Consider the following 137,757-nt stretch of genomic DNA (forward strand, 5'->3'; position numbering starts at 1 on the left):
AGAAGCTAGAACGGCTGAGCCCCAGAGCTGGCCATGCCCATCCAGGTTGTCCAGAAAAGGGTGTCCAATCCTCTGGAATTGGAGCTACAAACAATTGTGAGCCACCAGAAATGGGTGCTGGAGTCCGAACCCAGGTCCTCTGGAAGAGCAGCAAGCACTCTTAACCACTGAGCCGTCTCTCCAGGCTGGATGTAAACTTTTTTAAAAAGTATCACTGGGGGGGCACACACATGCCCCTGTGTGTGTGGAGGCTGGAGGACAGCTTTCAGGGGTTGGTTTGATCCTTTGTACTGTGTGGGTTCTGAGGATTGAACTCAGGTCGCCAACCTTGGCGGCAGGCACCTTTACCCATCCAGTCATCTCAGTAACCCCTTTATTTATTTTTTCTTTTGATTTTTCAAGACAGGTTTTCTCTGTGTTAACAACTCTAGCTGCCCTGGAACTCACTTTGCAGACCAGGCTGGCCTTGAACTCACAGAGATCCACCTGCCTCTGCCTCCGTCCGAGTGCTGGGATTAAAGGCATGCGCCACCACTGACTGGCTTATTTTCATTTAGTTATTTTCAATTAATAAAAACTCATTTTTATTTAGTTATATTTCCAGCCCTGGGTATTGAACCCATGACTGCACAGTAAATATGTGTTCTTACTAAACATGTGCTCTACTACTGACCTACACTCCCAGAAATACTATCTTGCAAAGCCCCACAGTATCCTTTTCAGATCCTGAGACATGAGGTCTGAGGGGATGTTACCACTGGTGGGGGTGTAATGTGGGGTGGGACGGGACGGGACATTAGGGTTCTGGGAACATCTTTAAGGGTCATGAAGGCTTGGACATGGAGAGATGTCTGCTGTCTGTCCATAACCAAGAAAAGAAGTAGGGTTTCAAACATTTGCCTCTCTTGGCCTCTGAGCAGCTACATTCTGTCTTGACAGTATTTGAATAGACAGAAGACCGGTTGCCAAACTGAGCGGGCTCTAAGAAAGCCCCATTTGACAGATGGGAAAACTGAGGGTAAGGCAAAGTTAGTGCTAGAATTGCAGGCTTGACCTCCCAATGACTGTGCTCCATCAGACACCTTATCTAGGTGGACTCCTGAGCCCTGACAAAGCAGGAGAGTCCATGCCTCTCCTCAGGGATGGAGACCAAATTCCTCAGTATAATGACCAAGCGCCCCCTAGCCCAGCCTTCTTCTCAGCTTTATACCTCATTTGGTAACATCTTCCACTATCCTGTGCATACACACCACTTCCTAGTTAGCCCTCACCCACCCCTGCTTGTTCTTGCCCTGGCTGCCTCGGCCTCAGGAAATGACACCAGGCATTTCCTCTGCCCTTCCCCAGTATTCACACCCAAAGCCCCTGCCCAGAGAAACTTTCCGCTTCCTTTGTGAAACTCCCTCCAAGACGGAGGTGTCCTTTCACCCTCAAGAGCTGCTTCAGCTACCCTGAAGACTACTGTGCTCGGAAGATCCTCCCCTCAAAGACCCAAGGGCTTGGTTTCCGTGCCCTGCAACACATAAAACCAGATGTGGTGGTACACTTCTGTAATCTCAGCCCTATGGAGGAGGAGAGGTTCAAGGTCATCCTCGGCAACATAGTGAGTTTGAGACCAAACTGAACTACATGAGACCCTGTTTCTAACAAAACAAGACACAGATCAATAGACAACAGACGATTGCACTGCCTTTTGTGATCTGGGCTAGGACTTGTCACCTCTCCAACCCATCAGAGGGTAGGACATGGGACTAACAGGTGTCAGGGACCACTGAAAGAATGAGTGAAAGTTAAGGTGTCCCCACTGCCAATTCTTGGCACTGATTGGTCTGGTTACTATGGACAAGCCCTGGCTCTATACTGAGGAGTTACCAGTGTAGAAAAGAATGCATGGGCTGAGAGCAGGGAGGCTGCATTTGGGATGTTTCGCTCCTGAAAGTATTTGTCTCTTCCAGAAAAGATGCCTAAGAAACTGAACAGACCTAAGCAGTGGCCCACGCCTTTAGTCCCCGCATTTGGGAGGCAGATAACTCTGAGTTTGAGGACAGCCTAGTCTACAGAGTGAGTTCCAGGACAGCCAGGCCTACACAGAGAGAAGCCCTGTCTCCAAAAACCAAAAAAAAAAAAAAAAGAGAGAGAGAGAGAGAGAAAGGAGACCCAAACAAGCAGGCAAGCTCCCCACTTGGCCTCTGGGTGGCAGGGTGAAGGTATTGTCTTAGCTGGGGTTTCTATTGCTTCGATAAAACACCATGACCAAAAAGCAAGTTGGGGAGGAAAGGGTTTGTTTGGTTTACACTTTTACAGCACTCACTGTTCATCCTCAAAGGAAGTCAGGACAGGAACTCAAACAGGGCAGGAACCTGGAGGCAGGAGCTGATGCGGAGGCCATGGAGGGGTGCTGCTTGCTGGCTTGCTCTTCATGGCTTGCTCAGTCTGCTTCCTTGGGATGGAAGAACTCACAATGGGCTGAGTTCTCCCCTATCAATCACTAATCAAGAAAATATCTTACTGCTGGATCTTCTTGTTTTTTTTTTTTTTTTTTTTTTTTTGTATTTTTGTTTGTTTGTTGAGACAGGGTTTCTCTGTGTAACAGCCCTGGCTGTCCTGTGAACTCACTCTGTAGACCAGGCTGGCCTCAAACTCAGAGATCCGCCTGCCTCTGCCTCCCGAGTGCTGGATTAAAGACCTGCGGCCACCGTGCCTGGCTGAACCTAGTTTTAATGACATAACTGTTTCCCTGGTTCCCGTTGTAGCTCAGGTTCATCTAACAGAATGTCATAAACTCTGTGCTTTCAAAAGAGGAAAATAATCGTTTTTGTGGTTCTTTTTTCTCTCTGCCTCCTCCCTTACTACAGAGACCAGGGCTCTGGTCTCTTCCTGTTCTTGAGTCTGGTGCCTTAGACCCCTTGGCCATCCCAACAGCCCTCTTCCTGTTCTTTTTTTTTTTTTTTTTTTTTTTAATTTATTTATTTATTATGTATACAGTGTTCTGTCTGCACATATCCCTGCAAGCCAGAAGAGGGCATCAGATCTCATTACAGATGGTTGTGAGCCACCATGTGGTTGCTGGGAATTGAACTCAGGACCTCTGGAAGAGCAGCCAGTGCTCTAACCTCTGAGCCGTCTCTCCAGCCCCCTCTTCCTGTTCTTAAAAGGACACTCATCCCATCCTGGGGCCCAACCTCCCAACCTCTTCTAAACCTAGGTACCTCCCGAAGGCCACATATGGAGAACAGAGGTTGGCCCTCTCCCTCCACCATACAGGTTCCAGAAATTGAAGTCAGTGAAGTGAGTGCCGGAATTAAAGGCGTGCGCCATCACCGCCCAGCTACAGCCCGATCTTATGGAGGCATTCTCTCAATTGAGGTTCCCTCCTTGCAGGGGACTCTAGCTTGTGTCAAGTTGACATAAGATTAGCCAGCACAATAGTGAAACAGGAAACAACAGCCCAGCTGTCACAGGGATTGAGGACAGCATGATAACAAAACAGAAAAGGACAAACATGGAAGAGGAGGGTCGAATGGAAGGGTCTAGATAATAGGATTATCAATATGAATTTTCAGCAACTGCACCTGGATTATTCAAAGACATACGAGACAAGATAGCTGAGAGGGGCCGTGGCATTGCACGCCTTTAGTCCCAGCACTGGGAGGCAGGGGCAGGCGGATCTCTGTGAGTTCAAGGCCAGCCTGATCCACAGAGTGAGTTCCAGGAAAGACACCAAAGCTACACAGAGAAACCCTGTCTCAAAAAACCCAAACCCAAACCAAAAAATAGCTGAAGTAGAGAAAAGAACCAAATGCAAATTTCAGAACTGAGAAATAGAGTGTTAGCAAGAAAACCACAGTGGACAGGGTTAACCTCAGACTGGAAACAAGTAATGTGGAAGGCAGGCCATTGGACATCTGCACTATGTCTCTCAACTACCTGCTGTTGCCAGTTCCTGGTTTCCGTTCAGGCTGTGGGACTACAGCAGCAAACAAAAAGCAGTGGTCTCTACTCATGAGCTCACACTCACAGGGGGGAGGACAAAAAAGACTGGCAATTTCCGGGCTCCGTAAACATTGAAGAAATCAAGATGCAAGAAGAGAGAAAGGGAGAAAGTGAATCCAGATGAGTGGTCAGGCCTGGACCCTGGGAGGAGCTGCTAGTGCTCAGACTTGGTGGAGACCTGTGACACACAGCACCTTAGATTGCCACCCCATCCCAACTGCACAGCATTCTCTCTCAAGGGGTGGGATGGAGGGGCAGGAGAGAGGAGATGGGGGAGGGGAGAAGACCTCTCCCCTGCCTTTCTCCTCCTCCCTAACCCTTCTTTGAGACAAGGTCTCACCGTAGCCCAGGCTGCCCCTAAACTTGCGATCCTCTTCCCTCTGCCCTGTGAGTCCAGGATTACAGGCATGTAATAGTATGCCACTGAGCACAGCTGCACAGTGTTCTTTAATAACTGTCCCCAGGGCCTAGCACAGGCCCACACAGAACAAGTACTCACTATGTACCTTGCTTGTCCATGATGAACTGGGATAAAGCAGGGGAGGGTGCTGTAGCACATGTTACAATGTGATCACGTGATCTGCCCTAAGATTTTAATTTTCATGGAGAGAAGTATAACTTAATAGCACCATGGAACAGTCAAGGTAAATCTTTGTTGCTGCTGTTTTTGAGACAGGATCTCACTCTGGTAGTTAGACTAGCCTGGAACTCACAATGTAGCCCAGGCTATCTTCAAATTTCTATCAAGGTAAATCATCCATCCATCCATCCATCTATCCATCCATCCATCCATCCATCCATCCACCCATCCATCCATCCATCCATCCACCTTTTTGCTTACTTACTCTTCCAATCTATTGGTACTAAAGGGAGAAATTAGTAGCCATCTTGAAAGATGTTCCTTCCCCCTTCTTCCAGTGGTTTTTTGAATTGACCAAAAGTTGAACCTATGGGGAAGATGAGGCTGGGACAATAAATCTGTGTATCCTGGACTTGGCAAAACAAGATATGAGGAGTAATGGGCTCTATTGACCAAAAGCTGATCTCCAGAGAGTGTAGGATTGCAACAATAAATCTGAATGTGTCAACAAAAGCAGGACACAGGGAATAAAAGTGTATGTCTCTGTAGGTACCCTGGATCCTGTTAGCAATTAGTAACCTTATGTTTCCCTCATCCCTAGCCCCTGAGATATGTAACATTCTGCATGTGAACCTTTCCTATATAAACCCCTTAAAGTGAGTGCTCGGGGCCTTCCCTCTCTTCACCTACTATTAAGTGGTGTTGGGGAGGTCCCTGCCTGGGCTGGAATAAACAAACCTTTTGTTCTTACATAGGAAGTTGGCTCCTTGGTGGTTTTTTTGGGGGGTGGGTTGCTCACTCGAGGGCATTACAGTACTCGCTGGGGCAAGATGAATGAGAAAGGGACTCTTCCCTCAGGTTTTCCTAGGCCACTGCCTATGGGAGGGGTCACTGTAGCTCACAAAACTGAATGGGAAGGTCATCGTGGTATCAGGCTTTAAAGCAGAATATAGGTCTGCTTAAGGGCAGAGAGAAGAACCTGAGCAGGATCCTGGAGGAGGGGCATCTGAACAGGTTCCTGGGGGAGGGGCATCTGAGCAGGTTCCTGGGGGAGGGGCATCTGAGCAGGTTCCTGGGGGAGGGGCATCTGAGCAGGTTCCTGGGGGAGGGGCATCTGAGCAGGTTCCTGGGGGAGGGGCATCTGAGCAGGATCCTGGAGGAGGGGCATCTGAGATGGTTTCCTGGAGGAGGGGCATCTGAGCAGGTTCCTGGGGGAGGGGCATCTGAGCAGGTTCCTGGGGGAGGGGCATCTGAGCAGGCTCTTGAAAGAGAGGGAGTCTGGAGGAGCAATGGAAGCTGTCCCGCACTTGGGAAGGAGCATGCTGGTTGGAAGTGGAGGAGAGTAGAGGACAGGACTTAGAACATAAAGGCTTCATCGGAGGTGGTGGCTGTGGGGGTGGCAAAGGAGGGGTAGGAGTTTTAGCGCTAGGTTCTATTTATTTATTTATTTATTTATTTATTTATTTATTTATTTACTTAGGCTTTTTTAAGACAGGGTTTCTCTGTGTAGCTTTGGAGCCTGTCCTGGAACTCACTCTGTAGCTCAGGCTGGCCTCGAACTCGCAGAGATCCACCTGCCTCTGCCTCCGCCTCCCAAGTGCCAGGATTAAAGGCGTGCGCCACCGCTGCCCCAGTTGCTAGGTTTTATTCTAGGGGACTCCATAAACTTAGACTCCTCTCTTTGTTCACTTCCTCCCTGAGCTGCTAGGGTCCAATAAACTTAACCACAAAGGAGCCAGACTTGATAAGCATCTTTCAGGAAATGACCTAAAAGTCAAGTAGATTCTGTCCACTCAAGAATAGAAACTCCGCCTTTAATCCCAGCACTCGGGAGGCAGAGCCAGGCAGATCTCTGTGAGTTCGAGGCCAGCCTGGGCTACCAAGTGAGCTCCAGGAAAGGCGCAAAGCTACGCAGAGAAACCCTGTCTCTAAACAAAACAAAACAAAAAACCGAAAAACAAACGAAAGAAAGAAAGAAAAAGAACAAAGAGTAGCAACTCAGACGGTGGACGGGATAAAGAGGCAGCCAGCAGAGCGAGCAGTAGCGCTCCATCCCTAAGTTAAGAGGGTGCACTGGGGAGTGGGGCAGTTATGCAGCTGGGTCTCCAAGGTCTCCCAGCACTCGAGGCTTATTTGGAGCTGATGACCTCAGAGATTTCCAGGGTCTCTAGAGTGGATCACTGAGTGACGAGGGTTGGGAAAGTGACTGAGGAGAGCTTAGCAGGGGTTCTCAGCTTCCTAACGCTGCGACTCTTTAATACAGTTCCTTGTGCTGTGGTGACCTCCAACCATCAGATTACTGTGTTGCTACTCCATGACTGTAATTGTTCTACTGTTATGAATCATCATGTAAATATCTGGTATGCAGTATATCTGATCTGGCATTAGACCCCCAACGGGTTCTCGATCCACATGGCTGTCCTGGGACTCACTCTGTAGCCGAGGCTGACCTTGAACTCAGAGATCCAGCTGCCTCTGCCTCCAGAGTGCTTGGATTAAAGACCTGTGCCACTACTGCCTGGCAAGAAATATTTCTGAAAACATCTGTTCGGGTGTTTCCTTAAGTACTTTGCATTAACATCACTTAACCATCCCAGCAACCCTGTCAGGCAGGCAGTATCTTCATTTTACAAGTGAAGGAAATGAGATGTAAATGAGTCCAAGGTCACCCAAGGTCACCCCGTGTCCTGGTGAGGACAGTGTGCGTTCCTAACTAAACTGTCTCTAGTTCCTTTTGCGTCGGGAGCGTTAGGATATTGCACTGGGGCCCCGAGGGTACGCCGCGCGGTGCAGGGAAACACGCTGGCATGCTGGGCAGATGCGGAGGTGGGCGATAGGCAAGACACACACCATGCAGGCGTGGCAGAGACGGCGGTGTTATTCACAGCCGAGGTCTGCATCTGCGGGGAAAGAGTTTATTATAATAGAGAGAGAAAGGGACAGAAAGGAGACAGAGGAAGAGAAGAGAGGAGAGGAAAGGCGGAGGTGTGCGCACCTCATCGCAGCAAAGAAGGAGAGCGAAGAGCGAGAGGAAAGGGAGCGTTTTTCCTTAAAATGAGGTTTTTATGTCAGGATGCAGCACGGTGCCAAGGGGCGGATCAGAATATTAACAGTCTAATTTTATTTCTTATTTAATATTTATTTCGCACTTTTTTTTTTTGAGACGGGGTTTGGCTGTGTATGTAGCCCTGGCTGTCTCACTCTGTAGACCAGGTTGGCCTTGACCTCACAGAGCTCCGCCTGCTTCTGTGCTGGGATTAGAGATGGGCGCCACCACCGCCCCGCTTTAGTGACTTATTTTGTGTGTGTACGTGGGTAGTGTCTGTGTGGACGTCAGAAGACTACCCCCAGAGTCGCTGCCTCCTGCCGTGTGTGCCCAGTGATCGAACTCAGATCGTCAGGCTTGGCGGCAAGCTCCTTTATCCGCTGAGCTGTCTAGCTGTGAGGCTCAGGGGAGTGGAAATTATTTACAAACTGGGAGTGGGCTATGTTTCCCAATTCTTCCACACAGGAACTAGAATTAGAACTTTCCTTTAGGGCATCCTCTAGTCCATAAATTAGAGGAGAAACTGAGATTTAAATATTTATTAAGCAACCTGCATCAGTCCAATTCATCTTTGCATGATCAGATGGAGACGCGAAGGAAACGTTATTCTCCCAAGGTTCATTTAGCCCCACATGGACAGTGTCCGGCGTCACACCTTCAGATCCAGAGACCTGAACGCAAAACTAGGCCTTAAGAAACCTCTCCGACCTCTGACCCCGCAGAGCGGTGCATTCTGGGACCTGAAGTCTCCTGAGCAGCTCCTCTGCACCGTGGTTCGGTAGTATTCGGGCACAGTCGGCTGCACCCGCCTTCGTCGCCCGCTGATTCGTCAGCCAGCCTCTCGGAGTTAGCCAATGAGGAGTGCTCGGGTCCTGGTCGCCTGGGAAACCGCGAGACAACAAGATGGCGGCGCCGCGGGAAGGCTCGCTGGGCCCCTGGTGAGTCTCGGCTCCAGGCCTTTCTGCCCCGCCAAGTCTTCCCGCAGGCCGGAGCCCTCTCCCCGACTCCGAGGACCCGAGGCCTGCGTGGCTCGCCGCAGGAGGGCGGTGGGGACCCCGCTTCTGTGTCCGCGCGTGGAGGCGGAGCAGACAGCGGGCTCCCGGGGCGGGGCTTGGGCACGGTAGCTTCCTTCTGCAAGCGCGTCCTGCAAGGGGTTAGGAGGTCGGCGCGCAGCCGCCCGGCAGTCCCAGAGCCCACGTGTGTCGAAGGGATGATCGCCTAGGGCAGCACTGAGTTCAGTCCTCACGATGGAGAGGCACAGGACACGTTTGTAACCCTCACCGGAGGCGACAACCATACCTTTACAGCCTTCATCCGTTGTGGCGGGCTGAGGCAGAAGGACTGCGAGTAGGAAACCCAATCTGGGTGACATAACGAGTCCCTGACCAATTAGGGTGATTCAGCGAGACCTTGCCTTAAATTTTAAAAAATAAAGCAAGGCCAGGTTTGGCTGCGCACGCCTTTAATCCCAGCAGAGGCAGGAGAGGATCTCTTGAGTTTGGAGGCCAGCCTGGTCTACAGAATGAGGCTGTCTCTAAAACAAAACAAAAACAAAAACAAAAAAACAAATAACTAAACAAAATAGAAGGCTGGGCCTGGTGGTCTGCAGGCCTGTCTACTCAGGAGGCTGGAACAGGACATGTTCAAAGTCAGCCTGGACTTTAGAGTCAGTTCAAGGCCATCCTGGCAAAGACTTTTCTTTTTCTTTATATATAATTTTGTATGTATATGTGAGTGTCTGCATGTGTGTATGTGCAACACGTGCATGCCTGCTGTCAGAGGACAGAGGAAAGGCATCAGATTCCCTGGAACTAGAGTTACAGCAGGGGTGTGAGCTGCCATGTGGTTCCTGGGAACCAAACGTAGGTTCTCTTCAAGAGCAGCGATTGCTCCTAACCTCTGAGCCATTTTCAAGCCCAAGACTTAATTTCATTAAAACAACAACAACAACAAAAAAGACCTAGCTATAGCTCAGCGTACAGCACTTGTTATAGCATGTGTAAGACTCTGGGTTCACTCTCCCGTCCTGAAAAAGTGAATCAATTAAAAACTCAGAGGTTAAGAGCTCTGGCTGCCCTTCCAGAGGACTCCGGTTCAATTCCCAGCACCCACATGGCAGCTTACAACTGTCTGTAACTCCAGTTCCAGGGGATCTTGATACCCTCACACAGATACACATGCAGGTAAAACACCAATGCAGATAAAATACAAATAAATAAATCATTAAAAATAAGTTTAAGGGCTGGAGAGATGGTTCAGCGGTTAAGAGCACTGGCTGCTCTTCCAGAGGTCCTGAGTTCAATTCCCAACACCCACATGGCAGCTAACAACTGACTGTAACTCCAAGATCTGACACCCTCACACAGACATACATGCAGGCAAAACACCAATGTATATAAAAGAATAATAAATAAATTGAAAAAATAAAAAGGACTGAGGTTATTGCTCAGTGGTAGAGCACTTGTTAGCATTTCAACTCCAAGTCCTGAAACAGCAAGAACAAAATGTCTTTGGCCCAGGGGAAAAGGCACAGTCCTGCCCAGGACAAACTACTCCCAGACTGCTGAAGGCGTTACTCTATCCTCGGGGCCCAGGGCTCAAAGGACACCACCAGACTGAATGAGAGTAAAACTAAAAACAGGGCAGTGTAATAGCATCGCATTCAGAGGGTCCTGAGAGGTGTGGGAGAAAAGAACCCACTGTGAGAGACATTGCACAGTCTAATCTGAAGAGTTTCGTAGTTGACCAGATGAAGAGAGAATAAAAGGGAGAGAAAAACAATGGGATTGGAGATGAGGTCCTATAAATGAGAGGGAAGATGGAGGAGCTGGTTTTGTGGCACATTGTTGGGTTTGATTTGGGGAGTCTGTTTTTTCTATAAAAATTTACAGATAACAATTCACCTAGTCTATCCATCACCCTTCATTGTATAAATTCTAGGCATTTTAGTGCTCCATTTATAGGAACTATCCAGAATGGGCAGATCTATTAGTAGCCATCTAGGGTTGGCTGGGAGAAGTGGGGGGAACTGGAAGATAAATGAGGGTAAGCTATTAAAGTGTACAGGTTTTTTTTTTGTTGTTGTTTTTTCGAGACAGGGTTTCTCTGTGTAGCTTTGCACCTTTCCTGGAACTCACTTGGTAGCCCAGGCTGGCCTTGAACTCACAGAGATCCGCCTGCCTCTGCCTCCTGAGTGCTGGGATTAAAGTTGTGCGCCACAACCGCCTGGCAGTGTACAGGTTTTTTTTGAGACAGTGTTTTTCTGGGTAATAGCCCTAGCTGTCCTGGAACTCTCTGGAGACCATAGCCCAGGCTGGCCCTGAACTTACAGAGATCTGCCTGTCTCTGCCTCCCAAGTGCTGGGATTAAAAGCGTGTGCCACCGCTGCCGCCCAGCCCTTCATTTGTTTTTTAGCTGGTCTTGTCATGTGCCTCTGACTGTCCTGGTACTTGCTCTATAGCCCATGCTAACCTTGAATTCAGCCTTCCCATTGCTGGATCACAGATGTGCACCACTAAACTTGACTTTACAGGGTCTTTTGGTGACTCATGTCTGTAATCTCAGCACCCAGGAGGCAGAGGCAGGAGGATCTCTGTGACTTCTAGCCAGCCTGGATTATACAGTGGAATGTTGTCTCAAAGTAACACCAAGGGGCTGGGGAGACAGGTTAGTTGGTGAAGCACTTGCTTTGAAGGCTCAGGGACCTGACTTTGATCTCTAGAACCTATTTTAAAACAACGGGGGTGGGGTTGGCAAGAGACTCTGGGAGTGAAGGCTTCTGCTGCCATGTCTGCCCACCTGAATTTCCAAATGAAAAGCTAAATTATAGCCATAGAAGGGAAATGGAGGGGTTAGCTTGGCCAGAGGAAGGGTCTAGTTCGGAGGAGGAGGCCATTCCAGCAGAGGAGGCAGGGCTGGAGAGGTGGCTCGGCCTTCAAGGCTGGGCTCACCTCCAAAAGTAGAAGAGTTTGGCTCCCAGGAGAGGAGGCTAGTGGCCAGCTCTGTGCTCAAGGCATGGCTCAGCTGTCTTCGGTGCAGGGGTGGTTGGGGGATAAGATGAGGAGGCAGACAGGGCCAGATCACCATGGGAATTTTATTTTCCTCCTCCTCGACCTTGCCTTTTTTTTTTTTTTTTTTTTTAGATAGCATCTCACTATGTAACCCTGGCTGGCCTGGAACACACAGAGATCTGCCTCTCCAAGAGCTGGGATTAAAGGTATGCACCACCAAGCCCAGCTTTTGAGTTTTTCCAATTCAAGGGTGTAAGGAGCCCTTGGGGGGCTTTGTTCAGGGGTGTGGCGTGTCGTTGTTGCTTGTGGGCATCAATGAAAGAAGCCACTAAGGGCGGTCCTATTTAGCTACATACACACATCATGAGGGAGCCCAGACCCACAGAGCAATGCAGGGATATGGTGAGGAGCCTGGATGGTGGGTGAGGGAACTCTGGTCCCAGGCCTCGAGAGAGGCTGCTTCTGAAGAAAGGGTGGGGCATGAGTCCCAGACTCCAGAAAGAAGGTGAGGGAGAGAAAGAACGGAATCAACATTTTCGAGTGTTAGTCCCGCGTGTGTGTGTGTGTGTGTGTGTGTGTGTGTGTGTGTGTGTGTGTGTGAATAACAATGGCCCCACACAGCCACAGCTCAGCTGGCAGGTGCCTGCCTTTGAGCTTGGCACTGGGCAGAATGCTTTGGGACTTTGAGTCTGTGTCCACCCCCTACCCCCACCCCCGGTCACCTGCCTGGTAGGTGCTGATACCATGCACATTTTACAGAGGAGGAAATAAGGTACCACTTAACACTGTGAGCAGAGAACATGGTGAAGGGCCCAGGTCTTGACCTCCGTGGTACATGACCGTGTCTTCAATGAATCCTGCCTGTGGGTTGCCCACTCTGCTTCTGAGATGATGCGGCTGGCACCTGGGTTCTGGCAGGTGGACAAGACAGACCAGGGCTTTATGCCAACCATCTCAGTGATGGATCCATAAGAGTGCCAGCCTCTTGTCTATGCCCACACTCTAAGCTTGGGGAAGTTGCAGGCCCTGCACCCCCCCCACCCCACCCCCCCACCCCCCGGCAAGGGTTTCCATGTTCAGAACAGAGAATCAGCTGCTCAGAGGAGCCAACAGATGTCAGGAAACTCAGCCCACACTGGAGGAGTGGGGGCCGCTTCTCTCTGGACAGTGCTCCTCTTCAGGAAAAGCTGCTGCTCCCTCCTCATCTGAAGCCCTGGGTCTCCTCTGTCCCCAAGAACTGACTTCCTTCTTTCCTCTCAGGAGTCCCTGACAGCTAGCCTCGAGACTAGAGCTATGAGCTCACCTCTGGCCTCTCTCAGCAAGACACGGAAGGTGCCCCTGGAGTCGGAGCCTGTGAATCCTGGGTAAGGAGCCAGCTGGCCTCTAGGTCCTTGTGCGCCTGCCCTGTCTCTTCCTGGACCCGTCCCTCACCAGAGGAGAGTGACTCCTGGTGTCTAGGGGAATACAGGGAGCCGTTAGTGGCTTTGTGTCCACCTTCCTTCTCTTTATCCTTCCGGGAACTCTGCTTTGTGCTGACCAAAGATTGGATGGTGCTTTCCGTAAGGCATGGCCCTGTGAGGGTGCCTGTCACTCACTGTTCGTTCACTCACTAGCTCTGCAGCACTAGCCAGCCTCTGTGCTGGGCTCTTAATGCCAGGGCCTTAGGTCTTGTAGCAATCCTCTTGAAAAACGTTTTCTTTTTCTTCTCTTTCTTCCTTTCTGTCTCTGTCGGGAGCAGTTCAGCACTGTACAGTGTGTCCCTCGGCTCACCCTGGCTAAGGATAGCTTGGCGGTGGTGGTGGGGGGTATCTGCAGGAGACAGAGGCTTAACCTCCATCTCTTTTAGCCTTGCATGGGGCCTGGAACCTTCCCTTGGTGGCATTCCAAGAGGCTTAATTTGTATTTGTTCCTTCTTCCTGCCTGGGTCCCCAGGAGGCGAGGGATAAGAGTCTACGGAGATGGTGAGTGTGTTCTTTGCCCTGCGCCCCTGTCCTCCCACCAGTCTGTCTCTCTTTCCAACTGGGCAGCTGGGCAAAGAGCATGCGAGGTCCTGTGGGACTGGCCATCTGGCCTGCCCCTGACTCTTCAGCTCTCTACCCTGTGCTCAGAGGTCTGGGCCACTCCCTTGCCCTGCTCCTCAGCAGAGATGCCCACACTATCATAGAACTCTTCTGCCTAATGTGAGATGGGTATGGGTACCTCGAAACTATGGGAAGACCAGAGATGTGGACCTCAGCCTTTATCTTATAGCCTTCCCTCCCTGGAGCCCTGGCCTCATCACTGACCTGACCGTACACCCTCGGGGGCCAGTATATAAGCTGTTTCGTCTTGGCCAGGGCCCAGGGCCAGAGTGCTTTCTGGGTTGTGGCCCCAGAGCAGTGACCTGGGCGTTCCTGTCTGCAGAAGATGAGGTGGACATGCTGAATGATGGACAGGACTCGGAAGAAAAGATCTCTGTCCCTTCCTGCTATGGCGGCATTGGTGCCCCTGTGGGTAGGCAAGGTGAGCGCAGAGGGCTAAGGGCTGTGGGTCCCCCTTGCTCATAGCAGCAGGAGCGGCTCTCGAGATGGGGTAAGGCCCTGTGAGCCTACCCTGCCTGCTGGGTGAGACACTGCTCCTACTTCGGGCTAGCTGCCACGATGCCTGTGTCCTCAGACCCACCCAGGACAGGATTTAACCTGAAGCCACAGGCTGGGGAGCTGGCCAAGCCCCAGGCCAGGCTGTGCCCAGCAGCTCTCCAGTCTCCAGCAAGCATGATGTCTGCGGGTCTGCAGTTCAGGTGCAGAGACAGCGAAGGGTCGGAAGGGGAGCTCAGCCTCTGGCCATCCGTTTCCTCCTCAGCACGGTCCAGATGGGCTGAGAGTTCCACAGCAGGCGGACCGCCTGACTTTGTGTCTGCACAGACCTGCGTGGAGTTGCCTGCAGTGGGGTGGGGTGGGGGAGAGGGGCCAAACAGGGACGGGAGGTTGTCATTGACGCTAGAACTTTCCACCAGCCGGGACAGCTTAAGCAGCTTTAGCATCTTGCTTCCTTGTCCCCCGGGGAAGGAGAGCAGTGGGCTGGGCATGTTATAAGGATCTGGGGAGACGCTGCTTGGTGGGGGGGTCCCCAGCTATCATACAGGGTACTCAGAGCAGTGGCCAGCACTCTGAAGGGCAGCAGGAGGTGCCCTTAGGCCAGACTCCCTCCGTTTGACATTGGCAGGGTCAGAGGAGAAGGAAAAGCCAGGACTTGCCGAGCTGAGTCCCTAGTGACTTAATCACAGACAGGGTCCCCTACCCTAGCTGGCGACAGTAGTGGCCCATGCGGCTGCCGCCTTCCTCCCTCAGAGGAACTGTACATCCTTTCTCCGCTCCTCCCTGCCACATCCGGCTGGTGCGTGTCCCCACCAAGGTCTCCAGCAGGACCTTCCTCTCCTGCCCAGCAGCCGCCTCCCCTGCCCCCACGGCTTCCTTTTCAGAGCAGACTGTGCTGGCCAGATTGTTGATGGCGCCTCCGTCCGCCCGCCGTTGCTCCTAGGGTCTTTCTCCTTACCTGCTCTCGGTGCCCCCTTTCCCCCCCACTTCCCACTGTGGACATTGCATTTGCGCAGACCCTCCCTTCACCCACATGGCTCCAGTGAGACAGCCGTGCTCTTCATGCGGACAGCTCCAGAGTTTCCACTTGGGTGCCTTAAGATGCTCCTGGCTCCAAGGTCCAGAGAGCCTTCACTCAGTGGCACCTGCACTAGGGGGATGTTATCCCTCGGGCTAAGAAGCCCTAAGGAGGCAACTCGAGGTAATTCAGGGACTAGAAATAACGGTAAGACAGAGTTCAGGTTTCCCCATCTTTCTCCTGAACCATCCTGGCATCCGGTGTGGTCTCATGACCGGCTGCAGTTCCTTCTTCCCATGTAGTTAGGGGAGTTAGTGTCTGTGGGACGAAGGGGGCTTGTGGTGTTGGGTTTTGTTTTTGAGAGGGTGAGGTTTGGCACAGTCTCATGTAGATTAGGTCGGCCTCAAACTCTCTCTGTGGCCATGGGTGACCTTGAACTCCTGCTCCTCCTGGGTTGGAATGAAAGTGGCACATCACCAGCCTGGCTCCCAAGCTTTATTTTGAACATGTTCCAGTGTACAGGAAAGCTCAGGTAGGAGTACAGTGTCTCCCCTTTCATAGCGACTGAGATCTCGCCATCGTCACCTTCCCTCTGCCTGTCCCTAGAGAGACATACAAGGGCATCTCTTGGATGAGCAAGTTAGAGGTGAATTGCAGAGGTCCTGACCTTCCTGCCCAGCTCCTTTAGTACTCCTGCATCTCCTAGTAATAAGGAAACACATACTCACAGTGTTCTTGCTGCACCTCTGAGCATGACTGTTAATCCTCCTAACATCCATCTCTTTTACACTCTGGACTCCTCAGTAGTTCCAAACATCTCTTAGGTTTTCTCCTGACCTGGGACCTGAGAGGCTTCAACAAACCCTGCAGTAATATTTATGCCTGTTTAGATCCTTAAAACAGCGACATTAACTTTTTTTATTTTCTGTTTTGAAAAAGAATTTCACTGTGTGCCCCTGCTGTCCTAGAATTTACTCTGTAGACCAGGCTGGCCTTCAACTCACAGAGATCCCCTCCCTCTTCTGGGTGTTTGGGTGCTAATTAATTAATTAATTAATTTAGTGTGTGTGTGTGTGTGTTCCTGTGTTCACACACAAGGCTGAGTATGTATGTGTCAAAGAACACCTCATTCTTTTCCTTCTATCCTGTGGATCCTAGAAATCCAACTCAGGCCACCAAGCTTGATGGCAAGGAGATGGTGAGTGTGTAAAAGTACTTGCTGTGAATGCGAGAGGCCCTGAGTTCAAGTCCCCAGCATCCATATAAAAGCCTGTCATGGCCATGTATGCCTGTAACCCCACCAGGTTACAGAGGTGAGAGACAGGTGGACTGTGGGAGTGTTTTGGCCAGCCAGCCTGCCCCAAGCAGCAATCTTTAGGTTAGGCATTTGCCTATTTGCCTAGCATGCATATGGCCTTAGGTTCAACACTCCCCCACCCCCCCACCCCCCGCACCAAAAAAAAAAAAAAGAGGTAGAGATCAATAAAGGAAGACACCCACATCCTCCTTTGCCTCTGCATGTGTGTGCATGGGAGTATGTAACCATGTACACACACACACACACACACACACACACACACACACACACACGTGATGTGGCCTGTGTGTTGCACCACTGATGCACACTTGGAACAAGTTGCCGCCCCCCGCCCAGCTTTACAAAGTAGCCCACTGACCTCATGGCCCGCTGTGAGGACCTCACGAGCTGCTCTGTGTGAAGCGCCCCTATCACAGCCGTATTAGCTGCTGTCGGTACTGCTGTGTCTGTTCGTGCGGCCCTCTCCCTTTCCGGCCCTTCCCAGGTCAGCCTCAGCTCCAGGCCTGGGCACTAGAAACTTTGTCTACTTGGCAGTCCCTGTATTCCATGACTCGGAGATGATGAGCTCCATGGCCAGGAAACTGCGGGAGCTGGAGCACCAATTGAAGGCCCAGACTGATGAGATACTGTCCAAGGTAGGACCCGAGGCAGGAAGCAGGCAGGAAGGACTGTTGCTCGAATTGAATGGTCTGTTTTGATGGCAAGCGATGACCTGGGAATGATCCAGAGGGCAGGGAGTCTAATGGAATGTAGGCTGGGTAGTTAGCAGTCTGCTGAGCAGAGGTGGCGAGCTGGACACTGGGCCCAAGACATGGGCTGTGCCTTTCTTCACTAATGTGACTCAGAGAGGTGGGGGTTAGCTGAGGCTCAGGAGCAGGGGCTGTACCGGAGGTTGATAGGGACAGGTTGATGCTCACACACAGGCAAGAGGTGTGGCCTGTCCCATGGGAAGGGCTAACGCTTACCTCGTTACTACCCTGTGGGGCTCTGGGACCCACCAGGACTCACCCTGAGTCTCACTGCTTCAGGACCAGAAGATCCTGGCTCTGGAGGAGTTGGTGCAGACCCTCCAGCAGAACCAGGGTAAGAAGACCTTGGTCAGGTACCTGCTCGGGCCCGGGGATTCTGGGAGCTTGGACAGTCGCTTTGGGAATCAAGGCTCCAAGAGCATCAGGCAGACTCGTGGTGGGGTTCGCACAGCTGAGACCAGAGAGACAAGAACCCTTTACCCGGTGCCTTACACCCAGACTGCACTGTCCAGAGCCTGGAGGAGCTTCACTCCTACCGAAGAAGGGATGGTTGGCTCTTAAAAGTCAGTTCAGGCAACCCCCACCCCCATGCCAGGGTTAGGAGAGAGGTCAGAGAGACCGGCCCAGGGGCAGTTCTCAGGGTCCCCAGAAGACCTTAGGGCCGAGCCCCAAGGTGGCAGCGGAGTCGCTCACCCACTTCTTCCCCAGGAGGCAACGCAACCCTGCAGAGGCAAGAGGAGCTGGAGACGCAGTGCATTCAGCTGCAGCGGCAGGTTGGCGAGATGGAGGTGAGAGGTCAAGGTCGGTGGAGTGGGTGGCCAGGCCGCTTTCCCTGCCCTCAGCTGCCTGCAAGGATTTGCAGTAGAGCCCTTGTCATCCTCCATGGCCCTGCCTGTTTCCCTGCTTGGGCTGACCCAGAGTTTAGAGCCAGGGCCGGTGTCTGCACCATGGTGCACTATTCTTCTTGGGCTGAATCGAACTCTGAGCAGGCCCCCCCTCTTACTCAGCACATCCCTAATTCTCCACTTGGTTCTGTTCAGCACTGTGCCTTTGTGGCTAGCCTCTTCTCTCCTCACAGAACCGCTCTGCTCCGACCTCTTCACCTTCCTCTGTTCTTTGATGAACCCTTTCCCATCTTAGGACCCTGGCCCACGCTGCTCTCTGCATGGACCATCATCTCCCTCCCACCTTCTCCTGAGAGAAGTTTTCACTCATTTCCTTGAAACCCTCTCTGCCCCGTGACCAGGACAGGCTCTTCATCCTTTGCTTTCCTCTGTGGGATCGGAAACGCTGAGGGGTGCACGGCTCTCCCCGCACCTAGTGCTAGGTGGTCCCTGACAGTGGCGTCACTTCTTTACCGTCGATTTGGTCACCCCGTCACTTTGCTTCACTCAGAATTGTGGTCAAGCTGCAGGGCTTGAGTTGGCAGGCACTGGGCGCCCCGAAGGGTCCAGTACCCTTGCCTGCTCAGTGCAGTCAGTGCCTCCGTCCTCTGCAGGTCCACTCCCGAGTCCTCTCGGGAGTGTCTCTGTCTCCAAGCAGAAGGCCTTCCAAAGCCCCAGCCCATAATAGCAGAGGCAGCATCCTGCCCCGTGCAGGCCTGTTCACATCTGGGCCTGTGGGTGACTGCTGTGCCTGAACTACCTTCTGGGAATGTGGCAGCCCGTGGGGCAAGGCCACAGGCTCACAGCCCAGTGTACCCCTGGCCCAAGCACCCTCCCATGTTTATTGATTCATTACTTGAGCCGACCTACAGGAGCCTTCCTGTTTGACACTGTCAGCCATTAGGCGTGTGTCGTCTGTACGAAAGGCAAGGTCCCCACATGCATGAGGCTGACAGTCTACAGAAGCAGAGATGTGACTAGACAGAAGGATGAGCGTGCAGGGGATAATGAATCGGGTGACGAGAGACAAGTTGGGGAGGACCCACTCAAGCAGATCTGGAAAGGGGGGTAGGACTTGGGAGGTCTGGGCAAAGAGCTAGAAGGCTCTGCCCGTCACGTGTCTGGCTGTGGTGGAGGTCGTAGGAGAGGGAGAATGAGAGCCGTCAGGCCAAAGGGGCCTCACCGTGGGCTCTGTCTGGAGGGAGTGGGGGGGGGGGACACGGGCCAGAAAGGAGAGAGTGGGCGGGGTGGGGGCTGGGACCCTCCCAGGTGTGTGGAGTGGAATGGTAGAGCAGCGGCCATGTATGTGGAGGAGGGAAATGAGCTGTGTGGGACGACAGAATGGCAACAGCAGGGAGTAGGAACTGAGCCGAAGGTTTCAGGGAAGCTGACAACACCCTCTGTGTGGGACACCCGGGGAGGAGAAGCCGTGGCGGCCTGGCCTCGGAGGAGAGCAGGAGACGGGTGCCGAGGGTGGTTGGGCTCCTGGGGAGGTGGCACTGAGCCTTTAATGTGGCAGCCACAGAGGAGCGGGGCGTGGAGGTTGGTAGGTAGGGGGCGCTGCTTGCTGGGGTGGGGAGAGCTCTGGGGCAGGGTGGGGCGCAGGGCCATTGGCATGAGTGGATTTTGGTGCTCCTTGGACATCGGCCTAGTTGTGAGTGGGACTCAGGCTCAGAGTGAGAGCCACACTGGGTGTGGATTTGGGTTCTGTCCTCCTTATGTAGGAGTGGACAAGAGCCCTAAAAGAGAGGGTGTGGTCGGGGCTGGGCACTGGAACCTTGCGGGCGTGTGGGGTAGAAATGGTCGAGAAGCAGCCCTACATGCAGTGAGGAAAACCAGCTGTGTTGAAAGGAGCAGCGGTGGCTGCACCACACACAGACAGGCCTGTGAGCTGTGGGGCAGAGGAGCTGGCCGAGAGGGGAGAGAAGAGAGACACAAGTGTAAACCTCTCTAGCCGGGCCCACGCCTTCAGTGCCAGCCCGCGGGAGGCAGAGGCAGACAGATCTCTGAGACCAGCCTGGTCTGCAGAGTGAGTTCCAGGAAAGCCAGGGCTACACAGAGACCCTGTTTGGAAACAGCACCCGCCCCCCAAAAACAAACAAACAAACAAAATATAGGTGACTCCTCCTGGGCTGGGGAGAGGGTTCAGTCGGTGACGTGTTTGCTTCGCAAGCATGGGCACCTTTGTTCTGTCCCTGGAACCCATTAAAAAAAGAAAGAAAGAAGCCAGGAATGGGTTCATGGATTAGTCATCCAAGAGCTGGGCAAACAGTCAGGTGGATCTCTGGGGCTCATTAGCCAGCCTTGGATTCAGGCAAGGCCCAGCCCACTGACTGAAAAACACCAAGATGGACAGTGCTTGAGGAAGAATACCACCGGCTTGTCCTCTGGCCTCCACACACAAGTGCACATGTGCTTGTGCACCTGACACACCTGGAATCACAGACATGAACCCGTGCGCACACACGGTCGGCGTCAGGAAGAAGAGGGAGGATCACTCCTGCAGGGCAGATGTCCCTGCCGCCTCCTCATACTTAGGCCAGGCCCACAGTCCCCAGAGCTGTGGTGGCCAGGGTTACGGAGTTCTTGAGTCATGTACTGTGTTAAGTAAGTACTTGGCATGATGGTCTTACCCAGCACAGTGAATCAGCTGCTGTCATGTCCCCCTCATAGAGAAGGAGCCTGCTGCTCTAGGGGGTCAAGGGCTTCCAGGGTCACTGCCCGGAAGTGGCCAGGGCCTCCAGCACATCCTTTGTCCAGGCCACTCTGGGCTGAGGACAGGCTGGGTTTGGACTGGTAATGCCCTCCATGGACACTGGGCAGGTGGTGCCACACCACATCTCGCTCTTCTGCCCCACAGCGGTTCCTCAGTGACTATGGCTTGCAGTGGGTGGGTGAGCCCATGGACCAAGAGGACTCAGAGGAAAAGATAGACTCTGAAAATGATGAGTGGGACTGGATGAAGGCCAAGAAGTTCTGGAAGCCAGGTAGAGTTGAGCATCCGCTCTGGCCCCTCCCAGCAGCACCCCATGGCCTGCCACTCTTCCAGAGGCCCTTTGTCTCAAGCCCTGGCCTCCCAGCATTGGGGTGGGGGTGGGGGGTGCTGAGTTACCCCACCTCGTCCCTGACCCAGGGAAAGAAAAGCCAAGGTCTCTCTCGCTGGTTTCACCTCAGTCTACCTGCTCATTTGCCAAGGGCTACAGAACCCCAGACTTACTAGATATTTGGTGCTTTGTTGCGGCTTTTCAAGACGGGCTTTCTCTGTGTGACAGCCCTGGCTGTCCTGAAACTCGCTCTGTAGACCAGGCTGGCTTTGAACTCAGAGATCCACCTGCCTCTGCCTCCTGAGTGCTGGGATTAAAGGCGTGCAGCACTGCCACCCAAAGCCATTGTTTAACAAACAGAACAAAACCCCACCTGGCATAGTGGCACATAGCTGTAAACCCAGCACTTGGAAGGTTGGGTCAGGAAGATTGAGAGTTCAAGGCCAGCCTGGACTATGTAGAGACTGTGTTTGGTTGGGAGGTGGGGTGGCATGGGGGTCAGAGAAGAGGAAGAGCAGGCCCTCTGACTAGAAGCTCCTGTCCAGTTTCCAGGGCTCGGCCTCCTCGCAGGGTCCTGCTGCAGGTTCATGTGTGAGTCGGGACCTGGGAATCTGCATTGCTAGGTACAGATTTTCATGGCGATTTCGGTGGTGTTAGAGCTGTTTCTGAAACGGGGCCCATTTTCTTCAGAGTGGAGAAGTTTCCTCCCTAGGCTGCAGACTCTAGCTCAGACCACCATTTCTACTCCACCACCTGTTCAGGGGTGGCTTATGGCGTGGGCCAGCCACTTCCCTCCCTGAGCCTCAAGTGGGGCACACCTCTCACCCTCGGGGACTTACAAAGAGCACATGCGTCAGATCTGGAGCCCGGGCATGTCACGCTCTTTCCCAAGCTTTGACAGAAACAAGTGCCCTGGGACCCAGAGCATCACTCCCTAAGGGACTGTCTAGAAGACATAACAGTGTTGATGTCAGAAGCGTCTTTCTGGATAAAACCCCAGATTCTAGGGCTGAGGGCGTGGCTCAGTTGCTAGGGTGTTTGCCCACGGTGCATAAAGCCCTGGGTTTCTTTCCCAGCACCTGGTAAGCCAGGCGTGGTGACGCACACTTTCAGTCTCAGCAGCCGGGGGTGGAGACAGGAGGATCAGAGTTACAGACGTCCTCAGCTTGTAGTAGTTCTGAGGACAGCATGGCCTACAAGAGACAAACGTAGGCCTGGAGAGATGGCTAAGGGTTAAGATGCTTGCTGCTCTCTCAGAGGACCTGAGTTCAGTTCCCAGTAACCCACAGTGGGCAGCTCATAACCACCTGTGACTCCAGCTCCAGGGATCCAAACATGTTACAAGCATGGTCCTACCCTCTATTTGGGCCTGGGCTTCACCCTACTCCCCTTAAATCTCAAGACACAACACGCCCTTGTTTAAAGGTTATTACAGTCCATTTTTATATCTTCTGCTGCTTTCTTATTTATTTATTTATTTATTTATTTATTTATTTATTTATTTATTTTTGTTTTTTGAGACAGGGTTTCTCTTGTGTAGCTTTGCGCCTTTCCTGGGACTCACTTGGTAGCCCAGGCTGGCCTCGAACTCACGGAGATCCGCCTGGCTCTGCCTCCCGAGTGCTGGGATTAAAGGCGTGCGCCACCACCGCCCGGCTTTATTTATTTATTTTTGAGACAGGACTTCACTGGGTAGCTCAGGCTGTTCTGGAACTCAGTCTTGGAACTTGCTATGTAGACCAGACTGACCTCAAACTCACAGAGATACTCCTGCTTCTGCTTCCAAGTGCTGGGATTAAAGGCGTACACACACACCACCATGCCCAGCTCTTTTACAACTTTCAAAGCATTTTGAACAAACAGCCTTGGCATGGGCCAAAGGGTATTTCATTTTATAGATGGGCAGACTGAGGTAGAGTGTCTGAAGACCACTGAATGGAGGAGGCTGAGCCCACTGGGAGGTGGTGCTGGTGTGGAGGACAAGAAGAGACAGAAGAGAGATTTGGGAGATGGGTCCTATGGCCTTTTGGACTGGTGGAGGGGAGGAGTCAGAGATGGCCCTGGAACATGGCTGTGAGAAGATGTTGGGAACACTGTGGCCCCAGGCTATGGGAGGTCGTGTGAGGCCTTGCTAGGCAAGATCTATGGGTCAAACCAAAGCAGCCCAGGGCATGGTGCCCCGATCATAGTTCTCTAGCACCCGAGTCCACAGCAGGTGGCTGTGGGTGCTGAGGATGCTGAAGACTGAGGCTTCCTAGCCTTGCCCCTGGTGCACATGGTAGGTGGGGTTCTGCTTCCTGTGGCCCTCCCATCCTGGAGAGCATCCTGGCCCCAAGGTGTCTTCTGCTTCCTCTAGGAGGGGGTCGCAGCAGATGGCTGGTCTCGGAACATGCCTTCTACTTGTTCCGCGTACCCTGACAACCTCCCCCTGACAAGCATCGTCCAATGTTCTGTTTTGTTGGTGCAGCTCCAAGTTTGGCTGTGAAGCCACGTGATCCCCAGCTAGAGCGACCTGTGCAGACCGCCGCCATCTTCCCTCCTGGAGCGCCTAGGCCCGGAGCCCTCTGTGCTTTTCTCTTGTTTTTGCCTCTCAGTGTGGGAGGGGCCTCTAGTTCTGCCTGCCAGGGGAGGGAATGCTTTCGTTTCTAGAAGCTTTTCCTCATTGGAACTCCCTCATGTCTCAGACTAGCCCAGCTCTGTCCCTGGGGTCCTCTGCTGCCAGCGCTGGCTTCTTGCTGCCTCATTTCTGGGCACCTATTTTGTTGGGTATTACTTTTATAGATTGCCAATGGACAGGAGAGCTAGAGCATCAGTTTGGGGCCAAAGCGGGTGATTAGAATGTTCTAGATCTAGAACTTTTACCTTAGGAAGGTCGCCAGTTTCTCCAGGAAGGGGGCTTATAGAGGGGAAGCCTGGAAAGGGCACGATGTGTATTTGGACTCCCAGCCTCTCCCCAGGATACAAACATCACATGGGTCTCAGTGCCAAGCGCTTCGGGGACAGTCCTGCTCTGGTCACAACACACAACAGGTGCTGGGCCTCGGGTCGAGCACAGCAGTGGTTTGGTGCTCTCCACCCTCCTCCTCTTCACACTCCCACCCTTCATGCACACGGCCAGTCTGTTCCTTGCTAGGCCCCTAAATCCACCCCTAGCCTTCCGCCCAGGCCCCAAGCCCCTGAGTCTGGGTTGGTGCTTCTCACATCCCTGGGTCAAGAGGCCACTGGCAGCCTGTTTGATTTGTCCTTGGAGACGTGCTTCTCCCTACACTGCTTCTGTCTCAAACCCTAGCCCCTCCAGCACACTGCCACCCCCGACACCTGGGCGGCCACGGTAGATGAGCCGGCATCCCACGGGAAGGCCTGTGCTGGACTGAAGGGTTTAAAGGCTCAGGCTAGGTGTCCTGGGGGCAGACAGCAGGGCCCGAGCCCACTGTCTCTTCACTGGTGACAGCAGCTGGGAGCACGCAGCACAGCTGGTGTACAGGCCAGAGGACGTGGGCCCGTGCAGGAAGGCTGTTGCCTGGTGTATCTGGTATTGCCAGTCCACTGGCTCATTGGCAGGGGTCGGGGGAGGGCTGCGGGCGTCAGGACAAACGTGTCCTGGTTGCGGGTGTGCTCTGGAGCCACCCAGAGTCTCAGAGCATCTCTCTGCTTGGCTCTTCTGAGAAGAGAGCATGCAAGTAGGTGGCCAGACTGTGCTCACTATGGCCTTCCCGATGTAGGAGGCTGTGGGTGCGGTGAGGGTGTCGGGAACTGGGGCCACGTGCCTGAGCGGTGGACGTCTCCAGACCAAAGCAACAGCTTGTCCTTCCAGCAGGCCTTGGGGGCCACCACTCATTCCCGCAGGGGTCCTGCTGTGGGCTCTGCAGGACACACGGGGACTCTGGGGGTTGTTGACGCCCTCAGAGCCCACCAGGCACTGCTCCTGACACACTGGCAGGCAGACAGACAGGTGGACACGTGGGTCAGCACACGCTTCTAGGGCATTTGCCTGGGCCAGGTTCGGGTTCAGTGCTGTAAGCCATGTTCAGAGTGCCCAGAGCAGTCGGAAGGTAAATAATCACAAACAAAATGCCAAGAGTGTGACAGGCCAGGGACTGGAACGGGCTCCGAGGCTGTGGGAACCGGGCAGGAGGGCTGCGGGTTCCTAACAAGACTCTCGGAGGAGGTGGAGCCCAGAGTAAGTTGGGAGGGACGGCAGCAGCCACCCTCCTAAGACATGGACAGTTACTGTCCTCATTGTACACAAGAGGAAGCCGAGGATCAGAGAAGCCGGCCTGCCCCAGACTACAGAGCTCACAAGCAGCAGTCCTGCCAGGGTGGCCCTCCAGGGCCAGGAAGTGGCAAGGGGAGAGAGGCTGGGCTAGTACTTGGGAGGAAGAAGCAGGAGGGTCAGGAGTTCAAGGTCATCCTCAGTTTTATATAGTGTGGGCCACATAAGACCCAACCAAACTCCCAAAGTTACATGAAGCCTCAAAGATGATCCCCAGCACCATGGCCCTTCCTAGAAAGAGCTCAGGGAGCTGTGTCCCAAGAGCTAACACTAAGCAGCTGCCGCCTACATGGCCACTGAAAGCTGAATGAGTCACGTAGGGTGAATGTAGTCACCCTGCAAGGCTTACGTGACCTGGAGCATGACACCCCACAAGGCCCAATCTCCTCATCTGTAGAATGGGAAGGGTAACACTCCCTCTAAGAGTCACTAATGGTCAGGTCCACCGACTTGCTCTTGTGGCCAGGTTAGGGTTCTTTCCTGCCCATCCCACAAAGGGACACGTCCCTCCCTTGGCTTAAGCCAGACCTGCGCTGCCTTGTGTGGGAGCGCCCACCACCTCTCCAGACGAAGGCTTCTGTTGAACTGTGAGGCCGGTGCTCACTGACGGACACTGCCCTGTGCTGGCCACACCACCCTCCTCCTGCCTCACCCTCTGCGCAGTCTTTCCTGGGGCCGTGAGTCCTCTCCCTGGGAGCCCCCTCCCCCAGTCCATTGCGCTCAGTGGCGGCCCAGTCCACCCTGCCTTACCTCCTCTGCCTTCTTCCTGCCCCAGGACAGGGTTCTTTTACTTTTCTAGGCAGAAAGTAGACCAGTTCCCTACCTCCTTCCCTTCCTCTGTGTCTCCCTCCCTATTCCCCACCCCCCCTTTTCCTGAGACAGGGAACTCGCTCTCTAGACCAGGCTGGCCTCGAACTCACAGAGATCTGCCTGGCTTTGCCTCCCGAGTGCTGGGATTAAAGGCGTGCGCCACCACTGCCCGGCTGCCATCAATATTTCTTAGCATTATCCCAGGGACTCCAGTCTGTCCCCTCGCCTCACTGCCCATCCCATGTCTGTCCTTGGCGCTGAGGTAACTTGTTTTGGACAGCAGCATTGGCACCATTGTGTGGCAGACCCCACTTCCCTAAACTGTAGGAAGAGGTACTGGGCTGGCCTTATGGGATTTTTTTTTTTTTTTTTTTTTTTTTTAAGGTTTCTCAACTTGTTCTTAAACTAATTGTAAAGGAAACAATGTCATATCATTGTGGGGCAGGGGGTTTAGAAAGCTTGTTTCACACTCATGAGTCTGTGGGTTCAGTTCCCAGCATCTTGTAAACTGGGCTGCTGCGTACACAACAGGAAAGACTGGGCAAGCCCGGAGATGGGCAGCCATAGCCCTTCAGAGTAGCCATTGCCAGGGAGAAGGGAAGGCTGACAGAGGACCCACGGCTCCTCAGATGCAGAGACAACCGGAAACACAGCCCCATGCACCTGGACTTCCACTTGCGGGGAGAGCAGTCGAATCCCCAGCACCCTGACCCACATCCTGCCGCAGCCCTGCTGTCCTGGTGGAAACAGCTTTCAAAAAGCCCTCAGTCAGCTGGGTGCTGGAGGTTTACACCCTAGGGGCAGCTAACTGGGGGCCGGGGCCCCAGCCAGTGTTCCTCTTGCCCACCACCCTTTTCTGGCATTTTCGTGGCTGTCCTGGTCATTCCATCCGCACCCTCTAGAACTGGGTAGAGTCATATGCAGCAGTTTCCAGAGGAGTCAGAGCCTTGGCAGATTCTCAAGAGTGTGCGACCCTGAAACAGTTAGACCTGTCCAGCAGCTGTCCCAACATCCAAACAGCCCTGCCCCTGCCCTCCCTCTCCTGATGATGCAGTTGGGTCCTAAGTCCTCTAACTTGCCAGGTGGCCTGGGATGAGTCACTTTTGGTTTTTCTGATATTGTTTCCTCATGCGTATAGTGGAGATTAAACAGCCCCTGCCTCCCAGCCTTGGGTTGGTCTGAGGACCATTTGTACAAGGTAGAGCTGGTGACTAGCAATCGACCGTGGACAGTTCAGGATGTTCCAGGTCAGTCCTCACTTCCTTGGCACCTTATAGCCACCCTGGGAGGCCAACACTATTGGCATCCCATTCTAGCCCCGGGCATTGTGATATGGCCACACAGGAAGAAGTGCAGGGGCTGGGATTTGAACTCGGAAAGCTTTGATCCAGAGCTGGGAGGTTTGCCAACCCAGTGCCAGGCACAGGTCTAGTATCAAACTTTGCTTTTGCTTTTAATGCTGTGCACTTCTAAAAAGCTACTAAACTCTCTGGCCTCAGTTTCCCTCTGAGAATGGGAAGGAGTGCAACCCTTACAGCGTTGGATCCCCAAGTGGAGGAAGTGGTATGATGGATAGTAAGTGCCCTGCTAGGTGTGATGACACTCATGTAATCCCAGCACTTGGGATGTGGAGGCAGGAGGATCAGAAGGAGTTCAAAGGTCACCCTCACTACATAGTTCAAGGCTACCTGGACCAGGGCTCAAATACAAAGTTCAAAGTGAGTATCCAAGAAAAGATGGCTGCTGTTGTCATCTGGTGCAGATACCCTTTTCTTTCAGGTGGCCCCTTTAGGAACTGAGGCTTCTGCTCAGCACGGGAGGCGCCCCCAGAAGCCAGAGCCGCCAGGGCACACAGGAGCCGCAGAGGCTCATAGGCATCTATTGTTGTCTGCCAGGAGATTCTTTGGCGCCCCCCGAGGTGGACTTTGACAGACTGCTGGCCAGTCTACAGGATCTGAGCGAGCTGGTCGTGGAGGGAGAGACCCAAGTGAAGCCAGTGCCTGGTGGGGCGCAGTTCCGTACCCTAGAGCCCATCCCGCTAAAGCTCTACCGGAATGGCATTATGATGTTTGACGGGCCCTTCCGGCCCTTCTACGATCCCTCCACACAGGTAGGATGGGGCTCTGGGGCCCATGCCTGCTCACCCCTGCTTGGAGATGATGGTGGAGCCAGCTCGCTGCACTAGCTTGCCCTCCACAGAGTACACAGGCCCGACCCCTCCAATCTTGGCGTTCCCAATATCTCCAGAGTATGATGCGATGCTTAGGGCTTGCCAGCCAACAGGTAGCTGGTTTGACGTAGCATGGCACAGCCTGGCTACAGGGCCTGTTCTCTCTCCCGCAGCGCTGCCTCCGGGACATCCTGGATGGCTTCTTTCCCTCAGAGCTCCAGCGGCTGTACCCTGATGGAGTCCCCTTTAAGGTAACCAGTGGCTCCCAGCCCACCCTTCCTTCCCTGTGCGGCTTCGGAGAGAACGGGGGTAGCTGGCTCAGGGGCCGGCCATCCTAAGTCATCCACTCGGACGGTCCGGATGCCCTGCCGGAGGGCGAGGGAGCAGGGTGAGGAGGCTGTCATGGCAAGAGGGGCCGTAGCTCTCTCAAGCCGAGTAGCAGACAGTGCCCTCTGCCGGCATCTTGAAGGTACAGCGTTGGCGGGACCACTGCTCTGACACCTCCCCCGCACTCAGGGCATCTCGACGCCCTGGGGTTCCTGGGGAATCTGTAATGCACAGGGGGCCTAGTTTCCCCCGGAGGCTTCTGAACCCACGCGGGTGGGGTGGAAGGCAGGCAGGAGTTGCAAGCACTGGAAGGAGGTGGTGCTGGCTGGGCTGCAAGGACAGGAGGTGAGCCCGTGTTGCCAGGGCCGAGAGAGACGAAGGTGGTCATCACGGGGACCAGGAGGCAGCAGGCTCCGGAGGTGGGTTAGCTCCACGGCGAGGCACACCATGACCCAAAAGACAGTGTGAGGTTTTGAGATTTCCGTAGGAAGATGGCCTTGGAACCTACGGCCTTGACAGGGCAACTGAGGACCTGCAGTGAAGGAGTCTGCCCTGCAGACCAGACAGGAGCCGGGCTCTGCCCTCCCCGACATCCATCCCTGTGTGGCCAGCTTCCAGTGTGTGTGTTGGGGGTGGTGGTGTCAGTACTAAGGCCTCAACTAGGATGAGAAAGAGGTGTTTGCATGACAGGGCCCGAGGTGGTAGGACCATGAACTGTGGTTCTCTTGTATTAGACCATTGTGCTGGAGGCCTCTGGGCAAACGGGTGGGGGTCAGGTTTCAGGGCTGAAGAGTTGGGGGTCCCTGCTTCTGTGGCCCTTCTTTCCTGCCAGGTAAGCGACCTGCGCCATCAGGTCTTCCCAGAGGATGGGCTGGGCTCGTTCCCAGGCGAGGGTCGAGTGGTGGGCCGGCAGAAAATGCGCAAGAACTCGGACAGGTTGGAGGATACTTCAGGTAAGCCGGGCCCCAAGGGTGGCTGGGGAGCTGGGCAGAGCAAGCTCCAGGTGGCCTCTACCAGCATTTCCTGTCCCTCCTGGGCCAAGGTTCCCAATGCCCTCCCTACAGGCTCCAGGATGACTGCTGAGAAATTTCTGAACAGGCTTCCCAAGTGTGTAATCCGACAAGGCGAGGTGATTGACATCCGGGGCCCCATCAGGGACACCTTGCAGGTGAGGCCTGCCCTAATTACCCAGCTTTCTCCAGGGGACTTTATCACCAACCCTGGCTCAGCCTACAGTGTCTTGCCAGGAGGCTCAGGCCTATAGACCCCCAAGTAAGGCCAGGATGGCAAGGACACCCTCAGAACTGTATCATGTTTCTGGAGCTGGTGAGGACTCTGTGCTATACCCCACAGGGCAGCTGGGTTGGCTACAGCTGAGGGGTTGGGGGTATGAGCCCTAGTCCAGGGCATGGCCTTGAGCTTGGTGTGGATGCTGTGGAATTGTCCCACAGGCCTTTCAGATGCTTCGAGTTCATTATCTTGTCTTCACTCGTTCTTCCTCCCCAAGTGTCCTCTGAGAAAGGGGTGCCAAGCCTGTGTCTCGGACTCGTCTTCTTTCCTGGGTTGTCCTGTCTGTGCGGTCCTCCCCTCAGCTCCTCCCTGCAGCCCACCACTCTAGTCTAGGCTGCAGAGTCTCACTCTTTCCGTGCTGGCCTTCCCACCTGCTAGCCACGTGCCCCCAGCGTTCTTCTCTGTTGGAACTGTCTGGGGATTCTTGGAGAAAGCCAAGGTCCTTATCCAGCCCTGAACGTCCATTTTGTGTCAGTGCCCGCCCCATCCCTACCCTGCCCTTCCTTCTGTCTGACTTGGTTCCTTGGTTCAAGAGCTGCAAACTGCTGGCAGGTTCCCACCATGTCCCCTCCTTGCAGATTCCGGTTGGTCAGGATCTTTGTGTAGGGAGTGTCCCTGCCCTGTTTCCATTTCAGATGACTGCTACTCATCCTTCAGACTCAGCTCAGGTGTCTTCCCTGAGCCCAGGCTAGCTTAGGTCCTCAAGCCTGGCCATCATCTGGTGGGCTTGTCTCCCACATTGGACTGGGAGAATGATGGCGTCGTCTCCCACAGCCCCTTCCCTTTACACAGAACACCCCAGCTCTCTGGCTCACGGGTCTCATCCACCCCTGCTCAGGAACGAGCCAGTCCTCTCTAAGGGTGGAGGAAATGATGTAGGTGGGACCCAGGGCTCTGTCTACTTCCCCTGGCTGCCTTCCAGAACTGCTGCCCCATGCCTGCCCGGATCCAGGAGATCATAGTGGAGACACCTGCCTTGGCTTCTGAGCGGCAGAGGTGAGGGCGGGGCAGAGAGGTGGGAGCAGGGCAGAGAGGCAAGGACCTGGGGGCTGGGGCACACTGAGGGCCTCTGGACCTGCAGGAGCCAGGAGTCCCCCGACATGCCGGTGCCCCCGCTCTCCATGCTGCGCATCAAGTCTGAGAATGGGGAGCAGGCCTTCCTGTTGATGATGCGGCCTGAGGACACTGTTGGCGACGTGCGCACCCTCTTAGCACAGGCCAGGTGGGTACGGGGCAGCGCTGGGGGCCGCAGGGAGGAGTCCCTGGCCCCATGGCCTCGCTTGATGCACTCTGATGGACACCCAGGGACATGGACCAGGCCACCTTTGAGATCTTCAGCACCTTTCCACCCACGGTCTACCAGGATGATGCCCTCACACTGCAGGCCGCAGGCCTGGTTCCCAATGCAACACTGCTGTTACGGCCTCCAAGAGCCCTGCTGGTGAACCCCAGCTTTGGTACTGGCTCTGGCTCTGGCTCCGGCTCCGGCTCCCACCCTGGTTCAGGCCCACTTCCCTGAATAAAGTGCCGCCCCCGACACCATGAGCTCCACCAGGCTCTCTAGACAGGACTGACTTGAAGGAAGGCTGGGCTAGGGAGGGGGCGGTACAGACACTCAGGCCTGTAACTGGAGCCTCCGCAGCGGGCGTAGCCACGGGCTCTTTGTCCGCTAGGTTCCTCTTTCTCCCAAGTCGGGCTAAGTAGATCCTGTGGAGGTAGTGGCCAGCCCTAGCTGGGTTGACTGATAATTCTCCATCTCACCTGGGGCAAGGGAGCCTCAGTGGGGTCAGGCCTCTGAAGACAGCCGGATGCACGTAAATCCACATGTTCATGCAGACACTTTTTCCATTCTGTGCACAAAACCACTGCCACCCCCCACCTCCCCATGCTCTCAATCTGATACAACTGCAGCTGTACGCCTCCCAGGGCACCCACACCGAATCTGTCTCCAACACAGAGGCAGTCCTTGGGGCAGCCACCCACTGTCAGGCTGGCAGATCAACACCAGAACCCACATGGGAAATTGAGGGTGACTCAGCTACCATGTCGAGAAACTTCATGTCGACCATGCTCATGTGCTGTGAGACACAAACACGTGCTCCCACGTGCACACACAGATGCAAACAACACAGCTGTCACAACCAGGACCACCACTGCTGCCAAGCAGGGACCTAGGACACCATAACCAGACAGACGGCACCAGTGGAATGGCATTTAATTGTCTCTGGGATGCTCCCAGGAGAGGGACTTGCGGGGCCTTTGGCAGAGCTCTGGCTGATGGAACTAAGAGAAATACCCACCAGGCAGTGCCAGGCAGGGAGGTGGCCCCATGGCCTGGCCAGGGGCAGCCAGCATTGGGGGCACTGCTTAAGACAATCTCTCGAGACCAATTGGTGAGTAAGGAATGTTGCCTCGGAAGAGAGGAGGAGGAGGATACAGAAAGGGCTTGGGTCTGCAGGGAGGGACTCCAAGGCTGGGCACAAGGTCCTTCAGGGCCTGGTGAGGAGTTGGGTAGGGATGGCGGCCATCCCTACTCAGGCCAGCTTCAGGAACTCCTGCAGCGTGTTCTGTTCCACGGCCTCCACGAAGAGTTCATAGTCCTGAGGGAGGGGTAGTCACCTGAGTGCAGATGCAGGGGGCCCTACGCTCTGCCCAGGTCTGACCCTGGCTGCAGTCTTCCAACACCTCCCAGACCCCAAACCCCATACCCCGCAGTACTGGTCCCCGTTGACAATCTGGGGTGGGGTAGCCTTGGGGTTGCCTGCCAAGGCTCGCATCTCATCTCGAAGGGCGTTGTCCTGGGAGATGTCCACTAGCTGGTATTGGATTCGCTTCCCATCTAGGATGCGGGTCACCTCACTCTGCTGGGACTTGATCTAGGGGCAGAGGATTGACAGGGTTGGCAGGCTGGCTGGAGGATTTATGGAAGGAACTCTGGTCCAGTGTTAGCAGCTTTTGTCCTGCCCATCGGGGGTGGGGGGGTAGATTCTGACCACTAAGGGATGGGAAGGGTCCAAGGATGATCACCTACAGGAAGGAGTCTCAGAAAGAGAAGACGGTCAACTTCTGGGTAAGTCAGGGAAGCTGGACTCGGCCAGGATGAGGCCCTACATGAAAACCACCCTCCTCCATAGCCTCACAGTGGCGAGGGAGCGGGATTAAGGAGGTGTGTATGGGGGTGTGCAAGAGAATGGGTAGCCCCACTGTGGGGGATGGGTGTGGGCAGCTCATGCTGGGGATGCCGAGGGATCCCTGGTGGAGGGGCTCAGGCTGGGCCGCGTCCCCCGGACTAGACCTGGAGGCCATACCCCGCACCTCACTGCCTCCATCGTGGGGGCGGCTCCCGGGCGCCGGTCGGAGCACAGGGAGACGGCCCGCCTTCCCCGGGCGCCGGCCCAGGCACACACTTACTTCACGAGAGCCGGTGACCGACGTGCTGTAGACGCGCAGAGCACTCATGCTGCAGGAAAGGGACACGCAAGGCAACCGAGGGATGGTGGGAGCGGCAGCTGCACGGCCAGAAACGACGCTGCCGCCGCGCTTGGGAGCGGTTTCCTTCCTGCTCCGCCCGCGAGTCAGTGCGTTCGGGGCCAATGAGCTGCGCAGGCGGGCGAGGCGGGGCCTGCACGACACCGCCCTGCGCTGGAGGCTCCCTCCCTGCCCCGCTGGGGCCTGGAGCCCGGAGGACCCCAGCCCAGCAGCTGTTCGGCTACACTCAGCCGTCTGGCTTGGGGCTCATGTCGTGTGGCTGGGAGGGGACCAGAAAGAAAAAAAAAAAGAAAGGCCGGGAAGGTGGGCAGAAGGGTTCAGCTGAAAGCTTTTCCCAGTTTGCCCGGGTTTTGTACATGCAGTGCCCAGCGCAGTCGCCACCCTGGTCTCCAGGTCCCTTCATAGTACATCTCAGCATGGAACTTTTGAAGGCGGGGAGGGGTGGCGGCGCTGGGGAGGGGCAGTGCAGCCAGGACACTTACTTCCCCTAAAGCACCTCTCCAAACAGGCTCTGGCAAGAAAGGGTGGTGGCTGCAAACTGGGGGCCACACCCTTCAGAAGCCAGATGGAGGAGGAGGTAAGAAGCTGCAGGACAGCTCACTGGTGTCACATGGAAGCCTGGCTCAAGCTGGCCTTGGTGGAGATCCATAGCTGGTTTGGGGCGGTCCCGGCTCAACTCTACCTTCATGGTGCAGATGACATCCCATAGCTTTGAATATTAGGAATTCAGCTGATGAGGTGGGAAGGAGTCCAGACCCACCCCAGTTTTGGAACAAGCAGTTAGGTTCACTATCCCGCCCCCCACACACCCCGGAGTAGAGCCAAGGCTACACAGCTGACGGCCCAGGAGGCCAATCCTGCCCTGAGGCATACTGCCTATCTGGTTATGGGGAAGTCACTTCCTCAGCGGCCACAGAAACCCAGAAGCTGCCTGCCGACTTCTCTGAGGTCTGCGGCAACTTTGTAGTGATGGCCGGCTGGTGGGGGAGCTCTCTGCAGCAGTGTGGGCAGACAGAGCAGAAGTGGGAAGAGATTCCGCTACCAAGCTGGATTCTGCCAAAGTCGTTCTGAGCTAGTCTTTGGCTCCACAAGCCAAAGTGGGGACTGGCTGGGCAAAGGATGCTGGGAGACAACAGAAAACTGAAGCATCTGTTAAAATGTTTTATTCTGTAATCAAAATAGGCAATACAAACCAGTCGACATAACAAAGATTCATATAAATAACTTTATAAACTTTATGAAGAAAAAATACCCGTGAGCATGGAGGCTGGGCTCCCAATGACATAGGGTGGACACCAACCAGGCAGCTCTGGTTTTAGGAGGCAGGAGCCCAGAGGCTGAGGAGATAGCCAGCTGGGTGTGGCTACTCTGAGAAGGTAAGCCATCCATAAATAAAACACAAACTTATGAGAACACTTGAAAAGAAGGCCACTCAGGCCCGCCCTGGAGGTCCAGGATGCTTTTAACAGCCCAGAGACTTAGCACAAGTCCCATCGTGGCTGCCTCTGCACCCCCAAACTACTCTGCTCCTCATTCATATAGGGCCCCCAGCTCCAAACCAGAGGAAGTTGAAGGGCTAGCCCTACAACCAGATAAAACTGAGACCATCCCTAAGTCAGGAGGCAAGAAAAAACCAAAAAGCTGAGGGTCCAAAGGCCCCAGAGAAACAAAACACTAGGAAACACTGAACACTCTTAGAGCTGCCCACACTAGGTGCTCTAACTCTCAAGGAGGTCACAGAGGGAAAAGGAAATTCCCCCAACCAAACAGAGGCACAAATCAGAGGGCTAGCTACAGCCCCAGCCTTGGGAAGGGGTGAGCAGCGTGTGCAACCTGCAAACCATAGGGCCATCACAACAGAGGGAGGGGTCTGCACTTAGGCACCCCAAACAGGGGCTACCTGGAAGGCCCGAGCAAAGGAGAAAGGCTATGCTGACCACATGCCAGGGCACCAGGGACACAGGGTAGCCCGAGTTTCCTGTAAAAAATAGCACAGCAGGCAGGATGAGGAGCCCTGCTGTAGTCCCCAAGCCAGCAACCCTAGTGGGGGACTTTGCTGAGGGGTAGATAACCCTGAGGCCTGTGTAGGGAACAACAGCCCTGAGGAAGCAGGTACCTGAGAAAACCCAGAAAGCCAGCTGGGTTCCCAGGAAGGCTGAAACACCGGAGGGACCTGAGAACTCTTCAAAGGCTGCTACTCCTACTTAACCTCTCAGGCCTCTCTGAATAGAGCGTCAGCAGGACCAAGTATGGAGTAGGAATGAACGTGGGTCATCCTGGAGGATGGAGAGGGGAGGTGAGCAGCCTGTTTGCTTCTGATGTCAGGTTAGGGCTGGGAACAGTTTGTGAGGACTTTATCAGTTGAATCTACAAAAAGGTTAATTAGTAACTCAGCCTTTCCGAGTAAGATAACAGGTAAAACATAACCCAGTAAGGCAAAGCCAGTACACAGCAAAACAGGCACGATCTCATCAAGCCCGGCCCCAGACACAGGCTCTCCCCCCGGGGGCAGCAGCAGAAGGCAGGATTGTCAGGGCAGGAACCTTCTGGCGAGGCTACTATCAGCCAGGTCCTCCCTGGCGCTCCTCACTGTGTGGCACAGTTCTCTCCCATGTCCTGGGCATATCTGTCTGACAGGCTGGTCCTTAAGTCCTCAATGTCACGACGCAGCTGTTGAACCTCTTCTAGTTTTCTCCTGATCACATCTGGCTTCTGCAAATCCAGCTGAGTCCCTGGGAGCTGGGTGGCTGATGAGAAGAGAATTTTGAGAGTGTTAGCAAATGAGCTGACTGAAACTTCATGAGGACAAATAAGCACTTCTTAAAGCACCATGATCACAGGACACAGCTTTCCCCTCCAGCACTGAGGACTGAGCCAGGGTTTTGCTTATACTAAGGACTCAACTACAAGCTACAGCTCCAAACTTAGGACACACTGGTTTCAATCTTGCCCTGCCACCCTGACATAAGTGGCCACCAGTCAGCCTGATAACAAACAAGCTGTGAGAGGAACAGAGGGCCAAGGGAGACAGTAAGACTTAGCGGTCACTGGGTGTGGGGCTGGGAGAGGTAAGAGACCTGAAAATCCAGAGCTGAAAGGCATCTTTTGCCTGTCCCCCGCCCCCCTTTTTCAGATATGACACTTTTAAAGAACAAGCTGGTGGCCAGTTGTGGCGGTGGCGGCGGCACACACCTTTAATCACAGCACTTGGGAGGAAGAAGCAGGTGGATCTCTGTGAGTTTGAGGCCAGCCTGGTCTACAGAGTGAGATCCAGGACAGCCAGGGCTACACAAAGAAATTGTCTCAAAAAACCAAAATAACAAACTGGGAATAGTGAGCTGATAATTTGTTGCCTAAGGCTCACTTTCTGTTTGTCCTCTGCGCAAGCGTCCTCTAAGGAGGCCTGTTTATGAAACACTTAATAACACTTTGACAACTCCCACAAGGCAATGGCCAGGCCTATGCACCTGGTTCACAATTACCGTAAGGACAGCAAAGTTGGATGGGTGAAAGAATGAAAGCCCTTTCAATGACTCACAGTGAATGCCTAGGAGTAGAGAGAGGTTAGGGTTGTGGCCCTGGGCCCTCTGGGTCACAATGCTGCAGACAGCCTGCAGATCTTGAAGGCAAATGGCCAGTTCCTGGTGCAGCTCATCTGCCAGCTGGGCCGTGTCTGGTGCAGATGCAGACCCCGGCTGGGCCTGGCGCAAGCGCTCTTGCAGCGTCAGATTCTTCTCAATCAGGTCCTGGTTTTGCACTGAGAGCTAAGCAAACACATGGGTAAACTGACGAAGACCCAAAGGGAGGCAAAGATCTGTCTATCTGAATGGGCATGCGTGTGAAGGGGAAATTTAGTCACACTGTCCCTCCCCACTGTTACCCACACAGGCTTGGTGCACCTTCCCCTCCCCCACCCCCCCTTTCCCTCTACAGATACTAGCTCCTCCTGTGTGTAGGCTGAGCCCAGGCCCTTAGGGACCCAGCACTGGAAAGGAAACTATTCCTCAGCAGGATCTGAGTCACCAGCCTCCAGGTTTCGGTCCAGGAACAGAGAACTCTATCTGAAGCCAGTCCTTCAGCCAACTCTGTTAGCCAGGCTATTAGATATGGCTTAACGTGAACAGTGAAATCTGAGGAGACATTGGTTTCAATCTCGCCCTGCCACCCTGACCAAAGTGGCTCCCAGCCAGCCTGATAACAGGCTGTCAGAGAAACAGGGGCAAGGGAAAGAGGAAGACTGGGAAAGGTCAGAGACCTGAAGATCCAGAACTGAAAGGCATTTTGTCTGTCCCCTCTCCCTGCCCCTTTTATTTTTGAGACAGGATATCACATAGCCATGTCTAGCCTCTAACTTCCTACATAGCTGATGATGACCTTGAACTTCTGATCCTCCTGTCTCCACCTTCCAAGTGCAGGAGTTGTACCACTACCCCTACTTTATAGCTCAGGCCTTCACGCATGCAAGGCAAGTACCCTACCAATTGAACTACATTTTCTAACCCAACTTTGCTTGTTTGCTTGATACAGGGCAGCCCTGGCTGACCTGGAACTCTCTGTGTAAACCAGACTGGCTTTGAACTTGTAGTCAGTCATCCTCTTGCCCTGCTCCAGGGAGGTAAGCATTCTACATTTCAAGCTCTCACTGTAGTACAGTTAGGCTTCCTTATACAGAGCAGCTATTTATGGAAGGCTGTCTTTGCCTTCTCTCTTACTGAGAGCTCCCCTCTCCATCCCCTACCTCTGGTCTCTGCCACACTGGGCCATATAACAATCGTAGTACTGGGAGATGTCTTCCTAGACACTTGGCCAGTGAACTCAGTGGGCCCTACTAACAACTCTATTCACTACATGAGTACCACCAAATCTTCATTCATTTTGGGGCTGTTTGTGTGTGAGACAGGCTTGCCTTGAACTCGGCCTCAACCTCCCAAGTGCTGGGATTACACATATATAAAGCCACACCCTGCTCCCTCAGTCTTCTCGATTTCCCCCGCCTCCAATCCCAAAACACCCTTGGCTGCAGAAAGACTGAGTGGGGAGGGAGAAAAGGGGAGACCCCACATCTAAAAAGCATTCCTGGGTGACTGGCCACTCTAAAAGGCCTAAAGCCTTTAACGTACAGGATAATGCAATGTTACTACCCATTCCTTTGCTAAAAAACTCACAGCCTCTTCCACATTCGTGTAGGGGAAGGAAAGGGGTGGGAAATGGAGAGATCAGATTTGTGGAGGCTCTTTGGACCTGGCCAATGCTTACCTCCTTCACGGCAGTACGGATTTGCTGCAGGGCTATCTCCCTCCGCTGTGACTCCTCTCTCAAGGCCTGGCTTATTCCTTCTTCTTGAGCCAGTTCTTGCTTTAGGCTCTAGAGACCACAGAGTGAGATGTTGTGCAGAACATACCCAGGGTAACCAGTGTGACGTGGATGGCATCACCTCTCCCCTGTGCTACACACTCAAGTGCCACCCTGAACACAGCTGCTTTGAGGGTTAGATGAGAAGAGCTCAGGCCTGTTATTTTCCATGTAAACCAGGGGTTCTCAACCTGCTCGATGCTGTGACCCTTGAATACAGGTCCCCATGCTGTGGTGACCCCCAACCATAAATTTATTTTTGTTGCTACTTCTTAATTGTAATCTTGCTACTGTTGTGAATCATAATGTAAATATCTGTTTTCAGATAGTCTTAGGTGACCCCTGTTCAAGGGTCATTTGATCCCAAAGGGGCTGTGACCCACGGGTTGAGAAGCACTGATTTAAACCCTTTCATTTAATGAGCCATCAACAACTAAAACCCTGGCAGTTTACACGCTCACCAAGTACGAGCGCATCCCGACAACAAGATCAGAAGAGGCAACCACAGGAGAGCTGGAAAGGCAGGCGGGCAGCCTTCAGCTTTCCCTCAGTGCACGTCAAGTTTGGTGTGAAAACCCTTTTACTTTTTGCATATGTTATGTGTGTGTCACATGTGTAAGTAGACATGCGTACGTGTACTCTGTGTGGAGGTCAGAGGTTCCTGTGTCTTTTCTTGATTCCTCTCTACCTTATCCTGCATCTGACTTCTGACTCCTAACACTTACATGGGTGCTGGGGTCTGAACTCCGCTTTTTCTACTAATTCATATCCCCAGCCACCGGTGTAAAACCTTTTAGAGTTCAAAAAACTTGAGTCAATCTATTTCACTCAAGATTTCTCAGAGAATGCAATTAATGAACACTCCTACTCTGGCCCAAAATAGGAGCCAGGAGTCATGGTTGGTTCTTTCCTATTCCTCAAACCCCTGCTTCTGTCAGTCGCTGACTCCTAACCGGTCTTCCGTCTGTCTCCTTGCATCTCTTCTGTTACCATGCCTTATGCCTCAGTCCCTGTCACTTCAATACATTTTCTGCAACAGTCCCCAGCTGCCTCTTTCTAGGATGTCAGTCCTCCAGGTGAGCCTGAACTGCAAACGTCACCATACCACACCACAACTAAATGTTCTAATGAGATTCCCATTACCCCGCCAGTGGTGGCGCACACCTTTAGTCCCAGCACTCAGGAGGCAGAGCCAGGTGGATCTCTGTGAGTTCGAGGCCAGAGCCTGGTCTACAGAGCGAGATCCAGGACAGGCTCCAAAGCTACACAGAGAAATCCTGTCTCGAAAACAAACAAACAAACAAACAAAAACAAAAAAACCCCAAACAAACAAAGATTCCCATCACTCACTAAAGATTAAAGTTAACACAGAAAGGAGCTGGAGAGATGGCTCAGCAGTTAAAAACACTTGCGGTTCTTACAGAGGGCCTAGGTTTGATGCCCAGCACACACAAGGTGGTTCACAACCATTCCCAACTATAGTTTCAGGGGATCTGACACCTCTTCTGACCTCTGTGGGCACCAGGCACATCCACGGTGCACAGACATACATGTAGGAAAAATAAAAGCTAACACCATGGGACAGACAAGACCTTCCCATAACCTCTTCTGCTCACCTCTCCACTCACTACCTAAATTCAAGATAGTCATGCATTGCCTAAGATGTTTTGATTAATGATGGACTGCGTATAAGACAGTGAGGTCCTGTAAGACACAGTCTAGTGATGAAGTGTCTTAACAGTATACTCTAATGCTCACAAAGATGAAATCATCTAAGTGCACATTTCTCAAAATGTATCCCCACTGGTAAGCAGTACATGGCCACACTTCAATAGTATCAAACTGCTTTACTGGTTCATGTTTAAAGTGGTTCCACATTTAAACCTTGATGTTCCTCCTACAGGATTTCTAGTTCCATCCTACTCAGCTGCTCTTTGCCTGGCTAATGTCTCATCATTCATGTTCAGGATCTCCAGAAACTTGTCCTTGACCTCCCCTGCTCACACAGACTCTCCTGAGTTCACCCCCTAAGGTGGTATGAACCTGGCTCTCAGAGAACTGTGCTGAAATGTCTATCATCTGTCTTCTAAACAAGACAGGAGGTCCAAAGGCACTGTTTGGTTCTTCTTGTATACCAAACAACAAGCATACCCCATGGCAGAGAAGGAGCTGCCGCAACGTTAAGCTGAATCCCAAGCTTCCATCAGTTAAGTCCTATCCACCATGGACAAAGCCTCCTGCTCACCTGGACTTGAGAATGCAGCTGCTCTATCTTCAGCTGTTGCCTCTCCACCATCTGAAAGGCAAAGTTATCAAGAAAGCAAGACAGGCTACAAGCACAAGGCTGATGATGTGCATGAGGACCTTTGATCCAATGCCAGCATTGTAAGACCAGGGTGAGGATCGGTTAGGACGACCTACAGAAATCTAACTTGGACTCCTGATCTTCGTCCTCTACTTTCACAGGCCTGGGACTCAGTACTCTAGTCATAACAGTCTTACAGAGGAACTCGACAGTCCCCATGAGCACTTCTGGGGTGGGGGGCCCTCACCTAATGACTGCAGGTCAGTGGAATTAACTTTATACACTCCCAGTACACATGTGGAGGTTCTTCGGGAAAAGGACAAATTTAGCTTTCTGAGTCTCCCTATCCAGGGCTACCATGAGTCTGGGTTTAGAGATTTGGTCAGTGATCTACCCAAGGAGAGAACCTAAACCACCCCAGCTTTCTGAGCCTCAATAGCTCACATAATCCCTGAACCATTTCTGCTGACCTGTAACCTGTTTCACCAGCAGGTTACTGGATCTCTATTATCTGCTGCGTTGATAAACTGTCCACCTCACTGGTTATAATGTTTTGATGAACATTAGCAGTCTCTCCCGGCCCTGAGCCAGGGCTGCAGTACACCTGGGCTTCAGTGCATCATTTTGGTTCATCTGATGGCATGTTGCTCCTAACTTCTGCATGTATTCCTGATAAGCAACTTGCTTGTCATAAGACTGAATACCTAAAATGCAAACTTACTATACAGGGCTGACTTCTCAGAAGAGAGAAAAGCTTTTGGGAGCAGATCCTATATGGCTTAAGACAGAATTCCCGATTCCTTCCTAGTACACAATCTCTTCTTTCCTCCCAGCCTATCCAGGCCAGAGCCCAGATACCCTTAATCACCTTTCGGAGGGAATCACATTCCTTCTGCTGGGATTCCATTTCCACTGTGAGACCTTCTCCACTGGCATCCTCCACAGACTGTTTATCTTGCAAGCTGAAAGACAATGTCTTCTTCTAGAACTATGAAATCAGAACCATTGTGGCTTTAATTCTTGGTTCTGTTATTTACTATGTCTTTGGAGCAAAACAGTTCCACCTTCCTACCCATAGCTGAGGATGATGTGATACAGGGTGTCCCTGACAGACGATACTCAATGTATTTGGTTTCCTCTGCCTGGGGCCAGAATCTATACAATATACCATCAACTCTTTTTTTTTTCTTTTTCATTCATTTTACACACCAATCAAAGATCCCCTTCTTCCCTCCTCCCACCACCACCCCCCGCCTCCCCTTCTCAATCTTTATTTGCCAAAGACTCTTGTATTCTGTTTTGATATTAAAAAATAAAATTTGAGCTGGACAGTGGTGGTGCATACCTTGAATCCCAGCACTTGGGAGGCAGAGGCAGGGGGATCTCTGTGAGTTTGAGGCTAGTTTACAGAGTGAGTTCCAGGACAGCCAGGACTGTTTTTTTTACAAAGAAACCCTGTCTCAAAAAAACCAAATAAATAAATAAAATTTGAAAAATATACAAGAACTCTTTTAGCTGAGCATGATGGTATATGCCTGAAATTCCAGTATGTTCTGGAAAAGAGACAAGAGGATTTGCTGGATTTCACAGCCAGCATTCAGTCAAACTGGGATACAGAGCAAGACACAAAACAAAACTCGTCTTTCTTTTCTTGGTACATGGTATTTACAGCAGAGTCAGCTTTGTCCCTGTCCTAAGTTATCTTTAATTGTCACCTTGGTACAAGTCATCCTGATGTACGAATCTTAGGGGAACTCATTTAAGGAACTCTCAAGTCTTGACTCTTCAGTTTTCTAGATGAGACTGACTGCAGACAGTACCATCCCTAGTCAGGATGTCTTGGGCTGCATAAGAAATCAAACTTGGCTTGGAGACATGCTTCAGTCATTATGAAAGTATACTGTCCCTGCAGAGGACTTCCCGTTGCCTGCAAGATAGAGGACTCTCAGCTCTAGTGCCATGTCTGCCTGCATGTTGCCAGACTCCCCACCATGATGATAACAGACTGAACCTCCAAAAGAGCAAACCACTCTAAAATAAGTAAGCAAGCAGGGTAGTTAACACTGTACCAGAACGAAACCCTCTCCTTCCCTCCAGCCTAAAGGGCATTCATTACCTATGTCTAGCAGAGGAGAATTCTGCTTCTCTCTGTCTCAGGCTTTCCAGCTGAACCTCTTTCTCTCTGCAGGTTGCCTGGGTATCCTCCAGCAAAGTCTCCAGCTCAGCCACTCTCTCTTGCAGTTCTGTGTTCTTCAACTCTGCATCCTTAAGCTAAGAGACAGGACCCCATGCTTAGCTAAGGAAAACTGAGTGGCTATCTCAAACATCTGCAGTCCTTAAGCTGGGTATGGTAGGTAGCACATGCCTTTAGTCCCTGCAAGAGGCAGGCAGACCTTTGTGAGTTCAGGCCAGTCTGCTCTACATAGTGAGTTCTAGACCAGTCAGAGATTTACAATGAGACCTTGTCTCCAAGAAACAAAACAAGGCTAGTGTGTTACACACACCTTTAATTCCAGCACCCAGTAAGCAGAGGTAGGCGTTATCTGTGAGTTCGAGGCCAGCCTGGTCTACATAGTAAGTTCCAGGACAGCAAGAACTACACCAAGAGACTGTACCTATAAAAATCATCCAGCTGTGAATCTAGCTAGACTCTTTTGAGATAGTCCTTTCAATAAGTCAGATAATGAGATCGGCCCCCTCCCTGGCCACTCCCTGCTTGCTCCCGGTACAGCTAGAGATTGCTGCTACCTGCTCGGTCTGCTTCTGATGATCTTCAAGGGTGGGCAGGTCAGCCAGATAGCGTTCCAAGGTCTCAATACGCTGCTGCTTCTCCCGGTTCTGCTCTGATTCCTTCTGACATTTCTTTTTCAAATTATTGATATGTTTATCACGGCCTTTGACCTAGTGAAAGAAATGTCAAAAATCTGCTTCTATTTCATAAGAATGAACATTTTTCAGTGTCTGCCCTTAGAGGTACATGTGTTCTTTCCCACAGTGAAGACAGGAAGCTAAGTAACTGGAACATAAACTACAGAGGTAACATTCCTGAACTTTCCAGTCAAGGGCAGGGATAAAGAGCACCTAAGAGCTGGGCGGCGGCGGCGCACGCCTTTAATCCCAGCTCTCGGGAGGCAGCACTAGGAGGATCTCTGTGAGTTCAGGCCATCCTGGGCTACAGAGTGAGTTCCAAGACAGGCTCCAAAGCCACACAGAGAAACCCTGTCTCAAAAAACTAAAAAGAATAAAGGGCTGATGGCACAAGTGGACTGAGCATCTTTCTTTGAGAAGGGGTTGTTTATAGAAATCCTGAACCCAAGTGACCTGGACAGACAGCAGAAGAATTAAAATCCCTTACGCTAGGCGACTGTGGTACACACTTTTAATCCCAGCACTCAGGAGGCAGATGCAGGTGGATCTCTGTGAGTTCGAGGCCAGCCTGGTCTGCAATGTGAGTATCAATCAGGACAGCCAGGACTATTACATAGAGAAATCTTTCCTCAAACAAACAAACAAAAAATGCCCCCAAAAAGAAAATTTTATTTACTTTGTAACTGAAAAACGAAACAACACAAGTGAAAGCAGTTTCCGGACTGGGGTGACTCAGCAGTCAGAGCACTGGCTGCTCTTCAGAGGACCCAGGCTCTGTTCCCAGCACTCACACAGTGGCTCACAGCCATCTCTACCTCCAGTTCCAGGGGATTTGACAACTTCCTCTGACCCCCAAGGGCACTACATGAATGTGGTGCACCTGCATACATGCAGGCAAAAACACAGGCATACATCCAAACCAAACCAAACCAAACTGTAGCACTGCTGTAACATAATCATTTGTCTGATAAGGTAAATCTTTGAAAGGAATGGCTATTTCTATGGAGTATATCCATTCTGCTAAATTATCATATTCCTAAAGCATAGCATAATGCTTTTCCCAGAAGGAACTCCCTAAAGTGTTGCTGGAAGATGTTTTCTTTGGCTTACAAATAAGGGAATGAGGGGGAACAAAAGAAAAGAGGAAAAGTGAGACAGAGAATTATGTCAGAGCAGAGACACCCTATTCTTCCATTCAAAGACATGACAATATCAAGTACAATCTTTGAAAATAAAAAGCATGGGGCTGGAGAGATGGCTCAGTGGTTAAGAACACTGCTTGCTCTTCCAGAGGTTCTGAGTTCAACTCCCAGCAACCACATGGTGGCTCACAACCATCTGTAATGAGATCTGGTGCCCTCTTCTGGCATAAAGTTGTACATGCAGATAAAGCACTCATATACATAAAATCTTAAAAAAAAAAAAAAAGAAAAGAAAAGCTTTATCCCAGGTGTAAGCTGTAACTATCCAGCTCTAAACCTGTAGTTCTCACAGTTTAGCTTGTACCAAAATCACCTGGGATGTTCACTGAAAAATTATGATAAACCAGTTCTAGAGTAAAAGCCAAAAAGGTAAAGTGACCACATGTAAACATAAAGTATTAACCTTAAAAGAAAAGGCAGGTAAGCTGGGTGTGGTGGCACATTCTTCTAACTCTACCACTCAGGAGTAGGAGGCTGGTGGACCTTCTTGAGTTGAGACCAGCCAGGGCTCCACAGGAAGATAGCAAGAAAGGAGACAAAAGTATGTGGTGTGGTTGTGGTAATCTACATATAGTCCTAGTGTGTAGTTCTCAAGTGGAAGGACTGCCTTGAGCCTGAGGCCAGCCTGAACTACATGGTGAAGGCTAGATTACTCCAAGTCTTGACTATCTCAAAAAGAAAAGAAAGAGGGGATACCATATAGAGGCTTCGAAGTCAGCTCAATGGGTGAGAGGATTGCTCTTGCTCTTCTAGAGGACCTGAGTTTGGTTCCCAGCACCCACATCAGGTAGCTCACAGCCACCTCTAACTCTAGCTCCAGGGTTACCCAACACACACACACACACACACACACACACACACACACACACACACACACACACACAAAACAAAAAACAAAGCAACCCCTCCCAAAACAAACAAACACCCCCACACACACACAAAAAAACCCCAAGAAACCAGGGGCTGCTGAAATGGCTGGGCAGTTAAGAGCACCCATGTCAAGCAGCTCATAACTTCCTGTAACTCCAGTTCCAGAAAAGCCAAGGCTTTCTTAGGGCATATGCAGGAACCTGCACGTATGTGGCATATATTCACAGACATAAATGAAATCTTTAAAATAAAATGTATATGATATTTTAACATGTTTTCAAAAGATTAAAGTATGCAGAGAGAGATAAATCACTCATGGCAGAGGATTTAACCTTCATGGGAGTTATAGACCACTCCCATGAGCTTCTGTTCTTAAAGCACCAGGCACCTCTGGAGGCCGGTCTCAGTTACAGACCTGAAAATTCAGGGAATTCATTGTTAATTTCAATGCAAGTTAACCATCCCCATGCAGGCTTTCCCAACAAGAAACTTGAACTATACACCTGAGAGGTCAAATGAGAGGCTTGAAGACCCATGAACATCAATCCTTGGCAAGAGACAGAGTACAGTATAGGGCTGAGAACAAGTATAAGTAAAAATCTATGTACAACGTCAAGACTCTAAACCCTGTTGGCTGTCAGTACTGAGAATTCAAAGGCCAAACCTTTCTCATTTTTTGGTGACAGGGTCTCACTATGTAGCCTTAGTTAGCCTAGAACTTGCTGTAGAGACCAGGCTGGTCACAAACTCACAGAAATGTCTGCCTCTGCCTCCTGAGTGTTGGGATTAAAGTCATGCATCATCATGCCTGACATTCCTCCCCTTTAACATTATTTTATTAATTATTGTGTATGTGTATGCTATGTGTATGCGGGCACATGGGGCACACATGTAGAGGTCAGAGAATACCTCTCAGGAGTTGGCTCTCTCCTTCCTTTGTGGGAACCAGGGACTGAACTCAGGGCATCAGGCCTTTCACCCACTGATCTAGCTCACTGTCGTCCACCACAATTTAACAAGCCATGTGGTTAGTGCTGTCAACTTGAGAGGATACAGAACCACTGAGGAGAGAAGCCTTTGCCATCTGTGAGGGATTTAACTACGTTAGGTTCACCGAGCTGGAAAGACAAACCCTATGTGGGTGGTGTCACACATGGGCTGGGGTCTTGGACTGAATGCAAAGGCAGAAGAAAGCCTAGTGTGGCAGAAGCAGGTGATTTTCTATGAAATCAAGGCCAGTCTGGACAACACAGTGAGATCTCCATTCCAAAAAAAAAAAGCTGGTGAAATGACTCAGTGGGTAAAGGCACTTGCCACCAAGTCTGAAGACCTGGGTTCAATTCCCAGGACCCACATGATAAAAGAAGAGAACCAATTCCCTTAGGTTGCCGTCTGTGTACTTGCCCCACAATAAACAAATGAGACTTTAAAAAAGCACTGTTGTTAACTTGTTTTGATACAAGTAGCCTAGAGCTAAATTAGTCCCCCAAGAACATTTTAGAGAAAGCTGTGAATTGGAGTACCAACAGAACCCCAACATTTTAAAAGATCTTCCCCAATGGTGACCAATTTTCTACTAAGGAATTCTAAGAACACCAACCAACTCACAATCTAGCTGCAAGCATGAAATCTTTCTTCTTTCCATGAGGATGAAGAGAAAGCAGACTGAATGGAGTTAAGGTTACCACAGGCACTTATACCTCCTGCAATGTGCAATCTGATACAAATGCCCTGGCTGGTTTCCCTCCAGAAAGTTGGCAGCACAAAAGACCTTGGGCTAGCGAGGAACTGTTCACCTCTCCCTGACTTGAGTAGTCTTGGAGAAACGAAGCAGGAAAGTAGAGTTCCACCTCTAGACTGGTGCTGTGTGAGAAGCCAATGGGGAGTTCTCTGATTTGGGTAACAGACTAGAGACTATTTGGCAAAGAAGACCGACGACCAAACTCTCTCCTGGGCTAGAGCCATCAGGTTCTCAGCTCACCCTTTCTTCCTGTTTCTTGCCCTCCTCTGAGTGCTTCTGTAGTGTCACTTTGAGAGATTCCCTGATGAGCTGAATTTCAACTTCTGAAGCAGAGAGTTTCTTCTCAAGCTCCATCTTTTCTTTGCTCAAGGCTTCTGTCTTCTGTGCAAACTGTGCCCGTAAGAAAGTGTTCTCTCGCTGCAACTCCTGCCAAAAACATTCTTAAGATGTAACTGGTTCCTTGTAATTACCCATTTCCCATTATGCTCTAGGTCAAGTATCATCCTCCAGTGTTTCTTCCGGCATGCCTCTCCAGGACCAAGAGAGTCAGTATCACGTGTTACTGGAATCTGTTAAGTTTTAGAATCTTACTCATTGGTCCACTGAATCAGAAATACTAGGGACAGATTCTAGTAATCTGTGCTGTCAGCACTCCAAGTGATTCTGATGCACGCTCAAGTTTCAGAACCACTGTTTTAACATCAATACCTGGGGGATGGAGATTTGGCTCAATGAGTAAGAGCACTGGCTGCTCTTGCAGAGGACACAGGTTCAGTTCCCAGCACCCAAACAGCAGCTATCATCCACCTGTAATTCCGGTTCCAGGAGATCTGAAGCCCCTTCTGACCTCCATGGGCACCAGGTACACACATGGTACACAGACAGACAAAATATTCAAAGACATAAAATAGAAATAAAATTAAATCAAAACAAAAAACTACAGTAATATCCAAGGATGTATGCCACAGAGGAAGGACCACAAACAAACCACAAGACTGGTTTGAGGCCTAGCTTTCTCTACTCATACCTGTTTTCATCAGTAAATTAGAGAATATTCTACTGCTATTAGATCAAACAGGCCTTCATACTATAATCTAATATTCATCACTCAAAAGCACAAACTGCATAAGTTCAGTTGACAAAGCAGATTCTTTCTCAACCCTACTGGACACTAACCTCAGTGAGAACATGGTTCTCTTTAAGCTGTTCCTAGATATGAAAGAATAAAAATAAGAACAGCTCTAAATCTCCCATGGCCTCTGCCACTCTTTATTTGGCCAGGGCTGGCAGACTGAGACTTCTAAGAATGTCTGGTAGTAGATGTGCAGTTTGAGGCCAGCCTGGTCTACAGAGAGTGAGTTCCAGGACAGCCAGGGTTACAACAGAGAACTCCTGTCCTGAAAAACAAATAAACTGTGGTGATATTGTGTTCCCCAAAATATTGTGCACCCTAATAAACTTATCTGGGGTCAGAGAACAGAACAGCCACTAGATATAGAAGCCAGAAAATAGTGGCACACACACCTTTAATCCTAGCATTCCAGAGGCAGAGATCCACCTGGATCTCTGTGAGTTCAAGGCCACACTGGAAACAGCTAGGCATGGTGACTCACACCTTTAATCCCAGGAAGTGATGGCAGAAAGCAGAAAGGTATATAAAGCGTGAAAACCAGGAACTAGAGCTGGTTAAGCTTTTAGGCTTTTGAGCAGCAGTTCAGCTGAGACCCATTTTGGATGAGGACACAGAAGCTTCCAGTCTGAGGAAACAGGATTGGCTGAGGAGTTGGCGAGGTAAGGAAGCTGTGGCATGTTCTGTCTCTCTATCTCCCAGCGTTTGCCCCGATACCTGGCTCCGGGTTTGTTTTTATTAATAAGAACTTTTAAGATTCGTGCTACAATAAACAATCCAACTAAGCAAAAAGACTTCTAAAAATAAGGCTGTAGAGATGGCTCAGCACTGGATGCTCTTCCAAAGGACCTAGCTTTGATTCTAGAACCCATGTAACAGCTTACAACCATTTGTTAACTCTAAATTCAGGGACTTTATATGCCTTCTTCTGGCCTCCACAGACACTAGGCATGCAAGTGGTACATAGACATACATGTAGTCACAACAGGAGCTGGAGAAATGGCACATCATTTTAGATTACTTGTTGATTTGCACACCCTCTTCTGACTTCCTCAGGCATCAGGCATGAATGCTGTCATAATACATGCGGGAAACACATTCATACCCATAAATAAATCTTTTTTTAACCTCAGTCATAAACATAAACAGACATAATAAAACAAAGACTTCTAAGAATATTATTCAATGCTAGGACCTTACTAAAGCACTAGGCCTTCCTTTCCTCCCCAAGTATCTTCGATACCAAAATATCTGGACTCTCACCTGGTGTTCCCCTGAAGCCTTTTCTAACCTCACCAGAGTCCAGGAAAATTTAAGATGTTTACTCTTGAAGAGCAGGGCACCTTTGTTATCTTGATTCCTTCTCATTTCCTGGATATCTAAGCACAGGGAAAATACTAAATTATAGTAAGAAGAGTGCTACCCTGGGAGCTATATTTACCTGGAGCCTCAATAAGCAGACATCTCCAAAAGGGGCAGGATGACCCAAAAGGGCGCTGTGGACTTGTAGTTCACTCTCTCGTACTTTCTGCTCCAACTGAGAGATATGTTTCCTCTGCCTGCAAAAGCCAACAGTCAGATCTGAGATTAAACTACTTTACAGAATAAGCCCCTTTCCTTAGATAGGGGGGTAACAATACTAGACCTTGATTCTAGATATCCCATTTTGGAAGGCAGCTATGTGTGTGCTACACCACTATACCATAAATGTATGATGGACATTATATTTTGCTGAAAAGGTAGGATCAAATGAGAAAAAAACTAAGGGGAAAAACAAGGAAAGATTTGCAGTAAACCAGCTATCCCCTGTAAGTAAGTCCTCCATAGAGGCCCAACAGAGAGACTGGCCTACCACATTAATAATTGGGAAGACTAGCTGCCCATCAGCCAGGCTCTACCTTGAGGCAAAGCATGGGTCTAAACAAGGGTTAGGTAAAGTGGAGGAGGGGGCAGGCATAACCTGCCCTTGGAAGGCCTCATTAGGTGCCTCCCTGGGAGTCCCAACAGCAAAGCCTGGTCCTGCAACAGCACCTCGCCCTCTTACTTGTCAATGAGGAGCTCCTTTTCTTTCAGAAGATGTTCATTACTGTTCAAGATGCTAATCCACTGTGCTGGCTCTAAGGTGGGCAGTAAAGGAGCAAAAGCAGCAGGATGGTGACAGACGGCTCCATTCTGAAGCTGGAAAACAAACAGGCCAGCCGGGCTTGAGCCTGACCACAGGTACCTGGGAACACCTCAGCAGTACCCAGTTAGGATTGGAAGTCAAGGTCTAGTCTGACTCTGCCTGATAAAGTCAATGTTTTTAAAATAATTTTAGCTCTGATGCATGACTGGAAAGAACTTGCCACAGGGGATGTCTGCCAACTAAACACTCTGCTCAGGAAGTCTCTAGTTTCTAAGGTCAGTTATTAAATCAGGAGCTCACAGACCAGGGAAGGAGAATATACCATTTCCTTCCTTCTCACTCTTTAGCAGCACAAAGGGAGGTTGGGGTGTGGTGGGGCTTAACAAAAAAACAAAAACAAAAAAAACAACCAACCAAGAGTTCCAAGACATTCTCTATCCCGACACTGCTGTTTTTTTTTTTTTTTGAGGCAGGGTCTAGCTAGACACACACAGTCCTAGTTAGTCTGGAACTCACTATGTAGATCAAAATGGCTCCAATTCCTGCCTCTGCCTCCTGAAACAGGCATTTGACACAACACCCAGCTTCAAATGTTGATTTTGAGTGTGTGTGTGTGTGTGTGTGAGAGAGAGAGAGAGAGAGAGAGAGAGAGAGAGAGAGTGAGAGAGTGAGAATGAATGAGAAAAAGCAAGAACATGTATGGATGTCCTATGTCCTGGGGTCTGGGGATGGAATTCATGTTCCAGGCTTGTACAGCAGTGCCTTCACCTGCTGACCAATCTCACTGGCCCCTCAAAAACCATCTTTAGGGCTGGGCATGGTGGCCTTTAATCCCAGCACTGAGGAGGCAGGGTCAGGTGGATCTTTGTGAGTTCAAGACCAGCCTGGTCTACATAGCAAGCTCCAGTACAACTAGGACTACCTAGAGAAACCCTGTCTCAAAAGCCAAAACCATGATCTTCAAACCTTAGGTCTGCCACTTACCTTTTTTGTGACCCTGAGCAGATTCAGTCTAGAAGCCTGTTAAGTTTCTACCATTAGCTGATCAGGTACTATAGAATTAAGTACAATTCTGTACGTGAAAGGAACCAGCATATGAGTATGTGATTGATGTTAGTGTCCTAACTTTTAAAGCTTTCCCTCATAATTCTCTGCTTTAGAGAACATACCTGGTCTTTTATCAGACCACCAACAGATTTAAAGGCCACGAACTCACATTTTCATTTCCTGTCTACAAACATCATCTGTTCTCACAAATGTTTTCTATAGAGTTAAAACTTGTTAAGGATAAAGTAGGCTGGAGAGATGGCTTGGCAATTAAGAACATATATTGCTCTTCCAGAGGACCTGAGTTTAGTTCCTAGCACCCACGTCAGGTGGCTCCCAAACTGCCTTTAACTCCAGCTCCAGGGGATCCAAGCCCTCTTCTGGTCTTCTTGGTCACTTCACTCACACACACAAACCCACACTCAAATATTCATATATAAATGTAGTAATACAGCCAGGGCTACACAGAGAAACCCTGTCTCAAAAAACTGAAACAAATAAACAAAACCTAAAACTTATTAAGACAAAGGTTATGAGGAGGAACACAAGATGCAAAATTCAAGAAATGGTTCTCTACCTGCATTTGTTCCATCTGTAAACGAATCAATTCCAACTGCTGTCGACAAGTACTGAGCTCACAAGACTGTTCTCCAGGATGCCAAGGGTCAGGACTTGGTTGCCACACCTGAGAGGACAGTGACTTGGAAAGCCCAGGAGCAGGCTGGAGTCCCAAAGGAAGCACTCCACTGTTGCTGGCATGTGGTCCATTCCGTTCAAACACTGCACCACTGCCTGGGGCCTTCTTGGATTCTGGCAATACTTTGTATACATCCTTATTTGCATCAGATCTTGGGTTAGGGAAGTGGACTCGGTAATGTGGATCTGAATATAATGTCTCTACGATGGCAGGCTGGTTGAGGGTAGACTCCATGCTAGGAATATCAAACTTCCTCATCTCTCCCTCTCTTTCATGGCCGACTGCTGGAAACCAGGACTGCTGAATCCCATTTTCTCCAGCAGCACTAGGGAGATACATGAAATCTCTTGACAGGCCTGGGGAACGCTTCACTGCACCAAAGTCTCCGTTTCTTGTCATCCCCACACCTTCAGCCAAACCTGACAAGGGGAGTTTAGAGGAAGAAGGCCCAGAAGGTGTAGAATTTGGTTTGGCAGGAGAGGCCCCCAAAGTAGAAGGCATTACATGGGCTGTTGGAATGGTTATGTGGCTTTTGATTGGCTGGAAAGAAGAGCTGCCACTTGAGCTGCAGAAATCTGTGAAGAGAAGAGTGTTCCATGAGTCAAAATTAAAGCACCAAGTTTCCTTGTTTGGCTGCTAGGCCAGATGCCGAATCAGAAGAAGCAGGCAGGAGTTGCAGTTGGAGTCAACTTGGGAGGTTGAATCACAAGGACTAGTATGGGCTACCCTAACAGTGCTGGGCCAGTCATGGCTAGAGTACCACCCTTGCTCCCTAGAAAAGGAAGAAAGAAAATCAAGCAAGAAGACACAATAACTTGAGAAATGTGTTCCAGTAACTCAAATGCTATGATTTTGAAGATATGCCAACAATAAAAGACAAGGATGGCTTCATTTTTAACTTGTATTATGTCCATTGTATTTCAATAAACTCTTGGTGGTCATCAAGCAAAGCTGAAAACACCACTTAAAACAATCCCTTACTTTAAGGGAAATGGATTAGGCCCACTCTTCTGGAAGCTGGACAAATCTGAATTACAATCTAATCTAATAAATATAAAATTCCTTCCAGGGAGTGCTGAAGCCCTCTGACCTCCAAAAGCTCCTCAGTGAAAGTGAGCAATGAGTCCAAACTACCTGAAGACAGGAGAGAGACGTGCTGCTGGGGATCCAGGGCAGGGGCGCAGCATCTGAGTCAGGACTGTTCTCTCCCACACCCCAGAGCCGACTGCCTGGACATTCGAGGTTATTCTTAGTAACTCTCAGGTTTCATCCTAGCACACTGAGCACGCTCAAGTGGGTAAATACAGAAATCTTCTATTTTGTATTTTGTTTTCCACTTACCTACTTGTCTGTACTAGAATGTGATTTTTAAAGTTTTAAAACTTTTTTTCAGACTAGATTTATATTTATTTGAGGCCTACCTGGGCTACATAGCTAGCTGAAAGCCAACCTTAGGGTCTTTCTTTCTTCCTTCCTTCCTTCCTGGTTTTTTTTTTTTTTGAGACAGGGTTTCTCTGTCTAACAGTCCTGGCTGTCCTGGAACTCTCTGTAGACCAGGCTGGCCTCAAACTCAGGAGATCCGCCTGCCTCTGCCTCCCAAGTGCTGGGATTAAAGGCGTACACCACCACCACCCGGCCAGGCTGAGTTTATAATAAGACCTTGTCTCAAATAAAACATCTCCAAAATCAAACAAGTAACAAAAACCAAACACAGCCAATCCAAGTTATCCCTTGTAATTTATGTGAAGTATCCAACTTCCTATATTCAGGTTATCCTGGCAGCATATAAAAGATTATACTAAAAACAAAACTCCCCCAAACTAAGCCTAGAATGGGTGTACACCCCTATAATCCCAGCATACCTGGGAGGCTGAGGAAGGAGGACTACAAACTCAAGGCCAGCTTGAGCTACATATAAAGCTCTAGGCAGGCTAGGATAAGGAGTCAAACCATTTCCAACCCAAACAAGCACACAGAATTCCTCCGAAAACCCGAAGAAGCTCTGGTAACATGCTGTAAGTCTAAGACCACTAGGCAATTGGTCTGACAACCTTGGTATCAAGCTGGATGATGAGAGCACCATCCTACAGCTCTCCTAAGAGCCCCCCAACCCGTCCTGTTCCCACAGCAATGGTAATGGAGGAGGACAGAGACTGGAAGGGCTGAGACAACCAACTCAGACCCATGCTTTCAAATATTAAGTCCACCTCAAGTCTGATTTGCCTTTTAGAACATTTTGAAAGAGAACAGCAATATTTTCAAATGTGCACTATATTTTATGATTTTCAAAGGTATTCCAGATTTAGTTTATATATAGACAGCCACGGTTCCCCAAATCATGAAGCCTTTGATAGTTCAAAGGTATAATTCTAAATCTCTTAGTCACATCATGTCCCCTCAAAAAGCAGTCCATTCTTCCCAGCAACCCTCCTTTCATGGAATGGAAAGAGTCAGCTATTGGTAAAATCAATCAATTCTGACCACATTCCACACTGGTTATCAAGGATGCTAGTTTGAATCAGGCCAGCAACTACAGGTTGAATAATTCTGTTCTGAAGCAACTGGGACCAAAAATGGTATAAATATTGGAATGGAAAAGGGATATAAATGTGACTTTGGGATATTTGCACAGATTTGACTGATTGGGCATCCATAACCCAAAATTTTGAAATCTAAAAAGCCTAACTAAAAAATCAAGGACTGGATATAGTAAGGAGTGCCTGTAATTCCATCAGTTGTCTTACTATCTTTGGCTATATTGTGATATATGAGACACTGTCTCAAAATCTAAAAAAAAAATCTAAAAAAAATTAAAACCTCATGGCATACATGAGGATACAGGGACTGGGGATACAGTCCAGTGATAGAACATTTGCCTAACATGTACCAAAGTCCTCAGTTTGATTTCCAACAACACATACAGTAACAGTATATGAACAAAAATGGCAGAAAAGTAGGCTGGGAGAGATTGGTCAGTTGGTAAAGTACTTGCTGTGGAGAATATGGAATCCTGAGTTCAATTACCAGCACCCATGTTAAAAAAAAAAAAAAAAAAAAGGCTGAGCAAGCTAACAAAAGCCTTTCATCCCAGTGCTAGGGAGACAAGAGACGGGGGATTCTTGAGTCTCGTTGGCCAACCAGTCTGAGTCAGTGAGAGAGCTCTAGGTTCAGTTGGTGGACTGCGTGTGCTTGTCTAGCATGCAGAGTCCTGGCTGGGTTTGATCTCTGACACTACTTAAACTAGTATATGCCAATTTCCAGAAAGTGGAGGTAATCTCAGCACTTAGGAGGTGGAGGCAGAAGTCCAACTTCCTTCTTAGCTACATAGCAAGGTGGAGGCTAGCCTGAAATACATGAGACTGTCTCAACAAACAAACTGATCAACCAGAGCCAGTGAGATGGCTCAGTAGTTAAAGGCACTTACCCCCAAGCCTTTACTGCCAAGCCTAACAATTTAAGTTCCCTGGCACTCATATGGTAGAGAGAACTGACTGCCACAAGCAGACCTTTGACTGCCACACTGTACCATGGCATGTAATCACAGGTATAATACACACACACAAAAAGAAGAAATGTTAAATACCATATATATTATGAAGCTTTTCTGTTTTGCTGTTTTTTATTATTAACTTTGCTTAATATTTTGAAGGTTCATCTAATTCAAACAACATGAATACTTCATTTGTTTTATTTTATTTTATTTATTTATTTATTTATTGGTTTTTTTGAGACAGGGTTTCTCTGTGTAGCTTTGTGCCTTTCCTGGATCTCGCTCTGTAGACCAGGCTGACCTCGAACTCACAGAGATCCGCCTGGCTCTGCCTCCCAAGTGCTGGGATTAAAGACGTGGGCCACCACCGCCCAGCCATTTGCTTTATTCTAAGATTTTATGTGGACATACAACAATTTTTTAGTTATCCATTCATCAGCAGTGAATGTGTTTCTACTTTTTGCTTATTACGAATAAGGCTGCTATGCACATTCATGTACACATTTTCATTTCTCTTGGCTATAAACCTAAAAGTATAATTATTAACTTAAAAGTTATCTTCAGGAGGATATATCTCAGTTGGTAGAACACTTGTCAAGCATGCATGAAGCCCTGGGTTTAATCCCTAGTACCATGAAAATCAGGCATAGTGGTACATCTGCAGGAGAATCAGAAGTTCAAGGTCATTCTCAGCTATGTCAGGAGTTTGAGGCTAAGCTGGAATACATGAGACTGTCTCAAGGAAGGAAAAAAAACCTTTATATTTAACACACACACACACAGAGTACTTTTTTTATTTTTTGAAACAGGGTCTTGCCATGTAGCCCAAGCTGGCCTTGAACTAGTGTGCTACCATTCCTACTTCATTATAATTTTTATTACTTGCTGGCCATGGTGGCACACACCTGTAATACAAGCACTTTGAGAGACAGACGCAGGAAAATAGGTTATTCTTGACTACACAGCAAGTTCAAAGACAACCTGCTCTACATAAAACGCTGTCCCCTAAACCAAAAAATAATATACACACTTAAAAAAAGGTTTATTTTATTCATGAGTGTTATGTCTGCACGTGTGCATGTGTACCACATGATTCCCTGTAACTTCAGTTACAGATTGTTATGAGTTACCTGATGTGGGTGCTGGAAAATAAACTCTGGTCCTTTAGAAGAGCAACAAGTGCCAGGCAGTGGTGGGGCATGCCTTTAATACCAGCACTCGGGAGGCAGAGTCAGGCAGATCTCAGATCTCTGTGAGTTTAAGGCCAGCCTGGTCTACAGAGCGAGATGCAGGACAAGCACCAAAACTACACAGAAAAACCCTGTCTCAAAAAACCATAAAAAACAAACAAACAAAAAAGAGCAACAAGTGCTCTTAACTGATGAGCCATCATTCCAGTCCCCTAAATGGTAATTTTGTTTGTTTGCTTTTACGAGATAGGGTCTCACTATGTAGCTTTGGTTATCCTGAACTCAAGTAAACCAGATCAAGCTGGCCTTGAACTCAGATCTGCCTGCCTCTGCCTTCTGAGTGCTGGGATTAAAAAGTCTGCAGCCCAAGTTCTTACCATTAGACCTTCTGCCCTCTAAGCTCCATCTAAATGGCTTGTAAAATATTGATTGGTAGTTGGTATTTAAGTGCAAAAACAAGTAGCACAGATATTAAAGATACAAAAATGTTACAAGCAAGGGACTCAGTAAAGGAAAGGGATGGAGAAAGCCTCGTAGGACTACTGACCAATCACAGCAGTAAAACTGGCATGGCTAGTAGAAGCATCTCAAGATGGGAAGAGCACAAAGGGGCCGAGATTAAAGAAGGAACAACAGACAAGGACTCTGTCTGACTGGCAGAACACCTGCCTAGCATGTGTGCGGAAGACCCAAGAGTCAACCTCTAGTACCACAGAAACAAACGAAAACCAGGTCTGTGTATTCATGCCATAGTAAGAAACAAACTTGGTGATATTAGGAAATAAAAAGTAATTATTCATGATTATTCAGATTCCATAACTGAACAGCCTGACCTTATGATCATTCTGTAAATGACAATACATATGGAATTCAAACTGAAAATGGCAGCCTATGCTGATAGTCGACTCCAACCTTACCCTCTGCAATGTCTGAGCAGGAAGTTCCAATGGCTGTGTCCCCACTGTCAGCTATGCTCGAGCAGCGGCTGAAGCGGCTCCGAAAGGCCTCGGAGATAACTGGTGTCTGCCATTCAGTCCCCAGAGAACTGCCTTTTTGAATCACATTGGAACCTGTAATAAGAGACAGTTTTTACTTTGGTGTGAACCACCTGATGAAACTCAATGAAGTACTTTGTTGGGGGGGGGGCAGTAAAGTCAGCAAATTTTCATTTAGGGGATTTCAGATGTAATTCCTTCACTGTCCATCCACATTGCTGAAGTTCATGATTTCTCAAGATAACCCTTTTTCAAATAATTGGTGATGAATCCAGTTGTGTTATTAGTCCTGGATGACAAGAATATGGAAGTAATCAATGAAGCACCTGGAGCTTACGTTCTACCTTGGTTAGAGCTACCTACATTACAACACCTTATCTCTAGCAACATAGAAAAATTTATAATAGATCCTTGCTCTAAACATGTACTATAGTGATAATTTGCAATGTGGTTCTTTTTTTTTTTTCCAATGTGGTTCTTAAAAACCTTATCAACAATAAAATGTTCTTGACAGGTTGTCTACTAACAACGTAGTATATGGAAAACCCTAGGGGGTTTTCTTAGATTATGCCCACAGCAAATAAGAAATTGCATTCTAAAAGCCTGGTAACAACTACTTCAAAGAACTTTTTTGTCTTGCTTTGTTTTCGAGACAGTTTCTCTCTGTAGCCCTGGCTGTCCTGGAACTCTCTGTAGACCAGGCTGACCTCAAACTCACAGAGATCCGCCTGCCTCTGCCTCCCAAGTGCTGGGATTAAAGGCGTGCACCACCATCGCCTGGCTTACATGGTTTGTTAATGGGTGTTGTTAGCATTCTGAACAAAAATATTCCTCAATGTATAGCCTATGTAGTCTACACATCATAGAATGGTTTAATATCATTGGCTTCTACAAACAATACCAGCATTCAATCACAATGATGTTTGAATTATCCTACATGTCCCAAGGCTGCACAAAGAAACAGATACTTGTTAAAAACTACTGCTAGTCTGAACCAGGGTATCCTCAACAGGTCAATCCAGATAAATTTGGAAAGTCAATCTAAAAAGTTTAAGGTGGGTCAGGTGTAGTGGTGCATGCCTTTAATCCTGCACAGAGACAGGTCTCTTTGAGTTCAAGGTTAGCCAGGGATACAGATCAAGTTCCAATCTAGTCAGGGTTACATAGTGAGACCCAGTCTCAAAAAAAAAAAAAGTTACCTTGACAGCAATACAAAGGGGCTGGAGAGATGGTTCAGCAATTAAAAGCACTGGCTGCTCTTCCAAGGATCCAAGTTTGATACTCAGCACCCACATGATGGCTCACAACCATTTTTAACTCCAGTTCCATGGGATCTGAAGCCCTGTTCTGGCCTCTAAGAACACCAGGTATGAACTTGGTGCACAGATATACATGCAGGCAGAACATGCATACACACAAAATCATTAAAAAAATTTTTAAATGTAAAATATTAAACCACTTCAGTTCCTGAGCAGGTAAGAGAAAGCAAGACTAATAGAATTTGCCTTCAAAGCTTGTTTTATGTACTAGTAGGTTAGATTAGGATTTTTAAAAATTAACAGTCATGGAAATAGCTCAGTGATTAAGAGCACATACTGCTCTGAGTATCCAAGTTCAGTTCCCAGCACCTGTGACTTCTGCTCTAGGGGAAATTCATTACCCTCTTCTGACCTGGCCTAACACCTATACTCATGTGCATACACCCACACATAAACACTTAATTTAATTTTTTTTTAATCTTTAAAAAATTTATTAACTTATTAGCAAAGCCAGTATTTTAGCCAAGGCAAGAAGATGTTCCCAACTTTGAGGCCAGCCTGGACTACATAGCAAGCACTTGTCTACGAAACCAGTAAGAAACAAACAAAACACAAAGCAAGTCCTAGAAAGACTTGAATCCAAATTATTTTGGTTTCTGAGACAATATCACCTATGCCTTCAAATTCTTGATCCTCTGCCTTGGCCTCAAGTGTGTGTGCTACTGGCTTGTTTTTCATTTGTTTATCATTGTTTTCTTTCTTTAGAAGAGTCGTGGATGTAGCTCAGTGGTAGAGTTCTTGTTTTGCATCTACAAAGCTCAGGGTTCAAAGCTTAGCAACACCAAAAGAAAAAAATATATATTATATTATTTCTCTTGTGAGGTAGGTTCTGGATGCACTCACAGCCCAGAATGGCCTTGAAGCTTTGATCTGCTTCTGTCTCCCAAGAGCTGTGTGTGTGGGATGCACTACCATGATCTAGAAATAAATTCCCACAGCTGGTATCCAAGAATTCCAATCTTTGCAGACTAGCACTGTGAGAGCCCACAACTGACTCAGTTTCCCAGTTTGAATCTGAAGTCTATTCTGATTCAATAGTCAAGCTTGCTTGCTCCAGGACTGGGAGAAAGTCCTGATTAGCCCACAGGAAGAAACACACTCTCTAGCTAGACACAGGCTGCTGATGCCAGCCAGAGGTACATTGAGATAAAAAATGGAACTGCCTGCTCCTTGACGCAAGGCAGGACAGATAGTGGTTGAATGCCTGTGCTGTGCACTGTTCTACCTCTGTCCTTCAAAACTGTATATAAGCTGGCTGTGAAAAAACTCAGGTCTGTCCGGCATTGACCGGCAGACCTCTCAACTCTGTTTCTTCATTGTCTTTTCAATCTGCATGCCTCTACCCAGCTACCCAACTGACTGTCGCAGGCACAAGGGAGCATATCCGAACACATTTGCAAAACACACGCACGCACGCACGCACACACACACACACACACACACACACACACACACACACACACACACACCAGAAGCCAAAATTTAATACAGAAGGCTTCTTACCTGGTGAAGTAGCATGAGAAGACCTGTCATTTGGATATTTTTCTTGCATGGCCATCAGTTACCTGAGACAACTGCAGAATGAAAGAGTAACTAGTCAGAACTTTCTAGTATCTTTAAAAATTATCTGTAACTCAGTTCCCACTGAATGAAACTAAAACAAAACAAAAAAAATCATAATCTTGATATAAAAATAAACAAATTCAGGCGGTGGTGGCGTACACCTTTAATCCCAGCACTTGGGATGCAGAGGCAGGCCTGTGAGTTCGAGGCCAGCCTGGTCTACAAAGCCAGTTCCAGAAAGGCACAAAGCTACACAGAGAAACCCTGCCTCGGAAAAAAAAACAACAACCAAAAAACCAATTCAGTTTCCTCCTAACAACATGCTTCTGACATCAGACTGTGTGTGTGTGTGTGTGGGGGGGGTTATTCCAACTGCCCCACTTTCAATGTCACCCCAATTCCCAGCTTGTTTCACCCATTCTTATCAACTAGCTATAAATCAAGGGTCCCATGATTTCCTCCTAGAGTTTGATTTATTTGCTAGACTGGTTTACAGAACCCAAGGAATCTTTACATTTACTAGCTTATTTTATTTATTTTTATTTTTTGGTTTTTTTTTTTGGAGACAGGATTTCTCTGTGTAGTTTTGGTGCCTGTCCTGGATCTTGCTCTGTAGACCAGGCTGGCCTCGAACTCACAGAAATCCGCCTGGTTCTGCCTCCCGAGTGCTGGGACTAAGGGCGTGCACCACCGCCACCTGGCTACATTTACTAGTGTAGATCAGGCAGACAGTAACAGTTTGTAATTCCAGCACTCAAGAGGAAGAGGCAGGAGAATTACCATAAATTCAAGGCCAGCCTGGTTTACATAATAAATTCCAGGTCAACCAGAACTACATACCCTGTTTTCAAAAAATAAATAATAGCCAGGTGGTGGTGGCACACAACTTTAATCCCAGAACTTGGGAGGTAGAAGTAGGTGGATCTCTGTGAGTTCAAGACCAGCCTGGTCTACAAAGTGAGTTCCGAGACAGCCAGAGCTGTTACAAAGAGAAACCTTGTCTTAAGACACCAAAAAAGAAAAAAGAAAAGAGAAAAGAGAAATAAATAACAGGTTTATTATAAAGATATTAAAGCAGGTGTGGTATTGCATGCCTATAATCCTACATTTGGGAAGCTAAGGCATAAGGATTACCACAAATCTGAGGCCAGCCTGTGCTACAGAATGAGATTCTGTCTCAAACAAAACAAAAACAGGAAAAAAGATACTGCAGAGGACACAGACAAAGAGATGCATAGGGTAATGGCAAATAAGAAGGGGTGAAGAGCTTCAAAGATCACACCCCCTTGGGTTTGCTACTGATGGAGAAGGTAGAAATGATAAGCTGATCTTGTAAAGGATTTACCAATAAACTTGGTTAGGAAAAACTAAGTTACACAAAAGCAGAATTTAGCTAAAGAGTACTGCTTCAAACATGACTGGAAGATAAAAGTAGCATACTAACCAGATTTCCTAGAAACTACAGAAAGCTAAGAAAAATAGAGCTGTACTTCTAGGAGTTTGGCGCACTGAGAGTATTATTTCTGTAAAGGTTTGCCCACCAAGACTGCTGCTCTATTGCCATATCAAAAGAATTCCACCAGGCAGGCAGAATAACCCTGGTTAACACCCAAAAGAAGAATAAAAAAACTACCCAAGGGCTGTCAGTCAACAAGTCAATTTATTAGCATATGAAAATACAAATATCATTTTGAAGGTTCTAAGGCTATTTTACTAGTATACAACAAGCAAGAAAAAAAAAATAAACACATATATTACAATAGCATACAATATATTCAGGTATTCTCCCTTATATCACTTTGAAGAATATATTAGCACTGGAGAGACTGCTTAGCAGTTAAGAATACTGGCTATTCTTTCAGAGGACATAGGCTTGATTCCCAGCATCCCTTTGGTGGCTCACAATTACCTGTAACTTTAGGAATCCAACACCCTCTTCTGGTCTCTAATGGCACTAAGCATACATGCGGCCCGCATACACAAAACCATCCAGACATATAAGAGAATGACAGAAACTCATTATTTTAAAAGAGTAAGTATTTTAAAAAGCAAATCATGAGCTTGGGTTAGCAGCAAAGGCCTTCAATCTCAGCACTCAGGAAGCAAAGCAGGCAGATCGCTGGGTTCAAGGCCAGCCCAGTCTATACAGGGAGTTCTAGGACAGCCAGGGCTACACAGAGAGACCTTGTCTCAAAAAAACAAAAAATAAAAAAATAAAAAAAAAGCCAATCACACTCAAGAGTCTGAGATACGAACACTGATACTATAGGAAGTTCAAGACCAACCTGGGAAATACATAGCAAGATCACATTTCAGAAAACAAACAAAAAGGGCTGGAAAGGCGGCTCAGTGGTTAAGACAGTGCACTACTACACTAGAGGACCTGGATTCAAGTCTAAGTACCCACGTTAGGCAGATCACAATCCCCTGTAATTCCAGCTTCAGGTATATGGGCACCTGTACTCACATCTCACACGCACATACCCCCACACACACATAATTATATATATATATTAGCTAGGAGGTGGAGGCACATGCCTTTAATCCCAGCACTCAGGAGGCAGAGGCAGGTGGATCTCTGTGGGTTCGAGGCCAGCCTGGTCTATAGAATTGGTTCCAGGACAGCCAGGGCTACACAGAGAAAACTTGTCTCAAAAAACAAAAATAGGGGCTGGAGAGATGGCTCAGAGGTTAAGAGCACTTGCTTGCTCTTCCAAAGGTCCTGAGTTCAATTCCCAGCAACCACATGGTGGCTCACAACCATCTGTAATGAGATCTGGTGCCCTCTTCTGGCTTGCAGGGATATGTGCAGACAGAACACTGTATACATAATAAATAAATAAATCTTAAAAAAAAAAAAAAAAAAAGGTCTATCTGTATAGCCTAAGCTGGCCTTCAACCTGCAGTGATTTTCCTGCCTCTGGCTCCCCCACATGCAACAAAAATTCAAAGCAAAACAACAACAAAAAACATAAATAAATAATTGAACTGTACCAGGTAGAACACTCCTGTGACACCTGTATTTTGGAGACACAGGTTATGACTATTCTGGGTGACAGTCGGTCAAGTATGGCTTTAATCCCAGCATTTAGGAGGCAGAAGCAGGCAGATCTCTGTGAGTTCAAGGCCAACCTAGTTTACAGGACTGGGATTAAAGGTGTGTGCCACTGTCGCCCAGCGGCAGCTAGAGTCAAACAGAGAAACCCTGTCTCAGGGAAACAAGAGACTATTCTGGCTACATGAGACCCCCAGAAAAACAAACGAAATAAAGAAGGAGAGAGGGAAGGAAAGAGAGAGAGGAGGATGAAGCCAACTGTCAATGTTAGGCCCTTCACTCAAGTAAAGCCAGACCTTTGGCTAGGCTGCAGGAAAGAGTTTCAAGACCATTCAAAGTGAAGCTAAGCTGGTGAACTTATTAAGTATTTAGACAGATGTACACAGGAAAGACTGTATACGTGCAGGCTATGGGTATGGTCTTCTCAATAGGGCTGCAATAAGGTGTCTTTACAACAGCTATACTATAACACTGTGGCTAAGTCTCAATGCTCAAAGTATGTAATTTATAACAAGAGTTACGATTAAGCAACATTTAAGATTTCAGTAACAAAAGAAAAGTTAACTAATATAATTAGTTTTCTTTCTTTTTTAAGACAGGGTTTCTCTGTGTAAAAGAATTTCCTTTTGTAAAAAACTTCTCTGTGTAGTTTTGGAGCCTGTCCTAGAACTCTCTCTGTAGACCAGGCTGGCCTCGAACTCACAGATATCCTCCTGGCTCTGAGTGCCTCTGAGTGCTGGGATCAAAGGTGTGGGCCACCACCGCCCAGCATAATTAGTTTTCTAAATAATTTTTTTCTTTTTCTTTTCTTTTTTTTTTTTTCAAGACAGGATTTCTCTGTGTAAAAGAATTTCCTTTTGTAAATAAAATTTTGTAAGATGGTTTCATGAGGTGCACTGTTTAGACTTAAGACTACAAACATACCAGCCCTAAGTACACAATTATCTGTTGTTTTTAATGCCTTTGTTTAACATGTCATTGGGAAAACAAACAAAAATCTTGGGGGAGGGCACAACAGGAATTCAGAAACTCTGAATTTTTTTTTTTAAGATTTATTTATTTATTATGTATACAGCATGTATGCCTGCAGGCCAGAAGAGGGCATTAGATCTTGTTACAGATGGTTGTGAGCCACCATGTGGTTGCTGGGAATTGAACTCAGGACCTCTGGAAGAACAGTCAGTGCTCTTAACCATTGAGCCATCTCTCCAGCCCAGAAACTCTGAATTTAAGAGTGCCCAAAATAATTTGGGAAATACACAAGATACAATCTTAGAGGTGAAATTCAATTTTGAAAGGGCAAAAAAGGTGATTATATGGTACTCATGTACTTTACTGACCTCTACAGTTTTTTCTTAGCAACAACCCAAATGGTCATCACCTCACCGTGTGCAATAACATAATGGAACCAAACTCCAAACACACTTTATCAAAGTGTCAGCTTAGCACCCAGGAAGCAGAAACAGAAAGACTCTAAGTTCCAGGTTAGCCTGAGCTACACAGGAGACTCTGTCTCCAAAACAAACAGGCTGGAGAGATGGTCAGTGGGTAAGAGCACTCACTGGTTGCTCTTTGAGGGGACCCGGGTTGGATCCCAGCACCCACACAGTGCCTCAAAACAACCAGCTTTAACTCCAGTTCCAGGGGATTCAACATTCTCTTCTAGGCTCTTCAGGCACTGAATGCATATGGTGCACAGACACACACAGGCAAACACCCATCACAACATGCTAAGTGAAACCAAACACCAATAGCTACACGTTACATGGTCTCATTCATATGAAATGTCTAGAATAGCTAACCCTATAGAAATAAGAGCTGAACAGGCAGGGAATAGAGAATAACTACTAAAACACATAATCTTTCTTTTCAGGGTGATCAAACTATTTTAGGGGTTAGATGCTACAGTTGAATATCCTTGGAACATACTAAAAACCACTGAATTTGTTACCGTATGCAATCATAGTCCTCTCAAAAACTACAAGGGCTACACAAAACAAACGCCAATTGTATTTCAGGCTTTTGTTTTTGTTTTTTCTTTGGGGTCTTGTTACATAAACCAGGCTGGTCTTGAACTTGCAGTGATCCTCCTGTCTCTGCCTTCCAGAGTGTAGTTCTCAACCTTCTTAATGCTTTGACCCTTTAATACAGGTCTCATGTTGTGGTGACCCCAACCAGGAAATTATTTTGTTGCTACTTCATAACTGTAATTTTGTTGCTCTTATGACTTGTAAATATCATATATGCAGGATATCTGGTATGTGACCCCTGTGAAAGGGACATTCAACCCCCACAAAGGGGTGAAACCCATAGGTTGAGTACTGCTGCTCCAGAGGGTTAGAGGCAGAGACAAGAGGCTTATTACAGGTATGTACAACAATGCCTGGCTTCACACCCCCAACCCCTGAGTTGTTTTGTGTTGAGGAACAGTCTCCATGTTAGCCCTAGCTGGCCTTGAACTTATTATGTAGTTGAAGCCTGCCTGCCTCTAGATCCCAAGTCTGGGATTAGAGGCTTGGGTTACCATGCCATGTTGCATTTCAGTTTGTTTGTTTGTTTTTTAAGTATCCCCATAAAGAATACAAAATAAATCATATAAAAATAAGTTATTCTTGACTTTTTCCTAATAAGCTCAGAATCCAATGAGCAACTAGAAATTTTTTTTTTTAGCCTGAACATAGTGGTGCACTCTGTAAACCCAGCACTCCGGAAGCTAAACAGGGGATCTTCAGCCTCGACTACACAGTGTCACCCTGTATTAAAACATCGAATCAGCAGTTCAGAGTGCTTACTGCTCAGAAGTTCAGTTCTCAGTCCCCATGTCAGACAGCTCCCAACTGCCTGTAACTCCAGCTCCAAAAGATCCAAGACCCTCTTCTGATCTCTGTAGGAATTTAACATGTGCACACACACACACACACAAATCAATCTAAAAAACCCAAACAAGAAAAAGTGTTTTGCACTGGGGAGACAGCTGAGTGGTTAAAGCCTACAAGCCACTGGTGAGTCCCTGAGTGGAAATCTCCAGAACCCATGGAAAGCCAGGTACAACAGCTCTTCCGTAATCTGTGCTCCTACAACTGAGATAGGAAGCACAGACAACAATTCCTAAAGGTTCATGGGCCAGTTAGCTTGGTGCATATAGCAGCAAAAACAAAGACCTTGTCCCAAACAAGCTGAAAAACAAGGACTGACTCCTGAGGCTGTCCTTTGACTTCTATACACATGCCACGCCGCAAGTGTGCCCACACTCACACAGATAAACACACACACCACATAAAATATAATAAACTTCAAAGACATTTCTTAAAAAAGATTTTTAGGGCTGGAGAGATGGCTCAGCAGTTAAGAGCACTGACTGCTCCTCCAGAGGTCCTGAGTTCAATTCCCAGCAACCACATGGTGGCTCACAACCATCTATAATGAGATCTGGTGGCCTCTTCTGGCCTATAAGCATATGAGCAGATAGAACACTGTATACATAATAAATAAATCTTTAATTAAAAAAAAAAAGATTTTTAGTACCCACTGAAGGATAGAGACTCTCTAAAAGTAAAATAAACAAGTGTACAAGAAACAACACAAATAACCAACTATGCAGCTAAAGAGATACAACTGAATGAAGGTAGGAAGGAGGTAAAGGCACCCAACATAACTGAGCACTTACACTACAAAAATGCTCATTCACCTAACAAATTGAACATGTATACAGCACTTCCTGTCTATTAAGCCCTGTGCTAAATAAATACTTAGTACCATGTGTCACATTTAATGCTCCTATCCAATTCTAAGATAGTTACTATTTTTTTTTTCCCCGATTTTTCAAGACAGGGTTTCTCTGTGTAGCTTTGCGCCTTTCCTGGAACTCACTTGGTAGCCCAGGCTGGCCTCGAACTCACAGAGACAGGCCTGGCTCTGCCTCCCGAGTGCTGGGATTAAAGGCGTGCGCCACCACCGCCCGGCTTAAGATAGTTACTATTATTGTATTCCTTTTACAGAAAATAAAAATACAGGTTTAGATTGAGAGGCTGGGGAGATGACTGAGTAGTTAACATGCTCACACATTAGCAGGAGGACAAAGCGCAGACAGCAGAGCCCCCGTAAAGCCAAATGGGAGTGGGAACCTGTCTATAATTCCAGCTTCAGAGGGCAGACAAGAGGAGCCCCAGAGTGAGCGGGCTGGCAAAACCAACTACACTGGAAAGCTCTGCGTTTATAATCCTGTCTCAATGAACAAGGTGGAAATTGATGATGATTACTGCCATCAACCTTCTGCCTGTGTGTGTGTTTTTGAGTGTGCATATGTACACTCAAGTCCTTAGGCTTGGCAGCAAATACCTTTATCCATTGAGTCATCCTCAAGACCCAACATACATTTTTGTTTGTTTTGTTTTTCAAGACAGGGTTGCTCTATGTAGCCTTGGCTTTCCTAGAATTCACTTTGTAGACCAGGCTGGCTTTGAACTTGGAGATCTGCCTGCCTCTGCCTCCCAGAGTGCTGAGATTAAAGGTGTGTACCGCCAAGCAATAGTTTGAGGCCAGCCTGGTCTACAGAGCGAGATCCAGGACAGGCACCAAAACTACAGAGAAACTCTGTGGGGGGGGGGGGGTGCCGCCACTGGCCAGCTTCAGCACACAACTTCTTAAACTATGGGTTGATAGGTGATACAATACAAAGTGGACATTGTGAAAAATCTAAACACGTTTCTGAATATACAACAGCCAATTAATTGTCAATTCAAAATCAAACAATGAACAAATCCAAAATGTTTCTAGCAACGCTCACCTGTCCTGTATTGCTTGACTTCACTCCAGCCGTGGTTCTGAACATATGATATGAATGAACACTTTACACTATGGGTGCTCCCAAGCTATACAATACCAACTGCCTCAACCACCTTGGCTCAGCCTTGAGGCCATTGTAGGTCATTAACTACACTTTTTTTTTTTTTTTTTTTTTTTTTTTTTGATTTTTTGAGACAGGGTTTCTCTGTGTAGTTTTGCGCCTTTCCTGGGACTCACTTGGTAGCCCAGGCTGGCCTCGAACTCACAGAGATCCGCCTGCCTCTGCCTCCAGAGTGCTGGGATTAAAGGCGTGCGCCACCACCGCCCGGCTACACTTTTTTTTGTCTTGTTTTTCGTGACAGCATTTCTCTGTGTAATAGCTCTTACTGACCTCGAACTCAGAGAATCTCTGGCTACCTCTGCCTCCCAAGTGCAAGGATTAAAGGATTACACAACCACTGCCCAGCTCAACTACACTGCTTTTACTGTGCATTCAAAGTTTTCTGCTCTTATGAAAGCATAGTTTTACAAATAAAATAGTTTTAATATTTTCCTACTATCTTTTTTGTTGTTATTATCAAAATAGTTTGTGTTTTGGGTGATGTATGCCTGTAATCCTAACACCTGAGAAGTGGAGATAAGGACTGAGTTAGAGGCCAGCCTGGTCTACAAAGCAAGATCCAGGACAGGCATCAAAAACTACAGAGAAACCCTGTCTCAAAAAAAAACCAAACCAAACAAACAAAACAAAATAACAACAACAACAACAACAACAAAATAAAAAAAAAACAGAAAGAGGCAGGTATGGCAGGCATCTTTGAGTACTTGTGAGGCAGAGGCAAAAGGATCTCTATGAATTTGAGGACACCCTGGTCTACACAGGAAGTTCCAGGGTAGCCAGGGCCAGGTGAGATCTCAAAAAGAAAAAACCAAAACCAAAACAAAACAGAAAGAAAACCAGAAAGTCTAGGGATGTACCTCACACTTGGTAGTGCACTTCTCTAGTGTACACGAAGTTCTGAGTTGGATCTGGAGTGCACAAAAAACTGAGCAGGGTAATATGTGCTTGTAATCCCAGCACTACAGAGGAGGCGGCAAGACCGTCAGTCACCCTTGGCACGTGAAGCTTTTGATAGTGTGTGCATGTAATACATGATGTTCAAATGTTTGACGTGAAAACCGCTGTCTGACAGGCTGGGAGACGGCTTGGCGGGTAAGATGACTTGCCACAGCCCGATGACCTGAGTCCTGGATCCTATGGTGTAAGGAGAGAGAGAGCCAACTCCTCAAAGTTCTCTCCCCCCCCCCCCTCTCTCTCTCTCTCTCTCTCTCTCACACACACACACACACACACACACACACACACACACGAAAATATTAAATGGCCCTAAACACACCTGCCATTTTGTACTTTGTATTTATGGGAGCAGTATTCTCAATACTGATGGTGATAAAATCAAACATCCACTCTGAAGAATGTTGAAGACGGTCTGTATCCTGCAGTATCAAACACTCGGCCATGATTTCTCTTGGTGTCTGAGACAGAGTCTCATGTAATCCAAGCTGGCCTAGCATTTGTTCTGCAGCCAAGGACCACCCTCAAAAGCCTATCTTCCAAGTGCTGAGAATACAGGCGTGGAACACCATCCCTGGCAATACTGAATTATAAGCACATCTACCTCATTAATATGCATATTACCTTTATCTTAAGTAAATGGTAAAAATTATACACAGACCAAAGAATTGTGTTTTGAGTTAAAGTCTTGCTATGTAGCCCTACATAGGACTCAATATGTAGACCAGGCTAGCATTGAACACCTAGGGAATTCTTCTGCCTCAGCCTCCTGAGTGCCCGGATTACAAACATGAGCTACCATACCAAGCTCCAAAATGTTTTAAAGTAAGTTTCTTTATTACTTATAAGCAAGTGTTTGATTTTCATGCAATCAAAATCTCATAAAAATTTTCCAGGCAAATGTGTATATACTCAAAGTCTCGTAAAATTTTTCCAGGCCAAAAAAGGGGGGGGGGTGTCAAGAGCGGCAGTTTAAAAAGTCCTAGCTGGATACTGTATTCATCAACCCAAATTTACTGAGCACCTACTATTTCCTTGGCTCTGCAGGGAAAAACTACTGGCTGTGTTCAAGCCTGCAATCTCAACACTATGGAGACTAAGGCAAAAGGTAACATGAACTCAAGACAGTCTGGGCCTGATATGGTGGTACTTATCTTTAATCCCAGAACTCAGGAGGCAAAGGCAGGAGGATCTCTGTGAGTTCAAGGCCAACCTGGTCTACATAGTTGAGTTTCAGGTCAGCCAGGACTACATAGTGAGACCCTGTCTGAAAAATCCAAAACAACAACAACAACAACAACAACAAAAGCCCAGCCTGAGATATACAGAAATTCCAGGCCAGCCTGGACTACACAGCAGGACCAAAAACCAGAAAGAGAGGGCAGAGGGCAGAGGGCTTATTTAACGCTCGGTATTTCAAGAGCAACAACAAAGAACCCCAAACAGCCACGGTCCGACCTTCCAGGTTTACTAAAGTCAACTGCTTGAATGCTCTGGGAGACAAACTCCAAGACACTTAATTTTCGACTCCTCCCCAGCCTCAGACCAGGTTCCTCCACTTCCCCACCACTGACCTCGGCCTCAGCTAATTCGGGGGGTGGGCGGTAGCATCTCCCGCTTCTTGGTGCGGGACGGAGGCCGGGAGCAGAGCCCCGGCGCCCCCTGCCCCTCGGCGTCCCGCTCCCGGACGCCCCCACCCCAGCGCCTTCCGTCCCCGGCCCCGCGGAAAGGTCTGCACTCGCCGAGGGACCACTTGCCTCCCGCCAGCCCCGGCTCTTGCCCGCGGGCCGCGGGCTCTACGAGGGCGGGGGGCGTCCGGCGCACAGTAGGGCAACTGCTGCGAAGTTAATGCCCCGGGGACCGCGAGGCGCCGAGGGGAGGCGACTGGGACGCCAGGGGGCGTGGGGACCGGGTGGGGGGGGGGATCGTTATCCAGGAAACCCGGCCGGTGCGAGAAAAGCCAGGGCCGGAATTACGGCTCGGCCCACCTGCGCATGCGCCTCGCTCTCCCGGGACACCCCCCCCCATCCCGCACCGCCTCACGAAGGTAGGTCTCGAGTTTTCACGGTTTCCCCGGGGCTACGGCGTGGGGGACGGGGACTGCCGCCCCGGCGGGAGTCCCCCCAAGGAGAACTTACGCGGGCCCGAGAGCGGGCGGCGAGACCCCTCACCCTGAGGTACTGACGGCGGCCACCACGTCTGCACGAGCAGCGAATCCGCTCCTCGGGTCGCCCAACGGCCGTTACACGCCCGTCAGACCGCACGCCTCCCGAGCGCGCGCTGCCCAGCGCCGCCCCCGCCTGCCGGCCCCTGACCAATAGAAAGTCGAGGCGCGCGGCTGTCCCGCCTCCCTCTGCCTCCCTTCGACCAATAGGGACTCGGGCCGCTCTGCTGTCCCGCCCCCTGCACGGTGCCCGCGGTGGTGGGCGGATGGATCCCTGCGTAGGCGGCGCTGGACCGGTGGACCGCTCTGCGCATGACCCAGCGGCTACTTAGTTCTGACTCCTCGCTCCTTACCCGGCCCTGCCTCAAGGTGGCGCTATGTCAGCGAGGCTTAGCGGGGCTGCAGGGCTTTGGCAGGGGCGGAGGCTAGAGGCCAGGTCTTAGGGAATCCCTCTCAACCTCCCTCACCCCACTCCCTCCGGAACGAGGAGGTCAGAAGGTGCCAGTGACCTACCTGGGTCACTGCCTATTAATAGTTAATGACTATTAACTATTAGCCGGCTCAGCGGCTAAGAGTGATTGCCGCTCTTTCAGGGGTCGCAAGTTCGGTTCCCAGCTCACAACTCTCTCCTCTGGCCTCCACCGGCGGACACACACACGCTGGTGCATTCACACATAGACACACACACATAAATAATAAAAATAAAATTTAAAAACATATAAGAATAACAAGTTGATGGATGTGGAACCTGGGAGTGACAGATGAATTTAGAGAAATTTCTCTGAAATTAGGAACAGGGGGCTTTGTTACTATGAATGTTATGTCTGGATGTCTAAAAATAAAACTTCATGAACTAATGAGCAGAAAGTTTAGTTTTCCCAGTTGACGGCTTCTGTTTCTTTTGTGGGGAAGGAGGAAACAAGGACAAGAGGTGGACCAAGGAGAAGAGCTGGTCCTGAAAAGAAAAAACTTGAAACGGCAGACATGTTGGAATTTAAATCTACAACAGCCTACATTTATGAGCTGGGGTGATGCAGTGTGCCTGTAATCACAATTCAGAAGGCTGATGCAGGAGGATCAGGAGTTTGATGGTAGCCTGGGCTACACAGTAAGACCCTGTCTCAAAATAAAAAAAAAATGTATTTGTACAGCCCTTCTCTTCAACAAGGTCTTGTGTGATGATATTTTGTTTGTGCTCTAACAAGTAAAGTTTGCCTGAAGATCAGAGGGTAGAGCTAGCCATTAGTTAACCATAGAGGTCTGGAGGTCTGTATAGACCGGAGACACAAAGTGACATGGCCAGGCAGAGAGAGGAATATAAGGTGGGCAGAAACAGGAGCTCGGCCCCTTTTTTTGGTCTGAGGAATTGTGGAGGTAAGAGGTGACTTTGGCTGCTCCTTGACTTCTCTGATCTTCCAGTATTTACCCCCATATCTGACTCTGGGTTTTTATTATTGACCAATTAGAATTCCCGCTACAGTCTTGTTATTTGGCACAGGCTGACCTCAGACTCCTTATGCTTCTGACTTTGGCCTCCTGAATGGGTTCTTGTACTTTTTTTTTTTTTAACTTTAAGGTTTATTTTTATTATCTGGGGGGGGGGAGTATGCTGCATGCATGCACCTGTACCATCAGAGGTCAGAAGGCACTGGATCCCTTGAAGCTGGACTTACAGGCATGTGTGAGCCATCTGATAAGGGTGCTGGGGTCTGAACAGTCATCTGACAGAACTCAATTGTTCTTGACTTCCCCTTGTTTTGTTTTTGACTGTGTTTCATATAGTCCAGGTTAGCCTGGAGCTGGCTTTACAGCCAAGGTCAACTTTGAACTAATCCTTCTGCATCCATTTCCCAAGTGCTAAGATTTCAGGTGTGAACAAATATGCCTCAGTTTCCCTCTATAGTTTAAAAATAACTCCATCATGTGATAATGTTCATGTGAAAATTAGTCCTTATATTTCAACAGTCTTTAGGCTCTCATTTCAAAGAATATTCATCATTTTAAGTATGCAATAAATCTTCAGTTAATTTATTATTATTTGTTTGTTTGTTGACACAGGGTTTCATGTAAACCAAGCTAACTTCATGCTCACTTTTCAATTCAGGGAAACCTTGAACTCCTGGTTGTCCTGTCCTACCTTCCAAATGCTATGGTTGCTTCATTAGTTTTAAAAGACTTGCTGCATATTTAATAAAATATATTAATAGAAGTATACCAACTAGCATGATTAAAAGTAAAAAGATTAGATTTGGGACTGGAGAGACGGCTTAGTGGTAAAGAGCACTTGCTGCTCTTACAGAGGATTGGGATTTGGTTCCTAGCACCCACACTATGGCTCACTACTGATTATAACTCCAGTTCCAGGGGATCCAGCTCCCTCTTTTGGCCTCTGTGGGCACCTGTAGTGATATGTAAGTAAAGCTTTTATGTCTGGCTTTAAGTGAAATGTATAGTAAAGTCTTTGTGTCTGGCTTTGAGAGAAATGTTTCAGCAAAGCCTTTGCTATGTTTTGGTTGCTGGTAACCTATAGATACGTCAGATTAACAGCAGGTGGCAACTAATATTCAAGTTGTCAGCCCTCCAGAAGTTCAACTCTCTGATGGGATTGTCTCGCTGGAGACTGAAGTTTCTTAATCTGACCCAGTCTCACCTGGACAGCAGCCATTTTTATAAAATAATCATTCAGAGGCATAATATTAATTACAAACTGTGTGATCTATGGCTCAGGCTTCTTGATAGCCAGCTCTTTCATCTTAAATTAACCCACTTCTATTAATCTGTGTATTGCCCCATGGCCGTGGCATTACCAGTCTGCTGGCATGTTGCTCCTTGGGTAGTGGGCTGGTGTCTGCCCTAACTCCAGTCTTGTTCATTTCCATCTTCAGTTTGAATGTACCACCTAACCTTTTTCTGCCTCACCATTGGCCAAACAGCTTTATTTATTAACTAACGGTAGCAACACATATTCAGAGCATACAGAAAGGCCATCCCACATTGCTTCCCCTTTTCTGTCTAATCAAAAGGAAAGTTTTCATTTTAATATAGAAAATTACATATAATAAAAGAGTTATTGGGCTGGAGAGATGGCTCATTGGTTTAGAGCACTGACTGCTCTTCCAGAGGACCTGGGTTCAATCCCCAGCACCCATATGACAGCTCGCAACTGTCTGTAACTCCAGTTCCAGAGGACCTGACACCCACATGCGGGCAAAACACCAATGTACATAAAATAAAAATAAATAAATAATAATTTAAAAAAAAGTTATCAAGCAAGAATTATAGTTACAATATCTAGTTTATTTGTATTTAGCAAAATTAAAGAAAATATTCTATCATCTATCCTATATTTGTGAGACTAAAGTTTCATATCTAATTTACCTTTTATTATAACCAAGGAAAACTATAATTATAACTATCTAGTCTTCAACTCCATCAAAGACCTCAGAAGGATATAATATTACCTAAGTAAATAGGAAGTGAATTGTAAGCAACTTCCAAATTTTTAGAAATGATAGAGACATCTGGCTGCCTGGACAGTCACCCAAAGTTCCTCTGTAACATTGGGGCATCTATCTTCACCCTACAGGCCTAGAGTCTCTGGCATACTTTTCAGTGAAGCAGGAAATTTGAAGGATTGTCTTGCCTATTGACAAAGTTCATCAGTTGCTTTTCTCTGTGTCCTGAAGAATGTCTGGCAGTTTCTTCTTTGAAGCAGGAGGCTGAAGGACCATCTCACCCTGTTTTGGCAAAGTTCAGTGGTCATTTTCCCATGGGTCCTGCGTGTCCAGTTTATAAAACATATTGTAGCACGAATCTTAGAAAGTCTTATTAATAAAAACAAACCTGGAGCCAGGTATTGGGGTGAATGTTGAAAGATCAGAGAAGCAGAACAAGCCACAGCTACCTCACCTTGCCAATTCCTCAGCTGATCCTGTTTCCTCAGACTGGATGCCTCTCAGCTGAACTGTGCTGCTCAAAAGCCTAAAAGCTTAACCAGCTCTAGTTCCTGGTTTTCACACCTTATATACCTTTCTGCATTCTGCCACTACTTCCTGGGATTAAAGGTGTGAGTCACCATGCCTGGCTGTTACCAGTGTGGTTTTGAACTCACAGCAATCTGGATGGATCTCTGCCTTTGGAATACTAGGATTAAAGGCATGTGTGCCACCATTTTCTGGCCTCTGTATCTAGTAGCTGTTCTGCTCTCTGACCCCAAATAAGTTTATTAGGGTGCACAATATTTTGGGGAACACAATATCACCACAAGCAGTCCATGCAAGAGCAATTTCTTGCCCAAAGGGTTAGCCTTTTCCATATTGTAAGCAAACTCTATAATGAGTTTCTTCAATGCCCATCATCTTCTTTGAAGTAATTGGTGCTGTCAAAAGCAGGCATGTCTCATTGTCCAGAAAAGTCTAAGTTCTTAAAATATTTTAAATACCATATTCTGTAGGTCTTTGAAATGTTTGGAGATTACCTACCCAATTACAATATATCTTTGTATAACTAGAAAACTAACATGACTAAAGTTTTATTATCATAGATGAGAAACTATTAATCTGTATTTCTTAATGATATATTACAATTTTAAATGAGTTGCATAAACATAACACCTTGCCGGGCGTTGGTGGCGCACGCCTTTAATCCCAGCACTCGGGAGGCAGAGCCAGGTGGATCTCTGTGAGTTCGAGGCCAGCCTGGGCTACCAAGTGAGCTCCAGGAAAGGCGCAAAGCTACACAGAGAAACCCTGTCTCGAAAAACCAAAAAAAAAAAAAAAAAAAAAAAAAAAAACATAACACCTTAAACAAGAGTAGAAATATACATACAATATAACAAAATTGACCTTAAATTTGTATCAATAAACCAAATGCATATCAATGTAAAGTATTTTGAGATTAACAGTTGTTTTTTGGATCAAAGTAGTGTAGCTAGAGTTTTCCTGCCTTGCCCACAGTCAGGACAAATCTTTATCACCTGCCAGTCCCACAGCCGCTCAGACCCAACCAAGTAAACACAGAGATTTATATTGCTTACAAACTGTATGGCGGTGGCAGGCTTCTTGCTAACTGTTCTTATATCTTAAATTAATCCATTCCTATAAATCTATACCTTGCCATGTGGCTCGTGGCTTACCAGCATCTTCACATGCTGCTTGTCATGGCGTTGGCTGGCAGTGACTCCTTCTGCCTTCCTGTTCTTTCTTTTTTCCTCTCTGTTAGTCCTGCCTATAATTCCTGCTTAGCCACTAGCCAATCAGTGTTTTATTTATTGACCAATCAGAGTAATTTGACATACAGACCATCCCACAGCAAAGTAGATTCAATAATCTATCTTTTTTATCATTTCGATATCATAACCCCCTTTTGTCTTTAGAAAGAGATTGCATTTATAATCAACATCCTTTAAATAAAAACAAACATTCATAAACAATATTTTGGGAATTTGGGCATAGCTTTTCATACTACTTCCTGCTGATTGGGGGCACTAGCAATCTTATGGGGATCCTGAGAAATTTTAGAATTATGGTTAAATCTTGGCTGTAGCACTCTGTGAGGCTGCATCATCTTAGCCTTGAAGATGTTCTGGATGTTGGATCATCTGAGCCATCGTTCCCATTGGAGACATCTCAGGGGATCTTCCTTGATGGAACCCTATTAACCTGGAAGGAATCCATAACTTCTCATCTTCTGTGGAAACAACAGCAGAACCTCTTTTCCAAAGCAACATATCCTTAGACCCAAATTTTGAAGTCAAGATAACTTTAAGATATATATGTTAGTTTAACTTAGCAGCCTTTACAATCAAATGTCTTTTCTGCAGTTAGCTCATTAACAGTCAAAAAAATTTAAAGAAAACACAATACTATACATAATCCAGACTTTTTATTTCCCATCTTTGTGTGGCTTATTTATATTACTTTTACTGTCTCTTTAAAGACTTTTTTTTTGGGGGGGGTTTTCGAGACAGGGTTTCTCTGTGTAGTTTTGTGCCTTTTCTGGAGCTCACTTGGTAGCCCAGGCTGGCCTCGAACTCACAGAGACCGGCCTGCCTCTGCCTCCCGAGTGCTGGGATTAAAGGCATGCGCCACCACCGCCCGGCTAAGACTTTGTTTTTTAAAACTATTTATTTCTTTATATAACTGCCTATACTCCTTTTCCTTTCTCTTCCAAGCCTATGTACATTTTTACACTGTTGTAAACTGTTTAGAGATTTTTTTTCCATCTAAATCTGTCCTATTGTATATCTGTAATCTTTTTCTGACCAGGAGAGTTTTTAAATTGTTAAGCTGCGTGGCTAGAACCAAAGATGTGGTTTTGGCTGATGGCTCTGGCTCACTCAGTTTTTTGACATAGTGGAGGTATGCTTACCATCAACTCTGGGAAGCAGTGGGTCTATGCATCCACCACGCAGTGTGTAGCACAGAAACCTTATAGCAAAAGTAAGTCTGTGCTGCCTGTCTTGGAGATGCCTCTGTGTACCGTGGCGGGAATCTGCCACGATGTGCTCAAGCTCGAATGCTGCATGAATGCCACAGAGTCTCTGTACTGAGGCCCACATGGGAGACACAAACGAGGAAGCTGCTCTTGGCTCTGTTTCTGTGCATTCAGAATCTTTTTAAAAGGTTTCTCAGGTCTATGTGGATCAATGCCCCACTGTGGGCGCCAATTATAGACTGAAGTTTCTTGGTCTTGCCCATTCCCACCTGGGCAGCAGCCGTTTTGATAAAATAATCACTCAGAGGCTTAATATTAATTACAAACTGTTTGGTCTATGGCTCAGGATTCTTGCTAGCTGGCTCTTTCATCTTAAATTAACCCACTTCTATTAATCTATGTGTTGCCGAGTGGCTGTGAGGTGACTGGTCTGCTGGCATGTTGCTCCTTGGGTGGTGGGCTGGTGTCTGCCCTGACTCCACGATTCTTCATCTTCAGTTTGAATGTACCACCTAACCTCATTCCACCTCACCACTGGCCAAACAGCTTTATTTATTAACCAACAGTAGCAACTCATATTCACAGTGAAGAAAGACCATCCCACAGCTGCTATGGCCTATGGTAAGGCAGAACAGTGCAAAGTGGGAAATTCAAGAGAGATACAGAGAGAAGAGGGTGGAGTCGGAGCAGATGCTAGCCCACTGCCAAAGGAGCAACATGCCAGCAGACTGGTAACTCTATGGCCACATGGAAATATATAGATTAATAGAAATGGGTTAATTTACGATGCAAGAGCTAGCTATCAAGAAGCCTGAGCCATAGACCAAACAGTTTGTAATTAATATTAAGCCTCTAAATGGGACAGAGAAAAGTGTCCACCTACATCTTGCTCAAGAAAGGTTTACAAGAATACAGACTCCAGAATTTATTTTGCTTCTGTTGTATTCCTGTATGTTTGCTGCTGCTATGTATATGGTGTGGGGAGTCTCCCACTGTCTATATTATAATGTGTTCATCTCATGAATATATTCCATCTCTGGGCACATTTATATCTATGGATGGTCAAGAAGATGATTTCTCCTTAAGCTGTACAATTTTGATGAATAAAAATAGTACTAGGATATTTTTCATGACCAGGCCTGTTGTTCCATGAGAACTGTGAGACACTTAGGGCCTGTTTTATCATAGCTCAGGCTGACATGGGAAAATGGTTGTACCACCCCAGCGCTAAGACAGCTGTATACCATTAGCTGATTTGAAGCTTCAAAGTAACTTCGGATTAGGCCAGGTGCCTTGCTAATGACTTTTAAGGTGAACATTTCCCAGAAAAAGCAGTCCAGCTCACAAAGACATACTGAACTACCTGGCTACGTCGTAAAGCAGGTTGTTGCTAGGGGGCAAATGATTTAGTCCTTGTACCGTTCTTTACCTCAACTTGTGAACATAGATTCTGACTAGTCAAGGCTACAGAAGATAACTTGACTCTGTAGTCCCTAATGAGGGCTGCAGATATTTTTAGATAATTAAAAGTTACACGCAAGATTTAAAACGCTTTTAATGTCACCATGCCTTGGAACATGCCAAATTGGGCTTATATTAGAATATTTAAGGTAAATCTGAGTTCCAACCAAAGCATTTATGACAGAGAATCCAAGAAAGCCTGGCATTTCTGTTAATCACAAAACGTTAGTTTAAAATGTTACTACAGTTAGAAATAGAGGATATATGCACAAATTCCTTATTTTTCTTAGACTCCTCAAAAGTTTAGTTTTATAAAGCTGTCTTTCTCTAAAGATAACAATGACTGGTTCTTTCTTTGAAGCGGCAGCCCACCACGTAGGAAGCTAAGATTTATTACGTGTATGTTGTCAGGATGACTCTGTTTTATCAAATGAGATGTGACCTTAAAATGTAACTCCTATATTCAACATGAAAGGGTCTGTTGGTATATATAGCTGTAAAGAACAAAAGAGATTCTGAGCCAAGAGAGAGGATTTAACATGAGAATAAAGGAGGTTGCTGTTAGAACCTGTGTGCTCCTTCCCTAAACCCTCAGACAGAAAAGCCTAGTTTACGCCATTTTTTTTTTTTCAAACCCTGCATTGTTTGGAGGCTGGACCTCCAGGACAGCAATATCTGGTTAATCAGTAGAGGCTGAGAAATGTTTGGAGACTGTTTAAACTTTGAAGAATTATTTCTCTGGAGAGTCTGCACTTGGTGTTACATGAGAGCTTGCAGCTGCACTGACCTTGGTCCTGAGACACTCCTGGCAGACCTGGAGTGCTTACTTTTGATTATGGCTTGGTAGATTGAACCTTTGGTGTGACTTTGGTAGTTTCTCAGCCCCTGTTAACCTTGTGTGTGTTTGAATAAAGTAACAGGAGTGAGCTAGCTGAGTGTCAGTGTTTTCCAAGAAGCCTGTGTGGTTTTGGAATATTATTATTTTATGTAAAAGTGCATTGCTTTTGTTTATGCTGCATTGTTTAGCGATGTAAAGACATGTTGCTTTGCCTGCCTAAGGCACCTGATTGGTCTGATAGAGCTGAATGGTCAACAGCGAGGCAGTAAAGGGATAGGCGGGGCTGGCGGGCAGAGAGGATAAGTAGGAGGAGGGATCTAGAAGAAGGAAAACCACCTTCTGCCAGACATGGAGGAAACAGGAAAGTAGGACATGGGGAATGAAAGAAAGGTTAAAAGCCCAGGCAAAATGTAGATGAGGGGAAACAGGTTAAAACAAGTTATAAGAGCTAGTGGGACAAGCCTAAGCTAAGGCCGAGCATTCGTAACTAATAATAAGTCTCTGTGTCTTTATTTGGGAGCTGGTTGGTGGCCCAGAGAAAACCTTCGACAGTGTCCTCTTGGCTTCTTCAGAAAAAGAAGGCTTAGCATCTTGGTGAGCTTCTCTCTCTACTGGGCACCTAGGACCCAACATCAAACAATAGGCACCAAGCACACACGCAGGCGAAACACTCAGAGGCAGGCAGATCTCTGTTTGAGGCCAGCTTTGTCTATATAGTAAATTCCAGGACAGCCAGGGCTACATCAGGAGACCACCTCATCTAAAAACAAACAAAAACACTCATACTCATAAATTTTTTAAATGTTAGATTCCGTTAAATATAACTTTGTCATTTAACCAAAGAGAACGGGAAGAGTCAAATTCGGTGGTGCAGGCCTGTAATGTTCACACTCAAGGTTGAGACAGCAGTATAGTGAGTTCAAGCCCAGCCTGATCCACGTAATGAAACCCTGTTTCAAAAGGACCTGAAAGGAATGTCCAGACGGCTCAGTGGGTAAAGCACTCTGTGCAAGCCTGACGGCTGCTTTGATCCCTGGGACCCACAGAACGGTGGAAGATAACTGACTCCATGTATTTGTTCTCCGACCTCCAGGTGCTGTCCTGTGGCAAAACTACCCACGTTGTGCATGCACGTGCTTATTCTCTAAATAAACAGAAAAAAGAATGCGAAATTGAACTTCATTGTTTGTTTTGTGTTTGTGTTGTTTTTTTTTTCAAGACAGCCCTGGCTGTCCTGGAACTCACTCTGTAGACCAGACTGGCCTTGAACTCATAGAGATCCACTTGCCTCTCCTACCGAGTGCTGGGATTAAAGGTGTGTGGCACCACTGCTGCTCAGCTTTCAAAACTTCTTATATTTTTGGTTGTGAGCCTAGCCTTTAACGGCTGAGCCATCTCTCCAGCCCAGCTTTCAATACTTCTTGAGTTTGCTGTTTGAGGCAAGGTTCCCTGAAGCCCAGGCTAGCAAACTCACTATGTAGCTGAGGATGACCTTGAACTCCTGATCTTCCTAACTCCAGCTCCACCTCTCAAGCACTGAGATTACAAACAAGCATCACCGTCCCTAGCTCCTATTTTCTGGTTTTTGTCTTGGAGTATGTATGTTTGGGGTTCGTATGACTTTATTGCTGTTTTGGGAATCAAACTCAAGGCCTTGTCTATGCTGTGCAAGGGCTCTATCACTGAGCAACACTTTCAGCCTGTTTGGGATGTTTTGTGTATATATCTGTTTATTTATTTGAGTCGGAGCCTTGATTATATAACCCAGGCTGGTGTCAAACTCAGAATAATCCTCCAGCCTCAGTCTCCAGGCGGCTGGGAGTTCAAGTGCACACAGCCTTGCCCGGCTTGCCTGTCCGTTAATGTCTAAAATGGGTCCTGTTTCCTGGTCCACGGTCCACTTTCAGTACTCATCCACCCTGTCTTTAAGTTTCTCAGTGAATCCCCGGGGTATGACGTGGTCCTAGGTAGAGTCCGGTTTGGGATGACTCCATGAAAACTGCATGAACACTGGGAAAGGAGGCCTAATGAGGCCAAGAATAACCAAGGCATAGGAGGAAAAGACTTGCACACTGTTATATAAATGCATTTAACTCTCATCCTGGAACTGAACAGTCTGGGCCATTTTGCAGGAAAAAAAGAAAGAGAAAGTAGGGTCAACTGACTAAGGCCCAAGGACTTCCTGTGAATGATTCCCCTGCTGAAGCAGAGGTCATCTGGTCAAACACTTTCATTTTACATGTGTGGAGATGAAGCCTCAAGGGGATAAAGTGACTGTCCACGTCCCCCGCCCCCTACCCCCTGCCTCCCCCTCTCCCCCCCTCACCTCCCCACCCTTTCCAATCCTTCAGCCCATTGACCTGGAGCACTGGAGCATTGTGGTCAAATTATACAGATGGATATCAGAAAAAGTAGGATTCCTTGTGTTTATTGGCCATAAACTCTACTTTTCCCCATCATATTGAGCAGTCTAAACACACACCCTCCCCTAAGAGTTGAAGAGCCAGGCCACGAGAGCACACCACACTGTGCAGCGGCCACATTCCTCCCAGTGTTGGACTACCCACTGATCCACGCCCAGCTTCTGTGGTACCTAACAGAGGCCACACTACTTGCCTTTCCTCAAACCTTCCTCTGCTCCGCCCTCGGCTCAGGCAAATAAACTAAACTCTAAGCAGTAGTGTTGGAGCGCGGAGGCTGGACCAGGTTTTAGTCCAGCATCCAGCCTATCACCATCAAGAGCAAGATGGACATCCAGGCTCCTGCAGGAAAGAAAGCAATGATTACAAAACAGGATGGCGCAGCAGTTAAGAGCACACACTGCTCCTGCAGAGGACCTCAGTGTGGTTCCCAGCACCCACGTCGGACAGCTCACGATAGTCTAACTTCAGTTCCAGGGCGATCTGACACCTCTGACCTCCCTGGGTGCCGGCACTCATGTGCATATCATACACACACATACACACATAATTTGAAATAAATATTTAAAAATGGGATTTGAGGAGCTCTCAGAGTCTATGAGACCTTTTAAATTTCTTTTGATTACATTTATTTATATTATTTACTTTGTGTGTGCATCTCATGGTGTCCATGTGGAGGTGAGAGAACAACTTTCTTGGGTTCTCTCCTTCCATATATGGGTCCCAGGGCTGAAACTCCTCAGGTCATCAAGCTTAGCAGCAAGCACCTTTACTCACTGAACAACCTCAGTTGGGAGTGTTACTGAGGACACCATGGTTTTTTCTTTTTTTCTTTGAGACACACAGTCCAGGCTGGCTTCAAACTTGCTCTGTAGCCAAGGATGGCTTTAAACACCTAATTCTCCTGCTTGCATCTCCTAAGTGCTGGGATTACAGGGTAAGCCACCACACCTGGCTTTTATGTTGAGTAGGATGTCACTATCTTGCACAGGCTGGCTCTAAACGTCTGGGCTCAGGCATGCTCCACTGTGCCCGGTGCATTTTAAACCTTCGACCCTTACTCTGAGTCATTTCTGGGTAGTTTCAGATTTTTGAGGCCGGATAAGGCAACAGCCCCACAGTAACTCTGCCGTATGCTACAGATGAGACTCGGAAAGATTAACTGACTTCTTGATCACATAGCTCTGAGAAGAAACAGTATCCAGAATCAGCACCAGCCTGAGTGTGGGACATGAGAACTTACTTCTCTACAGCGGTCCCCTTGTACTGACCTGCTTCGCTCCTGGTGCTGGAGGCTCTGGGTGCTGCAACCACATAAAAACAGAGATTGAGTTCAAAGTGCCCCTCAAACCAGACGTGGCCAGCACTCACCCACCATTCCATCGCGACTGGACAAAGGAGGCTGGCTGACTTTGGAATCTGGGACTCAGAAGGGGGAGATGATACTTCTGGACTCACCTAAAGCGTGGGGGTGAAAGGACTCTTACAGGAGAGAGAGGAGAGAGTATTCCGGGCCAGGAATAACGACCCAGTAGAGGTTGGCAGGAAAGACAGCCTGAGAAGAGTGAGCTGATGTGACAGGAAAGGAGACAGAGTGCCTGAGGGGCTGGAGCGGCGTCTCGGCAGTCAGGAGCACTGAATGCTCTCTCCAAGGAGGCAGGTTCGATTCCCAGTGCCTACATAGTGGCTCACAACTATCTGTGACTCCAATTCCAGGGGATCAAATGCCCTTTTCTGGCCTCAAGTCGACACCAGGCACACATGCGGTACACAGACATGCCTGCAGACAAAACCCTCATACACATAAAATCAAATCTTAAATTCCTTTAGAGAGATGCGAGAGGTGAAGGCGACTCAGACTTATGAGTGGCATGATTGGTTAGTGTCGGCACGGCAGGATCTAGTCACCTGGAAGATGGGTCCCTGGGGATGCCTGTCTGGGAGTCCCTTGATTACATTAGCTGATGTGGGAAGATCCATCTTAACTGTAGTGAAGCCACCAATCTCTGGGCAGGGGATCCTGAGCTGCAGACGATGCAGACAGTAAGCTTGAGCTCTGGCATGGGTTCAGACTCTCTGCTTCCTGGCCGCAGATGTCATGTGACCAAAGGCAGCAAGCCCCTGCCGCCATGATTGCCTGACATAATGGACTGTACCCTTGAAGCATGAGCCACAGGAAACCTGAAGTTGCTTCTGCATGTGTATTTTCCCCACAGTAACAGGCCAAGACACTAAGATGAGTGAAAGCAGGCCGGGGTGGCTGCAAGGACTTGCCTCCAGCAGAGGAGAATGTGGGCTCAGGGAGGAGACTGGGTTAGAGGGAGAGTGTGAAGACATCCAGGTGAGGGGGACTCGGTGAAAGCTCGGGGTCCCAGAGAACAAGACACTGGGGGGGTCTTGGCACAGCAGCCGGGGAAGCCCCACAAATGGTCCGTCCATGTACCGCTTATTCGGAGAGGTCCAAATAGGATCCACTTGCTATCACCAGGTTCCAGACGGCTCTTAGCCGGAGAGGCCCAGGGTGAATTTCTCCTCCGGGGATTCTTCCCACTGCAAGACTGTGGGTGACAAGACAGGTGAGGACTTTCCCCAGGACCCCAGACTCGTGTTCCACTACCCCACAACCCACGTAAGTTCACCCATTTCCACCTACGAGATCTAGGGCTTCAAATGTCCACCTTTAAATCTTCCCCCAAGCCCAGTCCCTGGAGAACGAGACCAGCACACCATCACACCGCCCTTGGTCCGGTCCCAGCTGCATGGCTGGGCTTCAGGAGCCCCACTCACCGGTTGGCATGGGCGGGACGCTTGCTTGTCACAGAGGGTCACTTGGGCATGTAGGTAGAGTGTGTCACTATTCAAGAAGCGTGACAGAGTGAAGGCCAGTGTCACCTGTGTGGAGGCCCCGTTGCTCAGGTCCTGGAGCAGCCGGCCCTGGACTGGACAGCTGCAGGGAGAGGGCCTGGCATGCATCTTTGGGACCCAGGTTTGGGGCCCCAGGGGTCAACCGCAAAGTTTGGTTTCTGTCACTTTAGCTCATTCTCTGTAATTGTGGGTGTTGGGTCTCCTCTAAGAGCTAACTTTACATTGATTGTTTCATTTCATGCCCACAGCCGTATTCTGAGGGAGACCATGCTTTTGACTGCTCCCCATTTTTTAAATGTTTATTATTTTATTTTACGCCCGTCGGTATCTGGCTGTATGTGTGTTTGTACGCCACAGGAGTACAGTGCCTACAGAGGTCAGAGCGGGGTGTTGTTCCACCCCTGGAACTGGGGTTACGGATGGTGGTAACTTCATGTGGGTGCTAGGAACCCAGCCCAGGGCCTCTGCAAGAGCAGCTACTGCTTCTAACTGCCGAGCCGTCTCTCCAGCCCCGAACTTGCCTGCCCTTTCTTTTTAAACAAGGAGGAAAGGTAGGTTCAGAGAAGTTAGGTGGATCCTCAGGTTGGGAGCACAGTGTTGTTCTAGCCCGATGCTGGCCCTGCGTGGGAACCACAGACCCGCAGGAACAGAGGAAAAGCCAATTACACACAAGGGAAAATGCAGCAGTGTGTTCTGGGGCCAGACTGAGCATAAGCAGTCCTTGGTCAAACTCTGAGCCCTCTACCCTCCCTCTGAGCAGTGGAGGAAAGAATCCTTCGTGCGATTGTTTTGTGAATGGTAAACTAATGAGTAACCCACTGTGCTTCTACAAAAACTATTGTCAATATTAATGAAATGTGATATACAAGTGAGATGCCTCAATCTCCTTCCCCCCTCTCTCTCCCTCTCATTTTGAGTCAGGATCTTAGGTATGCCCAGGCTGACCTGGAATTCTCTATGTAGCTGAAGCTAGCCCTTAATTCTCAATCCCCCTGCCTCTACCTTCTGAGTGCTTAGGTTACAGGCATGCACCACCCTACCAAGTTTTTTATTTAGTTTATAATTATTTTCTTTAAATAGGGTCTTGCTGTCTTACTTGGCTAGTACCTGATACTCTAGGTAATTCCCCTGCCTCAGCCTCCCAAGTACTTGGATTTGGGGCATAGGCCACCATACCTGAAACGAACAAAACCCACTCTTCTCCTAGTGTGTTCAACACTTGACACCTCCCAAGCACTTAACTGGCCTCAGTTTCTCCTTGTGTAAGATGGGAATCAAAATACAACTATGTCGGCCGGGCGTTGGTGGCGCACGCCTTTAATCCCAGCACTCGGGAGGCAGAGCCAGGCGGATCTCTGTGAGTTCGAGGCCAGCCTGGGCTACCAAGTGAGCTCCAGGAAAGGCGCAAAGCTGCACAGAGAAACCCTGTCTCGAAAAACCAAAAAAAAAAAAAAAAAAAAAAAAAAAAAAAAAAAAATACAACTATGTCATAGTGTGCTATAAGATTTAAATTAACTGATAAGTGTGATGTGACTCAAACTACACCTGGCATGAAATAAATACTATTATTTATAAATAACTAAATTATTAGCTGTTGTTAGATATTGCATGTAATGTACTTCAATACACAGCATATATATGGCACTCTCACATGTTAATGTTATTTTTTTATTCTATCATAAGCCCTCAATAATTGTTTGAGGGAAAGAATAGAGGAAATGAATGTCGTCTATTAGCTGTGAGATCTTGAGCAGTTTTAATTTTCCCGAGCCTCAGTTTACTCATCTGTGAAATGGGGCTGAATGCATTCACTCAACAAACATTCACCGATCCCTTTTGTCCTCCCCCATTTTGTTTGCCAGGGATACAGGAAAAAATGAGAGTCTATGCTGATGGGAACAAAAAAAAGTACCTGCAAGAGTCACAGTCCAAGAGCTGGGTCCTGATTGGTCCTTACCTTCCCTTCACAAAATGATAGGTGGTCTTAGTCACTGTGTTGGAGAGATCGGTACTGGCAAAAACCTCATTAGCCACCAGGGCAAATCGGCCAGGATCACTGTTGGTGGACTTGAGGACCACATAAAGGGGCATGCCCACAGGAGCTGTACTGTTCTTGAGTGGCGTGGAGAGATGAGAGTCTGTGAAGATGCTCAGGGTGATGACAGTTTCTCCCGTGCTGGGGATGTGGATGGTGCTATGGCCAGAGAGGAACAAGAGTGAGCCCCTCACCAGGAAACCTCAGAGGGAAGGGGGTGGGTAAGGTACTTTATTCTATACAGCATGAGGACTTGAGATCCAGCCCCATAACCATGTTAAAAAGCCCAGGCACAATGGTGTGCTTGCGATCTTACTACTGGAGGGACAGGCAGACCCATAGGGCTTGAGAGTTGACCAGGCTAGCCCTATTTGGTGAGTTTGAGGCCAATGGGAGACTCTGCCTCAAAGGATAAGGGAGGGACTCTGGGATACAGCTTCCACGTGGTCACCATCTGTGGTAGGAGGGGACTTTACGGTGAAGTAGTATTTGGGGGTCACCTGTGTTCTTTCTCAGAATAAAGTCTTTTAACTCCTGGCAGAGAGGAGAGTTTGGGTCTTGGAGAACACTTAAGAGTGTCCGCCACAATCAGGAAAAGCTTTTGCTCTCTGCACCCTGGGACAGAGGTCCAGGAGAGTCGCTCTCAGGAGCAAGGTGTGTACAGAGGAATGTGAGCAGTAAGACAGGCCTGTTACAGAGCCTCCCATAACTTCAGACTCACTCAGGTCTGGTGGCTTGGGAAACAGGCTAGAATAGAGTCAAACATATTGCCCCGAGAATCTATTTCCAAGCAAAGTCTTACTTTATAGTCTGATATAAACCTATAAAATGTTCTGATTAAATAAACAAATAGGGCTTGGAGAGATGGTTCTGAGGTTAAGAGCACTGGATGCTCTCCCAGAGGACCCAAGATTGATTCCCAGCACCCACATGGTATCTCACAATGGTCTGCAACTCCAGTTGCAGGGAATCCATCGCCTTCTTCTGTCCTCTGTGGGCACCAGACACACACTTGGTGCACAGACATACATGCAGGAAAAAGACTCCTACACATAAAATAAAAATAATCCAAAATTGAGTTTAAAAATAAACAATCTGGTGTGGTAGCACACTTCTTTAATCCCGGCACTCAGGAGGCAGAGGAAGGTAGCTCTCTGTGAGTTCGAGGCCAGCTTGACAGCTAGGGCTATGTAGAGAGACCCTATCTCAAAAAAACAAAAGATAAATAAATAGATAAATAAGGTGGAGCATGATTAAGGAATACCAGAGGTTGTCCTCTGACCTACCTACACACTCACATGCACACAGACACACATGTACATGAGCTAGCACACACTGTACAAACATGAACTAAGAAAGAGAAAAGAAAAAGATGAGTCAGAAATATGGCTCAGTGGGTAAAAAGTCTCTTTCTGCCATGCCTGATGACATGAAAATAGAGACCAGACTCGTGCATGTCACCCACACGCATGATCAATAAGTATAAAAGAAAGAAAAGATGGCCGGGGAGGAGCAACCTGCTCACTTCCTCACGGAGCACATAAAAGTTGAGGTGCCACATCATAGGTCCCCAGACCTGGGCAGCTATCTGACTCCATGGCCGTTTACATAAGCAACCCATAATGCATCTCTTCCCAGAAGTATCTTGTTTCTCCCTCCGTGTAAGAGGTGCTTACATATGGTGGGCGAGCTTGAGGGCCGATTTCTCGAGAGTGTTGAGTCTTGGGCTAGATTAGAGGTAGCAATGAGAACTCAGGGGTGGCCTAGGGCCTAGCTGCAGAGACAGCTGACTGGACCTAACTCACGGAATGGAGGTCTCCTGGTAGGAGACAGGCTTGCTGACATTCACCACCAGGGGGTATGCGCAGCTGAAGTGGAGCTCTCTGAAGCCAGTGCTGGGAGAGCCAGGGAGAGCCTGTTGAAGATGCACGTCCAGAGAGTACAGGGCATGGCTGACGTTGGTCTAGAAAAGAGAGGTAGGTGAGCTGACATTACCCACAAGTCCCTGGGGTGAACACCTTCTCCCATCCTCTCTGGCAACAAGGTGTTTGTTTGAATAAAAGCAGTAGCTGAAGTTCTTTGAGCTTGGTTCTGTGGCTTGAACACAGCTCTCCCTTATGGGCCCCACTTATAAAAGAGTAAAATAAGGCTCAGAGAGGCTAAAGGACATCCAAAGCAAGTGACTGACAGATTGACTCTAGGGTCCATCACTTTAACCCCCCATGCCGTGGTTCTAAGATTCTTTTCTTGAGATGGGGCCTCACGTAGACTAGGCTGGTTTTTGTGACTATGTAGCTGAGGATGGTCTTGAACCCCTGACCTGCCTGGTTCCCCCTCCCAGTGCCAAGGTTAACAGCTTGTGTCACAGTGCCCAATTTATACAGTGCTGGGGACTGAACTGAGAGTCGCCAACGGAGGTTCTTACTCCATGGTTCTTAAATGTTAATAGTTATTTTATCTTACTTTATTTTCAAACAGGGCGCCATGTAGCCCAAACTAGTCTCCAACTATGTAGCCAAGGATGGCCTTGAACCCTCTCCTGCCTCTGCTTCCCGAGTGCTGAGCTTATCTGCACGCACCACCACATCTGGGCTGTTTTTCTTTTTGGTGTGGTAGTGTGGTTGTTGTTTTGAGAGAACATTTTAAAGGCTTATTTTATTTTGAAAACCATGCACATGTGTGTATCTCTCTACCGGTATGTGCTTGACAGTGCAGGTCCCTGAAGAGGACAGAAGAGGGCAACATGTTCTCTGAAGCTGGATTTTAAACAGCTGTGAGCTGCTGGCGCTGGTGTTGGAAGAGCTCAGGTTCTCTGTAATGTGGACTCTTAACTGCTGAACCATCTCTCCAGTCCAGGGAGAGCGTTTGCTCCGTAGCCCAGGCTATCCTGAGACTTGCAATCCTCTTGCCTCAGCTTTCTGAATTCTGGGATTATAGGTGTCAATTTGCATTTTGGAATCTCTTGGGAAAGAAGTAGGATCACTGAGCTGTTAAGAATTCTAAGTCTGGGGGCTGGAGAGAGGGCTCAGCGGTTAAGAGCACTGACTGCTCTTCCAGAGGGTCCAGGTTCAGTTCCCAGCATCTACATGGCAGCTCACACTGTCTGTAACTCCAGTTCCAGGGGACCTGACACCTTCACACAGACATACAGGCAGGCAAAACATCAATGCACATAAAATAAATTATTAAAAAAAAAAAGAATTCTAAGTCTGGCCAGCTGGTGGTGGCACACAACTTTAATTCCAGCACTCTGGAGGCAGAGGCAAGTGGATCTCTGTGAGGTCAAGGCCAGCCTGGTCTACAGAGTGAGTTCCAGGACAGCCAAGGCTACACAATGAAACACTGTCTTGAAAAACCAAAAGGAAGAAAAGAAGGAAGGAAGAATTCTAAGTCTGAGTTAGGAGTAATGATATATGTCTTAAATCTCATCATGGGGAGGCAGAGGCCAACCTGGTCTACATAGAGAGTTCCAGGATACCTAGGGCCAAAAAAAAAAAAAAAAAAAAAATGTTCTAAGTCTGGACAGGGTGTGGTGGCACACACTCTTAGTTCCAGCACTGGGAGGCAGAGGTAGGTGGATCTCTGTGAGTTTCAGCCAGCCTGGGCTACAGAGTGAGTTCTGTACCAGCCAAGGCTACATAGTGAGACTGTCTCTAAATAAATAAATAAATTTTGAAAAAGAATTCCAGCTTCTAGGACTGGGAATGTATCTCAATTTTAGAGTGTTTGCCTAGCACACATTAAGTCTCCCTAGCACTGGAATGAAAGAAAGAGAGAGACAGAGAGAGAAAGAAAGAGAAGAAAGAGATGAGTTCTGACCAAGAGATCTGGGGCTTTAGGCACACTGTTGTTATTTGCGGGCATTCTACTATTTATGTGAGTTATGTTTTGCTTATAAAACTAGTCTCTGTATGCTGGTGCAAGCATGCAGTCCCAGGATTCACAAGGCTGAGGCAGAAGGATTACCTCAAGTTCATACTGCAATTTGAGAAAATCCCTTAACTTCTATGAGCCATGGATTACTCGTCTTAATGAGAGCCTCTCAAGATTAGAACCATTAAAAATGAATTGATAGGCATGGCATTTGGCCAGAAATCAATAAATAACTGTTTGTGGTTGTTATTTTACAGTGTTTCATGACTGACGGTTTGGGAACCTATACCCTAGTCCAGCAAACACAGCACGTGTAAAGGCATTCCCATTCTGGGGACAGCTTGGCCCTTTTCTTCAGCAAGATGGTGCTTTGAGTCCACCCAAGTCAATAGTTACCCAGCCTCTCCCGTCCCAGTCCCGCCCCCAAGCTTCTTAGCCCCGCCCCATAGCTTCCCAGTCCCGCCCCCACAGCTTTCCCCTTTCCCTTGTGGGTCAGCTTACAGAGATGTGGAGTCCACAAGTTCCTTCCTTCTTCTCCAACTGAAAGACCTGGACCCGGCGACCCTGTTCTATGGTATTGATATTAAAACACCTGGAGAAGGCATCGTCCTTCAGGACCCAGTGGTGAGTCTTCAGGAAGCAGCTCCTCAGAGCCACCTCAATGTCCTGTGGTCTGCAGCGCAGGGTCCCTATATCCCTGGATAGTTCTGCAGGGAAACAAGAGTCAGGGGCAGGGTCTCCTGAGGAACCTGGGATGATGCCATGAGAAGGAATACTATTTCTCAGGCGGGTGAAGAGGAGAGGCAATATTGGTCCAACTCATAAAGACTCCCTTAAACACAGCCAGCAAAATGGCTCAGTAGGCAAAGGATTGTGGTGGAGACCTGAGTTCAATTCCCAGATCCTCCATAAAGGTGGAAGGAAAGAACTGACTTCACAAAGTTGTCCTCTGACCTCCACATGTACACCATGGTTTGTGTGCCCCTTGATACACACACACACACACACACACACACACACACACACACACACACCATGCACACACAATAGTTGTAAAAATTGTAAACATATCTGGGTATGGTAGTGCATGTCTTTTATCCCAGCACTCAGGAGACAGAGGCAGGAGGAATTCCGTGAGTTTGAGGCCAACCTGGTCTACAGAATGAGTTCAAGGACAGCCAGGACTACATAGAAAAACCCTTCTCAAAACATATATATATACAGATTCTCACACAAGTGGATCCCAAGGGCCATCCCTTGTGTTTTGGGATCCTGATTCCTGGCCCTCACAGGGCCTTCGAGTCTCTTCTCCAGGTATTACTGCCCGGGTCTCAGAGCTCTTGTGGGGGCTGGGAATGCAGCTTCATTGGCAGAGATCCCGCCTGGCATAATTTGGTCCCCGTGCCACATAGATAGGGCATGACGGCAGATGCCTATAATCCCAGAATTTAGGAGGCAGAAGCAGGAGGATCAGGAGCTGAAGCGCATCTTTGGTGACCAGAGCGTTCTGGACTAAGAGACCTTGACTCAACAACCAAGTTTGGAAGGTGAGGCTGCTGTCTCGGAGCCAGGTGGACTGAGAGTTGGGCCAGTGGATAGAGGACTAGAAGAAGTCCAGAGGCAGAGCCGGAAAGGTAAGAAGAAAAGAAGGAGGTGTTCCTGCCACACTCTTCAACTTTAAGTCCCCAGGGAACCAAGGAAGCCTGGCCTGAGCCTCAATGAAACAGCTTTACTTTGGTGAAGGCAACTGGTGTCTCTAATTTGTCTGGCAAGATTGGGTTTTTGAGGGGTTAATTTGTTTATTCTCCAATTTTTCTCTCATCCCAAGCTGGAAACTAGACACTGGTGTGTCTGTGTGTGTGTGTGTGTGTGTGTGTGTGTGTGTGTGTACAAAGCCGGGCATGCCATACATGCATGCAATCCCCATTAGTATCTGGACAGTAGTTCAAGTCCTGGGCGCTGGGGCTGGAGCTGGGGTTGGGACAGGATGGACCCTGTCATCTGCTCAGCCACCTCTGGATCGACTCATCCCATACTCATGTCTCACCATCTCCTTTGGTCAGGGTTCCTCTGGGCCTTCTCAGAGTTCCATGACCTCACTAGCGCCTGCCACTGTTTATCTGGTTTGTTCACGTGTGTGATTCATGTTATTTACATGCATGCACATAAAATTAAAATAAAGGAGAAAGTGAAGAAGAAGCGAAAGAGGGAGAAGAAGACGAGGAGGAAGAGAAGGAAGAAGAAGACGAGGAGGAAGAAGAAGAGGAAGCAACAGCAGCAGCAGTAGACTTCTAGAATGATTATTCAGACTTACCCAGGTGGGAATAGTAGCTACCATTGCACATACAACCTCTGGTGCTATCCGGATACTCATCCAAAGCACAGGCACCACCATCCACACCACTACTCTGGCTAGAGTTTGGGGGTGCTGGATTGGTCCCAGCCATAGTGGAGGATTTGGTTGTCTCTGAGGACCTAAGAATAACAGCTGTGGTTGTGGGGGTTGTTGCTGGGGATGGGGGTACAGTTTCAGTGTCCTTTCCCTGAATCTCAGTTGTTGCTGTGTCTAGAACAGTGGTCCCCGGGGTGGTGGCTGTGGATGGTGAAGAGGTGATTATAACTGTCATAGTTGTCATGGATAAAGGTTTGTTTGTGTCACTGACAGTGTCCAGTGTGGATGAGGGTGGAGTTAAAGCTGACTTCTCAGGAACAGAGGGTGTCCCGGTTCCAGATGATGAGATAGCATCCTCTGGGGTGCTTAATGCCATTGAAGGTGTTGTCAGGGTCCTATCTGTGTCCCCGGGGCTTGGGGACACTGATGATCCCATTCCAGTGTTGGTGGACTTTGGTGGTGATGTGGTTGTCTCTGGAGTCATGCTAACATCAGAGGCCGTCTGTGCTGGCTGGGAAGGTGTCTGTGTGACTGTGCTGTGGTGTGTGTCTGGTGGCTTGCTGGTTGTGGATGTTGTTTCTGGGGATGAGGGTACAGTTTCAGTGTCCTTTCCCTGAATCTCAGTTGTTGCTGTGTCTAGAACAGTGGTCCCCGGGGTGGTGGCTGTGGATGGTGAAGAGGTGGTTGTAACTGTCATAGTTGTCATGGATAAAGGTTTGTTTGTGTCACTGACAGTGTCCAGTGTGGATGAGGGTGGAGTTAAAGCTGACTTCTCAGGAACAGAGGGTGTCCCGGTTCCAGATGATGAGATAGCATCCTCTGGGGTGCTTAATGCCATTGAAGGTGTTGTCAGGGTCCTATCTGTGTCCCCGGGGCTTGGGGACACTGATGATCCCATTCCAGTGTTGGTGGACTTTGGTGGTGATGTGGTTGTCTCTGGAGTCATGCTAACATCAGAGGCCGTCTGTGCTGGCTGGGAAGGTGTCAGTGTGACTGTGCTGTGGTGTGTGTCTGGTGGCTTGCTGGTTGTGGGGGTTGTTTCTGGGGATGGGGGTACAGTTGCAGTGTCCTTTTCCTGAATCTCAGTTGTTGCTGTGTCTAGAACAGTGGTCCCCAGGGTGGTGGCTGTGGATGGTGAGGAGGTGATTGTAACTGTCATAGTTGTCATGGATAAAGGTTTGTTTGTGTCACTGACAGTGTCCAGTGTGGATGAGGGTGGAGTTTGACTCAGTTGTGGGGTCTCAGCTGAAGTGGCCAAGCTGAATAAAACTGTGGTTTGGGGTGTTCCTATCGATTCCTTTCCTGTAGAGGTCACCGTGGAATCTGACAGTGACATGTCATTAGTGATTGTCATGACAGGTGTGTGTACCGTTGGTGTCGTCTCCTCAGTGGGCCCTGTTATACTTCTGCTCTGGGGGGCTGCTGGAAGAGTAGATGATGTCATCTGATCTTGGGACTTAGATGTGGATGTTTTGGTCACTGAGGGACTGTTGGGTTCTTCTTTGGAGTTTTGGCCTTTCATATTGTGAGGCAGACTTGAACTTGTAGATGGGCAGGACAGTTTCCCATTAAGCAGAGGACCACTTGTGGAGGATGAGTCTGAGGCTAGCACCCAGACTGAAGCTCTGCCTGTAAAAATGACAACAGCAATAAAAATAAAGTCACCCACCTGCCGTTCCTTCCTCTTCTCCGATGCCCAGGCTCCTAGTCTCCTGCTGAGGAGATCTAATAACAATAACGGCAACAGCATAGGGAGTCTCCACATCAGGCCCACCCTCGCCATGTGCCAGCTCTACCCCTGATGGTGTTCCGATGCTGGCTGGAGAGTCTACCGCTGCCGCCTTCCCAAGTGCCTTCTAAACCCTGGCTAGCTCTCACTCATCAAAGAAGCGTTTGATGCAGCACATGGACACCATTTCAGAAAGCCACAACTGGTCAAACTGCAGAGAAGTGGCCTTGGAGTGCCCGCTCCCTGTTGGTGCATCTGTAACACACCCCCTTCGCCCAAGGTTCCGAGAGGTGGGGTGGGAAGACCTTAAGTGCTGGACGACTAAGATGTCTGCTCCGAGATAGCGCCTTCCAAAAAGCAGAAAGAGCACACAGAGTGAATGAGCAGAGGCCTGGGAGGAGCTGGGGGAAGGGGAGGGGATAGATTAAATTCTCAAATAATTAAGAAAACTATTACTTTTTTTTAACTGCTTCGTGCCAGAGAAGAGAGAGTTTGTAACCCTGCAGGGCACTGTCTCATTGTCTCATTCAGTTAACATCTGCTCTAGGGTGGGTGAGAATCCAGTTAGCAAAAAATGGAAACCAATTATGCTTTATTTTTCCAGTGCTGGGGGTCAAGTTCAAGGCCTTGTGTATATTGGGTGAGTGCTTTTCTTTCTCTCTCTCTTTCTTTCTTTCTTTTTTTTTTGGTTGAGATAGAGTCTCACTAGGAATCCCTATCCTGTAACCTGAACTGGCCTGGGATCTGTGGCCACCCTCTTGCCTCTGCCTCCTAAATTCTGGGGTTATAAGTACTTGGCACCATGCCCAGCTTTATTGGTTGTTGTTCTCCTTTTTTTTTTTTTTTTTTTTTTTTTGAGACAGGGTTTCTCTGTGTAGCTTTGCGCCTTTCCTGGATCTCGCTCTGTAGACCAGGCTGGCCTCGAACTCAGAGAGATCCGCCTGCCTCTGCCTCCTGAGTGCTGGGATTAAAGGCGTGCGCCACCACACCACCGGGCAGGTTGTTCTTATAGCTTGAACTCACCTCCAACTTTCCCTACATAACCGAGGGTGACCTTGAACTTTTTGTTCCGCCAGCCTCCACCCTCCCAGTCCTGAGATTATCAGTGGGTGCCAATCACACATCTTGCTTTATTTTCTTATTTTAATTATTTTTTTTTTAAAAAAACTTACTCAGTGTGTGTATGTGTGTGGGTGCCCCTGCACATGCGTGCCGTAGTGAGCATGTGGAAGTCAGAAGGACACCTTGCAGGAGCTGGTCCCCTCCCCCTAACATATGTACATGGGCTCTTGGGTTTGAACTCAGGTTATCAGGCTAGGTGGCAATGATTTATCCACTGAACCATCTCCCCAGCCAACTCCTACTTTGTATTTAGTTATTTATTTATGTATCATTTGAGACAGGGTCTCTCTATGTAGCCCTGGCTGGCTTTAAACTCTCTATGTAGACCAGGCTGAGCCTCAAACTCATAGAAATCCACCCACCCTTGCCTCCTGAGTGCTGGGATGGAAGTTGTGTGTCACCACACCTGACTTTTGTGTGTGTGTATTGGTGTTTTCCTATATGTATCTGCACCATGTGTGTGTCATGCCCTGGGAAACGAGAAAGGGGCATTGGAAGCCCTGGAACTGGAGATACAGACAGTTGTGAGCCACCATGTGGGTGCTGGGAACCAAATCCGGGTCTTCTCCAAGAGCAGCAGTGATCTATGGCTGAGCTGTCTCTCCAGCCCTATTTTGTGCTGGATTTATTTCCTTGCTTATTGTATAAGTGTGTTTTACCTGCCTATGTGTTTGTGCAACAAATGTGTGCCTGGCTGGTGCCCTTGGAGGTCAAAAGGGGATGTCAGCTCCCCTGAGACTAGAGATACAGGCAGCCGCGGGTGCTAGGAACTGAACCCAGGTCCTCTGGAAGAGCAGCCCCCATGCTTACAACCACTGAGCCATCTCTCCAGCCTCATTCTCCAGCCCTGCTGTGGTTTTTTTTTTGTTGTTGTTTGTTTTTGGATTGTTGTTTGTTTGTTTCATGTGTATAGATGTTTTGCTTGCATGCACCGTGTATATGTCTGGTGCCCATGGAGACCAGGAAAGGATGTTGGATCACCTGAACTGAAGTTACAGATGTTTGTGAACCACCAAGTGGGTGCTGAGAATCAAACTCAGGTCCTTTACAAGAGCAGCCAGTGCTCTAAACTGCTAAGCCATCTCTTTAGCCTCGTATTTTGTATTCAGGGCTAGCCTTGAACTCACTGTGAGCCCAGGGTGGCCTTAAATTCCCAATTGTCTCACTCAACTCTTTCTTTTGCTCTTATGTATTTTAGGCTGGCCAGACCTTGAACTCCTGATCATCCTGCATCTACCTCCTGAGTGCCCCCCAAGACTGGCTTTTGTTGTTTGATTTCCTGGTGTCTTGTTTGAACTTAGTTAAACTAGTGTGCTGTGTAATATTTGTGTTCTGACAACTAAAGCCTACCTTGAGATCAGAGGGTGGAGCTAGCTACTAGTTAATCATAGACACCAGGCATGATGGCACATATCTTTAATCCCAGCACTTGGGAGGCTCGCGCCTTTGATCCCAGCACAATCAGGAGGTGGAGACAGGATCTCGGGTCCATTTGGTCTGAGGATTCATAGAGGTAAGAAGTCTCTAGTGGCTGCTGCTCTGCTTCTCTGATCTTTCAGGTTATTACCCCAATATCTCACTCCTGGTTTTAACTGATAAGACTAATTAGGATCACATTTCACTAGTGGCTCAGTGGTTAAGAGCACTGGTTACTTTTACAAAACATCTAAATTCAGTTCCAAACACCTGCATGGTGGTTCACAACCATCTATAACTCTAGTTATAGGAGAGCTGACACCCTCTTCTGAATTCTAAGGGCAACAGGCACACATGTGTACATACATACATACCTTCAGGCAAACACTCATACACATTAAATAAATAAATAAATCTAAAACTAAAGTAACATGGGGGTTGGGGAGACAGTTTAGCCATGAAGAGCACTTTCTGTTCTTGCAGAAGACTTGGATTTTGGTTTTCAGTACTCGTGTGGTGGCTCACAACTGTCTGGAGCTCCAGTTCCAGAAGATCTGATGTCCTCTCCTGGCCTCCAAGGGTGCCAGGCTCTCATGTGGTACACAGACATTCATTCATGCAAAATATCCACCCCCACACAATTCAAAACAAAAATGAGATATAAACTAAATAAAGATACAACAGTGTTGTGCACCATAATAAAATGAAAGCAGGCTGGGGACACAGGTCAATCAATGGCAGAAAGTTTTTTGTTTGTTTGTTTGTTTTTTGCAAACTTGAGGCCTTGGCTTCAATCCTTAGGACCATACACCAGTGGTTCTCAACCTTCCTAAGACTGTGAGCCTCTAACATAAAATTATTTTCATTGCTACTTCATACCTGTAATTTTGTTATTGTTATGAATCATAATGTAAATATCAGTGTTTTCTGATGGTCTTAGGTGGCCCCTGTGAAGGGTTGTTTGTCCCTCTAAGGGGTCAGGACCCATGAGTTGAGAATGCTAACATACACAAAAAGCCAGATGTGGTAGCAGATGCCGGTGATCTGGTGCCTGGGAAGCAGAAGAGAAGAACCTTGCAGCAAGTTAGAGTCAGCCAGGGCTACATAGCAAGACCGTGTGTCAAAAAACAAAACACAACCAAACCCCCAACAACCTACGCTGAGAACATGGTATAAGCCTTCAATCCCAGCATGGGGAGGTAGAGGCAAGCAGATCTCTGTAAGTTCAAGGCCAGCCTGATCTACATAGGGACCCTGTCTCAAACAAACAAAGCAAAACCTCCAACAATTTTACTTCTTAAATTTTTTTTTTTTCAAAGCAGCATTGGTAAGATGGTTTATCAGGTAAAGGTGCTTGTCACATAGAGCCGGCTACCTGAGTTTAATTCCTGGATCCCAGTCAAAGAGTCACTCCTGAGGTTTGTTATCTGACTTCCATCACTGTGGTGCACTCCCACCCTAACACACACACACACACACACACACACACACACACACACACACACACACGGTGGGGAATGAATGATAACGATAGTAATAACAATATTTTTTAAAAAGCATATCACCTGATAAACTTCCATAACTGAGCCATGGTGCTCTCTCTCTCTCTCTCTCTCTCTCTCTCTCTCTCTCTCTCTCTTTCTCTCTCTCTCTCTCTCTCTCTCTCACACACACACACACACACACACACACACACTGATAATAAAAATAAACTTGTTTGAAAGCACTGGGGGCTACGGATGCTCTTGACATCTTTCACTCTCACTGGTCTAGAGCAGAGTGACCCGCTGTTTTATTTCTACATACCAGATCATGGAAACTGAGGCTGAAACAGGTCAAAGGCCACACCCCCCAAGGAAATGGTGATGCTGCACTTGACAGTAGACCACCAGCCCCCTCAGTCTGTTTTCTCAACTGAACGGTGAAGCCTTACAAAAACATCACTTGATTTCCAAGGCTGAGCTGGCCGCTCTCCCTTGGGAGGAAAGCCCTCACACATACACTGAACTGGGTCCCCAGGAAACCTTGTTCTTTCCCCTGGGCAATGGGCAGAAACAGGCCTTCACCTGATGCCCTGCTCTAGATTCCTAGCAGAGGGCTGATTCAGAGGACGGGAGGTGACCTAGCATGGCCGAAGCATTCCTTCCCATCAGTATGCTGAAGAGTCACTGGCCTTGGCCTGACCCCCTCGCCTGCTTGTGTCCGTCCCTCCTGTACGCTAACATCTTCCTCCTGTACAGAGCTGAGGGGTCATAATAGGGTGACAGCCGCCTGGAACGCTTGCAAAGAATAGGGAGGCTTGGGAAGGGGACTGGTTCTAGTATTTATTTCTTGTGTGACCCTGTGGAAGCCCATCCCTTGCTCTGTTCTCCATGTCCCACTTAGTGAGTATACTTGGCTCACTATTAGAGGAGGCACAAAAGCCCAGACTAGCAGGGCAGGTGGCCTGTTTTTATTTGCAAGGAGGGTTAGCTCCATCGGCTTGGACAGCATGCTTTGTTTTCTTTTTTCTTTTGGATTGTTTGAGACAGGGTAGTCAAGGCTAACCTTGAAATCCAGATCCTCCCCTTCCCCAGGGCTGGGATCACAGGCATGTACTACCACACCTGATCTGACTTTATTCTTTTTCTAAGTGGTCAACCAGTCGCTCTGCCCCTCTGCATGCATCTTTTCCCTCTGGTTTATCATGCTGAGCTGCCTTTCTGCGACCAGCGCAGCTCCATGCCGTCTTTCGGTTGGCTGGTTTACTTCTGTATCACTGCTAACACAGCATCAGCCTACTGTCTCTTTAAAGGAAGTGTCAGTACTTGGTAGGCTACATCTCCCCTCACCTCTACCCCTAGTCTCCCATTCTGTCCTTCAAAAACTTGAGGGGGTGGTGGGAGGGCTGGAGCGATAGCTCACAGTTCAAAGCACTTTCTGCTCTTCCAGAGGACCCAACTGCCATTCCTAATGCCCATGCTGCATGGCTGACAATGGCCTGTAACTCTGGCTCCAGGGGCTCTGACACTTTGGGAAGAGTTTGGGCTTTCAGTGGGCTGAGGGCCCAGGGCTTTGGACCCTGCCACCTCCCCTACACTTCCCTCTTCTCTCTACGGTCTGATGCCTGGCCCTTCCACCTCCTTGGGGCTGGGGCTACAAGCATGCGCCACCACACTTGACCTGACTTCATGCTTTCTCCAAGGGGTCAAGCTCTTCAGGCTTCACACACACACACACACACACACACACACACCACGACGCACAATATTGTGGATGTTATTGGCCTTTTTTCTTTCATGTTTTTATTACTTTTTTTCCTTTTTGGATTCTTTTGAGACTGTAGCCTAGGCAGACCTTGAGTTTCTGATCCTCCTGCCTCCACTCCCCAAGTGCTGGGATTACAGGTCTGTGCTACCAAAGTCAGCTTCCTTCTGTCCTTCTCCATAAGAACAGGAGTCAGTTTTAGACTACGAGCCCTGATTGGGATTTTAGTTGGAAATAGGCTGAAATTTCAAATTTGGTGAAAATCTTCCTGGTCATTGAGATTCCCTGCTTTTAGCAATGGAGTGTGACCTAGACTCTGGAGTCAGACCTGGGGACAATCCCTACTGTGTGATTGGGAGGACACGGAAATCCACACGTGACTCTGAGCCCCGGTTTCTAGCACTGCAAGCTAACAATGCCTACTTCCCTGTGACCCTGGGCGTCTTAAGGCAACGGATGCCTTCACAGAGTGCTTGGCACAGGCGGGCAGGCCTGGCGTGGAACCTGCTGCTGGAATCATTGCTCTCCTACCCCGCTGCTGCTTCTTCCACACTTACTGAAGTGTGCTTCTTCCTGGCTTTATCGAAGAGGTTCCTGTCCCTGGTCAAAGTCATAGCCCTGGCGAGCTGCTGACACACAGCGTCTTTCGTGTACCTTCCCTCATACTGACCTAGGAACTCACAACCCAGATGCCTTCCTTGCTCAAACTGTGAGGCATCAGACGGCTGATCTTGTTAGAGAAGGGCAAAGCCCCAAGGTCGGAACACCTGAGCCCTCAGCCTGCTGAAAGCCCAAACTATTAACCCGCCACACATGGGAAGGATAGACAGAAAGACAGACGAGCAGACAGATGAGACGGAGCAGGCAGGCAGGCAAAGATAGCGCTCTGGAAGGGATGCATGAGGCTAGAGGGGCAGAGGTCATTCTCTCTTTAAAACTCCCGGGTGCCTCTACCCTGTAGACAGCTGAAGGGGGTAGTTAGGGAGTGGCCGAGCTTCCCTTAGCGACCGGAGAGGTATTACCTGGGTTTCTGAGCATTTTCTTCCTCTCTCAGCCAGTCAGAAAAGCAGCCACACGGGGAGGACAGAAAGGGTGTTTGTTGGGTACTCACTGGGCAGGTTGAAGACTCTGTCCCTACTTAGGAGCAGCAGCAGCAGCAGCAGCCAGTGACTGCCCATGCCTGTGCTGATGGATGGTCCTGGGGGTGTTAGGAAGGAGCTCTGGCCCGAACACAGGGACAGACTGCAAGACAGCATGGTACCCTTGTCACCAGTGCCACCTCTCTGCCTGCCGAGCACTCTACCCACTCTGTTGTCCTCACTCCCTGTGGGCCTCAGGGGGCTTTTTAGAGTCAGAGCCAATACTGATGCGGAGTCAGGGGCGGGATGGGGGCGGAGGAGGCAGTGTTTCCCATCAGCTGCAATCAGAGGACCTCTGGGGACTGCAGTTCCAACGAGTGAGTATCCCCAGGGCCCCTAGTTGTCAGCCTTTCCTGAACAGCAGGGCAGAACTCTGGGCCACACAGCTTCCCGGTCACCACCAGCAGAGTATCTGAGTGTCAGGGACTTTGGTCTTCCACCTTCTGGGTTTCCAGTTGACACTCGAGAATCCAGATCTTCTGCCTGAGCTGATCCAGTTTTTTTCTGCGGTGATTTGAATCAGATCCTATAGGTTCATCTATTAGAATGCTGAGTCCCCAGTTGGTGGAACGTTTGGGAAAGATTAGGAGGTGTGGCCTTGTTGGGGGAGGTGGGTTGCTGAGGGTGGCTTTGAGATTTTGAAGGTGTAGCCTGGCAATGAGTGGTGGCTCATGCCTTTATTCCAGCACTAGGGAGGCAGAGGCAGTTGGATCTCTGAGTTCGAGGCCAGCCTGGTCTACAGAATGGGCTCTAGGTCAGCCAGGGCTACACAGAGAAACCCTGTCTCAGAAAAACAAACAAACAAACAAACAAACAAGAAAGAGACTTCAAAAGCCTCCCCAACCCCCAGTATCTTTCTCTGCCTCATGCTTGCAGATCTTGATGTAGCTCTCAGCTACCGCTCCAGCCACAGGCCGGAAGTTCTTCCACCAGACTTCACTTGATGCACAAAATCTTCCCACGTCCTCCCAGCAAGCCTCAAAGTGCTGTTGTAATCCAGAAGACCTTTGGGGACTCCCGCTTTAACCAGCCACCCTTTGGTGTCCAAGGGTAGAACCACCTGTACACTTGGTCAGTGGTGACCCTACCAGACAGGGACTCCCCAGGGTGAGGAGCAGCCGTCACCTTCAGACAGGGAGAGAGGAGAAGGGAAGGACTCTTTTATCTTACGGGGCTCCCAACATGAGACCCAGAAACAGCACCCTTACCCCAAATTCAGGATTCTAAGGTCAGGGATTCCATCTCTACCATTAAAGTCAAACTGATCAGGGGGTAAATTTTACTCCATCACTGTATCGGAAGCCCCTAAGGGGTTCATCAGACCAACCCCAAGACTAGATCTCATTTCGAAGCCCAGGCTGGGCTCTGGCTCTTAGGAAGCAAGATCTATCTCCCCTCGCAGACCAAAGGCAAGAGTGTGAAACAGGTTGAGAACAACCAGTCAGACACATTGATTATAACACGAAATTTTATTTTTGGTGCACACAGCCTTACTGACCTGGCTCTTTTCAGTGCCGGGGTCCACCCAGGACTCACCCCGGAGCTGGAGCAGAGGTCAAGGATAGTCACCGGTGGGCCAAAGCCTGGCTACCCCTTTCTGCGCTCATCCTTCCTGAGGGCTTCCATTCTCATCCAGAATCCTCCGTCCTGACTCCTCTGGACCTCAAGCTCACAGGCATAAGCCATGCAGATGCTGCCACCATCGCAGGCCCTGGCCTCTGCCCCCAGGTGTAAAGGGAGAGGAATGGACTCCAGTCGGGGATGCAGGACGATGCAGCAGCTGGTCCCCGGCGGGTGCAGGCCCCCTTGGCGCCCATTCTGCTCTTCAGAGGCTGAACTTGTGTTTGCTAAGCATGTTTGTGCTAGAATCGTGAACCTGCAAGCCAAGGGGTCCTTTTGTCATTCTGCTTACCTTGAGGGGACAGACTGCCTCTTCCTCTTCCTCCTCCTGTCTCAACAGCTGCCCCATCTGAGTCATTCTAGCATGGGTAGAACCCACACTCAGAACTGGGGAGCTCGGGCATTCCCAAGACTCCATTCCACTCCAGTCCCGTGAGATAAGAGGCGCGCGCGCGCGCGCACACACACACACACACACACACACACACACGCACACGCACACGCGCGCGCGCACACACACACTGCTTATATGCACCCTAGATGGATTGAAAGGGGACCTTTTTCCAATGTGGGACTGTTTCCAAGGAAGAGCCGAGCTGGCAAAAGCCACTCTAAGATAAGTCTATAGGTGCTGGGGGCGGGGTGGGGTGGGGGGGTGGCTCCTAGGGTGGAGCCTGATGGAAGGAGGTTTGGCCTCTCTGAGAAGAAAATGACTAGACTCGACCGAACGGGGTGGTGCCCTCTGAAATGAGTGGGGATCTTAGAGGGTGGACAGGAAAGGAAGGACATCTTGGCCGTAGTACCTGTGGGGGCGATGGTGTGTTTGTGGGGGGAGGGGGGAGGCGGTGTTGATTAGGTAGGGAAGGGAATGCGTACCTTTTCCCTGCTGACCAGTGCAGAGATCAAGTCTTGCTGGGTAGCCACCTCCCGCATATCTAAGGAGGACCCGCTCTGCAAGGACAGGGCTTTGGAGGCGTGCCTGTGTAACAGCTCCTTTTCCTGCTCCTGGTTGTAAAGGATGGAGCGCACCTCCTCCACGATCCTGGGGCAGAAGAGACATTGTGCTCCTTGGCCAAGCCCTTCCATCTCTCCCTTGGTGTGCACCCTCCCCTTCCCTTCTTCCCTCACTGCTTCTGAAGCATCCCTAAGGGAGACCCAGGCCACGCAGGGCCCTCCTGGGAGAAAGGTACGACCCGAAAGTCAGGACACCAGCTCCTGAGCTGGGAAGCATGAACTGTGGGCGAGTTCCTTAGAAAATGGGCTCAATGAGGCCAGGGCCCGCTCTGCCTCCCCAGCACCCTCCCCTACGTGTTGAGCTCCTCCCGGATCTCTTTGTACTCCGTCAGGTTCTCCTGTATTGCCTCAAGCACCAGGCAGAAATTATCGAAGGTCTTTTCTGTGAGGTTGCACAGGGGACCCCCAACCAGAGGTTCCTGGGGGAGGCCAGAAATCTCCTTGCGGGCCTCCGTACAGTGCACCAGTGGCAGGTCGTCAGCCCAGTCCTCTTCATCTTTGCCTGTCTGGGGACATTAGATGGAGAGGGATAGACAGCTCAGGGTCATGTGACTTTAGAAAGGATGACTCTCTTAGGACACGCCCCTTTTAACCGTATTTGGTATTATAACTTTTTATGTTATTTTATCTGAGCATACTAGGGATGGAACCGAGGGCCTCCAGCCACCTAGGCAAGCTCTCTAACACCGGTCCTCAGCTCCAGTCAATCTTAGCCTCCCTACCTTGCTGTGATAACTCCATCAAGTGTATACGTAAGGCCCTCTCAGATCCCTTTAGAAATTCTCACCCCGGCAAGCCTTTAAAGCCCCTACCTACTCTGAAGTAATGATGGTCTTAGCCTTCTGACCTTTTCAAAGTACTCCACTTTCTCCTCCACCTTTTGCAAGTTCTACCAAGTAAATACTGGGTAGCCAACATTAAGTTCTTTTTTCTTTTCTTTCTTTCTTTTTCTTTGTTTTGTTTTGTTTTGCTTCTCAGGACAAGATTTCTCTGTAGCCTGGCTTGAACTCATTTTGAAGACCAAGCTGACCTCAAACTAAGAGATCCACCTGCCTCTGCAGGGATCAAAGGTGTGTACCACCACATCCAGCCAATATTTATTTTTATTTTATGTGTATGAATGTGTTGTCTGCATGTGTGTAAATAAGCGCACCATGTAAGTCAGGGCACCATGTACATGCGATGCCTGTGGAGACCAGAAGGTGGCTATGGATCCCCTGGAACTGGAGTTACAGACAGTTGTGAGTGGCCATGTGGATGCTGGGAATTGAACCCAAGTCCTCTGCAAGAGCAGTAAGTACTCTGTTTTTTTTTTATTTTTTATTTTTAAAGATTTATTTGTTTATTTATTTATTTATTTATTGTGTATATTGTGTTCTGCCTGCATGCCAAAAGAGGGCACCAGATCTCATTACAGATGGTTGGGAGCCACCATGTGGTTGCTGGGAATTGAACTCGGGACCTCTGGAAGAGCAGCCAGTGCTCTTAACCTCTGAGCCATCTCTCCAGCGCAGTAAGTGCTCTTAACCACTGAGCCAGCCCTCCAGTTCATTTATTGAGCACTTACTTACAAGCACTCATCAGACCCTATATGATTCTCATGAGAGTCTTGGCAAGCAGGCACTATTATCATTCCCATCATAGAGAAGAACTTCAGGATGCCTTGGGTAAATGCCCTGATGACACCCCATTGCTCAGCTTTGAATTATTATGCCACATCTAGGGATCCATACCCAGCCCCTGGGAGCTTCAGTCACTGAGTGGACATTACAGATATGAAGGCCTTGCCTCCAGGTTTTGGAGCTGGCTTTACATGTGTTTATCCAAACACACACACACACACACACACACACACACACACACACACACACACACGTCACTCATGCCCACGCTCTCCTCCCCCGTCACACGCACCTCACTAAACGTTATCTGACGCTGCTGCCCCTGCTCCCCAATCTTCATCATCTGTTCCAGGTTTGTGGTCACCACGACGACAAACAAGTTGAGGCCGATGAACGCGCCGATGGTGATGAAGATAGCGAAGTAGATGGCACCTCCGACTTCCATCGCGATCTCCCTGTCCTCCATCCTGGGGACGGCAGTCGGGAGCACCATCATTTCCCTGGCCCTTTATGCCTCGGTTTCCTCCTCTTCCTGTTCTTCTTCTTCTTCTTCTTTTTTTTTTTTTTTTTTTTTTTTTTTTTTTTTTTTTTTTTTTTTTTTTTTTTTATTTCTCGACACAGGGTTTCTCAGTGTAGTTTTGCTGCCTTTCCTGGACCTCACTTGGTAGCCCAGGCTGGCCTCGAACTCACAGAGATCCACCTGGCTCTGCCTCCCGAGTGCTGGGATTAAAGGTGTGCACTACGATGCCCGCTTTTTTTCCTTTTCCTTTTTTTTTTTTTTTAAGACTGGTTCTCAAGTTAGCCCAGGCTGGCCTCCAACTGTGTAGTGTAGGTGAATGGCACCAGTGTTGGTTTCTGTAGTTCTGGGGATTGAACCCAGGCTAGGCAAACACTCTACCTACTGAGCTTCGTCCCCAGGTGCCTTCCTTCGCACCCCCCCCCCATTTTCTCTTCTTTGAAACAGGGTCTTATTACAGCCCAAGTTGGCTATAATTGACTTGGACTCATGATTCTCCTGCCTCTGCTTCCTGAATGCTGAGGTGTCCACTACCCGGGACTGCAGAACCCCTTTGCCTACTTGGCTTCTGCTTCACAAAGGGGAGTGGGATGGAATGAAGTTGGACTTGAACCTCCAAGAAGCAAAGACTAGAACACAGAAATGCCCTTGGGGAGCAGGTCTGAGAATGAGTGCATTGAAACCCAAACTTCCCAGGACTCTAGGAGGTGTGTGGTACTCTCCTGCAAGCTGGAGGCCGCCTCAGAACCTCAGGCCCAACCTCAGACCTGTTCCCTGGCCCAAGGTCGAGCCACACAGCTCTGTAGCATAGCAGAAGTCTCCATGAACAGGGTCAGGCGGCCCTGTGAATGTGTGAGGCTTCTATGGGAACAGGGTTCAAGTCCCACAAAGCCAAAGGCCCTGCCCCGTGATTTCCTTGTGTATTCACTTCCTGTGCGGCTAGTTTCATCAAAGTCCCAGGAGCCCCTCTCATAGTTTTCCTCACCTCCAGGAACTCCAGTCCTGCCCTACCAGAAGGAGATGAAGCCCAAGAACCCATCTGTACTCACTGGAAGTCACTGTAGATGTCCAGCCATCCATCCTGGGTGATGCAGATAAAGAGGGTGTACAGGGCAACCCCCATGTTCTGGAAATGCTTGGGCACGAATGCACCAAAGAGCGTGACCCCAAACACAGAGAAGACCTGTCAAAGAGACCAAAACCCACCTCACTTCACCCAATGGCCTTGGAGCTGGACAAGACCTGCAAATTAATGCAAGTAAATGCTGCCAGGGACCCACAAGGATTCAGAGGCAAGCCCCTTGCCTCCCTGGGCATCCATCTCCACCCTCCAGGTTCTGTGCAGGGAAGGACACAGGCTGGGGCCTGGCAGGCACTGACCAGCATGAAGAAGAGGATGAGAGCCACAACGTTGGCCAAGTCCGGCACCGACTGCAGGATGACCCTGATGATCTTGGCTAGGGGCTCCACTGCCATGCACACATGTACCAGCCGAAGTACCCTGTGGCAGAGCCTCTCAGAGGTGCCCCTTGACCCTTCCAAGACCCTTTCCTTCTTGTTGCCTCCCTCCCACCAACCTCCCCAAGGGAAGAGCTGAGCCCCAGAGGGTACCGACTTCCCTTCTCACTCCTGGGATCTGAACACACACACACACACACCCTTACCTTCGGAGCTCCCCACTCACCTGAGAGGGTAGGTGATGGCAACTATGTCAAGCTGCTTTATGAAGAACCCCATGAACAAGACAAAGACAATTGCGAAGTTGAGGATGTTCCAGCCGTCCTGAATGGGGGAGCAGCCCAAAAGGGTCTATCAAGCCCAGCCCATGGGAGTATCCCATCTGCCCTAACACAATGGGAGACTCAATGTTCCTCTAAGAACAAAGCTAGCCAGCTGCCATCTCCTGGTTGTCCACCCCTGAGGTACCACAAACACACACAATCACAGTCCTATGCCTATGAAAACAGCCATTCTCAGAGACTCACAGAGAACACACACACACACACACACACACACACACACACACACACACACACACTAGCTCCTTAGCCAATGATGATCTGTATAGTTAGGTGACTTCAAAACTCCTGGATGCTCCTGCCTTAATGTGAAGTGTGACATACACTATAATTAATAAAATTAAAGTAGCTAGGCCTGGTGGTACATGTCTTTAATCGCAGCACTCTGGAGGCAGGGGCAATTAGATTTCTGTGAGTTTGAGGCTAGCCTGGTCTACAGAGGGAGGTGATACCCTGTCTCAAAAATAATAAATATATAAATACAAAAGAGGCTGAAAACAACGAACGTGCCCAGCAATGAGAGACTGATAGAATGAGCTATTGTACATTCATCATGTACTAATATAGAAAGATTACCAGGATCCCATAAGTACCAACTAAGCGCAAAGCATTGTTTGTGGTAGGCTACCGTCAGGGAAGGGAGCACTAAAAATACATGCCTATTTGCCTAGGATTTAAAACAACAGCTGTGAGGATAAACGGGCTCTGAGAAGATTACCTAAGAGGTGAACGGAGGCAGGACAGGCTGAGGGACTGGATCGGATCCAGGACTGCGTGGCTTTCTACAGAGTTCTGGCCAATGTGTGAATGAAGTAAATGTTCAAAAAGAAAGCCGTATTTTAATGGAAGATGCTCTTAAATTTGGGAGGCAATCCAACAGACTCAAGCCTTCCTCACATTTTAGAGTCTGGGCCACAACACCGCACACACAGGGAGACACAAGTCTGCCTCTCTGTGGAATCAAGGCCTGTAACCCCAGCCACTTAGGAGACGAAGGTGCAGGTTGGGGGTGTCACAAGTTCAAGGCTTGTCTGGGCTACAGTGTAAGCTCAGGGCCATCCTGGAAAACTTAGTGGGGCCTTGTCTCAAAGTAAGAAGAGGGTCAGGGAGTGGGTGAGTAAGCAAGCCTAGTGTGGTGATCTGAATGAGAACGGCCCTCATAGGCTAATCTATTTGAATGCTTGGTCTCCAGGGAGTGGAAATGTCGGGAAGGATTAGGAGGTGTGGTCTTCTTGGAGTAAACATGGCCTTGTTAGAGAAGGTGTGCTGCCAGTGTCTCTCTCTCTCTTCCTGCTCCCTGTGGATCCTTGTGGATCAGGACGTAAAGCTCTCAGCTGCTGCTCCAGCACCATGCCTTCCTGCCTGCAACCATGATGATCATGGACTAACCCTCTGAAACTGTAACAAGCCCCCAGTAAGTGGTTTCTTTATACGAGTTGCCTTGGTCATGGTTTCTCCTCAGGACAGTATGACAGTGACTGGGGGACCTGGTAAGTTTGAGACCCTTGGTTCACTAAGAGTCAAAACAAAAGGCCTAGCCAAGCTGGGCTACATATCCACCAAGTATTAAGCTCCTGCTGTATGCCATATCTTGACCTGTTTTCTGAGGATACAAGGTTTTGCCATGCTGGGTTCATAGACTCTTTTGAGGGAGGTAGACGGAGAACACTCTTTAACTATGCCAGAGAGAGTTTCTAGAACCCAAGAAGGAAAGCCAGAGTAGCAGAAGCCTAGCCTGGGAGAGACCTCCCAAAAAGAAGACATCCCAAGGAGCCAGTTCATCATTTTAAAGTGAGGGAAGAGTGAAAATCAGAAGGGAAACATGAAAATTACACAAAACTCAAATTGCATTGTCCACACGTGAGGCATTTTGTTTGTCTTCTGGGGATGGTGTCCCACTATCTAGCCCAGGTAGGCCTTGAACTCCTGACCCTTCTCCCTCAGCCTCCAGACGACTGGAATTATAAGTGTGCGTTACTGTGCTTGGTGCAAGTGGACTCTTACTGGACTAGAGCCGATCTTAGTCCAGTTCACTGAGAGGCTGAGCCAGGGATATCGCTAGAGCTCAGGAGTGTGGGGTGAACCTGCGAAACATAGTAAGACCTTCAAACAAACACCTCATCGACACACCTGGAGGAAAGCTATGCTGGAACACAGCCCCTCCCGTCCATCTGGCTGTGCTGTGTGCGGCCTGACAGAGGTCAATTGTTGCAACAGGGACTAGAGCCTATAAAGCTTAAAATACAATTCACTGAGCTAGGCAGGGGTGGCGCACACCTTTGATCCAGCACTTGGAAGGCAGAGGCAGGTGGATCTCTGTGAGTTCAAGGCCAGCCTGCTCTACAGAACTAATTTCCAGGACAGGCAGGACTACACAGAGAAACCCTGTCTCAAAAAACCAAACCAAACAAACAAGTCCCCTACCATAAAACAAAACAAATTACTGCATTATAGAAAAAGTTCATGGAGCCCTGATCCAGAATCATGTAAATTAAGAGCAGACACTCTCAATTCCTTGATTCCATCTCTGAGATGCAGAAACCTGGGTTTGTGTAAATAGAGAGAGCTTGGGAGGCAAAAGCAGGGGTCCAGACACATGGACGAGGCACTTCCTGAACAACGCATATTCTGCCCTATTCCAGACATACCTGAAACCTCCCCATCCCCTCACACTGATACACTCTCTCCCCATATAAAACCTTTATTTTGCTAGGCAAAGACTTGATGTGCTGCAGATACCAAGGGACAGGGGGTGAGGGGACAGTAATGACAGGAATTCCCGGGATCTTACCTTCCAGAAAACGCAGAAGCCATTGATCCAGCCGAGGAGAACCTCACACATAAGAATCGTCAGCACAATGTCGTCTATGATTGAGAAGAACTCATAGTGTTTCTATGTGGAAGACAGAGAAAAAGAGGGAGGCAGAGACATCCGTGAGCAGGGTCTGCGCCAGGCTGGAGAGAGGTGGGTTGTGGGTGAGGGTACCCCAGCTACTCTTCCTCCTTAGCATCTCTATGCTTTCCTTTAGGGGACACGTTTTGCACATATGCCAGGCAGTGCTAAGACCCTTCACGTACGGTGTCAAGCGACTGTCAACACTGTTTTCAAAAGTAGTTTTCTGTTCTGTCACATCTCACAGATGGGGAATTAGGAACCTGGATGCACATGACTGGCCTTCACCCCAGCCTCTGGAGTAGGCTATTTGGGAAAGGGAGGTGAGGAAGAGCTAAACAAACTCCGGCACTGGGGAAAAAAAAAACAAAAAACAGGCATGCCCTCTGCCAGGAGCTGCAGGACCCCAGACCCTAGGGCACTTCTCTGCTACTCTGGTCCCAACTACCCCTGTGGCTGCAGCATCCCAAGTTGTCTGGGTCAGGTCAGAGGTGCCCTCCCTTTGTAGATCCAGGACATGTACCTTGGGTGCATCAATAGGTAGATGGGTAATTAGGGTCTGTCCAAAATCAAATCCACTTCTGCCCAACCTCCACCTTGTTCTCTCAGCGTCCGCATAGCTGTGACCCACTCCCCATCACCCCCAGTCCATGGAGTCTACCCCAGTCACAGACTGGAGCACGCCAGTCACCTTGCCTCTTTCTGTACTCCAGCAGCCAGCAGAGTCCCTGTCCTCATGTGGGCCTCCTGCTACCCACACTCACTTCAGCCCACCTCTGGGCTTCTCGAGTCTGATCTTTACAGTCACAAACTCCACACTAGGGTTCCAGGCTTGGCTTTATTTTTCCTGTTCTACTATATTTTTTGAGTCAATCTCATGTAGCCCAGGTGGGCCTCAACTATGTAGCCAAAGATGTCCTTGAATTTCTGATTTACCAACTGAACTACATTCTTAACCCAGCATTTTCAACTGAGACCCATAATAAAAGCTGGTTTTTTCTGTTGTTCTTTTTTTTTTTTTTTTTTTTTTTTGGTTTTTCGAGACAGGGTATCTCTGTATAGTTTTGGTGCCTGTCCTGGATCCTACTCTGTAGACCAGGCTGGCCTCGAACTCACAGAGATCTGCCTGCCTCTGCCTCCCGAGTGCTGGGATTAAAGACGTGTGCACCATCAACTGGCTGGCACCTGCAGTCTGTTAGATCTATCGACTCCTCTTGAGCCCTCCCCATATGGACTTCCTAGCCCCTCAAATGTCCTGAACCGACTTCTGCACTCTTCTCTAAACTTTTTTCTCCTGGGTCTCCATGTCCCAGCCATAGCACCAACCCCGACACTGTTGCTCATGGCACAAACTCAACTTCCTGCAGTCTCTGTCTACACGCATAAAAGGAGGATATGTAGTAACAGAAGGTGGCACATAGCAAAGGCCCACTAAATATTAACGAGCAATGTAAATCATCAGAAAAGTCCATGGGGTTGGGGACACAGGCTCGTGGTATAATGCTAGCCCAGCATGTGCAAGGCCCTGGGCTCAATCCAAGGACCATGGGGAGGAAGCAGAAGAACCCAGGGATGTGACTCAGTGGCTCTTCTCACATACTTCCATTGTCCTGGTCGAGATCACATGTCTTTCACCTGGATATCTTTCACCCATTTTGACCCATCTTCTCTCAGTCTTGGCCCTCTTCATTGCCTTGTTGTCCACACTGTGCCTTTTTATAGGCTTCTTTTCTGGAGGCTGGAGAGATAACTCAGCAGTTAAGAGCCCTGGCTGCTCTTCCAGAGGACCTGGGTTCAATTCCCAGCACCCAAATGGCAGCTCACAACTGTCTGGAACTCCAGTTCCAGGGGATCTGACACCCTCACACAGACATGAATGCAGGCAAAACACCGATTCACAGTAAAAAAAAAAAAAATCTTTTCTTTTCTTTTAAAAATATGTATGTTGTGTGTGTTAGTTTGTTTGTATGTGTAGCACACACATGCAGATGCCCTTGGAGGCCAAAACAAAGCGTCAGATCCCTGGAACTTATGTTACAGGCAATTGTAAGCTGCCTAATGTAGGTTCTGGAAACCAAACTCCTGTCTTCTGCAAGAGTAGCAAATACTCTTAACCACTGAGCCATCTCTCCAGCCCCCACCCAGTGCATTTTCTAAAATGCACATGGTCATTTCACTTCAATGCTGTTTTAAATCCTTTCCTGCCTTTTCGATGGCGTAGGATACAAACTAGCTCCCTTGACATAAAGATCATATGTGATCTGGCCACTGACCACCTTTCTGAACTCATCCATCGCCACCTGCATGGACATGCTGAATTTAAACAGCACACACACACACACACACACACACACACACACACACACACACACACCTCATAAGAAATAAAACTGACAGGTGCGGTGACTCACACCTGGATTCCCAGCACTTAGGTCTTAAGTCTTAGGAGGAAGCTGCAGGCTTTCAGATTTGTCCTCAGCTATATGTGTAGTGAGTTGTAAGACATTTGGGGCTATATGGAGCCCTGTCTAAAAAAACAAACAAATGAAAAAGCAAATTAAACCTCATCAGGCATGGTGGCATATACCTGTAATCCTAGTACTCAGAAGCTTGAGGCAGGAGGGTCATAAGTTTGAGACCAAGCTGGGCCTTGTAGTGAGATCCTGTCTCAAACTAACTAACTAGATAACAAACAACCAAATAATAAATAAAACCTAAAACAAAACAAGAAATCTATCAAGTGTGGTGCACACCCGCAATCTACGTACTTACAGGGTTAGGGCTGGACTGCCATGAGTTGGGGGGCAGCCGGGGCTACATGGCAAGTTTGAGGCAAACCTGGGCTCTCCAGCTGGACACACACATGAAGAATTCTCTCACTGTTTCTTCTTTTCTCCTCCTCCTCTTTTTCTTTGCCCCCTTCCTCTCCCCCTCTCCCTCTCTCTCCCTCTCCCTCTCTCCCTCTCCCTCCCCCCTTCCTTTCTTTCTTACACAGGTATCATAAAGTCTACTCTGGCTTCAGACTTACTATGTAACCTAAACTGGCCTTGTCCTGAAGACACTCCCCCACCCCCGACCCCCGTTTCAGATCCCTGAATGCTGGGAGCCTCTGTGTAAACCACCTCAGCAAACTCTAATGTTCTGTTCCTTTCTTTTTCCTTTTAAAAAACCTCTGTATGTTTGATGTGTGTGAGTGTGCAAGTGCGTGCTTGTGTGTATGTGTGTGCACACCTGTCTCAGTGTGTGTATGTTGATCAGAGAACACCCTTAAGAGTATTGGTCTAGCCGGGTGTTGGTGGCGCACGCCTTTAATCCCAGCACTTGGGAGGCAGAGCCAGGTGGATCTCTGTGAGTTCGAGGCCAGCCTGGGCTACCAAGTGAGCTCCAGGAAAGGCGCAAAGCTACACAGAGAAACCCTGTCTCGAAAAACCAAAAAAAAAAAAAAAAAACAAACAAACAAAAAAAAAAAGAGTAGTGGTCTAGCTGGGTGGTGGTGGTGGTGGCGGCGGCGGCGGCGGCGGCGGCGGCGGCGGCACACACCTTTAATCCCAACACTTGAGAGGCAGAGGCAGGATCTCTGTGAGTTTGAGGGCAGCCTGGTCTACAGACTGAGTTCCAGGATAGCCAGTGCTACACAGAGAAACCCTGTCTTGAAAAAAACCAAAGGGGGAAATTAAAAGAGTATTGGTTTTCTCCATCCACCTTGAGGCAGGGTCTCTCTTGCTGTTTGCTACCATGGTGAGTACTCCAGGCTAGCTAGCCTGAGAGCTTGGGGGCGGGGGATTCTGCTGTCCCTACTTCCCATGTCTACACAGGAGGACTAGGATCACAGACCTACACCAAACCATGGCATCCAGCTTTTATTCGGGTTCTGGAGATCCATACTCAGGTCACCAAGCCCAGGTCCTTTGGAAGAGCAACAAGCACTCTTAGCCACTGAGGCATCTCTCCAGCCCAAGAAGTCTTTCTTGACATGCAGATCCTATGCAAGGTCAATGGAAACAGACTTTTTTTTTTTACTTACTTATTTGAACATAATCTCACTATCTAGCCTGCCTAGCCTGGAACTTGCTACACAGACAAGGCTGGCCTCTAGTTCACAGAGATCCAGCTGCCTCTACCTCTTCCTCCCTAGCATTGAGATTAAAGGTTTGCTATACCAGGCCCATTTGGTGACCAGACTTTTGAAGAACATCCGAATCCAAACATCATACACAGACAAGGAGCCAAGGACCTGAGAAGGAAGCTCCTTGTCCCAGGTCAGAGCGAGGAGAGGGAGAGATCAGTCCAGCATCCCACCTGACCAAGGTAAGAGTTGGTACGAATAGCGATGGTGATGGCGTTGATCACCAGCAGCAAGGCCAGCAGCAGCTGGAAGGCGGGATGTCGGAGCAAGTGCTTGACACACAGTGTAGTGATGTGCTCTTGCACGTCCCAGGCATCCTGGAAGGGGACGGAGACCTTCCTTCAGAAGGTGTCACCACAGGTGGCCTCCACCTGGACTCTTTACTCCCTATTCCCTGTGAATGGGGGGGGACGGGACACCCGGGGGACTGCCCTAGAGGGTGATGCTGTTGCCTGAGTTCATGAAATGCTCGTTTCCATGAAGGAGTCACAACAAATGATCATGAAGAGAGGGTCACTACTGGGGACCGTGGGGGCCATGGGGCTCTGCTGGTGAGTGGCTATCACCATATAGGGCTTCCTATGAGAAGCTGCCTCAGCGGGCATTAGCTCCTCGAGAAGGTCCACAGGGGGGACATTTAAAGGGTAGAGAGCTGCAGGAGGGAACTACGGGGTGGAGGTCACCTCAGTCTCGACTCGGCCTGTCCCTCCCTCCCTCCTTGCCTTACCTTCTTATCCACGACATCCCTGCGGTTGATGAGCACCTGTTCCTCATGCCGACTCATGCCTTCGTAGGTGTTTTTCTACAGGGGACAGGCGCAGGCCTTCAGCGTGACCACGGCCCCTGCCCAACCTAGGATGCCAGCTTAGTGACAGCGCCAGTCAGGGGCTCCCTACCATAGTGCCCGAGGGTTTCACCCTGTCGGTTTCTGCATCCACTATTTTTGGTTGTCAGGCATCTTTGCTCTGATCCCTTTTCCTCAGAGCTTTGCTTCAGGCAGTCTCCCTTCCCCTTGTGGTGAGATCACAGAGGTAGCTGTTACCACGCCCTTCTGTGTTCCACCAAGACGTTCCAACCTGATAAAAAAAAAAAAAGAAAAGAAAAGAGCAAGGGAACCAGGTATTCAGCCACCAGCTTCAGGATGGGGTCAGAGGTTAGAGGCTGGTGGGAATAGGTCTGGACCCCCACGGCATCTGAATATAGCAAACCGAGGTCCCCTTTCTGGATCCAGGTACTAGAGGTGAGGCTGAGTGAAGGGGAAGAGATGCCCAGGATCCTTTGCCTCCAGCTACCCAGCCCGCCCTTCCAGAAAGGTAAGTTTTCTTATCTACTAAGTGAGTGTGCCTCCCTGGGGCTAGGATAGGGGAGCAGATCTGACCTCCCAGGACCAAGGCAAAAGGATGCATGACCACAGAGCCCCAGCACCCTGGCACAGGAGCCTCGAGTGTAGACCGCAGGGTGATGAGCTACGCAGGGAGCTTGTCACCCACCCTGTGACAGAAGGCATTCACTCTAGCCGGACAGCAATTCACCCCTGTGTGTGTTGTGGGGAGGGGATGTCTGTAAGGGCGCTGCAGATCCCCAATTCTAAAGCAAAGACACATGGGTTCATTTGGGAGAAATCAACTTTATTTGGTGGAAAAGCATCTCTCATGTAAAATAAACAGTCATCCAGATCTGCTCTGAGAAACCTTTTTGAAGGACCCAGGGAGGCAGGTGTGTCCGGATCTGAGGATGGGTTAGGGGATTTCTACATCACAGGGAGGGGTCTGCTCTCCTTCCACTCTGGGGGGCACATGAGCAGAAACTGTGGAAGCCCTGGAGAGTGGGATCAGGTAAAGCCGAGGACTAGCCCTACTTCCAGCCTAACACAGACCCCTGGGCATGCTGTCTTAGACATGAAAGAGGCTGGAGATGAAGTCCTCCTCAGGATCAGAGGTCAGGAGCCAGGCACTACCAGCCAGGGTCAGAGGTCAGGAGGTTGGAGGCTGTTCTCTGGGGTCAAGGGAAAAAGCTGGGAGGGTTCCTCAGGGTCAGAGGGCAGGGGCTGTGGGGACTGACCCCTGGAGTCAGAGGTTGGGGCTGGGGAGCTGTTCTGGGCCCGCATCCCTCCACGGGTGCTCAGGACCTCCGCGTACAGCTCCTGGTTCTGTTCTTTCCACCGACGGAACTTTGCTCCCGTGAGCTCAGGGTCACCCAGCACTTCTTCCAGGGCCTGCAGTTCCTGCAGCTTTGCCTGAGGGGAGAGCAGGGGGCAAACCTCTCTTGTCAACCCAAGGAGGGATAGAACCCAGCACTAACTTTAAGTCCTGTGCCCAGCACCAGGGTACCCTGGCCCAAGAGCCTGGGTGAGTAGCTGGTCTCTGCACACAGAACCTTCTAGAACTTGGCTCAGGCACAGTTGAGCCTTGAATAGAGTAGGGAGCCCAACACTGGGCTCCAGAATCAGAGAGCCAGGGCTTAGAGCCTTCGGTCTACAGTCTGGATCTCACAGTAGAGCTCACAGTCACCAGGGTCTGAGGCCCACAACCTCGTTCAGTCTTGCCCATGCCCGTCGCTCCCAGCTCACCTTGAGTGTGCTCTGCAGTGCCCGCACCCGGTGCACTCGCTCATTGAGATGAGGGTCACGGTTGCGCCGCATGAAAGATCTCCGCCACTGCTCGTGGGTCAGGGGCTGTGGCTGCCCCAGGAGGGACACACCCCCCTGCCTCAGCTCCTGCACCATCCCCTCCAGGACCCTGTCACTGCTGTCTGTGAGAGCAGGATGCGGGATGAGAACACATGAACACAGTCAGGTCATCTCCGCAGCCCGGGGACCCGCTCCCAGGGCAGCACCTGCTGAGGAGCCGAAGGACGTCCTTGGACTCTGCAAGGGTGAAGCCGTGGGGGGGGTGTCACTCCGGGTTGGAGCCGGGCCAGGCTGTGTCAAAGCAGAAGGAGAGAGAGGATTAGCCTGAGCCCCCCGCCCCCACATCCTGCTAGGCAGCCCCTACCTCCGAATTGGACGTGACTGTACTCACTGAAGCTGAGCGGGACCCAGCCTCCTCGTCAGGGTCTTCCGCTTCTGTCTCACTGTAGCAATCTAGAGTGAGGAGTTGGAGAACCATGGAGCGGCTTTGGAGAGGCCAGGGGACTGGAGCTCTGGCGCCCAGCCTGGGAAAGGCAGGAGCTCAGTGATGTCTGGACCCCTGCTCTGACTCAGTGATACACTCACCTTCCTTTCTGGCAGAGGGCGCCTGACCCAGAGTCTGGTACTTGGAAATGCAGGTAACGAGATGACGAACCCACCTGCAGAGGAGCACGTGGGCTGTGTGGGATTCCATTCACCGCAGCCTGTTTACGTCTGCGCTTTTCACCCTCTACCTACATCTTCTAGTCCCCCCCCCTCATGTTTTTGTGTGTGCTGGAGCCTGGGTGCAAGTGCTCCACACTGAGCCATACCCTCTGTTCTCGTTCCTGTTTTCTTGAGACAGCATCTCACTATACGGCTCTCGTTGGCCTGAAACTCACTATGTAGCCCAGGCTGGCCCTCATACTTGCAATCCTCCTGCCTTAGACTCCTAAGGTTAGAATTAGAGGGTGAACCACCATGTCCCAGACCCACAGATCTGATCCTCAAAGAGCAACTTAGGTAGGAATCCTCCTTTACCCATTCTGCAGATGATGAAACTGAGGCTTTCTGAGGGCTGGGTTTAAGTCTGGTCTCCTGAGCCCAGCTCTTGTGTGTGTGTGTGTGTGTGTGTGTGTGTGTGTGTGTGTACATTGGTGTTTTGCCTGCATGTATGTCTGTGTGAGGGTGTCCGATCTTAGAGTTAGAGTTACAGACAGTTGTGAGCAGCCATGTGGGTGCTGGGAATTGAACCAGGGTCCTTTGGAAGAACAGCCAATGCTTTTAACCACTGAGCCATCTTCTCTCCAGCTCCTGAGCCCAGCTCTTAAGCATGTGGAGGCTGGGGACTTCATGGGAGTAGGGAAGAGGAAGCGGTACTCACATGCTCAGATCAGTCAGGGTCTCAGCAGCAAAGACAAAGGGCTTGTACACGTCATGGGTCAGCTGGAACACACTGCCAGCAGGCAGAAAGAAGTCGCATTCTCCTCTTGGGCATGCCCATCCAGAACCCAGAGAGAGGCTGGATCAGGAATCCCAACCGCCTGCCCCATGTCCACCCCACCCCCACCCTTCCTCTCCCTTTTTCCCCCCATCCCATCCCATTCCAAGACTTAACTATTTCTTCTTCTGGTCATGTCCACTCTCCAGGCTGTAGTTGGAGATGTTGATGAGTCCTTCAGCCTTTTCATCCTGGGGGATCACAGTACAAGGGTCAGCATGGGACCTCCAGGTCAGCACGGAGCCCTAGGTCAGACAGCCAGCTCCCTAGGTAACTCTCTGGGTTTCTGGAACTCAGGGCAGAAGGTGTGGCCAAGAGGCCCCTCTGAGCAGGAAAAGGAGAGCAAAGGTTCCAGAACAGCCAAAGGGAGCAGCTTGCTTAGACAGGCCCTCTCCCAGGAACTGCTTCCTGTCCCAAAGCATTTTCCCCTTCCTGGTTTTCCTTTTCCCTAACAAACATCCAAACACAGCTTTCCAAAGAAGCTTCTAGACTCCTTGGACTAGATCAGACACCTCTGCTGGGCTCCCATACATCTCCTGGAAGTTCCTTCATCCTAGCACACTGTCCTTAAGGATGTATTCAGCTCTTTCCCCCACGGGCCTCTAAGTTACAAGAGGGGCAGGGACTCTCCAAATCTTTCCTGTTCCCCCAGGGCTCTAGAGCTCAGGGATGGGTCCAGCAGGCACCTGGATATCTACTGAGTGAATAAGGGATTGAGTGGCCATCACCAGTGATAGACTATCAGAAGAGAAGAGAGAGAGTAAAAACGATTGCCCTACACTTAAAAAAATGTTTGCATTTATACATTTAGTGTGTGTGTGTGTGTGTGTGTATGTGTGTGTGTATGTGTGTGTATGTGTGTGTGTATGTGTGTGTGTGTATGTGTGTGTATGTGTGTGTATGTGTGTGTATGTGTATGTGTATGTGTGTGTATATGTGTGTGTATGTATGTGTATGTGTGTGTATGTGTGTGTATGTGTGTGTGTGTGTATGTAAGTGTGTGTGTATGTGTGTGTGTGTGTGTGTGTGTGCCCACCCACACATGCCACAAGACACATGGTAATCAGAGGACAACTTGCCAGACCATGGGGGTTATGGGTCCAGACCATGGGGGTTATGGGTCCAGACCATGAGGGTTATGGGTCCAGACCATGTGGGTTATGGGTCCAGACCATGGGGGTTAAGGGTCCAGACCATGGGGGTTATGGGTCCAGACCATGGGGGTTATGGGTCCAGATCATGGGGGTTATGGGTATCACACTTAGGTCCTCAGGCTTGGTGACAAGCACCTTGCTCACTAAGCCATCTCACTGGCCCTTTTTTCTGAGACAGGAGTCTCACTGTGTTATTTGGGCTGGCCTGGAACTTGCTATGTAGCTAGACTGATGCATATTTGTGCACCACATGTGTGCCTGGCACCCACAAAGATCAAAAGCAGGCATCAGATCCCCTAGAACTGGAGTTAGAGATGGTTGGGAGCTACCATCTGGGTGCTGGAAACTAACACCGGTCCTCTCCAAGACTAGCCAGTGCTTTAACCACTGAGCCATCTTTCCAGCCCCCCTATAACCTTTTTTTTTACACACTTATGAACTCATTTCTCTACCAAGAGCCACTCACACCTTACAAATGGAAATCCTGGAGCCTAGGAAAGTATGGGGCTCTCCTGTGTAAAACAGAGATAAGAATGGTGGCCTTAGGTCCACACGTTACCTATGCAAGTGTTTGTGGGGTCTCACCTGGGGTTGGCGGTACCAGTATAGGGTGTGTCCCTTGAGCACAAACCAGCAGCGCCGCCAGCGTGGACCCATAAAGCCGCCGGGTACCTTGCGTAGTAGAAGCCATCCATCACAATCCGGCAGGCCCAGCTCCCGGCAGGACACCCGCCGGCGGCTCAGCCTCGTGGCCACACCTGCCCCAACACAGCAGACCATGTTGACATGCGGCCAGCGAGCATCCTTCCCGGAGTCTATCTGCCCCCAGGGGGATCCCCAGTAGGAACTGTCTGAACTCATCCTCCGGGCTCACAATATCACAAATGCCCTCAGGTGGAGTGACTTTAAAGAAGCTGGGCATATAGCTTAGTGGTAGAGTGCACAGCCCTGACACACACACACACACACACACACACACACACACACACACACACACACCCCAGGAGATAAAACTGATGATCAGAGGGTACTGTCTCACAGTCTCAGAACTAGCAAGAGGCCTTGGTGAGAAGCAAGGGCCCATGGTTCCAGAAAAGACTGTTGTGTAGGAAGCATGTGTGTGCACTGAGGGGTCCCTGCCCAGCCCTGTGAAGATTTCTGAGACCCCGCCCAGTCAGGGATGCTCATACCTTTTGATTTCTTCCGACCAAGGACGGGACTCTGAAAAGGCCATGAAGAGCTTAGAGAAGGGTCCAGATCCACAGCCCATGCCCCTCCTTGCTGAGTCCTTGAGTTTACCTTGTCAAGGTTTCCCGAAGTCTCCAGAGGCTCTGCTGTTTTTTCTGGAAGTGTGCCTGGGGCTTCAGGAGGAGTGGGCTGGGGCTTAGCATCAAGGGAGGTAGAGTCTGTCAGGCAGGGAGGAGAGAGGGAAAATCCATGAGCTCAGGCCCAGGCCTGTGGTTAGGACGTCAGCATGGAGAGGCTGGTGGGCACTCAGATGCCTTGTCCAGAGCATGTGCCGCCTGCTGGGGCTGTGAGCTACCTGTCCAGGCGGGGCTGGGTCCAGGACTCCCATCTGCAGACAGGTTGAAGGTAAAAAGAGCTTCGGCTGGAACCCTGCGGAGAACAAGGGGACATGCGATGAGCCCATGGTCCCCGCTTCAAGACATACCCAGAAGCCGGGCTTAGTGGCACTCCTTTAATCTCAGCACTTGGGAGGCAGAGGCAGGAGAATCTCTGTGAGTTTGAGGCCAGCCTGGGCTACAGAGCGAGATCCAGGACAGGCTCCAAAACAACACAGAGAAACCCTGTCTCAAAAACCAAAACCAAAACCAACCAAACAAAAAGGCACCTAGCAGACAGAGCTTGCTTACCTGGGAGACAGTGGGGTCAGAGGCGGTGATTGGCTTAGCAGGTGAGGGGAGTCCTGGGGGGTCTGGAAAACAACCAGAAACAAAGTGATAGCGCCAACCACAGGAGTATGAAAGCAGGTGTGGGGGGGGGGCGGGGGGCGGGGACAGGTACCTGTGACGGGGTCTTGGGCACTGGAATCTTCTTCAGCACTAGGCTGACACTTGCTGGCTCCCTCAGCAGCTCCCTCACCACATTCTTGTGGGGCCAGCCCACCTGGGGGACAAGGACACTGAGTGGGAGGTTCTCAAACTGCCCTGAAACTCTTCTCTGTCAGAGCGCCCTGCCAGGTCTCCACCTTCAGGGAGCCTCCAGGAGCCCCTTTAACTGAGCTCTGTGGGAGGTCGGGCTAGCACCCAACTGAGATCCCGCCCACCAGCAGTCACCCTGAGACCTTCCTGTGTTGGCTCATGTCATTCGAGGCAGCTCCCATAGGCCTGGTCTTCACAGGGTGCAAAACCCTCGGGTGACTCTCCTCCTTCTCCCAAGCCTCCTCAGCACTCAGCACCCTCACCTCCACCTTGCCCCTCCCCGGCACTCACCACCACCTGCTCATTGATCTGGACAATCTCATCTCCTGGCAGGATCTGGGAGCCGGGGGAAGCCTAGTGTGAAGAATGGGGCCCAGAGAATGAGGCTTTCCTGGCATGACTGGCAGGTGAGAATGCCTTCAGGGTAGACGGGGTGGCGGGAGCGGTGAGAGGCTCTTACCTGGACACCTACTCGGGACACGAAGTGCAGGCAGTTGCTGGTGGTGTGAATTTCTAGACTCTGTGGAGACAGGAGCTAAGTCAAGTAAGAGGGGTTGAGCAGAGCCAGTGGGCAGGACCTCACACCGGGTACCAGGACTCTAAGGTAGGCAGAATGGGAGCAGAGCCTCGAGATGGCATTGTCCTAACTGCTGTGTAACTTTGGACTTGTTGCCACCACACACACCACCACCACCACCACCACCACCACCACCACCACCACCACCACCACCCATAAGGCCATAGGGAAGCTGTGTCACTGATTTCTGAGGTAGCAGAGTCTCAGAAATTTCCTGAGGGGAGACAGGGGATGACATGGAGTTGGGGGGTAGGGGGAGTAACTCTGGTTCTCTCTTCTCTTCTCTTCTCTTCTCTTCTCTTCTCTTCTCTTCTCTTCTCTCCTCTCCTCTCCTCTCCTCTCCTCTCCTCTCCTCTCCTCTCCTCTCCTCTCCTCTCCCCTCTCTCTCTCTCTCTCTCTCTCTCTCTCTCTGTGTGTGTCTCTCTCTCTGTGTGTGTCTCTCTCTCTGTCTCTCTCTCTTTCCAGACAGGGTTTCTCTGTGTAGTTTTGGTACCTGTCCTGGGTCTCGCTCTGTAGACCACGTTGGCCTCAAACTCACAGAGATCCGCCTGGCTCTGCCTCCTGAGTGCTGGGATTAAAGGCGTGCGCCACCACTACCTGGCAACTCTGGTTCTCTTAACTGGACAAGTTTAAAGCATAAGTGTTCCCTCTCATCTCTATTAATCCCTGTCAGGCCTGGAATGCGTCACCCAGGCCCCTCTGGCTCGGGAAAGGTGCCCAGCAATGGTGAGACTCTAGGTAGGTCCTCTGGGACTCCAATTAAGCATCGGTACACAACAGACTTAGTAATACAAGAGGCTGGGACTCCCAGACCATGTTTCAGGGTTCAGCCAAGGCTGCCGGGGGTCTTCAGGAGGAGGTGAGGGGTCAGAGCTCACCGAAGGGTCGTCCAGCTGCACCTGCTCCAACAGAGCCTTCTGCTCCAGCAGCTCCTCTGGGGTGCAGCTCAGGATGTTGTGGCAGATCCCGGCCACATGGCTGCACTGGGGGAACGCGGCATGTTGTCTGGACGAGTCTGATTCCATACCCTGCGCCTCCCCACCCAGCCCCGAGACTCACAATCCTCAGGGTGCTGCTTTCCTTCTCTGCTTCTGGACAGTCCTGAAAGCAGAGAGCACAGGGAGGCCCCTTTTAGGAAGGGGTGGGGGCCACTTTCCCCTGAGGACGCGGGGTGGGGCTGACGAGGTCCCCTGATGGCCCTCCCTTGCTTTCTCTACACGGGTCTCCTTGCCAGAACTATAACGGTCTCAGTGTTTCAACTCCAAGGTTTCATTCCTCTCCCATGACACCTGACTCAACCATTACTACACATGTCCTCTCCTGCCACCCTTCCCAAACGCCACCTGAGCCGCTGCCAGGGACACCCCATGACCCACCCCATTGCCTCGTAGCCCAGACCCCGGGGCAGGGCTTCTCCTACTCTTGTTCTCCCCTCCCCCAGCCCTCACCCCCCCCCCCCCAATCTTGGTCTGATTCACAGGTTATAAAAAGCTCTGGGGCCTGGCCTGGCCCCTGTCCTCCTACCTCCTGCAAGACCTGGCCCAGCTCGCCGCACAACACGCCAATCTCTTGGCAGGCAGAAAAGTCATTTAACTGGGAGAAGAGGTACCTGGCAGGAAGGACAATTAAGACACTGTGTTGGTTATAATTCCTCACCTGAGAATTGGAGACAAATTCCTACTGTGGTGGATTCTGCTCAGCACAGGACTATTTGTCCTGAATGTGCCAGGTCCTATTTTAGGCACCATGGAGACAACCATTAAACAGACAATGATCTGTAAGGGACACACAGGCAAGGTGTCCCTAAGGCGGTAACATCTGAGGCAGGCCACGAAGGACAGACAACTGCCAGTGAAGGGGAAGCTCTCCATCTAATAGCTGTTGAGGGACTAGAGAGGTTGTTCATAGCTAAAGGTGCTTGCCCCCAAAGCTGACGGCCTGAGTTCCTGAGTTCAGTCCCCGGGACTCACACAGTGGAAGGCGAGAACCGATTCTTACAATGGATGCTCTGGCCTTCACACACACCCCTGTGCCTACACACACACACACACACACACACACACACACACACACACACACGTCAAACAAGCCAACAAAAATTCAACTGTTGATAAAACCATCGACATGACAAGCTCCAGGGTGGGGTGGGAAGGAAGGCGGCCCAGGGTCCCTGCACAGACAGACTCTCGGACTTGTCTGACAGATCTGATTAAGAGCCAAGTACTGTTTTTCAATCCCAGGCCCTAGAGGAGACCACGGATGAGAAGAGTCACTGGTTACCCCATCCCTAGTACCTGTTGAGCCAGGAGAGGAGGGCATGGGCTTCCCGCACCAGCTCTACAGCAGCGGTGAGGACATCAGCAGGCGTCTCAGCACAGCTTCCCAGACGGCCTTGGACCAAGCTCTGAAAGGCCTGGGTCCTTTCCAGCAGCCCCTGAGCCAGGCTCTGCAGGTTTTCTGTCTGTAGCTTGGAGCCCTGCATCAGAAACGGGTCTATGACTGCCCCTCGACAGCCAGCCCACCTGGGCAAACGCCAAGACTGGTGGATGCTACAACCAGTGTTTTGGATACTACAGCCGCGTGCCTGTGCTTACTCACCAGGGCCCGGAGCTGTTCCACCCCGTCTAGAATGAGCTCCTGGTGGCCCAAGGGCCACACAGTCAGAGCCTCGAGGCTTTGGGGACAGAGCTGCAGCAGGTACTTTCCAGGCAGCTTCCAGTCCTCAAAGGGATAGTCCTGCAGAGCATCATCAAGGCCTGGAGCAAGGGGGGGGGCAGGTGTCATTATTGTTCTAAGTTTTCATCACATCAGAGCCCTTCCTCCCCTCCTGCTTGTCTCTAATGACAACCCTGAGACCCGGGCTGGCTTCTGCCCGTCTCACAGCTGATGCGGCTGAATTGAGAACCATATACAGCAGCCACTCTAGCAAGTGTGTCCAACCTACTGACATTGCCTTCTACCAAATGCATGCTCGAATACCTTGCAATCCAGTCACCAAAAAATTAAAGAGGCTAGCGAGATGCTTCAGTGGTTAAGAACAACACATACTGCTCTTGCAGAGGACCTAAGCTTATTTTCCCGACACCCACATCCCATCCATCCGAAGTCAGGGAGACCTGAGCAGGAGCTAACACTTAAGATATCTACTAGTTCTCCTGCTTAATCTCTTTACTTTTAAAACAGGAGAGATGGGCCTGGGTGGTGGTAGAGCACACCTTTAATCCCAGCTCTCAGGAGGCAGAGGCAGGCAGATCTCTGTGAGTTCAAGGCCAGCCTGGGCTACCAAGTGAGTTCTAGGATGCCAGGGCTGCTACACAGAGAAACCCTGTCTCAAAAAAACAACAACAAACAAACAAACAAACAAAAACAAAACAAAACAACAACAACAAAAAGCAGGAGAGGTGGCTCAGTGGTTAAGAGCACTTAGTGTTCTTGCAGAGGACCCAGGTTCGGTTCCCAGCACCCACTTGGCAGCTCACAACCATCACTCATAAGCACATTCAAGGTACACACACATAAATGCAGGCAAAACACTCATCCTCATAAATAAAAATTTAAAACTAAATAAAATAGCAACAATGAGAGCGCCTGCCTTGTAACCGCGTGTTTTTGATGATTGATGTGTACCAAACACGTGGTCTGTAGTCGGGCAGTAACAGCCATCACATTATCGCCAGGCTGTCTACCGTGACCTTACTTTGTGTGAGGCAATGTTTTAAGAACTTTACCCATAGTCAAGTGTGGTGCACATGCCTTTAATCCCAGTACTTGGAATAAAGAAACAGGGGGATCCCTGAGTTCGAGGCCAGCCTGGTCTACATAGTGAGTACCAGGACAGCCAGGGCTACACAGAGAAACAAATCCTGTCTCAAAAGCAAACAAATAAAAAGAACTTCACCCATATTGGCACATTTGATCTTCACATTTCTAGAAGGTGGGGACTACATATCATCCCTGATACACAGGGATGACATCATCGGGAAAACTAATGGAGGGAGAGACAGTGACTTGTTCACACCCCACCAGGCCAGACTGTCACCGGAGAATGCGTGTGTCATTAGGTGTTCCTCATCCCTCCTATGGCATTGAGTCCTGACTGGGCGCTCATTAAGCCAGGGCTACTTGGACAACTTCCTTCCCACGTTGAATGTGTTGGGCGGCCTCCACCCTCCCAGGAGACACCCACATGGAGCCACACACGCCAGTGACATTTTGTCCATGTCATGCTAGAGAAACTCAGACCTGTGGTCACAGACCTGGTGAGTGGTAGTGCTGGCCTGGGCCCCAGTCTGGGGGTGAGACTGCAGCTTCCTTGGGCTGCTCACACTGAAAAGGCCTCCAGCAAGCTCCAGCTGCCCCTGGGGAAGCAATGACTGGTCTCCTCACTCCCTGATGCAGCTACAGAAGGCCCTCAATTCTCTGAGTCAGCCTGTGTTTATGTCTCTTGGTCGCCCGGTGAGTGATCCTCACACTCTGATGGAATCCCCAGGGTGGGGCTGTGTCACCCCTACAGAATGGCTGGGGTTTCTGCTTCTTCACTGCCAACCTCGGTTTGAGGAGAGGGGAATATGACACCAGGGCCGGCCCTGTTCCAAGACTGAACAAATCACTTCCTGGCTCCCGGCCTGTTTGTACTTCCGAAAAATGGGCTTAATAAACAGCTCACAGGGCCCTGGGGCACAGGGAAGATGTCGGAGATAAAAGGGGGCGTGGGCCACCAGGGCCACCCTGTTTTGCATATTACTGCACCTGCTCGTCGCCACCCTGGCGGCTTGAACATACAAAAATATGGGAAGACCCCTTCCTGCGTCTTAGGGCCTTTGGTGTCGCCTGGCCTATCTCTGCCAGCACTGTGCCTGTTCAGGGGACCTTGTTACGCTGGTACGTGGCAGACGCTCTATAAATACCTGTTGACTAATAGACTCAGGTTCTTTCTCTTTTCCCCTTCCCTACTTTCTGCCCAAGGGACACCACGCTATTCCCTTCGATCCCACCTCTGCCCCCGGCTCACCAACCTCTCAGCCAGGCTGCCACCTTCCCGGGGGTCCAGGCCTCCACGGGCTCCATGCTGAGCTCCGCCCGCAGCGTCCAGCCCCTGCAGGAATTTCCGCTCCCGGACCGAGCCCGAGCCCGCCGGGCTGGGCCAGGGCGGGGCCGCCGCATACCTGGGCCCACGTGGCCACCCAGGTGAGGCCCCGCGACTGCCATTGGCCCACCGCCTGTCTTCCTCCTGCCCTGCCCCTTTGGCATCCTCGGACTTTGGCAGCTAGGCAGCCGGGCTCCAGGGCTGACGCCGCGGGGGTGTGACTCGGGCTGTCCGGAACTGACATGAGATTTGGCCCCAAACTGGCCTCACCAGGAGGATCCCTGTGAGTTTGACGTTAGCCGGGTCTACATAGACGAGTTCCCTACAGGGCTGTGTAGGGAGACTTTGTCTAAAACAACCACAAAACAATCAAACAAAAAACTAGCGCCATATCCCAGCCCGGGATTCTGACCTCAGCACCTAAAAACCAGAATATCTGATGAGGGTTTGGCGCAGAACCAAAGCGCATGGCTAGCCCACCACCCTCACCCTGGGGTCCCCATGATAGCTCATTATTGCCATCTGGAATTGCTGCAGCAACAGCTGACCTAACTCCCGGTGCTCAGTTCTAGGGCATAATAGTCCCTGTTTCATGGGACATTTGTATCTGAGCAAATAGCTTTAAATATTTAGAACATCGGGTCATGGTGTCTTTTGGTTGTAATCTCAGGACTCGAGATGCTGAGCCAGTGTGGATCGCTCCAAGTTCAAGGAGGACCTGGACTAAAGTAAGCCCCTTCCAAAAATACAAAAATGCACAGCAGAAACTAAAACTAAGTAAAAACTTTGAGTGTGGGACTCTGTCCCCTCTTATTTGCATCCTTTGACAGTCTGTTGAGAATCAGAGTCCCTTTCTCAAAGTAAGACTTTTCATTAATTCAGCTATTATTTATTTTAGGACACAAACAGCCTTTATCAGTTACAAATGAAGAGGAAACACGCCAACCATTCCCCTGGAGAAACGTTTGCAGACATGTTAGCTGCCTTCTGAATGCACTTCTTATTCTTGCTATTTTTTTTTTTTTTTGTTTGTTTGTTTTTCAAGACAGGGTTTCTCTGTGTACTTTAGTCCCTGTCCTGGAACTCACTCTGTAGCCCAGGCTGGCCTAGAACTCACAGAGATCCACCTGTCTCTGCTTCCCGAGTGCTGGGATTAAAGGTGTGCGCCACCACCGCCAGGCTCCACCACCGCCCGGCTCTTGCTACAATTTTTGAGATGCTTTTCATTCTTGCTCTGTTGCTCAGACTGCTCTCCAACTCACAGGTTCGAGGAGTGATTCTCCTGCCCTAGCTTCCAGAAACAGTGGACCACAGTTTGTATCACAAAATCAGCAAGGATAATGTTCTTAAAAGCATAGCACAGCTGGGCTGGAGAGATGGCTCAGCAGTTAAGAGCTGGCTGCTCTTGCAGAGGACGGCAGTTCAATTCCTAGGACCCACCATGTCAACTCACAACTGTAACTCCAGTTCCAGGGGACCTGATGCCCTCTTCTGGCCTCCTCAGGAGCTGCATGCACATGATACACAAACATATATGCAGGCAAACACCAATACACACAAAACTTTTTTTTTTTTTTTTTTTTTTTTGGTTTTTCGAGACAGGGTTTCTCTGCGTAGCTTTGCGCCTTTCCTGGAGCTCACTTGGTAGCCCAGGCTGGCCTCGAACTCACAGAGATCTGCCTGGCTCTGCCTCCCGAGTGCTGGGATTAAAGGCGTGCGCCACCACTGCCCGGCTACAAAACTTTTTTTAAAAAGCACAAAACATAACCGGGTGGTGGCGGCGGCGGCGGCGGCGGCGGCGGCGGCGGCGGCGGCGGCGGCGGCGGCGGCGGCGGCGGCACACGCCTTTAATCCCAGCACTCAGGAGGCAGAGGCAGGCGGATCTCTGAGAGTTCGAGGCCAGCCTGGTCTACATAGTGAGTTCCAGGAAAGGCGCAAAGCTACACAGAGAAACCGTCTTGAAAAACAAACAAACAAACAAACAAAAAAGCACAAAACAGTTTTTTAGGATTACACCTTTAATCTCAGTCCCTGGGAGGCAAAGGTAGATGGACTCTGAATCTGAGACTAGCCTGGTCTGCGTTGAGTTCCAGGATAGCCAGGACTATATAGAGAGAGCCATGCAGGCACTCCAATAAAAATTTTAATGTGATTATGATATATATGTGTGTGTTATATATGTATTATATGTTATATATTATATATACATATACATATACAATATTTTTAAGAACGCTGGCCAGGTATGGTGAAACACCTGTCTAAAAAAGCAAAACAAGGGCTGGAGAGCTGGCTCAGTGTGAAGAGCACTGTCTGCTCTTCCAGAGGACCTGGGCTCAGTTTCTTCTTTTCTTTTCTTTTTTTTTTTTTTTTTTTGGTTTTCCGAAATAGGGTTTCTCTGTGTAGCTTTGCACCTTTCCTGGAACTCACTTGGTAGCCCAGGCTGGCCTCGAACTCACAGAGATCCGCCTGCCTCTGCCTCCTGAGTGCTGGGATTAAAGGCGTGCGCCACCACCGCCTGACTGGGCTCAGTTTCTTGTACCCACATAGCAGCTCTCAATTGTCTGTGACTCTAGTTCCAGGGATCCAATGACCCCTTCTGGCCTCTGAGGTCACCAGGCATGCAAATAGTACACAGATATAAATCCAGGCAAACACTCAGACACACTTTTTTTTTTTTATTTTTAAATTTTAACCTTAAAAAATAGCCAGGCAGAGATCTGTCTGCCTCTGTCTTCTGAGCACTGGGATTAAAGGCCTGCACCACCACTGCCCAGCTATTTATTTATTTTAAAGGACACTAGCCAGGGATGGTGCACAACTTTAATCCCAGGCAGATCTCTGAGTTTGAGGCCAATGTGGTCTACATAGTGAGTTCTAGGTCAGCCAGGGTCACACGAGACTCTGTCTCAAAAATAAATAGGAACATTGAGTGGGAGGAGCGGTGTGGTTTACTACTTTTTGTGGTGCTGGGAACTGCACTTTGGGCCTTACAGCTGGGCATGTGTTCCAACCCCAACCCCACCCCAGTCCTACCTAACCTGTTTGAGCAGCAAAGAACTAAAGAGAGAGAATGCAGAACTATGATGGAGAAGTCTGCATCACCAGAGTGAGAACAGGAACAGAGTGGCCATTCGGCCCTCTAAAGTCTGCTAGACACAGATGTCATCCTAAGCAATGGTGGCCACATGGCAGGGGGCCCGAGACAAAGCATGCCATCGGGTGTAGGTAAGAGTGGGCTAAAGACCACCAAGGGTTTGAAATAGTGTAAGCTGTTTCTTTGCTTTTCAGGCTTAGGAATCCCAGATGGCCTGGACTTCCCTGTATGCCAGAGGACCTTAGCCTAGTGATCCTTCTCCTGAGAACTGGGGTTACAGACCTAAGAGACACTTGGTTCATGGGGTGCTGGGGATGGAACCCAGGGCTTCACACATGATAGGTGCAAACTCTGGTGAGTTTCATCCTTTCTTCTCCATATTCACCTCTGTATTATTTGTCTCTCTTCTTGTTTTTGAGACAAGGTCTCTCTTTGTAAACCTGGCTGTTCTGGAACTCACTATGGAGACCACGCTGGCTTCCAATTCAGAGACCTTTCTGCCTCTGCCTCCAGAGTGCTGGGATTACAGACTTGTGCCACCAAGCCTAGCTAACGATTTTTGGCCTAGTTCTTTGTTTGTTTTTCAAGACAGGGTTTCTCTGTGTAGCTTTGGAGCCTGTCCTGGAACTCACTCTGTAGACCAGGCTGGCCTCGAACTCATAGAGATCCACCTGCCTCTGCTTCCAGAATGCTGGGGTTAAAGGCATGCACCGCCACTACCCGGCCTAGTTTTTCTTTTAGCTCTTCTTTTTTGTGATGCTAGGGACAATTCCAGAGCCTGCACTCAGTCACAGTACCACACCTTCTGCCCTCTCCTTCTCTATACAGATATTCTACACATTACTCTGAAAATCATCCTTTTTGTTATTTTCAAAGACAGCAAAAAGCTGGGCAGTAATGGCACACGACTTAAACCCCAGCACTCGGGAGGCAGAGGCAGGCGGATCTCTGTGAGTTCAAGGCCAGTCTGGTCTACAGAGCAAGATCCAGAATGGCCAGGGTTATACAGAGAGATCCTGTCTCAAAAAAGAAAACAAGAGAGATAACAAAATACACAGAAATTTCTTGTAACAATGACGCAGAGACCATTTTTTAATTAATTAATCTTTTAATATATTATGCAGGCTGTCAAAACGGCTCTGTGGGTAAAGGCATTTGCTGCCAAGCCTGATGAGCTGAGTTGGGCACCCAGGACCCCCTTGCTGGAAGGAGAGAACTCCCTCAAGTTGTCCTCTGACCTCCATGTGTATGCCGTCACACACATGTATGTCACACACGTGTATACAAACACATGCACATATACACAAATAGATGTAATTAAAAAAACTAAACAACACATTACGGACAACTTTATCTGCATAAGCAATTCTCTTTTAAAGCCCACACAAGAGAAGTTCTTGTGGAAACTCCATCTTGGGGAGAAGGTGAAGTATACCCTTCAAAGGTAGTTGAATTTACAGAATCCAAATGGAAAAGTGACTAACAAGTCACCTGGCCTCTTTTGCTGAATGCTGACTGGTACATTCACTTATCCAAGGTAGGAGTATGGTGTGGTGATATTTTGTGTATGCTCTAACAAATAAAGCTTGCCTGCAGATCAGAAGGCAAAGCCAGACACTAGTTAGCCATAGAGACCAGGCAATGGTGGCACACACCTTTAATTCCAGCACTTGGGATCTCCTGCCTTTGCTCCCAGTACTTGGGAGGCACACATGCCTTTAATCACAACACTAGGGAGATTGAGACAGGAAGTGATGTGGCTGGGCACAGAAAGGAATATAAGGCAGGAGGAGACAGGAGCTCAGTCTTTTTCGGCTGAGGAGATGGTAAGAGGTGGCTGTGGCTTGTTCCTTTGTCTCTCTGATCTTTCAGCATTTACCCCGATATCTGGCTCCAGGTTTTTATTAAGACCAATTAGGATTTGTGCTACAGTAGGGTCCAGATCAGGGATGAGGAAGCCTGCCCCATACCTGGTTAATGCCTGGACTCCTGGGCACTGCCAGCCAAAGCTTTGCCTACAAGCCTGGCCTGGCCTTTCTGGTGAATGGGGGAGGAGCTGCTACTCAGGCCTGATGCTGATCTCTCCTGACAGCTGCCCCTAAGGCTGGCAAGCAGGGGGGAAGGGACCAGATTTAAAGATCCAGCTGCCCCACCCCCTGCCAGACTTGGGCAAGCCAGCAGCAGAGAGCATCCTCTGACCACACAGTGCCCAGGCAAAACAGGTCAGGGACTCCTATGCCCTGGTTTCCGCCTCTTGATACCCTGGGAAATCTAGTCTTCTTCATTTCGGCCCCCACTCCACAGGACAGGGAGACCAGAGCCCCGACTATGAGATTCCGCCGCCTGACCCCTGGCTACTTCCGAGTGCTACAGGTAAGTACATCTAAATACTGCCTTTCTGTACCACCTCTCTCTCCCTCCCCTTCTCACGGCGGGGCTGATACCCCCAACGGCCAGACTGTCACGTTCCCTGCTGCCTGACTAGCCAGGACCCAGATGGGCAGTGAGGCGAGAGGGATCGGGGTGGAATCTCCCTGGGGCAGAAATGGCGTCCACATCTTCTCCACCCAGCAGCACCATCTTATCCACTTCCTACCCAGAAGTCTCCGTTGACCATGTATGTCCACCGTTTGTGTTCTCCCAGATGCAGGTGGCCGGGGAGCTGAAGGCAGAGCCCCGGAGTCCGCTGGTTGGGATTGTGGCTACCACGCTGGCTGTCCTCGGGTTGGGTGGCTCCTGCTATGCCGTGTGGAAGATGGTGAGGCAGCGGCAGCTGTCCAAGGCGCCATGATGAGGCAGGCAGCCTCTCACCCAGGCTTGCAGGTAGGTGACTCAGGGGAAGGGTCTGCAACTTCAGAAACCCATGTTTTCCCCCTTGGGGCTCAGTCTCTGCCATCGCCACAAACACAGAATAAACCTGACCCTACTCCCCAGTTTTACACTATGCCTGCACTCCAGCCCAGATTCAAAGAAGGCAGGCTGGGGTACGGGTTCCAAAGCTGGACCCGATGGGGAATAGACATCTTGGCTCAGAAACCCTTGCAGGGCTGGACTCTGCAGGACTGGAAGGGAAGTTAGAATCAGAGGTACGCCCTCTTGTCCAGGTCCTTTATTTTGGGCAGAACACCCAGAAGAGATCATCTCCCCAAAAAACAAAGTACACACTCTCAGACTAGCACTGAACCACTGTCCATGGGCAGTTTCTCTGCCCTATATCCTCAGGCCCCTCAGGTGGATGTGTCCATCTCAGGGATCTCAGTGGACACTTCTGTGGGCACACCCAAGCGCTGGGGGGGCACATACGAGCCCATGCCCGCTGCCCTCTCAGCCTCTTCCTGACTGTAGGGTTCGATGCTCAGCTGCTTCAGCCTGGGAGAAGGAAGAATAGGTGTTTGGAGCTGATCAGATGCAAGACATACCTGCATGATACCCATTCACCATCTCCTGACCCCTTCATACCTTTTCTTGTGGTCTTTGGATCGGAAGTGGGTCTTCAGGTTGGCGGAATCGATGAAGTACCTCCTGCAGGGATGTAGGGAGAGAGTAAAGAGGTGGTGAGGCCTTTCAGGTATGCCTACCTCCCTGGCCCTAACTCGTCCCCGGATACCAGATTCCGAGCCCGAAGAGATGGGAGGCGGGCTGACCCACGGGTCCCAAGACAGGAGATCCCACGAGCCTCGCCGCCCGGATCTCACCGCAATGGGGCTGGTACCTCAAACCCTGCTCGGCCCCGGGCTGGACTCACGCGCAGGCCAGACAGCGATGCAGGCCGCCCCCTGGCAGGTCCGGGTCGGGCTCGGCGTCCAGCTCTGGCTTGGGCCGCGGGAGCCCCTGCGGCCGCAGCTCGCGGTGAATCTCATCCAGGTCTGGCCGCCGCTTCTTGGCCTTCATCTGGCGGGCTAAGGAATGTGCTCGGTGCGCGCCGGTCCTGCGGGAGCGACCCATGATCAGTGACACCAAGACCAAGGAGCTGGGAGTAGGGAAAGACCCACACGTGTTGGAGCTTCCGGGCCGCTCGATGACGTCACGAGAGGTCCGCCCGGGGGCGGAGCAAGATTGTCCAGACCGCCTCTGATGGCGTCACGGACAGGCTGGTGGCTGGAGCGCCCCCCGGTGGCCGTGGATGATAGTGACTGGGCTCTTGAGGGCCAGTGGCCTGGGGGCAGCGGATCCTTCCACTCTGCCGGTCCCATCATCACTTCCCGGTTTCCGCACCTCGGATTTCAGCTGGAGAGGATACTTTCAACGTCTCTGGAAAGCACTGATGTTTGTGCCATGAATAAATTATTTCATAAATGAGAATAAGTTTGGAATCACGGATGGGGCACCCAGAGGGTTACCCCTAGGCTCTAACAAAGGGCCTCTTCTTGCCTCTCCCCCGTTATTTTCTTGGGTCTGTGTCTCTTCTGTCCTCCCTCTACTCCTAGGCAAATTCATGGGGCCAAGAGTGGAGAACTGTTT

At 49.2% G+C, this 137,757-nt stretch overlaps 7 protein-coding genes and 1 non-coding gene across 12 annotated transcripts; 1 reads left to right on the top strand and 7 right to left on the bottom strand.

Moving 5' to 3' along the window:
* Nucleotides 1-8,482: 8,482 nt before the first annotated feature.
* Nucleotides 8,483-31,642, top strand: Ubxn11 (UBX domain protein 11). 2 transcript variants are annotated; one of them, XM_028888101.2, is made up of 15 exons: nt 8,483-8,557; nt 12,890-12,993; nt 13,562-13,590; nt 14,033-14,131; nt 17,076-17,176; nt 17,570-17,624; nt 17,999-18,078; nt 21,035-21,161; nt 28,197-28,411; nt 28,645-28,722; nt 29,631-29,751; nt 29,863-29,966; nt 31,011-31,084; nt 31,170-31,310; nt 31,394-31,642. In XM_028888101.2, exons 2-15 carry the CDS (start codon nt 12,923-12,925, stop codon nt 31,605-31,607), a joined length of 1,509 nt encoding a protein of 502 aa, XP_028743934.1. In that variant the 5' UTR covers nt 8,483-8,557; nt 12,890-12,922; the 3' UTR covers nt 31,608-31,642. The 2 variants fall into 2 exon arrangements, with proteins under 2 accessions (XP_028743934.1, XP_037058946.1); XM_037203051.1 differs by lacking the exon at nt 8,483-8,557 and adding an exon at nt 11,800-11,835.
* A 644-nt stretch (nt 31,643-32,286) lies between these two features.
* Nucleotides 32,287-33,659, bottom strand: Sh3bgrl3 (SH3 domain binding glutamate rich protein like 3). Its single transcript, XM_028888103.2, has 3 exons — nt 33,500-33,659; nt 32,797-32,964; nt 32,287-32,688 (listed from the first exon to the last, which is right to left on the bottom strand). The coding sequence occupies exons 1-3, from the start codon at nt 33,545-33,547 to the stop codon at nt 32,623-32,625; spliced, it is 282 nt and encodes a 93-aa protein (XP_028743936.1). The 5' UTR covers nt 33,548-33,659; the 3' UTR covers nt 32,287-32,622.
* A 1,064-nt stretch (nt 33,660-34,723) lies between these two features.
* Cep85 (centrosomal protein 85) lies at nt 34,724-72,660 on the bottom strand. 4 transcript variants are annotated; one of them, XM_028888096.2, is made up of 14 exons: nt 72,524-72,660; nt 61,411-61,481; nt 58,511-58,663; nt 52,794-53,488; nt 51,089-51,222; nt 50,486-50,603; nt 48,156-48,341; nt 43,983-44,135; nt 43,351-43,505; nt 42,103-42,196; nt 41,175-41,225; nt 38,834-38,941; nt 37,116-37,341; nt 34,724-36,324 (listed from the first exon to the last, which is right to left on the bottom strand). In XM_028888096.2, exons 2-14 carry the CDS (start codon nt 61,463-61,465, stop codon nt 36,164-36,166), a joined length of 2,289 nt encoding a protein of 762 aa, XP_028743929.1. In that variant the 5' UTR covers nt 61,466-61,481; nt 72,524-72,660; the 3' UTR covers nt 34,724-36,163. The 4 variants fall into 4 exon arrangements, with proteins under 4 accessions (XP_028743929.1, XP_028743930.1, XP_028743931.1 ...); XM_028888097.2 differs by lacking the exon at nt 72,524-72,660 and adding an exon at nt 71,960-72,264; XM_028888098.2 differs by lacking the exons at nt 58,511-58,663; nt 61,411-61,481; nt 72,524-72,660 and adding an exon at nt 54,048-54,151.
* Nucleotides 59,088-59,204, bottom strand: LOC114706019. Its single transcript, XR_003736466.1, has one exon. It is a non-coding gene; the product is annotated as a small nucleolar RNA SNORA32 (small nucleolar RNA).
* An 11,332-nt stretch (nt 72,661-83,992) lies between the features above and the next one.
* LOC114706006 (mucin-2-like) lies at nt 83,993-96,204 on the bottom strand. The gene is made up of 9 exons (XM_028888220.1): nt 95,333-96,204; nt 94,791-94,978; nt 92,978-93,183; nt 90,409-90,566; nt 88,526-88,762; nt 86,491-86,650; nt 86,147-86,261; nt 84,975-85,007; nt 83,993-84,045 (listed from the first exon to the last, which is right to left on the bottom strand). Exons 1-9 carry the CDS (start codon nt 96,202-96,204, stop codon nt 83,993-83,995), a joined length of 2,022 nt encoding a protein of 673 aa, XP_028744053.1.
* Nucleotides 96,205-104,974: 8,770 nt separating this feature from the next.
* Catsper4 (cation channel sperm associated 4) lies at nt 104,975-118,180 on the bottom strand. The gene is made up of 11 exons (XM_028888227.2): nt 118,008-118,180; nt 117,839-117,913; nt 117,285-117,428; nt 112,884-112,985; nt 109,978-110,075; nt 109,674-109,794; nt 109,343-109,476; nt 108,069-108,243; nt 106,449-106,660; nt 106,017-106,182; nt 104,975-105,396 (listed from the first exon to the last, which is right to left on the bottom strand). Exons 1-11 carry the CDS (start codon nt 118,008-118,010, stop codon nt 105,346-105,348), a joined length of 1,281 nt encoding a protein of 426 aa, XP_028744060.1. The 5' UTR covers nt 118,011-118,180; the 3' UTR covers nt 104,975-105,345.
* A 538-nt stretch (nt 118,181-118,718) lies between these two features.
* Nucleotides 118,719-130,271, bottom strand: Cnksr1 (connector enhancer of kinase suppressor of Ras 1). The gene is made up of 21 exons (XM_028888211.2): nt 130,129-130,271; nt 127,712-127,869; nt 127,408-127,589; nt 126,638-126,722; nt 126,173-126,214; nt 125,992-126,096; nt 124,997-125,056; nt 124,828-124,890; nt 124,400-124,501; nt 124,249-124,310; nt 123,918-123,991; nt 123,674-123,780; nt 123,565-123,595; nt 122,960-123,132; nt 121,338-121,411; nt 121,104-121,175; nt 120,326-120,399; nt 120,132-120,193; nt 119,947-120,031; nt 119,681-119,862; nt 118,719-119,347 (listed from the first exon to the last, which is right to left on the bottom strand). The coding sequence occupies exons 1-21, from the start codon at nt 130,178-130,180 to the stop codon at nt 119,078-119,080; spliced, it is 2,115 nt and encodes a 704-aa protein (XP_028744044.1). The 5' UTR covers nt 130,181-130,271; the 3' UTR covers nt 118,719-119,077.
* A 6,119-nt stretch (nt 130,272-136,390) lies between these two features.
* On the bottom strand, nt 136,391-137,339 carry Znf593 (zinc finger protein 593). Its single transcript, XM_028888216.2, has 3 exons — nt 137,042-137,339; nt 136,756-136,818; nt 136,391-136,665 (listed from the first exon to the last, which is right to left on the bottom strand). The coding sequence occupies exons 1-3, from the start codon at nt 137,239-137,241 to the stop codon at nt 136,524-136,526; spliced, it is 405 nt and encodes a 134-aa protein (XP_028744049.1). The 5' UTR covers nt 137,242-137,339; the 3' UTR covers nt 136,391-136,523.
* Between the last annotated feature and the right edge of the window lie 418 nt (nt 137,340-137,757).

Source organism: Peromyscus leucopus, chromosome 2 (genome assembly GCF_004664715.2).
Source record: "Peromyscus leucopus breed LL Stock chromosome 2, UCI_PerLeu_2.1, whole genome shotgun sequence".
Classification (NCBI taxonomy): Eukaryota; Metazoa; Chordata; class Mammalia; order Rodentia; family Cricetidae; genus Peromyscus; species Peromyscus leucopus.

What these genes read in the sequence shown, in the direction of transcription:
- Ubxn11 (XM_028888101.2), top strand. Translation starts at nt 12,923, where the DNA reads ATGAGCTCACCTCTGGCCTCTCTCAGCAAGACACGGAAGGTGCCCCTG. An exon ending in TCGGAGCCTGTGAATCCTGG is followed by an intron (nt 12,994 to 13,561) that starts GTAAGGAGCCAG and finishes CTGGGTCCCCAG; the next exon opens with GAGGCGAGGGATAAGAGTCT. An exon ending in TCTACGATCCCTCCACACAG is followed by an intron (nt 28,412 to 28,644) that starts GTAGGATGGGGC and finishes TCTCTCCCGCAG; the next exon opens with CGCTGCCTCCGGGACATCCT.
- LOC114706006 (XM_028888220.1), bottom strand. Translation starts at nt 96,204, where the DNA reads ATGTCACTGTCAGATTCCACGGTGACCTCTACAGGAAAGGAATCGATA. An exon ending in TACCAGGAGACCTCCATTCC is followed by an intron (nt 88,763 to 90,408) that starts GTGAGTTAGGTC and finishes CTCTGGCCATAG; the next exon opens with CACCATCCACATCCCCAGCA. An exon ending in CAGCACCAGGAGCGAAGCAG is followed by an intron (nt 84,046 to 84,974) that starts GTCAGTACAAGG and finishes TCTTTCCTGCAG; the next exon opens with GAGCCTGGATGTCCATCTTG.
- Cep85 (XM_028888096.2), bottom strand. Translation starts at nt 61,465, where the DNA reads ATGGCCATGCAAGAAAAATATCCAAATGACAGGTCTTCTCATGCTACT. An exon ending in AAGGAGCTCCTCATTGACAA is followed by an intron (nt 50,604 to 51,088) that starts GTAAGAGGGCGA and finishes TGGCTTTTGCAG; the next exon opens with GCAGAGGAAACATATCTCTC. An exon ending in AGCTGCATTCTCAAGTCCAG is followed by an intron (nt 38,942 to 41,174) that starts GTGAGCAGGAGG and finishes TGTGGTCTCTAG; the next exon opens with AGCCTAAAGCAAGAACTGGC.
- Catsper4 (XM_028888227.2), bottom strand. An exon ending in GGGATGTCGTGGATAAGAAG is followed by an intron (nt 117,429 to 117,838) that starts GTAAGGCAAGGA and finishes GTCCCCTTCCAG; the next exon opens with GATGCCTGGGACGTGCAAGA. An exon ending in TCATCCTCTTCTTCATGCTG is followed by an intron (nt 109,477 to 109,673) that starts GTCAGTGCCTGC and finishes TCTCTTTGACAG; the next exon opens with GTCTTCTCTGTGTTTGGGGT.
- Cnksr1 (XM_028888211.2), bottom strand. Translation starts at nt 130,180, where the DNA reads ATGGAGCCCGTGGAGGCCTGGACCCCCGGGAAGGTGGCAGCCTGGCTG. An exon ending in TGTCCCGAGTAGGTGTCCAG is followed by an intron (nt 124,891 to 124,996) that starts GTAAGAGCCTCT and finishes TCTTCACACTAG; the next exon opens with GCTTCCCCCGGCTCCCAGAT. An exon ending in ACCCTGACTGATCTGAGCAT is followed by an intron (nt 120,400 to 121,103) that starts GTGAGTACCGCT and finishes GCTCCTCTGCAG; the next exon opens with GTGGGTTCGTCATCTCGTTA.
- Znf593 (XM_028888216.2), bottom strand. Translation starts at nt 137,241, where the DNA reads ATGGGTCGCTCCCGCAGGACCGGCGCGCACCGAGCACATTCCTTAGCC. An exon ending in CATCGCTGTCTGGCCTGCGC is followed by an intron (nt 136,819 to 137,041) that starts GTGAGTCCAGCC and finishes ACATCCCTGCAG; the next exon opens with GAGGTACTTCATCGATTCCG. An exon ending in TCCAAAGACCACAAGAAAAG is followed by an intron (nt 136,666 to 136,755) that starts GTATGAAGGGGT and finishes TCCTTCTCCCAG; the next exon opens with GCTGAAGCAGCTGAGCATCG.
- Sh3bgrl3 (XM_028888103.2), bottom strand. Translation starts at nt 33,547, where the DNA reads ATGAGTGCTCTGCGCGTCTACAGCACGTCGGTCACCGGCTCTCGTGAA. An exon ending in CGGTCACCGGCTCTCGTGAA is followed by an intron (nt 32,965 to 33,499) that starts GTAAGTGTGTGC and finishes CTCTGCCCCTAG; the next exon opens with ATCAAGTCCCAGCAGAGTGA. An exon ending in ACGGGGACCAGTACTGCGGG is followed by an intron (nt 32,689 to 32,796) that starts GTATGGGGTTTG and finishes CCCCTCCCTCAG; the next exon opens with GACTATGAACTCTTCGTGGA.